Consider the following 144,179-nt stretch of genomic DNA (forward strand, 5'->3'; position numbering starts at 1 on the left):
TGACTGGAACACTTCTTGGGAGTCTGACCGCATGCAGTCATTTGTCATTTTATCTTTTGCATTATATATAATGGCAAGGATTTCTGTAATTATCTATGGTTAAAAATGAAATTAATAGTCGAATTAACTACTCATATTGTGTGTGCAAGTGGACTACAATAAGTCCCAATTCATCCATTCACAAACCAATGCAAAAAACGGCCGCGTGAGAAATGCCAATGGCAAGCTGACGCATTGCATTTTATTTCAAACTAAGAAGCGTTGCCTTGTCCTGTTGCGATATGCCGCTCGTAAGTGCGCGAATAGAAAATATGGTACACTTTTAACGCCTGATACCATCATAAGGGTGCTTTTAAGGCACACCAAGTTGCCCATTGTGTCAGCATTACTGTCGAGATTGCCTTTGTTGTGTTGAGTTACCTGCCTTTGAGCAACTGCCATCCCGTTGCGAGACAACCATTATGAGGCTTAGCTTGCATTCCCTGTGTTATTTTTTTATTCATATGAACGTGTTTTGGTTATTCACGAATTTTTACGAGCAATTTTTTCGTTCGTTACGCAGGAAAAAATTGTTTACCAGAACTTTCGTGTAACTCTTTAAAATTATGTTCGCTACATACAGCAGAAGAAGAGAGGCAGCGGCACACTGTATGCTGTAATGCTAAATAAAACTAGTTGTTCAATAAGCCGAATGATATCGCGTTTCTTGTAAGTTAACAATTCGTACGACTTTCTTTTAAACACCGAAGTGTTTAATCATAAAATTGCTTGAATTTTATGATTGACTACACGTGGAATGATTGTCACGCTAAATCATACCATATTACTATGATGGTTTTTCAGATAAAGCTAGACAATGTTAATAATTATTTGCATTACTCGTTGGCCTCTCTTTCAATATCGCGAGTTATACTTTGGCTTGCAGTGCATCATACAGTGCAGGTCCCCTCGCCGTTGCTCCATGCAGTGTTCTCGAGGGACGAAACTTGCCCCAATGAACTGTCGGGCTTTTTGTTCAGCCTTCCTTGTGTTTGTTTCCGTTATTAATGACAGCGACCAATGACTCACGTTTTTTCAATTATGCAACGTCACATGTTTTTTTTATTTTTTCCTGCTCTTTTGGTTAAAAAATTGTCTTTAGATCGACCAGTACTTGAAACGGATCACCTATTTTCTGAATTGTTCAGGTTTTATGTATCAGACTAAAGTTTTTGTGGCCTTTCGCTCTCAATATTTTTTTAAACGCCAACGAAAAAGAAAATTCGTCTACCTATCGCCTGCCGAACCAAACTTGATATAAATGCTTTGCTAGCGGTGGCATTGCAGTGATCGAATATTTTAGTCGTTGCTTCTATGTCAAAATTACATTGTGATTTTCAACTCTCATTAGTGAACGCTAAGTGCTTTTACCTTGAAACTTCACAGGGTTCACGTCTTACGAGAGTTTTGTAACGAATTTATCTGCCTTTATCTTTTGGAGTAGATTGAATATGAGTGCGTAAAATTGAGCGAATCGATTCACTCATATTTACTGTTAATTTTTTTAGGTAAGAAAGAAAGTCTTCTAGTAAATTTAAAACTTTTGGACAACCCGCGTGACTTGAAGCTAGTCGACGCTGCGAGATTCGTTGGTTCAATTCGATGCTATTAGCGCTCCATACTTCACCTTTTATGATGGCTCTCCTGCTGGGCGTTGGGCAAAACTGTCAAACATTGAATTGTAATCCACCACTCAAATAAATGGGGCGTTATGGTCTTCCTCTCATGTGTATGAGGCGCTTTTATTGACCGACTCTTGGCCGTTTTTGAGCACCGGCCTCTCTGTGCTTCCTATGTTGCTGTCCTTGCCTTCTCTTCTTTAAGTTTTGAACACGATTTTTCTTACCGCCAACTTTTAAGAATTATTTATTTGACGTCGTCCCACCTACTAAATTATGGGAAACTTTCGAGACAAATATTTTATTCACGTGGAGATTTTAAAGTTGTAATTTAGAATGGCAGGTTTGTTTTCGCCCTTTATCTACTATCTTGAAATCTATCCTTAAAATGTTAGACGTTATTATACGTGTAAAATAGGAAATCTGCATGATTTCGGTAATAAACTTAATTTTTTGTTGTTAAATGCAGGTCTAAATTTTACACTAGCATCCACGTTGAACATTCAACATTCAGTGTTCCATTATCAAGTACTCGTAAAACCGTGCCTACTTTCAGTAATGGAGGCAATTAGCTCTTTGTCGCGGCTGTCACTTAGCACGCTTTTTGTGCCTGGGTTCCTTCCTGAATAGTTTTTGTGTGCTAAGTATCAGGTAGAAATCTTGTCGCTTAATACGGTCTCCCTGTATGGGAGAAGTGTTGGCCGTGACAGCGTCCACAATGATGGAGTGTTGGTCGCTATTGACGGGATGTTTGTGTGACGTCACAAAGCGACTAATTTACTTTAGTCTGAACTGCGTGTGCACTGCAGCCTGATGAGTGCTTATACTCATTTAATGACCTTATGTAGATAGCCTTCCTGAAACGTGCAACTTTTCTTGCCACACCGTGTGTCTTCAAACCTGACTTTATTTCGGGAGTAAGATAAGTCCCGAGTTCATTAATTTGCTAGCAGGCTATGGCGGTACCTTGATAATTGTTCAAATAGTCATAAGTATCGATATTATTCTAGTGAAATGACTCATAAATAATCCAAAGACCTTGCTTATCAAGTGTTATTGTTATCCAGAGCATTAAAAGACAATGACAACCAATATACTATGCATGACAAATAATAATCCTGTTTTGAAATTGAGTTCGTTGTGTTATTTAAATGTTACTAGTCAAACAGGTGACTTACTAGTGAGCAAATTGTGTTCCCTGTATATTCTCTGAGTGTAGCACGGTCAATAATCTCATTACAATCTCATACACTGATGAAACCTGATATTACTAATGAAACCATAACTTGTTCGTAATTATTCGTACCTAGCTCCAAATGAACTCGTAGCCGAGGACCGAGTTAGTGAGAAATGCCTTGAATGCGGAATAAACGTTGGTTGAAATTAAGATTTTCTGTTGTTTAATGGACGCGTTGTTTATTGCATAGATGTACTGTCATTCTGATGTTATTATTATGTGTATGACTTTCATGTTACGTTGTTAACAGTTACACTAGAATTAAAATACACTGATGCACTCTTGGACGACGAATGATGCCGACTAACTCGGTGAACTGGTTGACCTTAGACAGCCTACAATCCTTCAAGATTTTAACTGGAATACTAATGTCTGATATAAATCATCCAGCCTTCACTCGCTTGTTGTCGACGACATTTGTATTACAAAAGGTAACATTTATATAACTCGCTAGCTGAGCTCGACGGCTCTGAAGAAGCGGGACGCCTTGCAAAGGGCGGACATATATAAGGGTGGTAGGTCGTATTTCATGTTAGTTTGCACAGTGACGAGCTGACAGTCGTCACGCTGCAACCGCGCCCCAGGCTCGTAAACCTCGCGGTGCTCAGCATTCGGGGAGCCAATTAGGCGCGTAAGTCTCAGGTGCGGCCTACTCTGCACGCCCGGGTCTGGCTGCCACTTTGATATGGTCGTGTGGCTCCAGTTGTCGCGCTATAGAGGTTACGAGTGCTTTTTTAGGTAAATTTAAATAAGAAATATGAATTGCCTACATACTTCATCATTTGTGTTGGAGCCAGATTAATAAATCAAGTCAAATGTGATTTATGTGCTTACGTTTGTATAAGCTTAATTTAGCTAGCATGTTAGCGTATCCTGTGCGTCTTTGACTATTAAAGGTGATTAATAAATGATATATACCTTATGCAGGACAAATCAATGCATGAGGCGTGAGTGTGCGCAAGAGATTCAGTAATGATGATGCTGTGTATGAGTCATCACTGTGATCATCAATGATTCTGCTCATAAATGCTAAGTTATTTGCGGACAAAGTAAAACTCAATCGCCACCGAAAAATAATCACATTAACCTAAACCGTAATAATTACTCCTCATCTCGTCCTCTAATTTTATTAGCAGTCATTACATCCATAGCGCTAATGACGTCCATATAGTCACATTTTAATGCTCCATAATCCGCTGTGCGCATTTGAGTGATTGCTTCTAAGCGGATGGTGCTACTATTCCGGCTTAATGGATCGATACGAGCCTGGCTCATGCATTTGCAGGATTTTCTCTATCCTCACGAGGAACATTCATATATGCTTTTATTGGCTGTTTCCTTCCTTTGATGTTCCTACGCGTCTTTTCATTTGCTTTTCTCGTGTTCTTTCAGGTCGCTGAGACCTCAGGGGAGTTTTTGGTCCCGTCTTGGCTTTACTGAAAAACGTACAACTAGACTTGCAAGCTCAGATGTATATTCAACGTTATTCATTTCTTTCGTCTGACCTGTCTACCAACCCATATTTTGATTGAAACATCTACGAGGGGCTTCAAAAAGTTCGTGGAAAATGAACATAACTGGAAATTCTATGAAAAGAATATGATGCCAATCTACCAGATTGATCATGTGTCAATGTTTTATAAAGTGTTCACACATTAACCCTTAAATTTATGTTAAAAATTACAAAGCACAACCGTTCATGAAACAAGGCAGCTGCCGAAATCGAGGCCTGGTCAAACATCAAATTCATGGTGAAGCTAGGGTGGAAAAACAGCTAAAATCAATGACTCCTTGGAATAAGTTTGTGGTGACAGTGCCTCAAATAAATAAGCAACCGACAAATGGATTAGTTGTTTCAGAAGCGAAAGAAATTATACCAAAGATGACTCCTGCAAAGACAGGCTACGCACATTAGTTTGTGGGGAAAACATTGATGTTGTTCGTGATGTCAGTGAGAAAGATGGGCGAATGACTACCGAATCAGTAGCAGAGACATTCAGAATCTCTGTGGGTGCTGAACAGACATTTCTGTTGGGCAGCTTGTTACTGAGCAAGCTCTCCGCTCGATATGGGTTCCAAGGCTGTTGCGCCAAGATCAGAAGGAATCAAGGACAGATCTTTCTATGGGAATTTTGAACGAGTGGATTGAGAACCCTCAATTTTTTCATGCGGGTTGTGACCGGGGATGAAACATGGCTCTACCAGTACGATTCCGAGTACAAAACTTAATCGAAGCAGTGGCTGGTCAGGGGTGGAAGTGGGCCCGTCAAAAAAAAAATTGGAGCGTTCAAGAGGGAAGGTTTTCTGGGATGCAGAAATCTTGTTGTTATCCTTTAATACAAGAAATATATTGCAGCTGTTTATTATGAAGCGATTTTGAGAAAATCGCTGAAAAACTCATTGGGAAGCAACATCAGCGCGCACTCTTCCACCACGACGATGCACTCACACATGGCTCTCGGCAGACAGGAGCTGTGCTACGCGTATTTCGATTGAAAATCATTCGGCATCCACGTTACAGGAATGGCTTAGCCCCATCTGACTTCTCTTTATCTCCAAACGTGAAAAAATCATCGAAAAGTGCACAGTTTCAATCAATTGAAGTAGCAAAGAGAGCTGCTAACGCATGACTTAATTTTACACTAATGGACTAATAGGCTCTTATTAGCGTTCGAAGAAATGTATTGCCCTTGTTACTGCCTATGTATGAAAATAAACCTTATGACTTTTATAGTTTTTCAAACTGTTGTTTTTCACGAACTTCTGAAGCACTCTCGTGTTCAGGCGCTGTTGGTAAGCTTTGAGCGAAGTACTGTTCTTTCTATTTATTGTACAAAATCGAAAGAACAACATCTTTGTACGTTCCTATAGTCGTCAAGTATGTTTATAACTAAACAAACCATAAGCTTCGCATAACAACTCTCTTTCTATCAAATAAACGGTAAACTTTAATTAGTGCTAGATATAATTACGGTCCCCAGTTTTTAATTAACGTGCTTTAAGTAATTTGTTTACTCGGGTTTCGTCAATTAATACAGTTTTCTTTCTATTGATGCTTCAACTGTTGCTTAAAAGCTATTTTCTACTGCTAACTTTGCAGCTGACATCCTCTCAATATAGTGCGATTCTGTAAAGAAATTTAACCAGGCCTGACTCCCAATATAGGCTGTTGCCAGTCCTGATTCGATTACGAAGTATAGTAGCGAAGTTGCGCGCCAATCTTTCTTCGCAAACCTGATGACCAAAAAAGTTTCGCCTTCTTTGCTCGAGAGTTCAACATACCTTAGGATGCTCCTCAAGTGTGCATACAAAATTCAGGGGCCAGACGACACCACTTATTTTTTCATTTCAGCAAAAATTGGCAACTTTGCACAGTCAAGAAAAGTCGTTTGTATTCTGATGTTGTGACCCAAGAGTGCAGTGCCTCTCGAGGAATCTTCAGAGAATAACATTTGTCTGTCGAACTTGAACTCCAGACTCCAGCAATGCGTCATTTCAACGCTGCCGTAGTCCGTTTTCGATCTTGCTAGAGAACCTAAATGTTAAAGAATTTATTTCCAGTGGTGTAGGGTAAGCTTCTATCAGTCAACAGTGATCTGATTATATTTCGCATTGAATCCTTTGGTTATAGGAAGATAGATTGACGCATGATATTTTGGACGAGAAACGAGGTAAGGTTTACCACTAATTTTTCTTAGAGGAAACATTATCAAATATTCGTAGCACGTGTCAGTGTAACTCCGTAGATAAATAAATTGAGTGAATGTGAAGGTATCAGGTGAATTTTTCATGAAACACGTGTTTTTCGCAATTGGGGGAAATTAATTCTTAAGTATTGAATGGTGGTGAATTTATTTTCTTGTATCGTGATATAGCATTCATATCAAACTCATAGTTCACACATCTGTATTCAGCAGCTCGATGAATTGTATCTACTTTAGTCGGTTACTTAGTCCGAGAGCACAATTTTTTGCCCGGCGCGACTTGCTTGCGATCCAGTTGGCTTCAAAGCAGTCATGCAGGTTTCGTCGATGGTCTCCTAGGAAGGAGTGGCTCAATTATGCACCAATCATCCTCCTAATGATGCCGGGCTACCAAGCTTACATCCCTTCAATGAATTCTTCTTATGAATGAACATCCCTTCAATGAATTCTTACATCCCTTCATCCCTTCAATGGTGTTTTGATATCATTTCGTTTTTCAAGCTTCCTAAATGTCGAGCAATCACCTATGAGGCATTTACTGTACTTCCGTGTCATGTATGCAGCATTTTATTAAACGTGTAATGATCTTACTCTTACGAACTCCGAAGTACACTAATTTGCCTATTACCTCAAATGGTTTTTTATAATTTTTAAACATTTGATTGTGGTTATTCGTACTCTTCGTCAATTCAAGATTTTCACAATATGCTCGATTATGAAATGGCGTCATCCTAACAACTTTAGGAGTTAATTTCCTTGTGTTAAATGTGTATTGTACATTATTCCTGATTTCAATCACTGTAGCTAAATTGTGACCTGAGATCATGGAATCAGTCATGATCAGCGATACTATGACCTAGCTAGTCACGTGAGTTGCAGCATTCGAGTTCAGGAATAGCGATATCGTAGCAACAACGGATATTGTGTGAGGTCACCGCTTACAGTAGCCAGCCATCCCAACTTACCTAACTTGTGCCGACGCGTCAGCTCGTTGGGAGCGCCATTATTAGTCATGAAGACTGGAGCTGCTAGTCGCTGTCTGATGTTCACGGTTCACTATGACGTAGCTAGCCACGTGAGTTGCAGCATTCGAGTGCAGGAATAGCGATATCGTAGCAACAACGGATATTGTGTGAGGTCACCGCTTACAGTAGCCAGCCATCCCAACTTACCTAACTTGTGCCGACGCGTCAGCTCGTTGGGAGCGCCATTGTTAGTCATGGAGACTGCCCAGAGCCCCAGACTGGAGCTGCTAGTCGCTGTCTGATGGTCATGTGAAGCAGTGTTGTGTTGTGGCGGTAGCGCTCGGTTCTCACTGACTGTGATCATATTTTGGACGTTGTATTTACTTGCCTCATTTCATTTTTATTTGAAGCAATTCTGAAGCAACGCTAGTTCAATAGTCTATCGGGTTTTTATTTACTGAAATAGTAAGAGTTTCCTAATTTTTTCATCTCCAAATTAATAGATCCAGGAAGGGTTTCATAAATCTAGAATGTTTCATCGTATATCTTTATTGGTTCATTCAAACAAGCAATAGATTCCGACTTCTGTGGATCTGCGCCTCGCGTTATTCTTCTGATATAATTGGTGAGATTTTCTGATTGCAATATTCTCATTTAATGTTCATTAAGTTAATCGAGTTGTCTAATATGGAGAAAATATATATTTAATCGAGTTAGCTCAGATGCGAAGCTTTTCTTGCTTATGTTTTCTATCGAGTCGGTATGAATTTTGGTCCAGTTTTCATTTAATGCTAATTAATTTGAATTTATCTTTCAAAACATTGATGTTTTCTGGAGTACGAAAACGTCCACACTTTTTTTGGAATAATTTATTTTAGAAATTAGGTTATAAAGTAGAAAGTACTAGCTACAATATTCGGAATTTCATTCCTTCATTTTGCAAAAAATCATGCTAAGATTCGAATAAATCTGCGTGGAAAAGAAGCAGTCTCCCGGCTTAATCATGTCGATGTAGTTATTGATTTTGTTCGTTTTTTTTTTACTGTTGTCTGCTATTAATTAACGATTTGCTCTGCTACGCCATTTTAACCTGCTACTTGTCTGTCTACAACCGTTGCAACGCCGGGTTAACTTGGTTGTGATGAATGAAAGAGAGCAAATAATTGTCAATAATTATTAGTCATTGATGATTACCGTTATGTTAAAGTAATTTCATTAGATTTCTATATTTTAAAACCGTATTACATTATATTTCTATACCTTTATGAAAAAAATACATTGCATCATATATAATACACTTACATATTCTCTTGCTAATTACTTCTTTGATAGCAAATGCATTTAAGATGGTAAGTGACGATTTTTATTTATTACTCATAGCTATATCGCTTCTTTATACGGGTTTTACTAGAAAAGATTGCAGTATGAAAAGTAAGGCTGCTCTTTATTGTTACACAGATTTTGTAATTTGCTGTGAAAACGACGTATTGGGTTAAGAAGCTTTCAAGCAGCACTTAATCAGCTTTGAACTGATTTTTTAAAGAATAAAACAATGTAGTATATAGTTCCATTGTGACTGAGGGCGTATGAATAGGTACCTACTGATGTACACACTGATTCCGATTTAAACATAATTTTCTATTTCTTTTTAGCGCAGTTTCTCATTTATGGAGAAAATGCACTATTGTGCTCACCATGTCCATCTGTCTGTCTGTCCGTCCGTCCGTCCGTCCGTGACCTCAAGTTTTCGTCGACGAGAAAATGCGCTCTCTGTCACTCACTGCAGTGAGTACTGAGTTATATTTTTTAGCTATAATTTCAAGTTATTATTGCCTGAGAAGGATTGCATGTCGCGCAAAATTTAACTGCCGAATGATGATAACATCGAGTAAGAATTTCTGCTACGAAACTATACTAAGTGCTGCTTTCCTGTGGCAAAAGAATTCGTTCTCATCATAGACTAAAATAAAACAGATTGGTGTCCTTGAAGCTAAACATAATTTCGTAGTCTTTTGTATTTTTAGATTTAATTTTTAATTTAATTTAATTTAATTTTTTCGTTTAGAGTTCGGCGCTGAAATTATTTCTCTTGTACTTGCGTGCAGGCAGATTTCGTTTTCTGCTTCCGATTTTAAGATTAAACGTATTAAAAATTTATAAGTTGCCAGTTTCCTGTTTCCTCTAAGAGAAATTTATCCCCGTGATATTTTGTTTTCCTATGATCCGAACATAAGATGTAGCACCGGTCATTAAAACTCTCCAGAGAGATTTGCGCGCTCGTATATGACATAATTATTGATCCACCTATGTAGTGCAGTTGGTATTTTTATATTTTCTTCTTTCGTTGGAAGTTATAATAAAATTTTACTATTTATATAACATAAATATAATATGAAATTTATATTAGACCTAAGTATAATAATATTGTATTTTGCAATTAAGGGATATGAAGTGTATTTTTCTCTTTTGAGTTGACTAGCATCAACTTCAAAATGAGCGTATCAAGCTATTTTAAAACTCGATGGCAAGATATCCTCTATTGACGCAATCTGTTGCGTTTCCACCTTATCTTCGCTTCAAGACACGTCACTCGGCATATCTCAATGACTCATCACCTGTGCAAGCTGTTGGTGGTAGTTGTGTCTTTATTATGCCTGTATAATACATAAATCATTTTTCCTGTCTGTCTTCTCATGACTGGTTTTTGCTACTTAAAATGCCTAGCAAATTACGGACCAGGCAATAAGTCCAGACGAAGCTATGCAGGAGCATATGTTCAGTCTTAAAATGCCTAGCAAATTACGGACCAGGCAATAAGTCCAGCAGCTATCTCAATCAATTGTCAGTTATGGAAAGATCGGGTCCCAAAGGCCGGATCCCTTAATATGTGAATCAAGTCACGAAAAGTTCAAGAATCGGCAACAGGCCATGGGCCTATTTCTTCAGCGCCGACACTTCTATTCTATTCTACTTATGAGCCTTGGTGGAAATAAGGCTGAAACATTTCGATTCTGTTTTATATTTGATTTGCACAGGGGGAAGTCATTGAAACTTTTTAAGCTCCGAAAGAAGGGGTTTTATGAGGCTTTCCCGCTACAGAGTCACAATCCTGCAGTGAATATGGCAGAATTACACTTTTGCCATCGAGACAACTTTCGTAATGACCGAATAAGGTCAAATATTTTTGCCAGCGCGCTCTTGTCTTTCTGTGGGGGGTATTCTAAAAGAAGAAAATGCGTGGTAGGTATTTCAAAAGAAAATTTAATTGATTTGTCCATAGAAATTTAATAGTAATACCAACGTCGTCAATATTTTAGTTCCCAATTAACCCCATCCAAAAATTGAATTTCTCTGACGCGCCCTGAATTTTTTTCAGTGAAAAGTATTTGTTATCGTTCAAATATTTTAATGAGTTACTATGAATAACCATGAATGGATGAATTCAATTAACGGATAATTACTTTGTATACTTAACAACAAATTTGACCAATATGTCAAGTGTAATTTATTACAACCAAAAACTCCTTTTGTTTTTTGGTTGTATTTACGGAAGCATCCTCTGCAATCCAGTAGTTGCTTATTCCCCATGTGCTGGCGTATCGTCAGGGCGGCGAGTTACTCAGCAGTTTTCTTTGTCCTCGGGAGTCGAGACGCCGCCTAGGAAAAGGCTGTTTGTTGCCTCACGCTTCTGAATGCTAGTCACGGCTTTAAATATTCATGGTTCACGGAGTGCGCGATAGGCACGTATCCTGTGTTCTGTGATTGCTTCTTTAAACGGCAAATATTGTGGTCGTTCAATGATCTGGCTTATTATTACTTATTATTAGAGTAGGTATATTCTTGACACGGCATATATAGATGTTCAATTTTCCGCAGACTTCAGTTGTTTATGGAAGTACTCTGAAAATGAATGCAATTTAGACTGATGTTTTAGCTTCTAAAAAGTTCCTCATGCCTGTAATTTTCCTGATCTTTTAGAAATTATTCCCTTAAACTAAATTTAAGAGTGAGCAATTGATCGATTTAAGCTACTCAGGAGCAAGTCGCCGTTCAAGTATTATATTTTCAGTATTTTATCTGCGCTGTTCATGCTTGTTTCTTGCGCATTCACTCGTCAGGCCAGGGCTGGACTGAGGGCTGAGTCATGAATTAAAAGCTGGGCTCTGTTATCTCACTCACGCTCATACGAATTCAACACACAGTGTTCAGTTTTCGTGATGCGGCACACATGATTTAATCAGGAGTCACGAAATAAATTAATGATCAAGACTTATTGCTTTAAATGCTGGCTAGAGCTAGATATGTGATGAAAAATTAACGGTGTAGCTATCTTACATCAGGAAGGTTATTTCGGAAATGTCTGCATGAACCAACCTTGTTCCTTCACATGATGTCTGCGACTAATATTCGTTTCATATTTGGAGATATCTGATCAATATTATTATTCAGCTTGAGTCTCATATGACAATATACTTAAATACTGATCCACTTGCTGAATTGTTTCTGGAAAGCTTCAAGTGTTCATGAGTATGAAATTTCTCTCAGTTATTGTGAATATTCTTAAATAATTTGCAATATGAACTTCGGTTCCATAAACTTACGCGGAGTGTTATTTTTTATTTTTAATAAATCAAGGTTTGACGAATGCAACCGCAGTCCTTTTATTTTTCATTGCGTGAGCCGCATGTGAAATCAAATGTACTCGTAGCTTTCCAGCTGCACCCGTCGGGCTATCTTGCCTTCACTTCTTGACATCAATGTGGACATAAATTTATTTGTTATCTTGTAATGACAACTAATGTGTAGTTCACGTGAGACCGTGTCGTGTGTGTGGTTGAGAGCAAGACTGAGCTTTGGAGACTACACGGTGCGTCACCAGACGTACTATATTACTCACGGCAAAATGAGATTTTAAAAGAGATGAGTCTAACAAACTGGTATTGAATTTTGAATTGCTAATGTTTTGTTCATTTTACATCTAGTTGTTCATGGTCTTTTAGATCAGAATGCATACTGTACGTCAAAATTGTGACCATTGTCTTCTTGTTTTCCCAGTGAACGGGCGTCTTCGAACGAAAAGTGCATTCCATGTGTATGTATAAGAATGCAGTTGTTAAGAGTGTTCCAGCTCGGATTTTCATTTTCCATTTATCTCCAGTCATGAAATTTCTAATTTAAAGCCAGAAGTTGCCTGTGCAACAAACTAAAAATTTTAATTAGAATGAATCGCTGACTGCCTTTGTGACTGTTGATGCTGAACTCTGATGTAAACTGGGCATGAATGAAGCTCCGCACGTCTGATCACGACTTCCTGGCTTTATAGCTCTTGATGACCAGGACTAATTAAGCTTCATCCCGTCAAAAATGAAAGAAAGAATAATAGTGGAACGTTGTGGTTCCAAAAATCTTCACTAGCGCACTTAGTTCATCACTCGTGGCTCTTGCACTATCAGGATACGCTCTCATTCATGCTTCAGTTTATTTGATGCTGAAAACGATCATCTTTTCCATATCTGAAGTGCATGGTTTACTTATCGTTTTTTATGTATATGTTAAAATTTATGATTCTGATGGGGCTTCCATAAATAATGTCGTTTGCCTTCCTTCCTTTCACTTACTTATCTCTTATAGAAACTTGTTGAAATCTTCCAAGGGTCAATATCAGAACTCATTTTTCACCACGCTAATACGGCTTTTTTATTAAATCACTATAAGGAAAATTATGCTTGAATTGAATGTATTTTTGTTTCTAATGCAGGCCCCGTGTGTGTAGCCCTCCATCTGCTCCTTCATTGTGGTGAGTGGATTAATTTCTCGCTTGCAATTGCGCTTGTTCAAAAATTTTAAAAATCTCCATTGAATATTTCGAGCTCTTCTTTGAAGCATATCATAATTCTTATTCTCTGTTAAGCGGTTTGAGAATTTACGCTATTGATGGGATATTTTAATGGAACCTGTCTTATATTTTTTTATTATCGACATTGGTGGCCAATTAATAATTAATTAATGCAGTAACTTGCAAATTTTGTCACGCAAGTTGCGCAATATTTTCCTTAGCTCGTTGAATAAGCCTCATATAAATAAAACCTGTTTTAGGCTTTGTTACGAAGAGTTAAAATACGAGTGCACGACCATTACTATTAATGTTCTTTCTTATATTCTTTAGCATTTTAAACACGGTATTATGTGTTGTCGTGCGTATAGATAACAAGGAAAAAGGCTGTGAACACCTATATGGTGCTTGCCATTTTAATATTATACTTCTTTATAATTACGTGTATAGTTTATTACATGGGGTTAGCATATGCTGCGTCTCCTATTGAACACTAGCGTATGTTGCAGGTGTCACATTGCCACATTGCATTCGTCGTCTCTTACTAGGTGCTTCAATTTACTCTAATGCATCCTGATGATACCCTCACTACTGACACTCTATCTAGCATGTGACTTCCCTCGCCAGCTAGGGACATCGTGCTGCCTTGTTGGCTCGGCAATCAGGCTACTCGCAAAGCAATATACTATTTATTTGCCTAATATAAGTCAATATTCCTATCAAAGATAGGAAAAGCTACTTTTACCAGCAAGTGGTTTCATGCAAATTAAATATTTACGATTTTTCTACAATTAAATTAAATCATCCTAATTTTGTTACTAGTGTCAACAACCAACTTTTAAATCACTAACATTTTTTCGTTTACCAGTTTTCGTGCCATATGGCCCTATATTCATGGTCACATTTTGGCTCCGGACTTGGTGCTTCAATGCAATCGAATCCATGCATGTCATTTGTGTCATTTATCACATTAATTTGAAAGAAGAATAGCATCGACGTTGTTCTTATCTTTCATTATTTATGTAATGACTTCCTTTGTTTCGACCAACCCGCTCTATTGTATATTGTACTGCTGGTTGGTAAGATCGTATACGATGAGTGAGAAATTTTTACGTCAAATAGTATAGAGTAGTTAGTGGTGTCAGCTTTGATTTGGCAACGACGAAATGTTGTCGATTCTCGACCACCTGACCACCTTGCTGATTGTGACCTGAAATTTCGCAGCTAGTTGCGAAAATCGAACCAACAAGTTTCGCCTCAAATCTTGGTGATGCGCCACTAATTAAGCTTTCCAATTCTGTGATAGAATATCTGAGGTTATGAAGCACTTCATGTCTCACTCATATAAGGCCTGAGGTGCTCTGACTGCTTCCCGCCGAACCGTGGCTGTTCCATCGCCACAGGGCTGTTCCAAGTCGAGCATTTGGAACAAAACCCAACAGCCTCGAGGCTTCCTGCTTCCACCATTCTCTCGGCTGACTTTCTGAGCTATTATTCCACCTTCTAAGGTTACTGCAAGTCAAATATTGTTGCTATACAATTTTCCTGCTTTCTAGAACACACCAATTTTGTTCATTTAGACGAGTCTTTATGTTTTCAAGGAAAAAAGTTCTACAAGATTTTCTAAGGAAAAGCGTTCCATAAGATTTTCGTCACAAAATATGCAAGTATTAAATTAGGAGCAACTATTAAATTCTTAAAATCCTAAACATAGTACCCATTAAAATGGCCAATTAAATATAATATATATTGGCCATTATCTTATATATTACGCATATACATTATATTGGCAATTATAATGGCCAATAGGCGGAGTGCATCAATGAAAATATTTAAAGCTTTAATGGAAGATAATAATGCTCTATACTTCTAGTTAATCTTGTAGCAGATATGTTCGCTTATTGGAAACGCGTTAAGGCTAGGTAAAGAGCTAAATGAGAACTATAATTTCAGTGTCTCGGCGTTGGGCGAATATACTTCGAAGTTAAGACCATTGTCATGCTCATTGCTTTGCTGCTTGTATCATTTTCATAGATCCGACCTTTAGATGTATCGTCTTACGTTGAATTGGACGATCAAAATCTAACGTTTCCCACGTATCTCCTAAGTGCCGGCGAGCCTGCAATAATTTATTCAGCGCTGATTTACGACAACCTGAATTTCTGCCTGTAGGTAACGCTTGTCTCCGTCGCTTAAGTTTGCCGTGGCTCATTCGTCTCACGCTATCTGACAGAACGAGAGTCTTGGCATATCAAGCCGAGGTGCCGTGCCCCTTTGTATCAGTTTATTTGATCAGCACGCCGAGGCCGAGCGTCAGATGTAGTGCGGCATTCCTTTCCCTGCCAGGCGTTAGAATTACAGGGATGGGCTGCTTGTACAATGTACAGTCATGCGGTAGATGCTCATTGGAAAAGTTTCGGGATATTGTTCTCTGTGCGCTCGAAGGCTCATAAATAATTATTTGATTTTAATTAGATTTATCTACGCACAACTAAATTGTCAAATTTAATTTCCTAATACAAATCTAAAGTGGTGGAATTAAAGTTAGGACTATAGTCGAATTTCAGGAATTGTTACTTATTAATAAAATTTTTAGGGCAAGGTGAGCCTTAAATTTCATTTTATTTTCTATATAATAGTGAATCCTTTGACGTGGAGTGGCCACGTTGACCGTTGCTAAGGATATCAGCTCATTTATATTCTAACCGATTGCAGTCTTTTGCAGAATCGGTGTCTCATTTACCTTGTTCGATCAAGACGGAGTGCGTTATTTTCTCGATCTGCTCATAACTCGGAGATTGATGATCCATGCATTCTTGTCGCCGCAGTAATAAATCGTATTTTTCATGTGCCTCGTAGAGTTGATTCTTGGAAATTTGTATCTAAGAACACTAAAAAAATTCCATTCTGTACTCGTTTCCTGTTTCTTTCTCCGTCCTAGACATGACATAACATGACATAAATCTTAATTTTGTATTCTAGAATTTTCAACATGTATTGAAAATCAATCTGGCTCCCCACAAATTTCAATACGGTGATAAATAACTCTACTTAGTAAAAGTTGAGCAAAACACGTGTGCTACAATTGATATTCAGCATCCTAAAGGAGAAAACTTTCCTGTCCTCCCACCGTTTGTCTCCTCAACTGCCTTTCTGCGTCGCGCCTAGCGCAGCCATTAGCGAGTGAATCATGGACCCATCCCTTCATGTGAAGCGTTTCCGGGCTTTCGGAAAAGCTCACAAGGATGACGTGCTTATGATGCCGAAAATCGCCCAAAATTCAATCTTGGAAGGTACTGTCCATTCTATCCTCAAAGTTGTGTATGCTCGTCTGGGCACCGCTTGCCTGGCTTACCGCGGAAGCCAGTGATTGTCGGCTACATCAAGCAGCCGTAGTTTTGCCTCTAACTTCATTATTTATGCTCGAGCGGCCGCCGCAGCTCAACGATAAACACCGAACCATTGTGCAGAAATTCAGTGGCCTACGTCCGGACGGGCGGGCACTGGAGCAAATTATGCGGAGCTTCATTTGCCTCCATGTGACTGGTGAGCAGCGCGTCGTGACACTGAACCTCAATTGTCATACAAATTATGTTGCTTTCTTGATATGAAAATGTACTGTCATTGAGTGCGTCGGCTCCGTGCGGCTATTCCTTAATTCTTTATTCTGCGTGTGAATGTTTCTTTTTATGTAAAGATGAAAAATATAGACTTCAAATTATCCCAATCGACGTAAATATTAATGACTACATTTTCCGTGACTTTGAAACCTAATTTGTAAACATTTATCAATTTAAGTTATGCATTTACCAGATGTAAAGAAACGTGCGATTTACGTCATTCATTTGAAAAAGGAAAGAGTAACTGATGACACTCCGCAACATGAACAAAGCTCATCCCAATCCTGACCTCAACAAAGCATTTATTTTGTATTCAATGTGCTGAAATTTTGAGCCTTCTCATCTTTCATTTCCTGCCGAATGTTGCAATTTCTGATTGAAAAATTTCTTTGTTTGTTCTGTTTACCAAATATACTTCTTTCATTGCGGTTCGGATGTGACTCTTAAGACGTATTTATTTTTAGGCGACTCATTTATCTATGTGCGGGAACGAGGCCTCCACATTATCCACACCAATGACCTTAATCTCGCCGGTGTCGGGGTGCTGAAGAGCCGCGTGTTTCCTCTGGGGTGATTCTCGCTTCCGAGGCCTCGAGCTACGCGCCGCTCGCGGTCGGCCACAAGGGAGTAGTGGGAGGCTTGCAAAATGGATCACTTCCCTGGGATCTACAATGAAGTTTTCTTTTCCTATACAGAGATAATTTGAAGTATTCTCCTGCACTTTATCGCTCCATATAAAAGAAAGTATGTTTTCATAAACTTTGCACTAATTATCAACAGGTTCCCGAACTTTTTGTGATCGAGTATCACCATGGGGTTTCGTACATTCGCTGCGTACCACCGAATATCACTATCACATATTAGCTGTTAATGTGTATCAATAGAGGCATTAAAAAAATATTTTATTTTTGATGACGACGTGCTGTTTGATAAAATAAAATGACAACCGCTGCAATCCTAGCAATATAATTTTTTTAGGACGTAACATCTTCTGAACTGAAAAATAACTGATCTAACCAAAAATCGTTCATGACATTAAAGGTTGCCTACCACGTATAGAGGCCGTGCGCACCTCTTTGTGAACAGCTGCTCTGATCAAAGATTAATATGGTGACGTTGTGTGAAATGTTTTTCGTCACGAAAATGCTTACAAAAAGATCGTGTTGATTTTTTCATTGTTTATTAAGGTTTCAAACATTCTATATGTGTGCAAGGATTCCGCTCGTGTGCACTGCCTCGTATATTTACAGTGGGGGGAAATAAATATTCGTACACTTGATGTACTTACATACATTAAAATACGATTTTTCAAGTGTACGAATATTTATTTCCCCCCACTGTATCTCCAGTTCAACAAAGATTTACGATTCAGGCTTTTATTAATTGGGTCCTGCAATCATATAAGGCAAGCTTCGCTCTCAAATCTGAACTAAATAACTGAAATTTTGTATCAAAGCTGACATTTACTTGTGAAGCTAAATTAGAAGTCAGGATGAAAATATTGAAACTTTAACAGGTATTGAATTGGTCAATTCATTGAATAATTATCGTCGTAGTTGCCTTTTGGATTTTGATCAATATTTCTGAAACTATAGACCTGACGCGGTAGTGATATCACGGAAACAAAAAACATATCCGTTCATGAGCCCGTTGATTGTCTTTCTTGTCGCACGTCTCTGTGAGTAAGCCGTGTCAACATGAGCCATGCGGGACGGTACGTACAAAATGCGGCTTGCCTTCAGCCAAGGAAATTGAGTGCGCATCATTTAGGAAGAAAGTTCTAACTCGCGGAACTCAATTTTGATGGTAAAAATCCACGATCAAACAATTAGTTTCCCCACACAACTCCTTAGGAATCGCGGACGTGGAGCTCACAATCACGATCTCAATCGAGACCAAATCGAGTAGATTAGAATATCCTCATTTAAAAATTTTCATTCTACTTGCATGCACACGAAACAAGATGCTTCTTCTGCTGGTTGGAATTAATAGTTTCCCATCATTAATAGGAAACCTATCCTGCAATCCAAATGTATCATTTTTCCGTATTAACCACAGAAATAGTCGAGAATAATTAAACTATATATAATCGGCATAAGGTATCATTCTTATTTGTCAAATCATCGTACAGTTCGTGTTCTGGCGTGCATGATGACGTCATATTTTTAACTAGTTCTTTTCCATCTCGGAAGCGCAAAGTAAAAGTTCCGCTGACATTTGAAGGATCTCAACATACAAGAACCTTTCTCTCCCTCTTACGTTTTTGAAGTTATCAGTGTTACGAATACTGGTTAATGATACGCTGTCATGCGAACTCTGCTGGCCATTGTTGCGTCTCTGGTACGCTTATTCTATGAGCTCCACGCGACACTCTGCTTTACTTCGAACGGCGAACCTGTTGCTAAGGAGAAAATTAGGCAACCTTGGTGCTCTGGAATTCTGTTTTTATGGCTACATTCTGCTCCCCGATTACCACATTCTTTTTGCAAATTAGCCTCGCGATTTTAGCTTATACTTTTTGTGCTGTAGGCTCCTCTGAAGTTTTTTCGCACGTGATTATTTTTGTTGTTAGGCGCCAAAGAGTTTCGTTCATGGTGGTCACGTCTCAAATAGGAACTTCTTTCCAGGCGCTATAGAAATAAAGAAAGCAGATGTGCGTTAGATGAATGCTATTACCGTCCATCATTCGCATACATCTGGTCTTTATCATCGCCGCTTTATAAGTCTCTTTCGCTTATATCCTTGCCCCACGGAGATGCCGTGTTGGTTGGCTCTCTATTGCATGTCTTACAATACCTGCCCAGACATTCTTTGCTGCTGAGAGACTCCCACCTGCCGTAAAGAACAATCCCATGTCCGTCGCTCTCGAGGAAGCAAACGCTAATCTGCAAACAATCAACTTCTAATCTGTAAACTCCTCGCGCCGAGACTTTCTGATTGTATGAAGTCAGTCGTTATCTCTGATATTGCTGGGTTCTCTGGTATATTTTTATTTTTGTATGGACGAATGAAATGTTTAGTGACTAAAAATGATGCAGCAACAACACAGAAATTGTAACTATTTCTTTGATTCATACTGTTGATGGCTTTCGTGAAGGTATCGGGTATTTGATGCATGATACAATTGTACAACCTTTTCTCAAATATTTCGTTCGTATCTTGTGCTTTTTCTGGATTTATACTATCATTATTGGGTACCTACTTAAAATTAACGAAGCTGTTTAATTATGTGTGTTTCATTATCATTACTTCATGTTGTTCTTGCGATACCAAACAAACATTTTATTGGCTGACGGCCAACTACGTTGGTATTGAATTTCCTTCATAGATTTAAATGATATTTGTAATAGATTGTATTTGACTCGAAGTGGAATAACATTTGATAAAGTTTCCAAAATGTCATCCACATATCACTTAACGCAATCCTCAATTGTTGAATAGCCCAGGTATTCATAATTTCTGCTCAAGTCGCTCGTGTAGAACCTGTTGTGTTTTACGATTGAAATTCTGTTTTACGCCGGTCATCTGTGATGAGAGGGTGGGGAAAGAGCAGGTGCTCATCAGGCATCCCTAGCCTCCTGCTGGTAGCTTATATCAGCTTTTCCTCTTGCTGACATGTATCGCTGATGCCACCCAGCTTTGTACGTTGTAACCATTTGTTGGTACTGCTCTTTTGCGTCTAATAGAATTCTTAAGATAATCGAACCGTTCTTTATTCATGGGATTGAAATTTAGGCGCCAGTTTTGCTTGTTATTCGTTTCCTATACAATGCAAGTCACTGTTTGTACCTGTAGAGTCATCTGGACCACAGCACCGGTCCACCAACCCCATTGCTTTATCGGAATAATTAGCTTTCTTTCAAATTTCATCGCCTTGTCGTGAAGATGTGGTTTTTGGTTACACTTTCACTCCATATTCTGATGAAAAACTATGTTCTTAGCGCCTATCCTGATATACTTTTGCCGAAGTCGCCATGGTTGTGAGGAGCTCAGCTTTAGAAACCGGTTTATGCAGAGGTTGTTATTCTTCGAGGTATCTGCTGGTATCATCATTACATGTTGCCGGCACCATTTCAGCTACTCTCCGGCGTGTGTGTTTGTTCTGTTTTCTTTTTCTACTGCGTTAACGAATAACACATTCGTTGTTTTATTCACTGTAAACTTACTGGGTTACCATGTTTTGAAATAGCATAATTACAACTATATACGGTATATTTATCTCAGATTTGATTATTCGATTACCACAACGTCTGAAAATGGAGGAGATCAGCGCTGTCCTTAATGAGACTGAGTGTATGATAACCGCGCGTCTACGGACGTTTTCTCTATCGATCTTCGATGGCCGATTCCGATTTTATACTCGATTTGATCGACGTTCTGAGGTTTATTGCTGAAAATTAGTTTCTTCATCCTAAGCTTTGAGGGTTTCACTTCATCTGCGGTCATCTGTTCGTGCTTAGAGTTGCCGAGTATAGTCTGTCCGGTCTTTCTCAGACATTTTAAAAACTCCATGTTATCGAGCATTATTTTTCACAATAATTAATTGAGACAGAATACTCTAACACAAAAGTTTCTTCGAGGCAGTTTACTCACCAGGTAAATTACTTGATAGAATGATTTTACAATTTTTGTTTCATATATAATGACAGAAACACTCACAATCTAACTAAATTCACATTAGATATTAGACACAATTCACTTGCGTATGTGAAGGTACAATTTGACTAGTGCTGTCATATAATTGCAACAAACGTGAATAAAGCTGCAAACACACTTTACAACTATTAATGCAAATAGGATTTTAATTCATACTTTGGTTGCTTAGTTTGTTCCTGCAGAATCATTTCATTCGATTTGCGAACATGGTAAATGTGTATTTAAAAAGTTTATGAAAATCGGTGTTACTGAGTGAAATAGAAAATAAAGTTCGTGTCAGTATATATTTGTATTGCATAATTTCCTTAAACACTCTATCCCTAAAAACACGTCTATTTGATATCTGAGGCCAGGCGAAAGAGGCGAAACCTGCTGAAATTTTTCTAAATTTGTTGAATGAGACGAACTTTGAAAAATATACTTAATTTATTACTTGTATTAATATTGCATTTGTTATTGTGTTGAAAATAAATAATTAATTGTATTAGATCACATGTCATGGATTTCCTGAGTTCAATAGGTTAACCATCATCCATGATTGAGATTCCAACCCATACATTTTGAGATCACAAACATCATGTAATATGCGTCTCTATAATTTATTTTGTGTTTAAAAGTAATTTTTTGAACACAAAATTGCTTATGTCATTGACCGGGAACTTATGCCAGCACGTGCCAATAAAGTTGTCACGTTTCTTTGTCACACTTCCTCTCTGATATATTGCGACGTTTGTGGTTGTTCCCGAGAAGTACGATCGCTGCCGGTGTCTAGAGCTCATTAGCACGATCCTCTTATCAATGGCGAGGGGTACAACTGTTGTCGAGCTCTTCGGGGGTTCCATACTGAATACAAATTCGTTCCCTTCTGACCGTAAATTATTTCTTGACATTGGTTTATTTCTGATCTTGTTTGGGGAGCGATAGCCTGTAATGAGCCCATTTACACGCTTGTCAGATAAAGGTTGTTTCGGCTGTTGCTCGTTTTCCGTGTTTTAAGAATCTTCCGCTGTGAAAGACGAGCGAACTGTGTTTGAAAAAAATATGGATAACTTATTATAAAAATATAATTTTATTTCTTGAAACTATACTACATGTTAACGTAGTTTTTGTTGATAAATATTACCATATCCATGTATATCGTATATCTTAAATCGGTTCCATCGTATATCTTAAATCGGTTCCACTTCAGGCCTCCGTTGTTGCTTTTGCGTGCTGACTATGGGAAAATGAGTGAACCTAATTCATTGTTCAACAGTTCACTTGTGTTTTTTTTTTTAAACGGCCGTACTCTGAGCCTCCATTGCGGGCTGTAAAACATAACACGCTCTGCATCATCATTACCTTGCTATAATAGCTGCTATTTTCCTGCCTTTGCTCCAATTTGAGTCATTCCGCGCACGCTACAAATTGCACAAGCGATCGATCCTGATATGCCTGTAAACTTCTGATTCATCATCGCGTTGTGGCCCTCCAGTGCTAATGAGGCTTGCCGACCGACCCATATCATGCCTCGCACTTAGCTGCTGGCTCTCTCACCAAACGTTTTAGCGCCTCCTCAACAAGTATTTTTTACAGCGGCGTGAGTGAGCGAGTGCTCTCTAATAACCTGTGACAGCTGGCCACTCAAGTTGTATTCAGCGTAGCTCAGTAGAGCCGCTAAATCAATCGACACGCCACCACTTGTACTTGCAGGCCGAGATGCTCTACTCCTTCAGCTGCCTCGACAACATAACTGAGGTTTCTCTACATAGAGAGTTGTTTGCGTGGGTATTAAATTGTGCGACGTAAATCATGATATGGCCTGTAACTGAATGCTTCTTTATTGAAATAAAATTCCGCGTGAATTGTCGTTCATCCATAAAATTACGATTGAAAACTTTTGAATCCCAAAAAGAATTATTCATCAATTGACGAGTTATTGTCATCACAAGTGGCGAACAAATTTCTACCTTGTACTATCTCTTGCAAAGGATTCTATTTCTATTGTCTCATTTTTAGCAATCGGAAGCCCTGTTAACAAAAATGATTTCTGGATTTCCATGCAATGATTATTGCAGCGAGCACAATTTAATGATGTTCGCTGTAACATTCTAACATGTACAACATTTCCCTATTTAATGCCAAACGTGTTTTTCCCGCAAGCTTACTCAAGACATTTAATACCCAATAAGCCCAAGAAAAGCGTGTTTTCCTTTAATTATGTTGTGCGAGGGCTCTTCCCGCATCACCGCCCCACAAGTGATGATGGTTTCCTAACAGCACAATAATTACGGCTCCGATTACTGGATTCTGAGGCTTGTGCTGATCGATTATTGGAACCTGCGTGGTTCGGCAGGGCCAAAGAAAGCCGCGTAGTAACTCCACCATTGGCTGTCCATTCATGTATTGGCCGTTGGCTATAATTGACGTTACTATACGTTAGGTCAAAATTTCGAGACTAAACGACATTAATCATCGATGCGCAAGATTTGTTGCGGATCATTAATAGTTTGTTCTCATTTGTACGTTCTTGGGTAAAATTATATATACCTGGCTTTAAGACGAACGTCGGTGGTTATGGTGCTGATATTATGTCATAAATGCAAACGAAAAGCATGTTTGATTGTTGCATTTTGAAGAAGCATTTTGATTTTTGAGGTGTTGTTGCAGTGTCATGACCTGCAGCCAATAAAGCACGATGCCTGGAAAAATCGCCAAAACCTGAGATTCTCTTGAAAATAGGAGATAGGTGTGCGTTTATTGCTCAGAAATCGGCTTAATGTATGCAATTAGTAGCCAAGAATTGAAGATAATTATGTAAAAATCAGTCAAGTTCTTAATTACCCTAAATTCACTGGTGTATTGCGCGATGCTTTTGGAAAGAGCGTCGGGGCTGCGCTTGTATTGTCGAGAGCTGAATATAATCTATGCTTCATTAGCGCCACAACACCAAGCTTGTAGGAGTGTTTGTTTCTCTTGGTCAGTCACTTAGTTAATTTCTAATTTTCGTTGGACCGATATTTCATTGTCATTTTGGAAGGCTAGTAATATCAATTTTACGTTCTAAGTCAGAAGATTTTAATCTAATGAATTTATTTAAGCGGGTACTGTGAATTAATTTGCTTCGTGTCCTGCGTTTCTTTGAGAATGATCCGCAGAATAACGACATGACTTATATTCACTGGTTTGCTATCATCGATCTCAGCATACCATGAAAATTTGATATTTTTTATTGCCACGTGCATGCGTGATGGTTTTTTGATAGAATGAGATGAAGAATTAATCTTCTTACGTAATAGCGGAAAATATCGATTATTTATTCAAGATGGAAATTGTTTGCAAGTTTGTTTAATCAATGTTTTTAACTGGCCAAGCTTTGGACTGGCTTGACAACCCCGTCTTTCATGTATACCCTGGAAGTCGAGTTGGGGGTGGCACCTTGCGAGACCATTAAGAATTTCTGCACGGTTGGACCTTTGGAGCGAGAAAACTTGCGAGAAGTTATTAGTGACATCGGGGCGCAGGAATGGCATTAGTCTTCATTAGGATCTTGGCGACGGTCCTCGCAGCACTGAAATTGCAGCATCACAAAAGCCAGTTGCAAGTCCTCTTAATTAACAGATCGGCTTAGCTAATGCGTCACTCTAGTCATAATTAATTGCCTGATACAGAGGTCCTCCATCATCTCAGTGACGCTGGGACACATGCATCGACAATTTGCATAGCGCGCCGCTCCCTCGTCCGCCGGGAGAGCTAGCTTGTTTGTATTCTCTTAATTACGTTGTCGACCATCACACGCAATGGATTCAATACTCGCTCACTCCCTTTGTGAATTCTATTGTACGCTCTCGGTGCTGACCACGAGCCGAAGAGCGCGCTCATTCCCTCCCAGTCGACTAGTCGGAAAAACTCTAAACCTAGTAAAAAGTCTTTACTGACTGCAAATGGGTTTTGCCATTATCTCTCTACAACCTGGAACGAGTTTCCAAAAAATTTTCTCGTCTTAATGAGTTGATTTTGAAGTTTCGTGCATCTTCACGTTGCCTTTCAAGCTTTAATTTCTTCTGAAAGTCCTTTTTTTAATTTGGAAATCGAATTTTTCCTAAATGTTGCATCTTAAGTGTCAAAAATCTTTATTTGCTGTTGGTTCCCTCATTACCCGGGCCTGAGATTACATTTTCATCGGAACTATCGCTTTTTGAACGTTTTCTCTCCAAATCGTATGAGCCTGTAAGTCGATTCTCAGGATTCTGGCTCGCTAAATCTTTACCGATGTTGAGCCTCGAGAAGTCGGCTGTCTATTCAAGGAATTGCCTTCGCTGCCAGCCTCGAACTGCATTTCTTCTGTCCGCTATAGCCCGTCAGGATATGGTTGACGGGCTCTGCATCGGCTCTCGAATTGGGCAGTTTTGTCGGGAACTGTGCATAGTTGACTTTTTATTGGATCCAAAGTCGTTCAACTTTTATTATTAGATAGGAACGTTGACCAAATAAATTTCCCCCATGCTGAAAACTGTTGATGTAACTCAACGATATCTCATTATTGTTTAGACTTAAATGTTTCATGTTGTAAAATTAATCAGTAAAAAAGTATGTCAAATTTTATCTATCTGATCTCTCTAATTCAAACAAATTATGCTGTCGTATCGCTGCAGAAACAAATTATGAAAATACGATACCGGTTATTTATTCATCAAAATGATATCTCTGAGATAAAGTTTTTTTTTCGTGCATGTCCGTCGACTTTTTGAAACAGTTCTGGATCGATTTGATGTCCGGAATTTTCAACAGTTCAGTGATGTTCTAGGCGTGAAGTGGAAGCCTAAGTGCTCCAGCTTGCCCGCTCAATACTCAATCTGTTCATCAATCTCACTTTATTTAAGCCATTGCTTGAGTAATCCCATTGTCCTACCCCTCACTCAAGGGCGCTCCCCCAACTCTCTTATTATGTCATACTCACGTCAAATTTAACCGGCTTAAAGCCATCCAAACAATATGTCAACTTTGCCGAGCTGGGTGTTAGAAGAAAAACTTCATGTGCTCAGGACCCTCGCAACGCCTCTTAGGACTCCTTTTTGTGCGTATAAAGCAAAAAGTTCTCAATTTACGGTTAGATACTGCGGAAATATTGATAGTAGAGTTTTCGAGGCGCTTGGCCCGTCATTAGGATGGTGTATTGGTTGTATGGAATCTAGAAGAAAGGCCAGAAAACGGCTAGTTAGCTCACAATTTACGTTATACTGTTGACAGGCTTCCATGCCACTGCTCTATTAACCACACATCGATAGCTCTCGTAGAATATAATTTAACTTGAAAATTATATACGAGTTTCTGTCAATTGTAGCGTTCAGAATGTTTACTATTGAGTAAAATGATTAGTCTTGAGCAGTTGTCGAAATGAAAATTTTTAGAATTCTGCCTTAGCTATATAGGTGAGCTGAGGCTGCAATTGGTTCTTCACATGAACTACTGTAATGATGTATCACATCACGTACGAGCGAATTTTCGATTGATTTTCTTTACACTTATGTGTATTTTAAGCTGTAGATCTCTAATTCGTACGAGCTTTTTCAAAAACTATAATGTGAGGGTCCCATTGATGTTGACTCAGTATTATTGAGTCGCTGATGTTGAGTACAGCTGTCGTCCGCTGGAGACGACGAATTTGTCTAAGGCAGTGGAAAGTCTACATTTTTAGTATTGGTGAGAAAACGTACATTCAATATAACCATGCCACAATTCACTTACGCATTAGCCTCTATGTATGTCGTCTTTAAGTTGTGTACCGTAGTAACGTTGTGGTGCTAATTGATAGTTCAGAGGGCTTACTTGAGTGTTGGACGCTTAATATGCCGTCAGCATTCGCAATGATGAGGCAAGTTGTTTTGGTCTTACGATTATTGTAATAAGGCAGCACGGCTGAGTTGCTGGCAGCGCTCCCGTATCAACCCCTCTTAAATGCATAGCACGGGATATTAACAAATTAATCAAACCTTCGTTTCTGCAAAATTTACTTTCAAGGCGAGGTGTTCTGAGTTAATTTTTGATTTTTTGATAGCGTTGATGAAAGAAAAATTAGAAGCATCCAGTTATCCAAAGTAGTCTGAACAAGTTTTCATGCAATATCGTGAATCAATCCTTCTGCCTTTAAACCAGAAACAAACGCTTGGGAAAGAACTTTACAAACGCGATGCATAATATGTTATAGAACAATTTAAAAAGGTTTACTCATATAATTGGTCGTCTGACTATTAAGACGCCTTAATTTCTTCTTAAATAAAGTAGAAGTAAGAGAGAAAATGTAACGCTCAAAATTGTGAATTGAAAAAATAGTTGAATGCTGGCTGGACAATTCCGGTCATTTCAATACCAACGCTTGTATTCCTAGATCCTTCACAGGTACACATTTTTCTGCAAAGCTCATATAGGTAATTTTCTTCGCATTTCTCAGCGTAACATTGTAAACATTTTGTGGGTTACCCCTGAATGATGTTCGTATGCAATACTTCGCTAAATTAGTTTGCCGACTCGGGAAGAAATACTTTGCTAGGTGTTCTCCCTAAAATATCACGGCGTAAAACACTACAGACGTCGGCGTTACGAACATCTGCTATACGGTATGCGAATAAAAGCTTATTTCTGTTTGCTTTTGGCATTAGTATTGCTATCCAAAGCAAGATTATCTGGACTTTCGGCCGTATTGTTTGCTTTATTATTCCCAGAATTCAAGAAGAATGGAACCATTGTATGCTTGCTTTACAACGCCAAAACCTTTATTAACCTTAACTGTTTGTTCGATTACTCATCTCAGAATATGGGCTTCGGCATGAGTTTGATACATTTATTGCTCAATAATTCAGTTACTACAATCCATGTCACAAATGCCTAATAATTTTGTTTTCCCTTCAGCTCTTTGCCAGGCTTACATGGAAGCAGCGATGGGATTTCGCCTCCATCCCACCTCCTGGAAAATTATACGATGTATATATGACAACTTTATGGCTCCTCCATTGAGCCCGTATCATCCTTATACTCAAGATATTTTCTTTGGATTAGCTTGATACATGGTTACATTGATTATTACCTTGGAAACATTTAAAATACCCTAATATTTCACGTTTTATATAGCTTTGCACCACCACGTTTGCTGGTATCCATGTTATTTCCAAATAGATCATTTATTTTATATATTTAATGGCTTAAATGGTGCAGAATTCTAATCTAAATTCTATGCTGCGTGTATTCGGAATTCTGTAATGCGTGTACTGCAACTTTACAGTTGTGTTTCTCACGAGTTAGTGCATGTTCCGAGAAGGCATTAGCAAGTGTTGCTTCGTCTGTTTGATGCCTGCACTGCTCGTTGCTGTCACTGCTGTCGCGCACCGCTGCCTATGCCTATGTAAATAAATTCCAGCTAGCAATGTGATTTGGCGCGGGTTTTTCGTGGGCGACAGTCGGGCGTTAGGACGTGTGATGCGAGCTTCGGATTTATTAGGAGGTGTTGCTTGCCATCGGGAGGGAGACGAGGATCAATAAAAACCACCAATTTGAGCAATATCCTCAAGCTGTTGATGCAGTAGGGGTGGCCGGCATGATTGGTTTGCTTGAGTAAACGTAAGCAGACGTCGACAGCCTGAAGGCCTCATGGGCTGCTGAAGTCACAAAATCTGTCTCTCTGCAATTGCGTTTCCATGTGAGGCGCCTAATGATAAGCCCTGCCGAGCATGGTATGACGAAAATTTATTTCTGGATTGCTGTTTTTATTTTTTACGAACTGATTATTTATTTTCCTAATTTTATCTCTACATCTTTAATTTTTCTCCGGTAATTTAGCGCCTCCTCAACATTCTCCGTGAATTTCCGGTAGTGATCATTTTCGTAACTTGTGAAATAAGTAGCTACTGCATATGAGGATTACTTCATACTTATTTCATTTTAATTCGTTGAATTCCATCATTCCGCAATCTCTTAATTTCACCCAAAGTTTATAGGCAGTAGCTCGCTTTGATTGCTGTTCGAATATTTGATGTCAAATTAAACTTGCATTATTTATGAAAAGATAGCAATCAAGGTAAAGTGGCCTTATCAGGAGCTTCGTTTGAACGATATTAGATACTAACTTGCTAGGAGCGCCACAAAGGTATTCGTAATAAACCTGTAAAACATGTATAAACAACTTCAATTATGGTGTATCAATGGAAATGAAGGATAAATTATTATGGGGTTGTTATTTTATTTTATTTGTATTTTTTATTTTTATTTTTATTTTGTTATATCAAATCAATTTGTTTGGCAGGATAATTTGTTATGGGAGGTTCTATATTTTATAGCTGATCGTCGACATACTGCTGTCTCATGCCTTATCGCGGAACTTGGGTGCGAAATTCGATTATTTGCGGAGTTTTGAATTATAGGCATTAATTATATTTTGAGTTTAAATTATTATTATTATATAATTTTTTCATTTTGAATTATAGGCATTAATTTTTTTCAGCATAGGCATTAATTGTACATCTTCAAAATTTGTTATCGTTTGTACTGCTAATGTTATTATCAACATCTTATTTCCTTCAAGCAATTTTCTAGCTTATAGTTACGGTCAACCTAAGACAAAATCTTGAGAGATGTGAAAAGAAAATTTGAACACAATAGTTACACGTCAAAAACCTCAAATGATGCAATTCAGGGATTCTTGAGGAGCTACGCATGGATACCGAGACGGAAGAAGTGCAGTTGTGTCGCTTTTGTTGGAAGCTGTGACGTCTCTCCGATGCAAATGCCGGCCTCCATACACGGCTTGTGCTGAGACAAGGGGGTTGTTCTTGCTGTTCTAGTGTGCCTGCTGGCGCTCTGTTGGTTAGTGCCATCACTTCTGATGCCGAGTTCAGAGAGCGCATACATTGCATATGCTTTATGCTGGGTGGATGTCTGGCCTTTACCATAGTCGTTTGTAAATTGAGACTTAGCTTTAATTAATCCATCGTTCTACTTGCTGTCGATACTCTAATTTTTGTTAAGCTTATACTATTAACGCTATCCATTATTATTTGACTGAATAATTCAATTAGGCAATAGTTTTTGGTTGAATGTACCATTGTGGTTTAAATTGAAAGCATTACATAGGGCGATGCGAGAACATACAAAGACTGATCATGTCAGTCCTTGCATTCATGCGAATAAAACGTCTCGGAATTCATTAGAATTTACCGTGCGACCAAATGAACAATAATTATTCTACTGTTGCTCATATTGAGCAGCTATAGAGCGAAAACTAAAATCTCGGCAATTAAAAATTCTAACTAACGCTGAAACTCGGTTACAGTCAATAAATCTGTTAGGATTTCGTACGGATTGCTGGTTGATAGGTCATTCTCATTCTTTTAACCCGTCAAGAAATCTGTGACGGTACGGTTACGTAGTGTTATTTGATAGGTCTCTTATGGTCATTGTATTGCCCCTTTTTCCATAAATTGTTCCTGAAGTTTAGCTTGGGAGTTTAATTTGAAGGCGTCTAAAGAACGCTACTTATGCTGTCAGCAACGCGGCGCAGCTGAGCTCCCCAGAGGCTTCAAATAAATGGGGTTTGTCGGAATCCTTCTCGTACGTGAGCTTTCTTGTCGATGTTGTTTTATGTTAGTTCGCATGTTCTCCCCCCTAATTATTGCGGAGTGTGGTGTCTACCAGACGCAATATTTCACATCCGCTGCTCCTGATTAATGGCTTCAAAGCAGATCCCCGTCAGATTGGAATGAGGCCATCCAAACTTAGGGGAGCGATCGAGTGAAGCCTACTACTTTTCGGGTGCAAGGAACTAGGCCGGCGACTGGGCCTCCCCTATTTCGTGTGCAAGATACAATGGATGAGGTCGAAAAATAGCAAGTTCGTTTCAAGTGTGAGGGACGAGATCGAGTGGGTCTATCATGCATCATAAAAATTCGTGGAACGAAAATGGTTTTAAGGAGCTGCGTGTGCTGCCACATGTCATCTTTCGTACAGTAGATTTTAGATGTGGTCTACCTGCTTTGGTTCAGGTTGCATGCGCGCACATCTTTGTTCTCTTGAAAGTAACGACTCGTTCGTGTAAATAATGCTAACGAAGAGCATCTCCTTGATCGTGCTGTCGTATTTGCTCTACGAGATCTTGCTCGGTCCTGCAACTGCTGTGGAATGCCTTCCTGACATCCAAGCCTTCACTGCACTGCTGCATTCCTATAATTGTTTCGGTCCTCCAGTTTAACGTTCCTCCGAATCATTTGTAAATTTTTCCCGTTTACGGTCTATTCGAGGGAACGAATAGGTTTGCAGTAATGATTGTTACTTCCTCTATCTATCGTGCATTTAATATTGCGAGTTATAGTTTTGATTCATTGATAGAACAGTCGTTTTTTTTATTCAATGATGGAATAGTCGTTTTTTTCTAATTATGTGTTGGAAATTTCATATGCCGCCTCTTAAAATAAGCTTGGATTAAATTACATAATTATAGTATAAATTTAAATGCATAATTCGGGGCATTAAAATTCACTGAAGAAATAAAACACTTCGTTACTTGTGCCGTCAAAGCGTTATATTAATACTTATTATAAGGGATGAATTAATCAGGGAATAACGTGATGTCTTTCCCGCGCTGGCTCGCCTGCGCATCCCATATACAATATGCGAGAGCTAACAACTCTGTGAATGATCTGTAACGGAAATTCTTTTGAGAACGACATTCTTTTGAGAATTCCCATTTGAAGGAAATGCTTTTGGATCCAGAAATTTATATATATATATTTTTTTTCAACCCTAAACATCATCGTTTTTCATTGCGTTTGTTTTCCTTTGCTTTTGCGCCATCAGAAAACTATCTAAAATGGTCATGAAGTAACTTTTTATTCTTCATTTGCTTTATCTTTCGTAAGCCACGCATTCACGTTTTCTTACGAATTGAAGTGTGTTTCAAGTCTCGAGGCGATCGTCGATTGAAGCTGGACATAAATTTAAAGTTTATAAAGGCTGTACTGTAGGTGATTTTTTCCTCTATATTTGCAAGGCTCTCGAACGGCAACACGTTGAATCTTTACGGCAGTTCTTCTTTAACGCATAATACTTCTAAATCAGGTTACCCAAAGCTCATTTAAAGTCTGCTTCTATTTCAATGCATTCAGTTAGGAAAGCCTATTCCATCGCACGGAGCGCAATATAAGCAGTAACTGCTGAAACTTTCAACTCTCTGCATTACGTCCATGGGTTGCACAGGCTGCCTATAGGCCTGGATGCACTGTTCGTCCCAGATTGCGATGCTGGCGGTAGGACTCAAGCTCAGTAACGGCAGTAGCTTACAATGGATGCGATAGAGCAACTGGGTGCTCATAAAGCCTCGTTATCAGGAGGCTAAACGCGCCTCTCACATTCTTGCTCTCAGGGCACATCAAAAGCCACGTCTCCTGAGGCCACGGATTAAGATGAGTATCTGATGAGCGGCGCTCGCGCCAAATGTGATGGAAGTGGATAGCACTCGTGAATCCTGTGACGATGGCCGAACTATGGGCCATTAGTACGGATTTTCTTAGTTATTCTATGTCGGCACTGCCGTGAGAATATTGTACTGTTTTTCAATTGTCCTGCCGTGACACAATTTTGCGTTTATTGTTGCCCGCTGTTATATCCCGTATACTTGTGTTACTGCTATAAACCGACGAATATATTTCCTTATCAGATGACTTAGGTACGTTGTCTTGAAAAAGTGATAATCAGATTTATTTCTTAAAAAAGTATTTTATATTATTTTGAGAATTGAATGGTTTTCTGGTGACTATATATTGACACAACAGTGTGGCGCGCAACGTTTCTTTCGAAAATTTAGCGCTACTTCGAATAGTTGGCATAATTCGAATTAATGCATGCCCCCGTATGTCGTTTAATAGTTCAACTGTATTATTTTGAATTCTGTCGTCGCATGTAGTTGAATGTACATTCCGAAATACGCGATTTTTTTTTTCTTGATAACCTTGTTTTTGTCTTTTAGTTTTGCGATTGCTTATCTCGACACTAACGATGTTTGTTGCAAGTTTTTTAGATGGTTTAACTTAACGCCTACTCTTCTTCTCACGGCTTGCTGCTAATTACCTTCCTGCAAAATCCTTGAGCAACTTTGTTTGCTTATGAGGCTTTTTTCGGTAAAAGATGCCCTTCTTTTCTGAAGTCTCCTTGGGCAAACTCAAGAAATAGTCGCTTCTCAATCCGTGATGCAACGTCCTGACCAACTAACGAGGCCAGCACAACGAACCAAGCTTTTGCTCCTCAGCGCATGCCAGATTATTTTATTCGAAACATTTAATTTGCAAGGGCGCTCCATTAGGATATTCTGATTAATTAATAATTTCTGATGTTTCCTGCAAGATTGTGAATTGCGTAGAAGATGTTTATCCTTAATTCATAACATTTGCATTGTACACATCTTTCAAGTGACAAATTAACAGGTCACCTTCGAGTGCGGGGAACTTTAAATTCTATTGGTCCCATGTTCATCTGCATGTCAATCTTTTTTATTCCTGTTGTTGGTGTAGATAGAATGAGTTGGTTAGTGATTAATGTTATTTAATTCTGTCCTATATTTTTCAGTGCAGGTCAAGGCAAGATATTCCTCGTTGAGGACTTGGCTACACCTAAACGCTGCGTCCGTTAGAGTCACCACCGCCGGCTTGAAGATGAGAACAAGAAATGTTCAGCAGCTGATGCTGCTGGTCTTCCTGCAGCTATTCCAGGGTAAGTCTGTCAGCCGTTTTCAATTCTACATCTCTGTCGCTCGCAAACAACTTCTTCTGAGAATTAATGGCCAAGTCTCTGTTTATTGTCGGACTTTTAATGCCAGCTGCGGGTCAGTCCCGGCTAGGAGCAAGCGGGCTCTGTTTAGTTCGTCACGAAGCTAATATTTGATGCAATTTGGTAATGGAGAAAACTTTGTCAAGCAATATATCCAAATTTAATGACGCGTTATTTTTGTGATTAATAGTCGTCGAGTATCGGAAAATCTATTTGTTTAGTTTTACCGTGAAATTTATCTATGCGATCTAAGTTTGAATTAAATTGTACGTTTTTTTATTACCTATCGTTTCTATGGAAGTTGGATCGTTAAAGTTTATATTTATCATCGTAAGGTTGGTTGGACTGTTTTGTGCGTTTGACACAACAATGAAAATTATTATTAACATTTCTCCAAATGATATCGAGGCATAATTCATTAATCGATATTGTCGATGATGCAATCCTTCCGAATCATCTAAATATTGGGGAACTGCATATTATAGGAAAGATAACTTCAAATGTACTTGATCTTCAAAGTTCGTATTGCAATTATATTTCAGATTTTAAACAATAAGAGGTCTTGTATCCACCTGTCATAATTAACACTGGGTATCTGTTAACGAACAAATATCCTTCTCTCTCTACACGGTTACTCACTCATGTATAACGCGTATTAGAAATTATAAGCGTTATTGTGACCGTTGCCTGTGAGGAGGCCTGATCTGCTCATCGCTCATCATCCGTCTTATGTGGGCCTTGTCGTCCACGGCCCACAGCGTAGCAGGCCATCGATCACAAGCTCCTTCTGTGCCTTTATTAATGCAGCTCTCTTAATTTGCCTCCCCCTGTCAGGTCAACCTTGCTCGGCTGCTTCCATCCAAAAATTATGTTTTTTTTTTCTTTGCCTTAGATTATTTTCTTCGTAGAATAATGGGACAGTGCATTTCTCGTTTTCCAACACAAGTGATGGTATTTTTTCCTCTGTAACCATATATATCATGATTAGTATTTATTCGTCTGTTTACTGTTTCTTATAATAAGGGCTTAATTAGTGTTTAGCGAACTTAATTGTGTATAAGTCAGATCGAGTTTTTTTAACTTCATGAAAAGCACTTCTGCATGTGCTTGATGCATAATTATCCGAGGATGGTGTATGATGAAAGCTTAATTTTATCATTCTAGATTGTATTTCTTATCAATAAGTAACCTCTCATTGATGTGCGGGCTAAATGCATTCACTGGAACTTCTCGATGGGCTCGTTTTTCAGTGTCATTTTTGAGTATCTCTATTCTGTGAACTGCCGCCTCCCAATAAATCGGTTTGCATTAGAAAGCCAGATTAGGCGATTAAGCAAACTGAGGGGAAAATCTACCTCTCAGGATAGCGTTTCTTCTTCGCGAACGTCTCCTCCTTGCAGTGTTCTTCCATCGATATTGCTCTTTATTTTTCCTTTCTGGCAAACCAACTTGTTCTATCAATGACAACACTCCATTTATCTTCAATTTATGTTTTATTTTGTTCGTTGTACGTGTGTATGTATCGCAAAACTTGTGCACATGATTTGATAAATAGTTTCTGTGGTTTAGTTCGGCGGCGGATCAAAATTTTAAATAGTTCCTATCGATTGAAATTTATTTCTAGGATTCATTTCAGACCATGGTTAACAGAATAGCCAGCAACTTGACATCGCAAATATTTTAAATGGATGCACGCATTTCATTTTACCTATTCATATTGAACAAAATTTATGAATCCTCATACTTACACTATAAAAGCCTATGTCTTTGAAGATGCAGGTTTCAGAGTTTCGAAACATTTATTTAACAAATCGCTAGATTTTATGGCTCTTTCTGTCCTTATGCTTTCTTCTAATGAAACTTTCTTTATTACTTCACGTGCGAACTTAACGGCCAAGAGCTCCGAGATCAGGTGTTTTTTCCCCCGGTCCTTGTTTCTTGCAGGGAATTATTCTTTCCCACTTGCGTCGAAAGTTTCGACATTTTCGAGTTTTTGCTGCAGCAGTTCGCCACGGCTACCTTAATATTTTATTGTTGCGGCTAAAGATATTATTCCGAGTCGAGGAATTGCTGTGGCTGGAAGACGTAATCTTTGCTACTTTATGGTCGTATTCGTCTTGTCCGATGTGTCTAGCTACTCATTCTGATGAAGTTATTCATAAACTCCGGACAAAACTTCTGATTTTATGCCACAGTTTTTCGTGTTGCGACGTCTCGTACACACGATTCTTTGATCAGCTGACTTTTAGTACTGCAGAAACCAAGTCGGTGACTAACTTTTTTCGGGTGGTGGAAGTTTTATTCCCGTGTGGAGGTAGATTATGTAGAAATGGAGGATGTTATAGCATAATTTTAACTATCCAACTTCGTTACCAACAAATTATTTGTGCAATTTGCGCGTTGGCAAAACTGGTAGAAATAATCGAACTCGACATCAAGCAACTTCAAATCTATTGCTGTATATTACCCTTTTCTGACTGCACATATAATACTGTATCTGAACTCGGCACGATTATAGCGTTGTAAAATTTTGCTGTCTAATAACTGTTGAATTTTTGTTTCGAATTAGACCTTACCTCAAAAAATTTCAAGGTTCCAACCACTTCTTCATTCTTTTTAGTGCATTCTCTCATTTATGGAAAAAAGGCGCTATTGTGCTCGTCATGTCCGTCCGTCTGTCTGTCTGTCCGTCTGTGACCTCAAGTTTTCGTCGACGAGAAAATGCACTCTCTGTCACTCACTGCAGTGAGTACTGAGTTACATTTTTTATGACTAAGATTCTGGTCATAAATATTCTTAAGGTTCTTATCACGTAAGACATAATTCACTCGGCAGTGCGGCCATTCGATCTTGTCGTGCCAGCGCACGACCCCTGTCATCTCTACATGAACTCTCTGACGCTGGCGTGATTCTTAGCTCTAGAGTCACCTTCACAAATTTCCCACAAACACAAGTATGAAGTTTTTCTTCGAGTATACACCGGATTATATTTCGTTCGAATGTGTGGAGTAGCCGAGCAAGTTCTCAGCCTCGTTAAGTTCGATATCAGTTCAAGTAGTGTCCTTGTGTGAGGAGTGCATGCGCAGTGATTCATTTTGTGCTGCAGAAATTGGCTTGATTTTCACCATATTACCGGGCACGTGGCGGTTACGATCCAGGACAATATTTGTTAATGTATTTCTATAGAAGCATTCACACCATGCAGCTGTGTAATACCTACATACACCGCGACGTGACTGCAGCGTGCCAACTACAGTATCTCTTTTTGTTCGTTTATACCAGATTGCCTGCTCAACATACCTGAAATATACCAGATTTAGCAAGTACCTATACTATATCAAATATATCCATACCAGACACCATATTAAAACATTGCAGTTGGCAACGCTGCGTGACTGGCATGGCACGTGATACGAAAGCGACTAAAGTGAGGACGGCCCGTGACCGGACTGAACTGTGAATGACCGGACAGGTATAACCGACCGTATCTTACATACGAGGTACGACCCCCCAAAAAACGGACTGCCTGTGTGGTGGGCGAAGTTTTGGTAGTACCACATTCACCTTGTATGTGCTATGCTACTGACATTAATCAGTTAGTGTGCTACGCATCGCAGCGCTATAGAAGACCGTGTTGAATTATTGCAAACTTTTATGTGGCACTTCATTTGCGCGCTCGTTTTTTTTTTTTTACGGTGGCTGATTTTTGTGAACAACGTGCAGCCATCAAATTTTTGCCTTATGTGAAAAACTGAAATGGAAATGCCGCAGACGGCCTACAAGGACGATGCTATGGGGAAAACGCAAGTTTTTGAGTGGTTTTCCCGCTTCAAAAAAAAAGAAAAAATATCAATTGACTATAAACTTCGCTCCAGTTGCCCTTCCACTTACCGCACTGAAGGAAATGTGAAAATTAGTGACATAACCCCTGAAAATCGACGTAGAAGTATTGATGTAACTTGCGGAACTTTCCCAATTGACTTGAAGTTCACTCCAGCAAATTCGAAAAGAAGATTTTGAATATATATATAAATTGTTGAAGGAATCAGTCCGGTTTTTTCGGTCCCCCACGTAAGCTTGGCACGTGCCCGGCAGTCTGGTGTGAATCAAGCCACAATGTGTAAAAAGGTATTTATCTTCCAATCTTCCAACTGTTTTATTTAGTACTAAACATTGTCCATATTTATATAGCATTTTAGTAGGCCTGTCATGAGTTGCAGCATATCTAACGTGTTCCAAGACGAGTACGTTCAGTGTCAGTTTGTATCTTAAATTTATTTTTGCCATTGCAAAACTTGAATGATTATTCTTAATTTCCGCACAGCATAGCTCAAGTTTTTTATTCTGTAAGGTATGGAATGAGACAAAACAGAAAAAAAATTATTGAAACATGATTGCATATGTTTGAGAATTTCGAAGCGCGACTTTGCGCAAAATTTTGCATTGTGGCTGTTACCCGCTTTTATCAGCGTTGATATCTTCACTCTGTAGTGGGTAATCTCCACTTTATCTGAGGCGTTTGGTCAGTTTCACAGTATAAATAAGTGCTTGGAATTAGAAAATTACCAACAAGAGTGCACTTTATATCCTTGATTGCGATCTTTGGCCCCATCCCGCTACTCGCGATCAGTTTCCGATAATCTATATTGCCCCGAGCTCGGTATATACGCTGGTCTCGGCAACACATTTCCTTGCAAAATCGACGTCCAGGCTTGACCCTTTTGATAGCATCATGAACTTATGGCCGGTCGTTCTTACGTTCTGCCCTGCCGAAATCATTGAAATAATCTGTAGTTAATAGATAGTTATTTTCACGATGATACAGATAGAGGTGGAGCTCCTACATCTTTAGCAGCTCCTTTAAATCATGGAGTTTCATTCTTTTATATATTACACCAATCTTGAAGGCTTTAATAATGAATGTTTAATGAGGGTTAAATACTAAAAATAATTATCGATCGATCCTCTTCCTATAGCATTCATCAGTATATATACTCATTTTGCTGTCGATATTTGCACGAAGTTGTTGCGCTATGTGCAATGTCAACATCTCTTGACACTGCTGATAGTCCGTGATTTTTCTCCACTTGCAAAACTCCACGAAGTCAATCGGGCTGTGTGTAACCGTGAATAGCATCAGCGCTTACTATTCTGTTTTTGCTCCTTCCTCTGGCCCAGTTGTTTTGTAGCTCATAATGGTTTTATAAATTGGCAGTGTGATATGCGCCTGTTAGTGCCCTCTTACTTGCTCATGCATTAGAATTATGCAAAATTATGTTATAGAATTCCTCCATCATATCCCAGATCAGGAATATTTTTCCGGAACGTCATCATCAGAGCATCTTTTTCTTTTAATTTAATTCTGAAACTGGAATAACGGAGGAAATACAATGCAACTCCTGAAGTTGACCTGCCACACATCTCCTGATATCTTGCTCGTTTCCCTTGTATTTGCTTGCGTACGATATTCATTCAGTGCAAAGCGATTGCTTGTTTCCATTATAAATTTTTAATAATAAAATCTGTGAATCTGACAGTATATTTTGATAAGAAAATATGTTCTAAATATTTTAAGAGAACCTCAGCTCAATCCACCTCGATAACTCGAACTGAATCCCTGTTAACTTGAACAATTAGCTCGTGTAGTGCAAAAAAACTCGCCTGTGGAGCGCTTGAGCAGGTACTTCCATATTAGTCCTTTTTATGGAGATGATCTCAAAACTCGCTGGCCTGGGCAGATCGAGCTCCTACAGTGGACTTTGCCCTGTAAATTGTCTCAATTATCTCTAATATTACTTCTAATATGCGCGTGTAATTTTTCTTTTGAGATGAAATATTGAAATTTATGAAGAAATGTCACCGTATCGGTTATTTTAATAACTACTTAGCTGATTTACTACTACTTAGCTGAGTAATGGCATCCACCGGATCGTGATTTAAACTTGTCCATTTTGTAATTTATTGTACTCCATAGCAGAATTTAACCATCAATTTTATTAATGACACTTTTTATCTGTTTTTTTTTCGGAGCACTTGCTGTCCTGTTGTGACGTCATCGAAATTTTATCGCGATCAGTTTCTTCTTTTCTTCTGAAACTTTGCTTTACTGTAGAAAATCTGTTTATATAATTTTTAACGAGATAGGACAGTTTGTGGCATACGAACCATCGCTGGGGCTGCTGCCTGCATCGCAATATCTGACTGAACGTCGTGGCAAAAGCCCATGCTGTTTTCTCTGTCAAAGTCTTGCTTCGATCACCAAAACACCAGGATGCCTTTTCGTCTCTTGGGCCTGCTTGAATGCTTCTGCTATGGCGGTGCGCTTTCTATGCAAACTTGACAGGATTAGTTTGCATTTTTGCCCGCGAAAACAGCCTCCTGCTCTTGCCAGACATTACTGAGAAGATGCCAATACACGAGCGAGAAGCTGGCGGGACGCATGCTTCCTCATAGAGTTATTGCTTAGTTTTTTCCAGCTTCTAAACCTTGTTTACCAGACCACATGTTAAGCGAGATTGCAGAAAAATTTTAAACGAGATAACAGAAAAGTATTGCAGGAAAGTAATTTTTGTCCTTAATCCGAGCGCTATTTTTGAGGCAGATTTGGGTTGCTGGGAATTCATTATGTTCTTGAATTTTTTACACAAATCTTTCTTGTTCCCTGGCGCTATGAAAAATTAATTTGAGGAAGCTCGATAAAATGGCGGCTTTCCACATGTCACATTCTTTGGGATACCATCTATTATTTCTGGCGGTTTGTGTCCATGGATTTTTCGGCGGTGGTCCAACGCACGCTGATGAGAGGATTTGCATAATTGCTTCTCTTCTTTTAATGAAGTTAGCAACTTTTTATAGCTGTTTACCGGCGAATGAAGAGTAGCTGAAAAAATACTAGCTCACAGCGTGGAGCGAAAGTAGCTCCTTTAGTGAGATGTGTCTAAAGTTTGAGCATTCGTTACGATACTCCGCGTTCCTGAAGGAATGCGCTGGAATTGAGACAGCTAGCGCAGGTTGACCTGCTTACTTTTTGGATTGTTCGCCTAGTTTGAATCGATGAAACTGAAATTTCAAAAATTTTATTACTTCAAATGACGTTGGAATGAATAAAATTATACAATCGAGTCGTGAATACTAAAATGATATTTCCTCCAGTGCCCGCAAATTTAACAATCGTCGATTGAATGGCAAAATTTCTAATACCAAAGTATCTCGGTATAATGATGACAATTTCGGTATAAAAATGACAATTTCGGTATAATTATGTCTGATTTGTGATTTTCTTATTTAAAATATTAATAATATTTGATGCTTGCAAATTTTGTGCGAGCGACTACGCTTGGTATGCTTTTTATCGAGTCAGATTAAAAACTTGCATGATGCTGGTAGTCTGTATTATAGCCGATGCGAGAGAAGCGTCGCAAGTGTGGACCTTCCTGCCACAATTAGGGCAGGTGGTCTTGTGCTATTGACTTCCAGGAGCTATAGCTACCTTACATACAACCAAGCGAACTTCGTACTTTCTACCGATCTACTTTGGCGGTATAAAATAATATTTTATCGATCACGTTTAAATTTTAGTATCGGGATTCAATTTTACTGTCCAAACTTCATTGAATCGCGGACCAACCTGCATATACGTACCACACTAGCAAGTATCTTTTTATTGTCATGACTTGACATTTGCCTAAATTTCACTAAGTTTGAATTCGTATATAATTTTCCTAAATACTCGCAAACAATTTCCGATAACAGATGTCTAAGTTAACTATTATTTTGAAGCTTAGAATAACTTTGTGAACAACGAGATAAGTTCCCTGCAGAGGCTTTTCCTGCAGTATATGCTGGCAGACGTGGCGTCAGTGGATCGAAGTTCTCGTCTCATTGTACTGATGTTAGGAATGCCGTGTAACTGGTTATTATAGTGCAATGACTCATGCCGTCTGTCTTCTGTTTTCTCCTTATGGAGTGAGTCATGATTGCCATTATTCTGTTGCCCTGCCCGACGGTTTAATTGTCTTCCGTCGCATGACTGCCTGTATATATTCTCTAATTCTCTATTTTAAATTCGATTGCAGCTTATCAACGACGCATTTAATTCTATTAGTTTTGAATAAAACAATGAAACTGAGATCGAATTGATATGATAAAGTTTTCTCCTTCATTAATAAGTCAATTTTAAGATAAGATTTTATTCCTTCCACTATTGATTCCTTTATATCTATGAGGCGAAGAATAGATGATTTTCGTTAACTGATTAAAGTCTGCCATAAGATTAGCATCCAATAATTTTGTATATGTGCCCGGCCTTCTGGTAAAATTATATTTTTGCAATTGTTGAAATATCCGTCGATAAAGGAGCGCAAGTAATTGTTCCCGGCCTAAATGCTGTGTAATTCAAAGCATACAACCAGCTTTTCAAGCACCGGAAATGTTAGAGTCAATCTCTCTCTTCTTGCCATTGCCCGCCTGCTGTATCGCGTTTAAATTATGTGCTTCTACCTTAGCGGTCATTATGGTCGCTCCGTTGAATTTTTCAGCTTATCCAAGTGCGTGTAATTTTATGAGCCCACAAAGTTAGGTCGACAATGGAGGTTTAATGAAGTGCGTGAGATGAAGCAGGTTTAGTGAGAGGCCGTCGTCTGGTGGTGCTGCTGCTGCATATTCGTGAATGCTGGCCACCGCAGAAGCGAGTCGGGCATCAATTTCACTCAAAAATACACAAGCGCAAAATTACAATTTCAACGTTGCGCCTTGATCTTTGATTGAAAATGTTTACAGTTACCTTTTCGAACTAGTTGTACTTAAAATTATGGCAATTCTAATACATAGGTAATGACAAATAAACATCAAAATTTGGTTTGAAGATGCAAATCGTTTATGATTACTTTATCATAAACAGTCGATGCTGTCAAAATATTTGGTATTAGGTGCATTTAATAGATATTTTAGGAGGAAACTATCTACATTTCAAATGATTGAATAAAAGCTGTTTCCGATATTACTCGACGAGATACCACTTCTTGAGTGTTTCAAAAAAAGCGGAATGACTTCTGATTTTAGTGTATGAGCCACAATTTCACTTGAAAAGGTCTCTTTCTATTTCTTGAACGTAGTAGGGATTAATGTTCTTTAGATAAGAGAAGATACGATAATAATCAATTAGATACGATAAGATTCAATTAATAATAATTGGTATGAACACGGTGGCGTAGCCTCATACACATACGTAAATTAGGCCGTAAGTTGCATTTTAGGACGGAGATTTCACGTTACTATGCATGGTAAATTCCTATAGTAAAGGGTCATCTTACAGTAAATGCATCCAAAGTGACAGAAAATATTTTTAAACGCACCGTAAATGAAAAGACTTAAGTTTTGAGTTTGCCCTCAGGGTCTAGTCGCCGCGACCAGACCACTTGATGAAGTTAACGTGCTGAAGGCTCAAAGTTGTAAGCTTTTTTTGGCTCGAGGTAACTGGATGCATATTGTCGTCAACAACGTAACTCTTTCCATTCATATCTTAGCATATATTCATGTTATCAGATGACCGACTGAAAATTCGTCTGAGTGGAATAGACGATGAAGTAGATATTTCAAATCTATTAATTTACTTCAATTTGATAAATGAATAAAATATCGATTTTTTCTCGAAACTTCCCAATCGAAATTATCGCGTAATCGAATCATTGTTGCTCTCGTGAAAATTAAGACGCTGAACTAATTTCTGTGGCATTTTTTCTGATTTAAACATAATTTGCTATCAATGTAAAGGTGGCGAAGTGCTTCGTTTTCGATGGCTAATTAAACCTCTGAAATATCATTTGGTACCATTCATGACTGCATAATGTTCTGCGAGCAAAATAGCGAGTGTGTGATGTGAACTATGGCAAAGTTTCTCTTGGAGATCTCTTATCACAATGTTTTTCATAAATGGCAAAATTACGAGTATGAAAAAGTGTTCTGTCGGGTTTGACGATCGGCATTAAGCTTGGTTTAATTGATTGCATAACATCTGAATACATAAAGGATGTGAGGAACTGTTTATTGAATTATCCGCCGAATTGTTGGTCAAGCATTGTTGCATTCATGGGTTTCATTTTAGAAATTGTCATCATGCTTGCCTGTAAGTGTAAATCGTCACATAATTCATATTAATGAAGTCATATTCATAATTCAGGCATATTGAGTAAATTATTATCAAGATCTTCTCATATTAAATAACCTATGTGGGTTTTGCCTCCTAATTGCCGACCTATTGCGTAACATTTAGTTTTTGTGGACGGAGACTCTTGCAGAGTTTCTTCGAGCTCCAAGGACTTCGTTTTTTTTTCTTGAGCTCCAGTTATTGGCAAAACCTCCTAATTCTGACTAAAAAAGAGAAATTTAGCTGTCGTTCTTAATTACTTTGTTGGCTTGAAATATTCTAAATAATTACTTGTTGCTTGTATTCGAGACTAGTCTGACCAAAGTTTGGTTCCGTTGCAAAAACCATGTTGCTATTTTTTCTGAATTCTCATGGTTTTGGGCACTCGTATTTATCTATCCCGACCATTGGTCAAATATAGTCCCTGGAATGCCGAGTTTCGCAACAGTTTTTCGAAATTTTTTAGGGTATTTAATTCAATTTTAATTTTCTAGGAGTATACAACGTTGTCGCAGTTAAAGTTTTATTCCTATAATTTCTTTGTCGTAAATTTTAATATCAATGAAGTTCTAATTTATTTTAATTGTTTCTGTTTACAGTGATCTTGGCGCAAGAGCCGCGCCTCCTGATCCAGCCAGACGGACAGATCAGCAAGAGTCTGGGCGAGACAGTTTATGTGTCATGCCGCGCTGAAGTTTCTGACCCTAACCTGGTCACTGAGATGCGATGGACTGGCCCCGGCAGCAACGAGATTCCAAATTATGACAGAACGTGAGTACTACATCGCATTCGAACATGCGCTAACTTTTCCTTATGAATATTTTTCGTACCTATTCCGGGTTGTTTGCGGGTTGTGCTAGAAAATCATTCAAAAGGTTGTTTTTACATGTGCTAGAAGATCATTCAAAATCGATTCGTTCAAGAGAAATCACTGGATTTAATTATCAAAACCCATGTGTGTCCACTGATTGCGGATTCTTCCAGGGTTCTCCAGGATTGCTCATTTCATAAATTTTCACCTTAAATTTATCGCGGGTTTCATGTTAGAAATTATTGATGTATTTATTACGCCTATTATATACATCTTGAGGTCCAGCCTGAAAAACGAGTTTCACTCAGCGGGTGGTTCAAGCTGCTAACTCCACAATTGCGCACTCCTATACAGCTTATCGAAAATGCCAAGTGTTTTATCGAGTCATGAATCCGCGATTCGTGACGATGTTGAGTACGAGAAGAATTTTTGGTCTCCTAATTAAGAAATGAGGTGGAGTGAGAGCGACGCTGTAATGTGTTTAGCGTACGACCAGTAGCGAATATACCCTTGACCATAGCATTCCACGCGCATTCGCTCCGAGTTTAGCATAACTGCAGTGATAGCGCTCGTCTGGATCCATCATCTTAGTTAGGTTGCCAATTGTCTATTCAAAATCTACAGGTTATTTGTTGACGATAGTTTTTTTTTTCTCAGCAAAAAGTTGGCTGATAGCAACTTTATAACGATCCGGCCGTTTATTTTACCATCTGCTATCCAATACTAATTTATTCAGTTATAATGAACAGTTGTTTTTTACTTTTAACAACAAATTTTATTTTATAATTATTTGCATTGACACATCTAAGTCAATGACATATTTTAGAGCGAAACATGGGCCCAATAAAGAACCATTAAAACTTCGGTTAATACGATAACAACGGAACAACTCGTTTGAGTTACTTCGGTGTCTCAGCATCAAATTTGGCGATATAACACGTAATTTATCAGCTTCATTTCATAACTCTACTGATGCGAAAAAATTTTTTTACTGTAATACTCATACAATTCAAAATGTACCAATTAGTAAGATATTGCAAGAGATTAGATTTAGTTGATTTTAAGGGTTTTAATGAATAAGTAAGTTTTTTTGTACTATTAAATTTGGAATGTTTCTTGGCCTATTCCTAATATATAATGATTTACATGACGACAATTAAGTTCGATCCTGTGTTTCATCTTTATTCTCCATTAATATTTTGATTGGATATCGTCTTGTAACTACATGTACTCACTTACTTACGGATCTCACACCACTGAATAGCCCGAATGTCTGTTGCACGATTGTTTTATCGCTCATGTCCGAGTAGGCCACTGCACCGAAAGCAAATTTAAATAAGTTGATATAATTGCCAATTTGAACCATTTTCTAAATGAAAAAGATTCACACTGCAATTTGCCTAAAAATTGTCTAAGGGGCTCTAACAGCGAGTAAAATCACTTGCAGATTGTATCCTTTAATCCTAGAATTCTATGTTGCAATTTTAATCTCGGCTTTATTTTAGAGAGCAGTTTTAATTGTGTATCAGTAAATTAATTACAACTTTATTACTCAACACAATAATTTGTCGTAAACAAGATTGATATTACCATCACATTAGATGAAATATTTTCCTGCCGTTTCAATATTATTCTCTCAACTTTTTTGGCCTTATCGGCGGTATGTCACTTTGAGCCTCCAAGAGCCTCGTGTTTAAATAAAATAAACTGTGAATTTTTCCTTGCCGTGGCCAACCGAGCGAGCGTCTATGTACACGGTGTCACCATGAGTGTCAATATTATGCAAGCAACTCTTCATGCCTCATGTGCCTATCCTTCCCTTTCCTTCCGTCCTCTCTTCTCTCTACATCTTGAATCTTAACAACTTTCCTGCTTCATTATTTGCGATTTTTTCGCTAATTTGATGGTTCTAATTTACTAATTTCGTTTTCCTTTCGCTTCCGGCTTTTCATCCTCTAATTTACTCTTTTTACCTTTCTCCCTTCCATTCGTTTAATTTTTCTTTGCTCTTGAGTCATATTTGTTGGATTTTTCTGCACACTAATGCCGGTTCTTCCGTGCTCCTGATTTAACGTAACAAATGATCTCGCTTACTGAATTCTCCTCCTGCCTCCTTCCATTTCATTACAATTATACTCTCGTTGCCTCTTTATACTCTTATTTCCCCTCTTCTCCTTGGTTTCCCTCGTGCTCTTGTGTCCTTGCTACTGTCGCGGTATTGTGCCGCCGTCCCTCGCCGTACTGCCCACACCGTGCGCTCGTTGTGTGCTCCAGCAGGCCCGGTGCGAGGTATGTCTTCACCTCTCTTCTCCAAATCAATTCCATTTCCATGAAACATTTTCTTCATTCATCGTACCCTCTACTTACTCCCTTTATTTCATTCCTTCTACTTCAATTTGGTAGAAGTGAGGTACAGTACATTCTACTGCATTCATTACTATAGTAATGATTTTCTTTGTTTCACCTCTCGTAGAATCTAATGATCAGACTGAAAGTTCTTTAACGACGAATTAGTGAAGCGGTCAAAGTTTCTTGAAAGATTTCATGAAAAGAAAAAATTTTAGTAAACTTTACTTCCATAAAAATGCGTAGGTACTTTTGAATGACTCCTCTTCCATATTGAATGGACTGAGATAGTTATTTAATGATTAAAGCCACCTTCACTTCAAATAACCATAATTATCAATAAACTATGAGGAGTGATCATAGTAGACTTGTCACCGTTACCATCACCAGTGTATTCGCATTCATCTCTCATACCGCCTCTAGTTGCCACTTGCTATCTTATGATCTATGTGCACGGTTCCTGTTTTGCAACTTACGAACGCTCGCTGTCTAATTTATGAAGACATCGTAATCAGAGAATTCTTGTCGTAAAGAAGTCAGTTCATTATTGAGTTGCATTAGGAATTTTATTTATTGGCTTTTCTGTGGCTATACCCTTTACTTATTTTTTTTATGACTATTATTCGCAAGTTTCCTTAGACCTCCTATGTCCAAGCACTTTTCTTGAAAACCTAGTCGTCTGAGTAAGCGATGCTTCTCAGGTTCAGAACGGTGGTCGTTATCATGGATCTGAACTTTTCTGAATCACGGAATTTTTTTCTCATCTATTCTCTCAATCATTTATCAATCAACTTGGGCATTTCCATATATTTACCGTTAAGCGTTATCATCATTCTACGTTTCCTCATTTGTTCTTTCCCCGTCTTGTTGGAATGTATTTGCCTGGAATGCGACGTACGTAGATCTTTTTGCTTTTTCCCCCTCTTTGCACTTTTACACAATTGATCCGAATGCCACAAGCTATATTCCTCGAAATGCTTATGTGTGTTTTTGGCAGATGCTACTTGTGTGCGTCTTACAATGAAAGTAGATGTGTCATTTTATTTAATTGGATATCAGCAAATGGTAGAGGCTAGTCTGCTTTGGATGTTGGTGGTATTTCAGCCAGAAAAGTAGCAATCCAGGCCATTTATGTCGCATGATGTGTTTTATCCGTTCTTGTAAAATTGCGTTCGTTTTTAATCCAGAACAGATTTGTGCTGTTTCGATTAATAAAACGTAAGATTAATGAGTTCGGCTAACAAATGTTCACATTTCACATTTGTATATATACACGCATTATGTAAGTATGATTCGGAGTTGGGTTCCAAAATTCAGTTTTAATCAAACCCAATTTGCAGCAATTGTGATAGGGTTTTTAAATTATCATAAAGCCGAGTCCTTATGGTTTCAGGGCTGCATTTTAAGATTTTTGGAAACTTTTATTACCTATTGCAGTTCTATAATAAGTGATTTCCTCTTAATCGCGACCTAATTTTTAATTATTCGTGCCTCTCAATGGCTGTTTTCTTTCTTGATCGTATATATTTACACACCTACTGGTGCATGGTTTACTTATCTATTTAAAACTATATATTTGTTTGCATAATTTGGGTAGTTTACACTTGAGATTTTGTGCTAAATTTAGTGAAGTGGACCACATGCCTAGAAATTGTGTTCCACTCTGCTCGCCTTTTGTTCCTCCGATTCGTTTTAATTTTTTCTGAAACATTATGAATTTTTCTGTTTGGACTGTCCTGAATTTATGCATGCCTTCATATTTTGAATTATTGGATGGGCCTTCTTTTTGACCTAAATCATCGATTTTTAGTTTATTATCACAAAGTATATAGTGGCTGATGATGAATTTCATTGTAATTACAAATCGATTGCAGCTTTCCATTTAATTTTTTCTTCCTCGTTTGTACTTTATTTTGTCTGTAAAAATTTCTCGTGTTTTCTGTTGTTTTTAAACCCTGTATTAATAAAATCTGTACTCAACTAGAGTGCCCGGCAGTGATCGAAAGATGATCTGATTTTCTGGATGCTCTTCAGAATCGAAATCATCGAAGATGGCCCAGGAAGTCTGGGTTTGTACATCCAGAAACTGCGTGAAGAGGACACTGGCACCTACAACTGCTCTGCCGTGTACGCGGGCAATCAGAATCTCATGTCATCTATACAAGTCATGTCTTTCGGTAAGATCCTAAACGCTTCTGTCCATAGTTTCTTAAGTCAGTTTCATCATTTCATGATTTAAGATGTTGAAAGTTTTCCCTTATTGTAAGTAAATACTTACCCTTCACTGGGCTTCTGTGTTTTTGTCGTCTTACTGATGGTTAGCCTCATTCCTGTGAAAAATGCTCCCTGTCGCCACAGTAATCTTGTGTTTAATATTTTCCGAGTAAAGCACTTGAGTAAGTTATGTCTTAGTCCAATTCTCCTAACAGAGTCTTTATGATATTTCCACATAAGTGCTTATCGTTTACCGAAATATTGCATGAATTCAATTTCTGTGATAGTGTAGTTTCCTTTCTAAAAAGTTTTTTTTTCAGCTGAATAAATGATTGTTAGCTGAATAAATGATTGTTTTGCAATAAAATCGATTTCAAACTCATTTCCAATGTATGAATCATCCCACGTAAATTGGAACTTATCATCCATTACAAAATACAAAGTTTATTATCCTCTCACTTATCCAAAATATTGCGTTTCTCCGCGCTCGCAGACTGAAATCATTATTCTACGATTGTGCCATTCTTTATGCACTATAGAGTGCCAGCCAGATGACAGAGTATGGTGTAGGCATGTAATATCAATTGCTCAATGTAATATGATTATCGATTCAACATGATAAATTTGGTACATCTTTCTGCATCATAGACCATATTGCCGAATTGTGTATTTTGAAACATCGGTCAATTGTTTGATGCATTCTTGTCTTGAAAATTTACTACCGAATCATTTCAAAACTGGAAAAGTTTATTTAAACCTTGCTAACAAATGAAGGCCCGTGTTAATTGAGACGTTAGTCATGAGCCGGAAAAAAAGTATTAATGCCATTTTTGTTGCAGTGAAAATCGATTTCGGCGACACGCCGAGCCACCAGACGCCCATCGTAGGAACGGACGCGCTCATCAAGTGTCTGGTCACATCCAGCCCCTCCCCTGTCATAGACTGGCTCAAGGACGGACGGCCTCTGCGTACAGGTGAGTTCTTCTGCATTCTTATTTTATTTACTGTAGAATCTTTAATTATTTTTAGAGCATTCATTTTGCTGTTGCTCCACCTTTTGTACAAATTAGACGGTATTCTGATATAAGATATATATTTTTCTTTCTATGCAACGTTGCCCGATCATCCTTGAGTTTAGAATTTCGAGAATTTAGAAACTGCTCACAAGTGTCCCCTCATTATCTTCTAAGGTGCTCACAATTAGTCATGCTGCGGTCAAAGGTTTCGGATGTGTTCGGATGCTCGTCATACTAACCAATTTTATTTGATATGTCAGACGAGCGGCACATCATCCAGCAAGACGGTGTGCTGGTGCGCGGTATCACCGAGGGCGACGAAGGCGTCTACCGCTGCCGCGCACGCGTTGCGCTCCTCGGCGCGCTCGACAGCCGCGACATTCAAGTCGAGGTCTACGTCCCGCCTAAAATTACAACACGACCTCAGGTCAGTCATTGTTGGTCATGCCTGAGAAAGTATGAAGTCATTGTTCGTCATGTCTGAGAAAGTATGAAGTCATTGTTCGTCATGTCTGAGAAAGTATGAAGTCATTGTTCGTCATGTCTGAGAAAGTATGAAGTCATTGTTCGTCATGTCTGAGAAAGTATGAAGTCATTGTTCGTCATGTCTGAGAAAGTATGAAGTCATTGTTCGTCATGTCTGAGAAAGTATAAAGTCATTGCTCGTCATCTCTGAAAAATTATGAAGTCATTGTTCGTCATGTCTGAGAAAATATGAAGTCATTGTTCGTCATATCTGAGAAAGTGTATGACAAGTAAGTCCATTCTCAAGTTTGCTATTGGATGATCTGGAAAGTCTAGTTCCGTATGCTCGAAAATTAAGAATTAATCCTTACAACTCTTGCTTGTTTTTCCTCGACACGTCGGGTATTATCTTGGAGAGGGATTCTCTATTTGGTTACTTATCTACTTTTTTATAAATAATTTTTTGCTTAGTGGCCACTTATGTGCGAATACCTGATCGGGCATTATTGAATTTCTTTTGTAGCCTGACCCTATACGTATTACGCGGCACCCTCCCACCGCAAAAAAATCAATTTTTAGAATTTGATTCGTTTTTTTTTTATCTCTTTCGTTGAAAATATCCTAACAATTGTTTCTTGATAAGGCGATGATTGGTATTGAACATATAAACCAATGATGGCATTTCATTAAGAATCTGCGTTTGTAATTATTATGAATCCGAGGTGAATCCGATCGCCATTAGGTGATCCGATCGTATTAGGTGAATCCGATCGCTTTGGAAAAACATTTGACAACAGTCAGAACAGTCAACGGATTATGAACGCATAGCCTATTCGAACTTTATGTTCGCTTTCATTGTATAAGTTTGCTTCGCCAGGACACCTCGGGTGTAGAAAAAGAAGCCGTGACCTTCCAATGCGTCGCTGAAGGCAAGCCAGCACCGAAGTATTCTTGGGTTGACGATCAGTCGCGACCTCTGGGAGGCCAGGAAGGCTACTACGTTGACGAAGTCAAGGGTGAGCTCACCGTGCTCGATTTGAGGCCTGACCAAGCCGGCACTTACCGGTGTACGGCCACTAATCCTGCCGGTAACGACGTGGCTGAGGCTCAACTCAGGGTTCTCACCAAGCCTAAGCTGGAGCAGTTCTTGAATATCACTGTCCCTGTGGCTGGCAATGCTGAATTCCGGTGCGTGTTTAGCGGCGACCCGAGACCGAATATCAGCTTTCAGAAGGAGACCAGCGTCGAACCGTTCTATGATGGCATCAACTCTGACGCTAGAATTGAAGTTGAACAGACTGTTGATGACTACGGCAACAGTGTTGGCATGTAAGTTTGCTGAAGATTCTTCTTTAAAATGTAAATAAACTGATTTAGTTTAGTCTGATATAGTGATATATCCTAAAATCTTTATTTCAAAATGAAATATTGTGTAGCGAAACGATCGTATAATTCAAATAAATTTATTTACGTTTTTTATTGTGATCCGAATGCTATTTGTCTAATATTGTCATTCTTGCGTACATCAGTCGCAACTAGAGCATTAATTTTATGCTAATTGTGCAGCATGAAGATCAGTGACGTGAAGAGGTCTGATGACGGCCTATACACGTGCACGGGCTCGTCAGGAGGAGGCGAGACCATAGGCTGGGGGCACATTACCGTTCAGTTCGCGCCCACCTTCGAGAAGCAGCCCACCGACGAGTTCTGGTCCTGGGAGCAGGAGAAGGTCAACCTTACCTGCGTCGCCTCCTCCATCCCTAACGCCACAAGTGAGTCAAGATATAGTTAATTAATGCTAAATTATTCGCCCTGGTTCAGCTTAATTATGTCCTTTCATAAGAGAATAAGAAACTCGTAATATGACTTGTTCAGAGTCTGAGAAAGTCTCACTTTAGTGCTAGTCACAGTTTCTGGAGAAAAGATCTAAGTGCTGTACTCAGATCGCTCGCATTGATCTATCCTGGATGCAATATTTGCTCAATAATAAAGTGTGGTCAGGCTGCCATCGTGCCTTAACTAGATGATCTGATCGAGTTGAAGTCTTCAGGTTTGATTGCTTCAATAAACGATAATAAATTTGAGACCGAATACATCTTGCTCTGATTGAATAACCTCTGTAATAATGTAGATTAGGTATTATAATATAGCAGGAACTCATCACTCGAGTAAATTGAACGAACAAATTCCAATATTTCGGAGAGTGACACAGGAAGGACTAATGGCTGGTAATGCAATATCATGAGCCAGATAATATCTTGACTTGAAATGAGTTCTACGTAACTTGTACAATACTGTCAGTTGGCTATTTGCTCGAGTTTATTTATACCCTGAAAAAGTCTAATCCCTGAACCACTTAGCGTAAATTATTCACGTGGTAACAACTGCTCCACACTTATGAATAAATTACAACTATGACTATATTGTGAGATCATAGTGCCTGAATGTGAGTTGTTTTTCGATAAATGAATGTTCTTATTACCTGTTGAACACATTTAACGTAGGATTTACGCGTATCAATGCAGACAAATTTATTATTAAAGCGACTGTGTTTTTCCTCTCACCCTGTTTCAAAGCGCACATCTTGATTGCCTAAGTTTTCAGCTAATAACGAAGCCCAAAAATAATGATAACTGATAAGTTAAAGCTCATAATTAAACTTACATCAATATAACTTCAACAGAGCATCTGGATCGACTAACTGATAGCTGCATTATGTTTTAGCTTTTCAGAATATTCGTTATTCAAATTTATATTTGTGTATATTCTCAAACTTTTATATTTTTCTAACAACCATTGTAAAATTTCAGTCCAGTGGTACATCCGCAATGAAGAAATTCCTCAGCGGGACCCCAACCTGCGAGTGCTCGCCCTCGGGCCCACAGGGGTCCTGGAAGTCAACCCCCTCGATAATTCCTACTTCGGTGGGTGGCACACGGAAAAAATTTGGATTATTTTTAGTGAGCTACGTTATGCTTCATGAGAACAACGGTTTAGAAGATGATGTCGTAATTTAATTAGTGATGCTTAACATTAATGACTTAAATGAGTTGTAAACCTCGCATCCCATGCAAAAAATATTAAAATTACTGTATTATGGTACGGTACGTGATGCATGTTGCAGAATAGGTCTTGGATATGATGCTATTTTGACGATGTCAATGAACGAAGTATTTTAGAGAAACTCTCTACAATGGAAATCATCTAGATTTTTATACATAAAAATGGAAAATTAGTCTGAAGATTTTATTTGTCATGTAACTGTTACCTATCGAAAAAACAGATTACGATGATCTGCTAGGTTCACGTCAAAGTATTTGTATGCTATTTTTGTTTTTGAAAAATCTGATCGAGCTCGGCTAGATGAGCTCGGGCTCGAGCTCGGGTCATACTTTCAAAATTCGCTAAGTGAACGTAAGTACTTGCGCTCTATTTTCTTGTCTACGATTGGTGGATTTTGCTTGAATGGCCATCAATGATTGGCTGATGAACTTACGATCTCTCAACTTTTTTTGAAAGTATAGGCCCGGGTGGTTTAGAAGCGGCCGCAAGCCAGCTGGGCCTCATCCAAGCTGCCACCACTTATTATTTATTATTAGGCAACTATGTATATTACTAAGCTGCTCTATTACCATTAGTATATTATAGTATGTTTGTTGTGTAGGAACCTACACCTGCCAGGCGACCAACGAGCTCGGCGTGGTGAACCACGACGTTACGCTCAAGCAGGTCCACAAGCCCGGCCCCGTCACAAGCGTCAAGGTAAAATTACTCCGAGTATCTAGAAGTTTTTTTATAAAATATTTTATTTATAAATGGAACATCACTCACTCGTGTCACAGCTCAGTGACTCTCGGAGTCGGTGTAGGCCACCATCAAAGGCGTTAAGGTCGGGGCCATGATTATTTACATGAAACCATTCCCTGTTTTTAATTAATAAAATTAATTGTTTTCCGTTGGAATGGTGTGTATGAATAAAGTGAATGGAAAAAAAATTAAAAGTCATAGAACGATGAAACAATAACTTTGATTGATATGAAAATATTGGAATTTGATTTGTGCTAACAGTGTGAAATTTTTGTCATATCTTCCATCTAGAAATTCTCAGCCTATCGACTCACATTCAATCATATTATTGTATCATTTATTCATGGCTATTCTTCCATGTTTAAACTTGGATAGTTCGTTTCATATTCATCATTGTGTCAGGGTATGTTACATGTACATTTCTTAAATTTGTAATGTTACGTATAATGTCGCTGGTTATTGTAGGTGGACAAAATAACAGCAACGACCATCACTTGGCGCATCTTGGAGCCTCATGATAACGGCGGTCGCCCCATCACATCCTTCTTGGTGCAGTACAAACTCCGCAACATGGCCTGGGATGATGCCGAGGCTTCGTCCTGGACTAAAGGTGCTTTCCCATCTTGTATTTCACCATTTTTTCTTTTTTTGGAATCTGAAAAGAATGGCATCGGTAGTTAATAAAGAAAGATTTAGTTTATTATTTGAAAAGTGAATCTCAATTTTTCGCGTTTACTTTTTTTTATAGCCATAATATGATGACTAATAAACTTTTTCATGTTTTATAGGCTCTGCTTATACGCTGGAGAGATTGCTGCCCAAAGAACACTACGTCTTCCGCTTCGCTGCTAAAAACGAAGTTGGAATATCCGAGTGGTCTGGAGAAAAGGTTAGAGTTTTATTAGCCTATATTTTTTAATTAGCTGTGGTGTCAAAATGTAAAGTTGATTTTGACATCAAAAATGTTGTCTTATCTTAATGTCTGTAGACTTTTTTCGCCCGTTAATTGTTCTGTCTTGTTTTGTATCTAATGACAGAGTTCCCAAAATCGTTAACTAATACTTAATTTCCGAATTTAACATTGTAATTTAATCTACCTAAGTTATAAAAGATTCAAAGAAATTCTAGACTTATGTTAGCATATCCGAGTTTCTTTGTAATGTGTTCGAACTGCACTTAGCTCTACGAGTTCTTACCTTGTTTTAACCCGTTAATAACATCAAACTATTGTTGTTCTTCATTGACGTACGTTTTTGATCAGTCGGAGCAAATGCCGGAAGTAACCGTGCCGGAGGAGCCACTGATATTCGTCAACGACGAAGGCGTGAATTTCGTGCCCTACACCGACCACTACGACCTACAGTGGAAAACTCCTCTCGACAACGGCGATCCTATCAACTACTTCACCGTCATCTACTACCAAGTATGTTTCATCTTTCTCAATTGAAATTTTATCAGTTTCGAAATAAGCTAGCGCCTAAAATTATCAGCCTAAATTTAGCAAAAACTTTGTAACAGACTGCTTCATCTTTACTCAATGCGATTAATTTCATTTACGCTTTACCTTCCGTGTCTGTTCAAGGATTATTAGTAAGCTATTATCAAGGTCAAAAAGGTTTGTTTTATTAAACAATTTTAGATCCATCGTAGTCTCAAATATAAAGTCGTAAAACGCAAATGTTTAAATGAGATCGGATCCGTTGATTTGAGGTGGCTGAGTTTATTCTACAGCGTCAATGTTCTTGTTAATAAATTTAATTTATTTGCAGGTGGTTGAAGATGGTAGCGGCGGGTGGAAGACTCTTGGTGCCAAAATAGAGAAGACCGTCGAGTTCCCAGGCGTGACCACCTACCAGATCCAGAAGCTGCGGCCTGACACACACTACCGCATTGAGCTGCGCGCCCACAACTCCATCGGCTACAGCTCTCCTGCCGAGCTCGTCATCAAGACGGCGCACGGTAACGTACAATATGAGTCTTTTCAACCTGTATTATTGATATCACAGGCCAATGGCTTTAACGACAGTTGATGTATCGACAGGCAAAGGGTTTTAAAGTAGCATCAGATTCGTTAATTTTCTTTATTTTGTTCACTTTTCGTAGATAACTCATTCAGTCAAGGGGAAAAACATGCACAATCTGGTCGAAATTCTAAATTCATTTATCATGTATGAGACATTTTCTTTACGTGTGCTTTATACCCTTTTGTTTAGCAGCCCGATTTCTGTGAAGTACGACTTGGAGTATTATATCTGCTATACATAGATAATCCCAAATGTAGTTTATGAATTCTATTGGTTCCTCTTAGAGCTCTCGGATTGCTCACAATAAGTAAAATTCATTGGGATAAAAACAATCTTTATGGTAATAATGTAAGCGTTAGCAGTTGGTTGGTGCATGTCAGTATACATGTTGGGAGTTTGTTTTAATTTACGTGTTTGTTGTGGACTTTGATCATATGATATTTGCCTGTATGAGCATATGGGAAATGTCCCAATTATTATTCTACGTAGCTTTCCATCAAAAAGCTATATATTTTAAAATTTAATTTATATTAATTTCTTCGCACTATTCGCTTTGAGTATATCACTTCAGTAATTGATTAAGTTGCATGTAATTTGTTGCTCATTCGATGATCGAAGAATTGGCTGATTAGGAGCACGCTTCTTATATCGTAATGTGTACATCACTTTTCCTATCTGCTCGTATAGCGTAATGGCCCGTGACATATACTCTAGTCCCATGTCCCAATTATGTCGGAATAAATTTCAGTGGGTCGTTTTTACAATTGTCAATGCGCCTTGAATATTTTCGTCTAATTCGTGTCGCCCCTGATTGCAATTTTATCCCTGCACATTACCTCAATACCTCATTAAATTTTATGTTTATATTATAATATCTCTCCCTGTGGTGAGCTCCTTGCCTTGTGATTGCAGTGAAGAGAGCTTTTTGCTTGAGTGATGATTTCTCTGTGTCGGGTGAAACTTTAGCGATGAGTCTTATTCATTGACGTAATGTGAGTCATGCGCCTGTGGATGACTGCTTCAGTCGTGTTACGTTTCATTCAGGCGTTCAGAATGAGTGGACTTGTGCAATGACCGAAGTTCCGTTTTTTTGGAGAGCTGTCGTGTGAAACGAGCTATACAGCTCAAAATGAAGATTCATCGAGTTTCCGATTTTGAATATGATTTTCAAGCTTACCGAAGACGGTTCGTTTTATGCTGTCAGCATCTTACGAACTAAAAGACCTGACTATAAATAAATGCCTGTGTTCTAGTTCATTTCTGAATGTGAAGTGAACTGATTTTTTTTCTTTGTTGTGAATGTAAAAGTGAATCATCCAGTTGAGTGCCGGAGGTAAGTGAGATACGAGCTCGTTGGTGTGGCCATGAGGTGTTGACAGCGGCCTGGTGTGTGGCCATGAGGTGTTGACAGCGGCCTGGTGTGTGGCCATGAGGTGTTGACATGAGTGTTGACAGCGGCCTGTCTGGTGCCCGCAGATCCACATGCCCCAGTGTCGGATGACGCGCCTGGCACGGCAAGCAATCACCTCAGTAACCGAGCGACTGGTCTGCATTGCGAACTCGTCTCTTTAGTGCTACTTCTTCCTACTCTGCTGCTGCTTATATCACGCTTTACTCTCTTTGACTTTCAAAGCTTAACTGCTAGATGCAGGAAATAAGGTTAATTAAGTGTATGAATAACAGAGACTTCTCGCCCCCATTCCCTCTCTATAGACTGAGATGCAATACTTAATTGCCTTTGTGGAGATTCTGCTCGATCGTCTTCCTGCAAGTTGCGTTCCAGCTGGACTCGAAAGATAATTTAAAGTCGTGTAAATTTAATTCACTTTAACGTGAACTTTCATTAACATACGTCCCACGAATTGCCTTCACAAATGTCAATGAATTGAGATCTTATTTCTAATAATTGCTACAAACCTTTTCCGATGTCATTCATTGGAGAAAAACAATTTCGGCGTTTACCGGTATATATAAGCTTATATTTCTTTGTTGCCAATCCAGCCATGAGTGCTCGCGTTTTCGCTGGAAAACTTATGTATATGTAATTAAACTACATGCGTCACAATCCCAACTTTTCAATGACAATTTTATTTATATTTAGGAGTGATGTATGCATACATTTAAGGATTAGTTTATATTGACTTCATGAGAATACTGTACATAGAAAGATGTAAGCGGTTGTGGCAAGTGTCAGAGTTGATGCTCTTCATGTGGAGGGCTGCATAGAGAAATCTATAATCTATATCTTGCCGAAAATCACTTGACTGCATCGAAAAATTGTTTTTGAAGTTGCGCCTTATACGCATTGATTATCACATGCGTCCACAATACGAGAGTATTCTCAACAATCTTCTTAAGCTAATTTTGAGGGTGCAAAACTATATAAGGAGACGTTCAAGTATAGCAATTCTACTGTCGTGTTATTCCACATTATTAGTTTCCAATTATTTCTCGATTAATCATAGGCTAAGATAAAGATTGAATTCTCAAAATAAGATTCATGAAATAACTATTTAAATATGATTAATTTACTGATCCACTCTATTGCGGAATGGATGGAATAGATTGCTGGATATTCTATTCGTTAGTCTAAGGTCATTGGGGGCGCGGAAACCAGACTAGCACTTCACATGATGTATTTTTCATTTCAATTGCAGTCCATACAAGTTTTTAATTTCAATGATAATAGGTAGACATTAAAATATTGAACTTTTTGTATTGTAAAAAGTCGATATTTGTTTCGCTGGACATGAGTAACGGGACGTGGTATGAAATATCTGCGCGTAGACTTGACTTGTGTTCAGCTTCTTGCTTCATTTGCTGCTTATGTTGCTCAAGTGCCTCTGTTTTTATTGCGGAATCGCTGGTTTGCGTAGAGCACGTCAAGAATTTGTGCTTGATTTTTGAGGAAAATTCTTGTATGGTAAGGATATCACACCAAATAATTTGGAAACATTATAGAACTTCTACGAATTTTTTTCTTAAAATATAAATGTAATCGTTTTCATTGTCTATTCCCTGCTCATTTGCTACTACAAGTTCCAAATTATTCGGTTATGTGTGCTGGGTGGGATGAGAAAATTTTTTTTATGGGATGATCCTTGTTTTCTCTTTCATTTCTTAATTCGTTTCCGTTTTTTTCCACGATGACGCATTCCTTTCAATCGCATACGTTTCCCAATAATAGCTTATACACTATATTCAACCCTCTACCGCCGTATGTCACGTTCCGATCCTTCAAGTTAAATTTTACGTAAATTATTGAGTGTAGCAACCTGAGGACGTTTGTACGCAACGGAGAACACTTTCAAGTTGTCGTACGTGGCGGCAACCATCAGTGCAAGTCATTTTGCGCTCACTAGCAACGTATCCTTTTTGGGAAGTAGCTTGTTACAATATTGCTTTGGTTACTCATGTCAGGCGGTAGAGGGTTAATTGATTTAGTGTATCAAAATTGCCATGCGTGGGTGAGTACGGAGTTGTGTAATTAATGTGATATGGCGTGCAGCTACACTTAGGTGATACCGTGAGTCCTTAACCTCACTATCTCTTATCTGCCTTCCTGACCTCTAGAGTGTCTCGAGTAGTTAATGAATTCAAATTTCGGCGACGAACGTAAATTGACCCGTTGCCCATAAAATTGTAATTTTAACAAAAATAATAGTGGGCGACTGCGCTTCACCGTACTTTCGTTTAGGAAATGACATTTTGTATTGGCGCAAAAAACAAATTTAATGACTTGGACGACTGACTGACTACCTTTCCGCTCTATGCATTTAGTTGAAACTCGTCGCGCATTGCCTAGGACATTGCATTGCAGACTGACGATAAACGGTCCCCTCTTCAGAACAAAATTCTTCTTTAATACACTCTTGAAAATTAGGAATCATGTTTACCAGGAATCGCATGTACGTAGCACTCGCCATTATGGCCGTCTTGACTTCATGAATTTAGACCAAAAAAGAATCGCCAGTTTGATTCGCTCTTGAAGTATAGCTTAGTGAAAGGCTGTAATATGACTCACTTCGTCTTATATGATTAGTCGCATCCACCTACTGCGTGATTTAATCGACGATACTAAACAGTTCTGGACATTGCTTATATTCGAATAGTTTTGAATATTTTACCATCTTCTCCTACATCCGCCTTGCAGTTGTGAACATTTCTTAGTCCTCTCATGATTCTCTTCTGATATTCCTGTCCTCTGCGCTACTACACTTGTGGACATTTTCTCGACGTATCTCTTTACGGGGAACCTAACTCAGACCAGAATATTCGACAAATTTTAGGCAATTACCGAGATACTGTCAAGTTTAGACCAGCTGTTCATGTTGCTGCACCGATAATTCTCTGTATTCTTTTGTATAATAATAAACATTCCTTTGAAGTTATTTCACTTGAATTTTATCCCGAACGCTCATAACGCAGGACGCAGCGTGCCTGCCTGCACACGTCGATGTGCGTTAAATAAATACGAATGCTGAAGTACAAAAGTTTTTATGTATGATTTTTCTTTCTTTAGTTCCATTTTCATGTGATTTTGCGAGCGCTGACTTGCGTCTCCGACTGAGATGAGACGAGGTGAGTGCTTATGAAGTTCTCGTTCGTTAGTTGTTCTTTGCACCTCACTGTAAATAAAGTCTTAAATTTCATTTATTATTCTCTATCGCTAAATTGACTCAATCAACCAGCATACAAAATTAAATATTATGTTAACAATACTTTTTACTTAACCAGTTAGATTGGCTCATTTCCTGAGTTTTAATTAGAAAAAATAAACATCTTTTATGCTAGCTGCGTTTTAGTGTATAAATTTTCCGTTTAATTCAACCATCCTCTCACGAACACACTTTTTAATTCGCTCCTATTAGTTCGACAAAAGCCACATACTTTCTGACTGACTAGTTTCTTTGACTGGCTAATGCTTGAATTTAACGAGAACTATGCATTGGAATGCCTTCAAGAATTTAATGGTGTATTTAAAGTTCTATTCGCTAACTGCATGCCTCAGAGTTGTCATGTTCTTCGATGTTTCTGTCAATTGTAGAATGCATGCTTTTCTCGCTTTATTGCTAATGTCATGTTTTGTTGTTTATTGGTTATTTGTAAGGCATCTAAGACTGCTTTTCACGTGTTTTTTTTCTTCATTGCTGCCCTTCTTTATATATACACCGTTATATAGAGGGTACTGACTATTTTGGTATCTATTTAAAAACATGTGTTTTTCACCTAGATAAATAGATTTTAATTTGTTTTAACATAGAACTGTTTAACATTTTCGAATAATCTCAACTGCCACCTACTAAATTTCGAGTGTATTTTTAATCGTCTTCCTTATCAATGTAATATGCATGCAATAATAATGCCCCTCGCCCACTAACAGGTTGTTGGGAATGGCTGCATTTAGTGGTACCTCATTAATTAACCAGCAGTTGTGCCTAACTATACCAAGCTAAGCTGATGAATAGTCTCGTTGTCAGTTCACTAGTTATATTCAAATCCAAATCAAATACATTTTTACTCTTTTCCTAGTTCAATTCACCTTCTAAAGAAAAAAGCATGAAGTTGAAATTCCTGTGTTTGATAATCTCATCCAATTAATCAGTGACTAGTTTCATCTCACTTAAACTTGACCTTTGAATTATATAGCATGTGATGTAACATGAATATCTCTTTACCGCCATCGCCCATAACGCGCAGGTTCCCCCGCCGGAGCGCCGTACACCGAACCCACCCTGGGTATTGGCATCGTCGTGGGCATCGTGATCATCGGGGCGCTGGTGCTGCTCATTATCCTGGACCTCGTATGTTTCTTCTGCCGCGATGCCGGCGTCACCGCCTCGCTAGTCAAGGCCGTCGCCAGCAAGGAGAAGGACAAAGAAGCTATGATAGACAATGTCAAAAATAACAGGTAAGCTGTTATTCAAGTAAGAAATTAAGCTGGCTAGCTCTAAGAACAACGCTTGAGGTTCATTTCAAGTATACACTTCTGAAGTGAAGTATAGTCCATAGAGAATTCCTTATAGATGTCTAGGAATTCTGAGCGCGGGTTTTACATTGAAACATTGAGCTTGGTATAATACAAGGCAAAAAAATTTGAAAATTTTCACCTCATTCATGCGAGAGGATTTAGATTCATTACGTTTTATCTATTAGTCTGATGTGTGCTTCAAGTAATATAACTTAGTACATTTAGTTTCTTTATAAAATTGAATATTTTTGTTGTCATGCACTAGCACGCTTTAGCTTCTACGTCTGTCTGCGTAAATATTTTATTGAGGATAAATTATTGACTTGCGATCTGTTAATTTGCCCCTGTGAATAAAGAGACATTTGTTTCGGAATAATTCGACTTGAGTCTATAATTACCGGGACTTCAGTTGGTTAATCCTTAAGGGGAAAATGCTGCTGAGGCTAATTAATCAATGCTGCTAGCGCTAATTCACTTTTATTTCAATTGCATATCTATGGAACTATTTTTTATCGTTCAATCAATTCTCTGCCCTGACCTCTTTTGCTCCGCCGTACGTGCCAACCACGCTATTAAAACTTCCTGTTCACCTTCACTGACGTTCTTGAAACTAAGAGCGTTTGAACGTATCGTATAACTTTTTGTCGTTATTTCAAATTTTGTTTTGCAACGGTCCTGAGATGGCTGGATGTTTGTATCTGGAGTTACTACTGCGTTTCAATCATTCTGAGTCGTTGGTACAAATAACAGGCGTTAAGAGGCTGCTAGCTATAGGCTCTCCCATACCGCGGTTGCCTATACTTAACCGTACCGCGGTTGCCTTACTTAACCTTCACTTCTCTGATGGACCTGAACCCGGTTACATTTTAGCGACGAGACCCTGAACCCTCAAGGCAAGCAGCGTTCAGTCGGACACATCACCCGAGACGGCAGCAACCCCCACATTATCATTATTACCAACCCACTGTAAGCCAGAGACACGTGCAAGGGTATAGCCTTCTAGTCCAGTAGCATGAACATGTGCCTGCGTACGCCATGTGTGTGCGATCATTTAAGTGTCTGTCAACTGCTCGACACGTATTGTTTATCCGACATTACGCAAGTCCTTCTGTCTTTAATTTGTCCCGAAGTAATGCATCGTGAACTTTAGCATAGGATTTATTTCAAATCAAACTGTTTACTAATGTCTGTAGCGAGTTAACTTATTTCATTTAATAAACTAATGAATGAAATTTAAATTTTAAAAAATTTTCGATTTTATTTTGTGACTTCGTTAATTTAAGTTCAGGTGACGTACACGTGTTCTCCAAACCAAAACTAGTAGCGATGAAAACGAGAGCATGAACTGCTCCTAGATTTTTATTACGTGTTTGCCTTGCATGAGTAGCGGCATGGTGCTTGGCTTGATGACGACTGTGTGCAATTGTCTTCTCTTCCGACAGTGTTTAATGATGACATCGGATTATTGAGCGCTTCGGATTATTTGCGATAAAATTCGACAGCGACGGCGCTACCGTTTGTCCACAATTATTTAATAAACATAATTGCCGAACTTTTAATATGAATGGAGATAGCTGCTTGATAGTTAACGTGATTATTCACTTCTGCGACAGCAACGGTTTCTCTAAAGGCAGCGACAGTTCTCCTCTCGACTCTCAAGAGAAAGACAAAGAACCGTCGGAGACCACGCCGATGATCCATGGGTAAAACTGCACCCGCTGCACTCTAATGTGATCGTCCGTGTGGTGCACCCCGCAATTGTCATATTTAAAGTTTGGGGCTAACATCCGTTTTTGGCTGTTATGTGTAATTGTGTGTGTCCTCTTAATTGCGTTGCATCCATCCAAAAGCTCAATGGAGTTGTATGTAAATTTAACCACTTAAGAGGCCCTGACTTTGTTCCTTGTATAGCTCACATACTTCTGTCAATTGTCCTCGCTCTAAGATCAATATCTAATTCAGTCAAATGCAACTGATTGATCAGACGATCTGTCGACATGAATTGAGTATGTGGACTTTATTTTGAACAAATGCCTGACTCGTCGAAATGCTTGAATTGTTTCCCCATAAACTCCCGGTTTGAATACAAATATTACTCATCTGGATCATTGTTCACTTGCTAATTACGCTTCGTGTTGTACAGTTCATCGCCCCACATAAGCACGCGTGTTTCATTGTCATCATTATCCTCACTAAATTTCTCCTCACCGCGTGTACTTGATCTCTCATTGCTGCAAGCATGTGATCGTCGTCAATTCAAAGCCTGTTCCTTCTTTCGATCCGCACGCACGCTTACATGCACCTTCTACTTTGCTTATTCTATTGTATTCGTGTGATGTTAGCACCTTCTTGTAATCGTTATATATTAACCAATTTCGCCTAATTTTCTGTAATAATTATTTGCTTTGTTTGCATTTGGCTCATAAATTTCAACTAACTGAGGTAAAGCGAATGCCTCTCCGCAGCTTCTATTGCACTCTTCCCATCAACTGCTCAGTATTGTCTATTGTCCGATGTGCAATTTGGGTTTTCATGTTTTTACCTTTGTATTTTAATTCAAAATTGAGCTTCACGAAATCGCCGGAATTTTTCCCTTAATTCATCTATCGATTTAACACTTCTAGTTCCATCTAACCAGTGGGGTTAAACTCACATGGACCGGCCAACCGCCTACGAATTATAAGTTTAATCTTCCCAACCCATTTCATATATTCCATCGTGAACAATAAGTGATCTAATATAATTTCCCAAAATTAAAGAAAGAGACAAAATGGATTTTCAAAGATCGCATTCATATTGAATGTCTACTACTCCTCCCAACGGCAAACTAAAACGTTCACACCTGTAAGAATATAAAATTTTATTATTCCGGAAGTTGATTATCCAGGGGACTTCTGAAATTTTCGCAGGCATCAAATAACCTCAAGATTGATCATTTGCTCCGTAGTTGAAGACCTTGGTTTTATATTGTTTTTCAGTGAAAGTAGCCGCCGGATAATTTAAATCGGCGTTACTGAAGAAAACGTGCGACTGTTGCCGAGTTCAAAAATCGATCATTCCTTACTCCTTAGATTTCGATTCCCCTTTTACTTTCTCATTGTGTGACCAATAATTCCGTGATTTGTCGTTAATTCGTGGGTAGCACCTAAATTTTGAATACTGAAATCGAATGAGCTGAAATTTTTGAAATTATGGCTTAAAAGACGATTGAGATCTTAATTTATTTATTTAATAAATAACCTTACTGAATTTGATGCACATACATTTGTAAAATCATACGTTTTCTTTTTCTTGTAACGCTTGCTAGTCTCATCAGCTTCGCTGTTTGTAACATTTTTTTCTTTGCACTCATTGTCCACTAACTTGCACGCTTTTTGGGTTACCAACTCGGTTTCAACAGACGAATTGAGACTCTGCCAGAAGTGATCACAATCAACAACAATCAACACAAGCGCTCCGCGGACGCCAGACCCGGACTATCAATATCATTACAGCGTTTGAACGACGTTCGCGGAACGTGGAGTAAAAATCGCAATAATTTCCCTAACGAGTTTGTTTATCAAAATTGCAAAAAGTCCCCCGATTATCAACAGAACTTATCGCCTGTCACTCCTACCAAAGAAATGCTCGCCTGGAACCGCGAAGCGAGACCCATTAGCATGACAGCAATGCGAACCAGCCAAAGCACTGAGTTTTTTAAGAGTTTGAACGATATCACCGAAGATGGAGATCACCCGCATCAATGTGGCAACTCTATGGGTCTTCAAAACCGTCGTGTTCAGTCGCAAGGAAACTTGTTAGATGATCAAAGCAACGTTGAGAGGAAATCTATTTTGAGTCGACCGACGGGTCCCCCGCCTCGAGTACCTCAAGCTCCCAAAAAAGCACCTCCGCCGCTGCCTTCGAGAAGCTCTAAAACTCAACTGTCAACCAAAAACTTGGCAGCTGTCTCTTATGAAAAGGGCTTAGATTATTCAAGTGACTTTAAATCGAATTTTCTACCCGAAGGTCATACTCGCTCAAACCGCTCGAATGCGCACATTTACGTAGCCGTTCCCCCTAATGACGTACGGAACAGATTTTACAACACGACCAGCAGTCATCTAGTCGCTGCTGGCAATTATCCCAACGGATACACATCCGATGCTTCGAGCTCGTCTATGTATGCTGGCAGTGGGATCATTCCGCAGCCTCCTCGAGTAGCTCACCAGATTGCACCATATCAAAAATTTCAAGACGCCGCCAACTCGCATAAGATTCTTGAGGAAGTTCGATCGACTGACTCTGATATGTACCAGATAGTAGATTTTGCTCCCAACCTCTTGGTAGAAGCCGCTAAATTAGACTCTCAGAGTCCTCAGCGTAGTTCTTTCAAACCTACAAATCTGAACGACTTCCCGACCCAGCATTTTGTTCCAGCTCCATCGTCACATCTAAGTAGTTACAAACCCACAACAAAAAGTATGTACGATTTGAATAGGTTGAATTACACCGTTGCGATGCCACAACCGCCGAATTCGCTGCCCATGGAAGTTCCTCGATTGGGAACACGCCCTGCAAATCGTCATATTAGCCCAGCATTTTCAATGCTTGAGCTCAACCTGAACAGAATTCCAAAAGGTTATGGACAAGGTTCTTCTCAGAAACCGTCTGCACTCTGATAACATTACGACTACGGTCTTCATTCTGGTATGGAATTGTAACTTGCTTATATTAATGTTAGCATGTCTAAAGCACCGTGCAGTTTTTCTCTAACAAGGTTTCCTTAAGTTTAACGCACCCTATTTTCAGCTTAGATCCTAAGTAGTTTTTTAGAACTCTATATCTTGATCTCTATGTTTAGCTTAATGCTTCTATCTTGCTTCATTTAATAGTTTCAATTAGCTCTGAATTCACTTGCTTAAAAATTTGGTTTTAGATCACTCTTCATCGACTCATTTTAATGAAAATAACTGTTCTTTATCAAGAGGACTTTCAACCTCAATTCAAAAGAAGATTGAATTTGTGAGCTCTATGGCCCTTCTCATTATGATGCGTCAAATCATTCAAATTATTTTTTCGCAGTGATACTGGAGACAAGGCGGCTATTCTGAAAGAAGAGGAAGAAGCTAAGATGCAAGGCCAAGATGGACCTCAGGTCGTTGTCGTTACCAAAGATTCTCCAGTTTAGAATCGAGTCCAAGACGATCTCGACCAATTTCTGACCACAACATAGTTCGTCGTTAGTGACGAATTTCAGTATGGAAATCGAGCTGAAAATTTTGGAGGAGCTTTTTCGTATAATAATGGACTAAGAAGCTATAAAATCTGAAATAGGCTGGTATCTAATCTAATTCTAAAAAAAACAAAGGGGAGTAATGATGGTAAGGCTTCACTTTAGCCGACTGTTTGGAAGGATGAATAAGTTATTTATTTAAATCTTCCTATATTTCAGTCATTATAAAAATATCCGTATGACACTATCAGCATTTTCATTGTTGTACGACTTCCACCGAATTGTATGTCTATGAAGCAAACCAAACTGAGCTGTGGACACTAGTTGTCTGCCGGGCTGAAAAAATTCACGAACAAATGCAAATGAAACGTGTAATGCTGACAGGTTGAAATTTTCTGTGCATACTTATTGTATGAGTTAGGCAAAAGCACCTATTTCAAATATTAGTTCTTGTAATCTCGATTAAGTGATTATAAGAACTAAGTTAAGTAAGTATAAGAAAGTAACTTGTAGGGACTTGATTCCACGATGCTTAGTTTAATTTTTTATTATGATATGAATTCGTTTACAACACAATATGTGTTGTTGAAAGTGAGCGTTTTGATTTATTCATAAGACTAAGGTTCTACACTTGTGTATTGTATTATACCCCGTCTTTTGTTCCGCGACCACGTACGTAAGGTTTAAGTTGTGCATCAAGTGCCATTATCTTAAGCAAGTCCTTTATTGGACAACAACTATTTGTTAAGGTGAAGATTTTGTAAATTCTTACTGTATAATTCGGAAAAGTGCTCAGACTTCGGCCCTATCATTCGTATTATGACCAAATTTCTTGATGTTTTGAAAGATAAACTTTGATAAGGTCGTAGTCTGGTGTTAACTCTCCTTTCTAGCTCTAGCCCTCAGTGTTGTATGTATCTATTCTTATTATTAGCTACTATAATAATTGCTCGGAACTTAGGTATTGTAGGTCCTACGCAATGTGTGACGGACTTGAATTTTTCTTCCACTCTACTGCAACTGATAGACTCTTTACGTTGGGCTGTTTTCTCCGATTTCGAAATCTCTCAGCCTATTAGGCTTGTAATGTAAAGTTTTTAATTCCGCAATCACTTTATATCAAAACATATTTTAAATGATTTCACCGCACAGACAGATGTACAATTACCACGTTTTTTTCTCCGTCAATTAAGAATTGGAATTGAAGTCTATTTAATTTTATGGCTATTGAGACAGTCATGCCTTGAGCTAATGTACCTGCCTTTTGTTTAAATTTCTACCTAAAAATTAGCGTCGAATGCGATTTACATGTGAAAATCTCCAATGTGCTCACAACGGCAGTTCCAACAGTCCAACAGTGTTGCATTGCATCAGTGCAGAAGAGATAATCATGCGGTAATTGCTCGGAAGGCGGAAATTATTTAAACTAGTGAAAAATTCACCTTTTTTGAGCAAATTGCAGTTGGATTTTATCCAGACCTGTATAAATTTCATGCCTTTACAAATTTTGTAGCTAGTTTCTGTATGTGTGAGACCTCAGTTGGATTTCTTTTTTGATGAATCCCCTTCTCGGGATATGTATCGGCTGTACTTCGTAGAAGTTATTAGCTATTCATCTTTTATTGTGTCTTTTTACCTTCGGAGTATTTTAAGCGCATTTTCTCATTTATGGAAAAAAATGCACTATTGTGCTCGCCATGTCCGTCTGTCCGTCCGTCTGTCTGTCCGTCCGTGACTTCACGTTTTCGTCGACGAGAACGTCCGTGACTTCACGGTTTCGTCTGTCACTCACTGCCGTGGGTACTGAGTTATACTTTTTTTTACTATGCTCCGTACTAAGCTCTGTGAAACAATCCTGGAGCTAATGAGACATAAATTTTTTTAAATAGCTTCATAATATCCATGACATGATTAATTTGCGGCTTGAGAGTTTTAAAGGCAAGAGGAAGTTCTAAAATTCAGTTGTACCCAAGTTGGCAGCTGTATTTTGAAAAGGTCTCCCATTATTCAAGCGACGTCACACCGAGTTTTCCACTTGAAATCGATACTCGCTCTAGGTAAGAAACCCACTGATTATTGGGCCTTGCAACAGCATTAGTAGTTTAGGAGTCGTCGCCAGGGCATCAACGGTTCAAAATTCGTCATAACAGAATCAAAGGTCTGGGAATTGTCGAAACACCTTCAACGGTTTCTTCACGAATCGTCACAACATCTTCAAGGTTTAGGAGTCGCAATAGCATCAACTGTCATTGAGGCGGTATATGCTGCTGCTAACATGCCATGTTTTCAAAAAATCTTCGTCTATATATCGTATTCAACCATATCTTGGAAGTTCATGCGTTATATGTTCGGATTCAATGGAATTTCTACTTCTAGTGTCAATAAATGGAAAGATCTTCATTTCACAACATAATATCTTGGAATACTTGAAGTAATCTGTAATCGAATACGGATTTATTCTACTTCAGCACTATGCAAAATTTACTTTCAGCTGGAGAGTTAGCACTTTAGAACATTCCAATGCTATTGAAAATGTGTCAATCACCCGCAACAAAGGCTCCTGTCTAATCTTATGTATAGTTGTCAATAATGTGTTTGAAGCCATGCTCCAGCACTACAAAAAACGAGATAAGCTATTACGCTGAAGTTCACTGTACGACGAGTCCCGTGTAATACTTGCATAACATTTTAGAACATGCTAGCACCCGTTAATAACATTTTATCCATGTGCTGTTCGAGGATGTGGTTTAGTCTTCTGAAGTCGTAAGCAATATTCCATGGAATATTGTCAATCCTTAATCAAAACCTATTTGATGATGGCCTATACTTTCAAAAAAAGTTAAGTGATCGTAAGTTCATCCGCCAATCATTGACGGTCTTTCAAGCAAAATTCACCAATCATAGACAAGAAAATAGAGCGTAAGTACTTACGTTCACTAAGCGAGTTTTGAAAGTATGGCCGCGCCGGTCAGCATCAGGCTGCAGGTGCTGCCGCGCTAGGGCGTTAACGTTACGAAAATAGACATTAACATAACTAGCTATGTAGCAGTATGAAATCGCTGGTTAATAGTTCAGATTTTCAGGAAAAAAGTCAGACCTTACCGCTCTCTGTGTCAAGTTAAATCTAGTTCATATCGAAAAATATGAATCTCCACCAGACTAAAGTAAGACTAGCATAAATATCGGCTCATAACATAACATAATGATGTCGGCGCTGAAATGTAGGCCTGATGTGGCCTGTCGCCGATTCTTTTCCTTTTCGTGCCTTGTTCATAGATCTAAACTCGTATCATTTGATCGGATCTTTTCATGACTGGCGATAGTTTGAAGTAGCTACTAGACTTCCACTGGGTTCGATAAGGAGCTAGGCATTTCAAATCTGAACATATATTTTTCCATAGCTTTATCTAGTCTGTTCTTGAACGCGTTCATACTTGGAGCTCCAACGATGTCATCGGGGAGGCTGTTACGACTATTTTAGAAACTAAGACAAATGACAAGGTAAAAATCACAATGCGGATATCGGTAAATCGTCAATGCGGCAAAGCAACGCCTACTTAAAAGAAAGAAGAGCGCACAGATACGCTCACCTTGAAAACTCGGCAAATGACGAAGCTAGATAGGCCTCATCAATTTAGCGAGAAATCCTAATTTTTCTAGTAAGCTCTCCTTCACATACATCGTAAAAACAAACACGGGAGCTCAATAAACATCCATTATTGACGAGCAGCAAGTATGCACTATGCACTGATCACATTTCCTGTGAGGAGTTGGTTTTAAAAGATTGAAGCCCAGAATGAGGTTGTTTGAAGCGCGCGTCAATCTTTTGACGCCAGCTTTTGATACAGCCGCTTTATCGTTCACTGGCCTTACCAGTAGAGCTCGAATCAATCGCACTTGACCCTTCGAGACGCCTTGCAAATTAATTTTCCATATAACATTCCTTCGACTCCAAAATTGGCCGCGTAGGAGAGTGAGCCAGGTGCCGAGATCAAATCGACATTACTTCGATCTCACCGGCGCACTCGATAGCTCACAAAAAGCGCACGTTTTACGCAAGTTCGTCAGTTCTAAGCCGATCTGGATGAAATTTGGAAATGATCTCATTGGTATAAATAGGCCGTTGCTAGCTTAGCCAGAGTTGTTTTATTCGGCTTTGTTTTAGATCCAAACCATACATTTTTAAAATTTAAATTAATATAGATTTGGTTGGGGTAGACTTTTTTAGATTAGGTTATTATATTATGGCACAGCGATTGAGTTATACGTAAATCTGAAGTCAGCATCGTCAGTGATAGCGCCAGACGCTCCTCCACGACAGAAGCACGCCAAATTACTTTGCAACTATATATAATTACCGGCAGCGGCAGTGACTGCAGCGAGCCATAACGATCCGATTTGATCCAGGCAATATTTCATATTGCCTCCCACGAGTCGTCAATAGCTCCTGAGACACATTAAGGCGAAGTTGCACTTACACGCATTAGAGAATTCTGACATGCCGAAGCAATGAAATAAAAAGAAATAAATAATCCATTCAGCAACAACATGAATGCCAACATTTGATGAGGGGGTAATACAAATTCACTTTGAAATATTTTAAATGTTTTAATCAATGTAACTAAGTATCCAGCAAATTCAAGAATAAAACCTGAAGCTTGGGGGTAACACGGGCTCGAATCAGGAATCTTCATGTTTTCATCTTTTCACACCTACCTACATAATTACATTCCTATTGCATACCAATCACAAATTTCTTGAAGGCGAAACCCCGTCGCTACTTACACGGCCGCCGAGACACTTGGGTCTTGGGGAGCTTTGATCCACTTGTCTTTAAAAACCTAATGTAAAACCTAATTAACAATGACGCCCTTGTCTGATGTTGAACCACTCTGTCAACATAACGTCAACTTTACAGAAAATGAACGTTAATTTATTCAAATAAGACATCATAAAAAGGGCCACATTTCGTAACTCACGCTAAGACTTTGGTTCACTGTTTCGAATGTTATGAATTTCTCAAGATGTGAGTAAATTTTAATTGGTTAATTGTCAAGCTCACTAGACTTTATACACATTTCCAGCAAGGATACGAAGATTGGACTTTTGTTATTCAGACAGATTACTCAAATATCACCATTCACAATTTTTTTCAATCCAATCGAATTGCTATTTACGTACTTGCAAAGACGTACGTACATTTAGACCAAATTCCCGTCTGAAAATTGCTGCCATGCCATTCCATCCAGATATACAGCATACTCTTCCAACCAATGATCTACTTCCAGCACAATGATCTACAGCATACTCTTCCAACCAATGATCTTTCAACCAATGATCTACTTAAGAGTTTTACCTCTAATTTATTTGTTTTTAATGCATGTCTTAAATGAATCATCAAATTAACGTTTTAATAATTTTATTGCAGCGCCATTCGGCCCATTCCTACATGCATGCTAAATTACATGGTCAATATGCAAGCTCGAAAGAAAATTCGAATCCAAATACTCTAAAAAAAATAATTGCAGATTCTAAATTTTACCTCTCGGACACATTTGCGACCGGCCTTCCGGCCTATTCGCATGCATTCAGGACGACCTAATGGTGACTATTTTTTCACATTCGTTTCAGTCTTATACGGGCCGAAATTTGCAGTGAACATTACTTAGTTATTGAACTAATGAGCAGATTTGAGCGAAATTTTGTATACAAATTCCTAATCACTTAACGGTTATGTTTCACTCATACAAAATTTTCAATTAAGTCTTGATTTACGAGTTATACGGCTATACGTAGAAGCTACTGTCTTCTACGGCCGAGTGTCAAATTTGTAGTGAACGTGAAATATTTCCCGAAATTGAAAATAAAAAAATTCAAATGAGTTTTACAGAAATTCTCTCTAATCTAAAACCTGTGTTGAGCTTATAATTTTTGTGTTGAAATATATGTTTAATCCATTATGACCCGGAAAAAGTAACTGATACAAATGCCTGGCGCACGTACTGTTAATGCAGATAAAGAAAAAGTGTATTTACTATACCTAAACGTCTACACACAGCACACTACACAGATTATAATCCCACTTCCCGCTTCCGTAGGTCCTAGGATTCTTAGACTTGGTTTTGTCAACGAAAATGGTAGGCGATGAAATATTGTAGGTAGTAGTTCCAGACTTCCAGTACTGAATTTTTTCTATAGACTATAGTGTCTGCGAGTGGATGAGTCACGTTCAAGTTACAATGAAAAATATTTTCTACTATGTAGGCCTAGGTAGGGTATGTGCACAAGAATTTTTTTTCCCTTTATCGTAATGAAAATTACACCACTGAAAAGAGAAAAAAAATTAGAAAAATATATAAGTACGAGTGAAGTAGGAGGTCGAAAAATGAAAAAGATACTATGAATTTTTTCCTATTTTCAATTTCACCCCAAAAATGGACCAACTTCTGTCACTTTTTTTGGAAAAACTATCATTTGTAGGTTGCATATGAGCCAATTTCAAAGTTTTTAGTACCATTGGAAAGCTCATGTTACATGTTGTAGGCTATCTATTCTAGGAATAAAACATTTTGGTTGAGACTTTGACTGCAGGCCACTATGCAGATTGCAGAGTCTGCAAGCAACGTCGCCAAGATACGAGTTTCCAGGTAACAACGTTGCCGGCATTACTCGATAGTTCTCGCCGTCGCCGCCAAAAGTCTTCAGGATACGTCGCCGAGTAATTTTTCAACAATGAAGCTGCTAAAAGTTCAAAGAATATATCCTCCACTCCCCAGGAACTACAGCAGTCAATATGGCTTCCGCATTGCAACCGATTCCACCATTTGCAGATTGTGCTGCAGCTGTACAGTCTCATCCGACAAACCGGAAAATCAAAAGTTATCAATAAGTAAGATTTTCAAATTGTTTCAACAACATCCAGGTCTCATAGTGTGGCACAAGAGTCGTTGTAAAATTTATCTCAAGGTCATCTGGTCGTTGAACAACCGCATGCCAGTCGACAGTCGATAGGATTTATGCAGTCGATAGGTTTCTTCAGTAGTTCGATAACTTAACAATGAAAACACTAGTGACTAGTCGTTAATAATGAGATAACCTTAAGTCTATGTACATTATATTCTTTATATACAACAAACACCTAACAGATAATGCATTAATGTTTAATTTTTCAAACCAGCAGTGCCTTCTTAGGTTTCTTAAGCAGCAAGCAAGTTGCTTCCCCTTTAACAGTCAACAAAGTACTAACCGATCACTTGGAGCTGTACGCTACATTGGTCAGCTGGATGCCACATCCTGCAGGCTGAGCTGAGGCAGCTCATTGGCATTTCTTTCTTTCGTTTTTCTTCCGTTCTGCTTGTGCGGAAAACGTCGCCTCACAGAAAGCATCGTTGGCAGCATCGCCGAAGCTTCTGGAAGGTTGGCTGACTCGCCGAAGCTTCGGTAAGATTGGTAAATGGCGTCGGCAAGATCTTCGAAGAAGTAAATTTGTCTGCTAATTCGTCTCCGAATATCTTTCAAATCTTTATCACTCTCTGCATAGTGGACTGCAGGTGGGTGGGGACGTGGGTGGGGGTCTTGTCTTGCACTGAGTTGCATCTCATCTCACATCTCGTCTCATGCCTCGTATCATGTCCAATCTCACGTTTTGTCTCATCAATCACTCTCATATCTCATCTCCTCGTCTCATGTCTTGTCTTGCGTCTCATCTCACATCTCGTCTCGCGTCTCATCTCACATCTTGATGATCTCGTCTCGCATCTCACATCTCATCTCATGTCTTGTCTTGTAGCTTGTCTCATGCATCATCTCATGTCCCCTCATGTCTTGTCTCATGTCTCATCTCATGTCTCAGTCTCGGCAGTAGTTCAGGACCAGCGTACGGTACCTCACTGGCTCATGACTGAACTGAACGTAAACTGCGCAACAGGACATGGTAGAAAAACTATCAGAAACTCAGAATGGCTGCTGAGCTCTGAAATTTTGAGAGCATGCTCTGAAAACTATAATCTTGATTTCAAATTGTCTTTCATTAATTTCAAAATACAATATCAATGTTTATTTCTATCACAAATGTTACCCCTTGCACACCCCAGCTAAGAGCCTAAGCAGGTACTTGATAGACATTTTTCGAAAAAAAAAAAAATGGTGTCATCAAAGTTCAAGTTTTTTTAGTTCGTTTCCAAAATCCAAACACAAGTCAATCAAATTAAGCAAACATTTGGGTGGAACTTTCAAAATTAAATACCTTACGCGCGCCGATGCAAAAAGTGGCTGTCCGCCATTTTGCCCGCATTGTTTACATTTGTGCGTACCGCCGTACTTTGTGCACATACCTATACTATGGCTTTAAGTTATTGCATTTACTATTTATTCTAATTTCTAAAATTGCCTAGAATGAAGGCTCAGTGAACTCAGTGAAGTGCTCAAGGCTTAGATTCATAATAAGACCTTAAGAAGGCTTTTAAAACATGATGCAGATGTGCACCAAAATTTACCAACCAAGGTTTCAGATTGACAGATTGGTTATGCTGATTGCTGAGAATCCCACAAAATTGGATATTGTCCTATTAGAGACTTGAATTGGAATCCTTGCTGAAATTTAGAAAAATCAATCTTCAAAATCATATTGCTCATTTACTATAAACTACAATATTAACTTTTTAAATAGTGCTTACTGCTTAAATTGACTAATGACTATCATTTCAGAATATTTATATATGGCTTGAAAAATACAATTTAGTATTGTATTGTATTTTCATTCATTGTATACATCAGTAAGTATTCAGTAACCAGCATCCAACAGCATTACAGCAGTAAAAAATTTCAAAATGAGGTAAGTCAGGAAAGCTAGGGCCTAGGCTATCTGCTATTAGGCTGTAAAAGTTTCGTAACTTTTAAATCTTTGTCCATTATTAGCCTAGTTAGGCTAGTATGATTACCATATTCATTGCCAATCAGGCTACAGAATTTTTCAAAATTTGCATGTAGACATAATCTTTTTTGCAATTCTTCAAAAGATATAAGATAATAAAGTGAAAAATGTTGTTTTTCAGAGTCTGTAAGTCTGTGAAATTTTCATGGTTAAGTAGGGTAAATGCAGTATATTCTGACACATTAAGGACGTAGGGTAAATGCGGTATATTCCGACACTTTGAGGACGTAGCTAAAAATGAATGGCTATAAAAAAATCACCGTATGCGCAACTCAAGTTCTGTTTGCTTTATGTCACTCTCGAACACCGCACTATGCGCCAGCAACAATAAAACATTACAAAATGTTGCCATATTTATTTAAAAGCCTTTAGAATGCAAACCTACCAAATCTATATATTCCGACATAGTGCAACACTGTGACCTGTGTGTGACTAAATTTGGCATTTTGTGAGACTAATTCCGGCCGCGCTTCAAACTCTACTAATTCGTAATTCTGACACTTGTGTTCAAATTCCGATCGCTGTGTGAGCTGCATTGGAATATGACACAGCTTGGAAATTGGAATTAGAACACTATTGAATGTTGAACACTACTTATTTAAGCTTTTAATCAAGAGCTATTAAGCTTTTAATAAGTAAAATTTTAATTTTTGCACACAGCTTGGAATGAGCTGTGTGTGTCTAATTCCAAGCTGTGTTGGAATTAGTTTTTATATGTCTATAACCGTCTCTTAACTAGATCATCCATTAATTTATTTATGACTTGAAATCAACAAATACAAGTATACTTAAATAATATATATATACACCTAATATATTCACAGACTTATTTAAAAGTCTCAAACCATAATATTCTTTCTACACAACACAAACAGTTTATCACTATTTGGTAGAGCAAGGTCAACTATCAACTTTGACACGTTTTTTGATGTTCTCACTGGCTGACGTGCACTGTCTCTCTTTGGATCTTGACATTTTCCCGCCAGACGGCCCAGACCTAGTGTTTTGGTAATAGTATGGCGCACAATAGTATGATGTCACTATTTCAACCATCAACGAATGCATGGAACTAAGGCAAAGCTTAATATAAAGGAAAAAGTTGAGAAGTGTCGGAATTACCCACGATGTCCGAATATACCGCGTTTACCCTAGCCTCTACAGTTTTACAACACAACACTTCTGAATTCTCTTTAACTTCACTTTGTGAGTTTGTGTTGCTTATTTGTTTGTCTGTCTGCTAGAAAGCTTGTAATCATTATTTAAAACACTTCTAAAGTTCTACCTGACCAGCCATGGAATTTATCTAGGCCTACTTGACGAGCTGCAATTAAATTTTTTGAGCCGTTCTTTTATAGATGCACCAGCCATCATTCCATTTCTTTGAGCTGTGAATTCCATATCTTGGCAGTAAAAAGCCATTTACAAGGCAAGTTAATGCAGTCTGACGTGACTGCAACTACAGCAATCCCTTGATTAGCACGGTTTTGTTCTTTAAATAAGGTCCCGTTCAGTAGGCACTCATGCTGACTACAGAGTCGGTTTAACCGCGCCTTGTCTCGTTCATAACTCGAATGATTGAGTTCGGCAACGTTCGCCGGTAAGTGCGCCATGCCGGTGCTCTAGCCCTTTAAGCCCTGGTGTGACGAATTCGTCACACAGAAAATAAAAGCTTCTACCGAGAGTAATTACATGTATTCCCATATATTTTTAAGTTTGATTAGCGCGGTTTTGCTTAACACGGTAAAACTCGGGGATTTATTAACCGCGTTAATCAAGGGATTGCTGTATGTGCAATCAACAAAACATTTAGATTGACTTGTTTACATTAGAATGACAACATTCTGCAAGATATTTTACCGAGAACGTTAAAGTAATGCAGATTGCAGAAGTGGAAAATTTTATGAAATGACATATTTGCAAAGTGCCAACCACAATTTTTTCAATCAATCTGAAATTTTACACACTAGTGTAAAGTTGGAGACCATGCTTGAATCAATTGACAGAATAAATAATTTAAGATTTGGAAAAAATTAATATTGAAAAAATTAAAAAATAATTCATATTGAACATTTGAAAATAAAACAGGAAATTTATTGTACGTTAGGAGCATTGGAGACACTGGCCTCCTTAGAAGTGTTGTCTTCAAAAATTAATTTTTAAACTCATATTTTATTCATATAATTGAAGATTTATGATCCAATGTTTTTCCCTTGTTACTGCATACACATTGTGAACAGAAGACAAACTTCCATTTTACCACTTAAGCTATCAGCTTTCCCCATTGCATGCAATTCATTTCCAACCTAAAAGACTTCCACAAGTTCCACTTCATTGGTAATAGCCAGGGTTGGCGATTTTTTCTGATTTAAAAAAAAAATCAAAAAAATAAAAAATCAATGATTTTTTTGATTTTTTCATGATTTTTTTGATTTATTTGATTTTTTTGATTTTTTCACCTTTTTTGTCTTTTTGAAGTGTTATTTTTTATGTTGAAATTAGCCTACTGACAATAACAGTATGTGGATCATAATGGATGGCTAAAAATGGCACTTATTGCCTTCAATAATGGCCAACAGGCCAAGGTTTTGTTTACCACTTAGGGATTTTTGGGTAAACAATTATTGATAAGTCTATTCATTAGCTTTGTAAAGTTTGTATGGAGCAAGGTAACGAACTATATATTGACCATTTAACTGGCTTCAATATACAAAAACATTTCAGGAAAGCAGATCTTCTAAACATTGAAGAGTCACATAACAGATAAGTAGCTGATAGCACAGTGCACAGCACTATCAATAGATCTACTAGTTATATGTCCTATAAATCTACCAGACTCTACCTTCTATACACACTGACTAGTAGTGAATGAGTGACTGACTGCACTGTTCCCATTTAATTCAGACCAATAAACCAAAACTAAACATAAACTGGACAATAACCAAACAAACCGCATATGACTTGAAACGAGATTTAAGTTATGAGAAAAGCTAACACTGTTTGAGATAAACATGTGCACAATTCAAATATTTTATATCCATTCACTGCATTTAATTATTTTATATATAGTCTTGTAATTGTAATTGTTTTGTTTCTAGTTTTAATTAGAATAATCGTATTAGGGTGGAAAATCTTTCCAATTGCCAAAAAGGTCAATATACAATCTCAACCTCTCAATATACAGGGTGGAGCAGAACTGACTGAGCAGTTTTGAGGTAAAATAAAAGAGCAATGGAGGGCCATAAAGAAGAAAGTTTATTTTCCTAGAGGTTAGCATAACATACCATTTAGAATACTTATGTTTTGAAAACAATATCTGGAAGATGGGGGCTGTTAGCTGCAACACACTGTTGGAGTCGTTCTCAGAGGAGGGAGTAACCATGACAGTGAATTCCAATTGCTATGCTGCAATGTTGCCAAATTTCTTGCAGCCCATGATGGAAAACATTGTTGAAAATGAAGCATTGGGAGACGTGTGGTTCCAGCAGGATGGGGCTACAGCTCACACAGCCCGAAGGTCACTCAATGTTTTGAAATGTATGTTCCCAGACTCTGAGGGGTGATTTACAGTGGCCTGCAAGGTCACCTGATTTGAGCATTTGCGATTTCTTTCTTTGGGACATCTAAAAGAAAGGGTGTTCAGAAGTCGCCCTCACACCCTACCACAGCTAAGGGGACAGATTATTGCAGCAGAGGTTGTGGCCATACCTCGCCATATGTGTGAACGTGCTGTAGGAAACTTCCGAGAACGACTCCAACAGTGTGATGCAGCTAACAAACCCCATTTTCCTGATTTTTTTTTTCAAAACATAAGTATTTTGAATGGTATGTTATGCTAATCATGATTAAAATAAACTTTCTTCTTTATGTACCTCCATTACTCTTTTATTTTGAATCAAAACTGTTCAATCATTTCTGCCGCACCCTGTATAAGCTAGCTAACACATTTAAATTGTATATTGTAATCAATATACCGGTATAACAAATAGTCAACTAGTTAGACTACTTATAGCCATATAAGAATTAGCTAAGCTGCTAGCTACATACAATGTATTGCGACACTAGATGCCTCTGTACCAAAAACATTCCATTTATTGGAACCTTATACACACTAAAGGCAACAAGTTTATATACCTACCAATTTGTCATTCATAGTACATTTATACTAAACCATGAATAACAATACCGGGTACCTCAATATAAATTAAAGACTGCCACTCAATATTTTTAAATATATAAAAAAATCAAAAAAATCATGATTTTTTTATAAAAAAATCAAGTGATTTAATCACATGATTTAATCATTTTGATTTAATCATTGCCAACCCTGGTAATAGCCTTCCAACACCTAACTGTACTTATTATAGTACAGCAAATAATTTTCATCAAAATACTGTCTTCTACGGTCAACTCCAAATCTCACCTTAAAACACATGATGATTGCTGCATTACATTTCTGAAATGTCCTAGTTTGCACACTATTATTGTAATACGTACCGGTAGTGTGACAGTGACACAACCACTTTTATTCTTGCACAGATATAAAATTTAACACTGTGAAAAAATTGCAATAATTACCTTACTAAATTAACGCTTACTAAATTAACCTTCATATTTCATGCAATGAGTGATGTTTAACCTGTTAATTTTGTGTTTGTTTGCAGTGCTGATGACCTCTCAGATGTGTCAAGTGCATCAGATATTGAAGAAATTGGCGTAGTGGGCACTGTGGCCAGCCGTCATTCTTCTTCTGCCAGCAGACACAAGCATAAAAAGAAACATCACAGACACCATAGACGTCATTCACACAAGCGGAAGCATTATAGACACAAGTCATCAAGTCGTAAAGAGAAGTTAGTGTGTGTTACATATCTTCTGTTTTGATAAGGAGTTATATACTTATATTTTCTGTTTTGATAAGGAATTTTCCCAAAACTGCTTTCTTTCTAATGCCAGTGCTCTATACCACATATTATTTAGGAATTATGTTCTGTGATGGCTGCAACTCTCTATCAAATGGCAGAGAAAATTTACCAAAATGATATAATTAGTAATGTTGGTTCTGTAGAACTGGCATCATTCAAAATACATCATTTTAGTCAAATTATAGAATTGAATATGTGTGAATGAATTTTAATTCTCTCTTGTACAATGCACCTTAAAGATTAAAGAGGGTCTTTGTCAAAAAAAAAAACATAAAATTTGTCATTTTGGTTTTGAACTTATTTTGTAGCTGCAGAAAAGATGCATCAAATGCAGCAAACTGCACATATGTGCATGCTTTATTTCTTGTGTGAGGCAGTATCAAATTTATATAAAATGAAAATTTTTCATTTCACAGCATTTTTTTAGAAAAATTGTATTTATAGATTATTATTTGCATTAATCAAGCTGGTTTTGAGCTTTTCTTTTGAAGTTGTGGAAAAGTTGTGTTGAACAATGCAAGCTGGTTAGCATGTGCATTCTTTAGTTTTTCACAAGGCAGTTTCAAAATTTATTTATATTAATGAACATTTTTTATCATTATTGTACAATTCTTTTAAAAAAATAGTATTTCTTGCAGCTAGCTTATTATTTTGTTGAACTGACTGACTACAAGTCATGTGGCACATAGTAATAGTACCCTCAAAACAAGAAATAAACAATGGGAAAGCTGGTGATACGTCTTCAAGCAAATGCTTTAGCCTTTAATTATTTTTGTCATCAATTTCACTGATGTGGCTCTCCTGAGCAATTCGAAGTGCCATTCTTTGCCTCCTTTAAAATCTATCTTCTCTAATTTTCAAGCTACAACATTTGATTTGTAAAGCAAATACCTACTTAGCAACTCCAGAAGCCCTTTTTCCTGATTTGATTTTTAAAAATAGAGGGAAATGGAAAAGGTTGCGCATAAAAATTGGAAAAAGTGCTCCTAGAGCCACTCGATATATATATTCTACCTATTTGCAAATTGAATGGTATGTCTCTTGATACTGTAGTTTATAAAGTGAAAGAGGAGATAAGTATAATAAAGTCCTCCTTTTTGCCTCTTTCTATGCATTTCAAGTTTTCTTTTATTTTTAATAAACAAATCATATGACCTACAAAATGTTTTTCTTATAATATTTTACATATGTGTACCAAGTTTCAAAAAGATTTGTCTGTTAAATTAGAAGTTACTTATGAGGCGAGCCCCCTTTGACTCAATAATTACTTTGCATGCTTGTAATTTATTCACTAATAATCATCTATTTCTGAATACTAAGTTGTTTTGAAAACTAAACAGGAAGTCACACAAGCACAAGAGTCGGTCACGTCATCGCCACAGTGGCAGCAGCAGCAGTTCAACTGAGGAGTCAGATGATGAGGGAGCTGATGGCCATGCTGCGGAGAGCGTGGCTGATGGTGCCACTGCAGCACGTCACAGATCATCTGTGCCTGAGATGAACAACAAGAGTTCCACACTGAGCAAGGTGCAGCAGTCAGCTGCAGCTTTAGTAGCTGCTGCTGCTGCTGCTTTATCAGATGATGACAGTGATGATGATCTTGACTTGGTTGATGATTTGTTGGAAGGCTCGGTACAAGCTGCTGGCTCTGCAAAGACGGCTGACAGAACTCCAGTTAAGGAGTTTACTATGAAAGGAGGTTGGGGCGTAGAGGACAACTCCAACGATTCTCATGTCGTTGCACAGCATGATGGGCGAGGTGTACAGATTAGCAAGAATGGAGACCTCCATTCCCTCACCATCAACGTCATGAATGAAAAAGTTTCTAGACAGGTATTTTTCTTCTACCATTTTGAAGTAAGATGGGAATTAAATATTTCCTATACCTACTATTTACTACTTAGTTCATTTTCCCAACCTATTTGATGAGGGAATAGGTGCTTACATAAAAACAAATTCCATCAAGATCTGAATCGTAGTACTATATCACAAATCTATAATATGAGTTTAACATTATTGTCAATGCTCTGCTGCACTCTTATCATGACTATTGTCTTCCAACAGGGGTTGCCGAGTCTCAATGACTCCAGTCCAATGCTGCAGAACATTGATTCCGACTCAAATATTTCATCGGCCATGATGACTCGTTGCAGCAGCATCCCTCCACCTGAGGATATTGATCTCAACTCATCAGACATGATGCCTATTGATGACATCAACCTTGAAGACTTGATGAAACAAAAGGCAAGTTTTTTGAAAGAAAATTGTTCAACATTCAGATTTTGAGGCATAAATTTCAGTTAATCCTATTGCTTGAGAATAATGTACTTGAAATGAATTATTTTCTTTGCTGGTTTCCATGTAAACATTTTTTTATCAGCTCGGGTTCAAGTTCAGTGTTTGAGTTTTCAAGTTAATATTTAGCTGTTAGATTTTGCATTTGTTTTTAGTTTAAAGTTTTGTTACATTTTTATTTTCTAAAAATTTAAAATAATTAAGGCTATACCAAATCAGGTTTATTGATAGTATATTGATGTTTGTATCTTGATTATATCATTAGACTGTATAGACAGCTCATTTATAATGTTAAATGTATTCTAACTTATATTTGTATTGCAATGTATTGTGTGTTATTTTGTTGTAGGCTGCCCTACAAGCGGTGCTTGGTGCCTACATGTCAGAAGGTGGCGAGGACTCTGACACTTCTACCCACACACCTCCTCCTCCCCTGGCCATGGACCAGCCTCCACTGCAACATGAAGAAGAAGAAACCAACGACGCTGAACTGATGCTCGAAGCTGAGCTTGAGGCAAGCATGGACCTCCAGAAGAAACTCAAAGAGCTCAGAAACAAAGTAGAGCAAGAGAGGGTTCAAGTTTCTGCTGTACCAGAGCGAAGCGCGAGACCTGACAAAAGACAGGATAAAAAAGTGGAGAAGGAAGAACCTAAAGTTGTTACGATCTTGGACTCTGACGAAGAAGAGGAGCTTGCTAAGAAAAAGAAGAAGGAAGACAAGAGATCAAAGAAGCGAAAAAGAAGCAGGTATTTACTCTTTTCACCTAACCTGCCTTGCTTTCACAGGTTATTGCAGCGTGTATTCTGAAACTGGAGGCGATTGTGAGTACATTTGAAGTGATAAAATTTCAATTACTGATAATTTTCTTGCAGATTATTTTCATCGTTTGGTAAGAAACAAGGAATTTTCTTGCTTGCTAAGATGCATTAGTAGTTGATCATATTTCTGCAGAGTTAGTTTTTCCTACCATGATACTGACACTTGTTTAGCTGGAAGGTTCCTAGCCCCTTAAGGACGTTTGGATGAGGCCCGGACTCTGTATCAGAGAAGATCTACTCGACCAGTTGGCATTCCAGCCTCTGAGACCATCGCTGCTGCCTATGGAGTACAACTTGATGCCTTCCACGGTTCACAACTTTTCTTGGCTGTCATCAGGGTACTTAGCTCCTCGTCGGCATTCCATTGATCATTTGTATCAGCAATCATAATAAAGTCGTTGATTTCATTATATATGTGATTAGCTATTTCAATTAACAGTTGGTAGGGCATTAAGAAACCATTCTGAATAATATAAGCCTGCCTAATTAGTTCAAGCCTTAATCGTGATATAAGTGTCATATTTTTTCTTCAGACATTGAGGTTAAAGTACTATCCCGTTTGATCTCTGTGTCTCTCGTAACAGTTAATATTCCTGTTAACAGTTAGAACTCGAACTCTTTCATGTAGAGACTTGATGAAGGCAAGGTGCACCATGCATTTAGCGGCCGTTTCCGATAGTTTTGTAGTCAGTAATAATTTGTTAATGACTTGAAATCCTTGCGTTAATCTCGTAAATTACCTTAGTTCATTTGCAACATCTATCTTCACCTTATAACTTACAAAAACCGATTCATTTGCATACGGTACTACTAATCCTTCCATCTTGAAGTAGTCTATAGTTCAATATATTTGTCATCTCAGTTTAAAATCAGGTAGCTGAATGATAACGCTTCTATTTTCAATTCGATTCGAGTATCTTATGAATATGTGTTCTGTATTGGTATTGATAGCGCTATCGCCTCTTCGTACATCTGAGCCTCAATGGATGTGACTAGACTTCATATAATACTCAGTAAAAGTCAATAATTTTTTATCAAAGGAACGAATACATGTTCACTTCTATTGATATTGTAATTTAAAACTTAATTTCACCCGTTTGATTGAAAGCTGTTTGAAATGAAATTTTTGTCACCTCGCTTTGAGTTTTTGAGGTTTTATAATGTACGAGGAGGCTTAGAAGCTCGAGAGTACGTTTGACTGGCTGTGTGCTTCACTGTTTGCAGGCGCATTGGAGGCGAATGTGCCTGCTGTGAGCACAGTCCTGCCGTAAGTAGCACCGATCTCCTGATGGCTGCGTTACTTGTTGTCAGCTCACTCACAACTTCCACTTGTATCTGCAACTTCCAGGGTTTGCCTTCGTTGTAGCTCAAGTTTATGCCCCTATTAAACTTATTTATTGCACTTATCAAATCAATATCTGAAGCGCTAGTAAATCTGCTACTACTACTTTATCAAATCAAATTTATCCCGCGTGTATAATGTGGGAATTTTGTGATGACAATCTACGAGTCAATTCACTGTAATGACCATTTTATGCAATCAACCATGCGCTGATGGTCTGAAATCGATAGATATAATTTTCTCCAATTTTCGATTAGTTTGTTTGCCACTCACCATAGAAGATTTTATAGCGGGAGATGATAAAGTGACTTTCACACTACTTGAGTTGGGCAGTTTTGCAATACTTCAGTTGGGGAATTAATTTCGATTAAGATGAGGTATTCATTATGCAATCAGTGACAGCGCCATTCTTCAGCTATAGGTGTTATTGCATAACTGGACAAGATAAAATGATGATAGACTTGTTAATTAAGCTTTATCCCCACATTTATGGTAGATCTGTATGCCCCTGCTCTAAAAGTGTTCTCGCTAGCGTCTGCGAAACCCTCATGATGGGAGATATACCTCAAGGAGTTTCCTATCGCATGCACGTTGAATAGCACTTATACATGAATTTTACAAGTTTTCATGAATACAAGTTTACATGAATTGGACGAATTTTACGGTCAAATGAGTCTTTTGTTTTTTAGACCGAGTGAGTTTATTTGAATGCCAGAACATTAGAGTTTGTTCGCTTCCAGTTTCAGAATACACGGGCTTATGAGAGATGAAGAACGCATCTGTTGCACTGCTGCTCCACCAGCTAGCTTTCATCGGCGTCAGGGGGTAACTTGCGTGCATCCTTATTGCCAGAGGTCCAGCTATCATTGCTGATTACGACAATCAGTGCATTGTATACTTTCAGTTTCATCTCGCATTCATAGAGTTATTGAAATATCAATAGGTATCAAAAGCGTCATTAGCATTTTAGGTTCAGCCTAAAAATATAATGTCACTTTAAATTTTCTTAAACTCATCGTGGCTTCATGAAAATTTAGTTATGACCATTACGTTTTTGATTGTAAGCCGCGGTTTTGATTGCGATGAAAGTCGTGGTCGATGTCGCACGAAAGCTGCTGCAGGAGCAGTTCAGCAATAGATATGTTCTCATTCTCTTTGCCTTCTTTGTATGTTGCCTCTCATAAGAATATGTTCTTGTGTAAATAATTTATCTGTGTCTCATTGTTACTTAACTACATATTAACAAATTTCATATATTAAGGCTATCCAGACTTGACATCAATCTTGGTGTGGTGAACACATCAAAGTAGAAGGTCACACATGAGTGTGCCCCTAGTGCTGCGTCGGTTCTATTTCTTGTGCCATGTAGCTTTATATTACGTGTATTTTTCTCAGAGTTGATTGTATGTAAATGAAAGCTAGATTGTTTTTCCATCTATTCGGAATGCCATGCCATTTATAACTTGGTTAAGACTGCAAGAAAACCACTGAAATTAAAAAAAAAGAATTTATGCTTTCAGTTTTGTTTTTATATTCATTATCATAATTTTGTGCAAGTTTAGTTGGCACTGCAACTCGCAGGTTTTTTCTTGGGTGGCCATGACTGAGGCGCAGGCCGGTTTTGTTCATTGTTCTGACAGGTCGACGAGCGCCGACAGAGACAAGAGGGCGCGACGTGGCGACGGCCGGCGGGACAAATCCTCGAGGAGCGACCGCAGTTCCCGCAAAGACAGGGACGAGCGAGACAGAAAGCGGCGCGAAGAGAGGGAGAAGCGAGAGCAGGAGAGGAAGGAACGTGAAGAGCGCGAGGAGAAGAGAAAGAAGGAAGAAATTGAGAGAAGAGAGAAGGTGCGCTGCAAATTTTGGTGTAGAGTTTACTGGTTTATGCTTATGCTACTACTCATATTTAACTAGCCTTTGCCACATGAATTTGATGAGAATTATGTAAATTTAACCGTGTTCTTGACCTATTCAATGATTATAAATTGTTAGATATATGTTTTAGTTCAAGCCTTTTGTGTCGTTACCTTTTTGAATAAAATGATCATTGCTTTTCATGTTGTAATAGTCATTAATAGTCAAATCCATGTCATTCCATGGCATGGATTTTATTGAGTGTTCATGTGCGTTTTTTCTTAGAAATTGTAATTCTCTTTCACGTCTTCGCCACTCATAAAACCATGTAAAATACTGTAGCTTTATCCTAATATTTAAAAAAAAAGTAATGATCAAACATATCAACCTTGTGTTCAGGAGCGTGAAGCTCGCCACCGCGAGTTCTTGGAGCGCGAGGAGCGGCGCAAGAAGGAGTGGCAGCGGCGTATGGAAGAGCGTCGTGAGCGCGACAAGCGGCGGGAGGAGCGCGCCAAGCAGTTCGATGAAGATCGCGCTAAGCGGGGACGGCGATCTCGCGACCGCTCGCGCGAGGGCGAAGGGTAAGATGTCGGCATGTTAAATCTGTTATTATTTACTTGGGTTCAGTATCCGGTAGCTTAAGACTAAACAATCTACGCTAGCTTGTTTTAATTTTGTCTATTAAGCTCATCCTTGATCTTATTAATTTTTATTAGTGACTTTTTTCTGTTTTGCTTGAAAATTTTGATTCTGTACTATTAAGCCTTGTTGTCTTAGTTCTCTTTGTGTTAACAGCAAAATGTATAAGGGTTTTGACCTCGCAATAGGCGTTATCTCCTAACATTGATGATTTTTCATTCACCAGGTTGAGTGAAATTCCCCGAAGCCACGAAATAGATCGAGAGCGTGAGCGACAGAAAGAAGCGATCTTTGGCAAAACAAAAGAGTCTTCATCGGAATCTGAGGTGGCCGACATAAGCTTCGATGAAGACGATGAAGAGGAAACCGAGGAGCAGAAAATCGAGAGGATGAGGAAGAGACGTGAAGCGCTCTATAAGGTTTGTGATCTCACTTATTATTTCTCATGCTTACGTCATGAACAAAATAAGAAAATTTTCAGGGTTCACTCCTACTAATTCACATGTGCCATGCAGGTAACAAAAATATTGCTAATTAGGTGTTCGGCTCACTTTCGTCTGTTCGTCTGTGCTTAACAGTATATTTATTTATTCTAAAAAATTGTCTTTTTTTTATCTTTTGAATGCATTCTTTGAATTAGCTAATAAGTGTGTAATCGGTTCGTATTCACTCTAATCGGAAACGAGCATAGGGTTTCTAGTATTTTTTGGGAAGTCTATTCTGTAAGTTATTTAAACAATGAAACCAGCCCTTTGCTAGCTTAGCAATTATCTATGAGAAATTACATTGGCCTCTGTTTGTCATCTTATAAAGGATGTGATGCACGAATTTGAAATGCTCTGGACCATAGCTAACGTGCATGTCTGAATTCTGATTGATGTGTGACAGAACCTCGGCCTCGAGAAAGGATCGGCCAGTAACACTCCTTCCAACACAGCGCCCGTGTCTCCAGCCCCTGCACAGCCCCAGCCTGAACGGTAAGTTTTGAGGCTTCTACGAGTCAATTTCATATGCACCTACTACTTTTGTTTCGCTGGTTGTAATTTTATCTGGGCATCCAACTTGGTAAGGTGAAAAGGCAATGTTGTTCCATGCTATTCAAATACTTCGAATGGGTAATTGAAATTTTTAGCATCAGCAATTATTTTTTATTCTGTTTTGTTTAGGCCGGAAGCTACGACTGACCTCGTCACAAATGGAAAAGAAGACTTAAGACCTTCCACTCCGGAGGTAGCAGATTGCACGACTTCTAGCAAGAGAAGCTCGAGATCTTCATCCCGGAGCAGCAGAAGCAGCAGCAGCAGCAGTAGCAGTTCTAGCAGCTCAACTTCCAGCAAAACTCCAGAAAAGAGTGAAGCGCGTGCTAGGGGAGAAAAGGATATCTCGTTGGTGGAGCAAAATATTTCAGAAGCTCCTAAAGGCACTGGTGAGCCCACTGTGCGTAAAGTAGAAAAACGTTCGCGTTGGGACACTCGCCGGTCACCTCTCAATGATTCAAACGCTCAAACCGAGCACACCAATGGCGTCACTTCAGACAAAGCCCGCGCTGATGATCACAAACAAGAGAAGTTACAGAAGAGTTCAGACATGTTCTGCGAGAATGATATGTTCGGCGACAATTTCATTGTAGACAAAACAAGCGCTTCTGTTGCGGGTAAACTTGAAAATCCCAACCTGTTAGATAACTGGGATGATGCTGAAGGATATTACAGGGTCAGAATTGGCGAAGTCCTCGACCATCGGTAAGTGAACTCTGGCTCACGTAATCTCTTCATGCCCAACACTTGTATTCGATTTTTATTTAACGTTGTGACTGCAAATACGTGTAAAAAACTTATTTTTTTAGTTTTCGTTATTATTGAATGTCTATTGGAAGTGTACAAATGTTGGTGTTTTATTTAGGTACACAGTGTACGGCTACACGGGCCAGGGTGTGTTCTCTAACGTGGTGCGCGCACGTGACGGCGCACGCGGCGGTCAGGACGTCGCCATCAAGATCATCAGGAACAACGAGATCATGTGCGGCAATGGCGAAAATCTTCTCACATATTACTAAAGACGATGAGGCTTCTTTTATATACATATTAGTATTGCAGTAATTATACTTCCTAGGGTATATATATTTTTTATTTCTTACCTTAAGATCTGCGGTACTAGTGAGAATTCAGAAGTTAAAATTACACTGCATAAAATTTCGTTATCACAATCATTGATAAATGTTCACTTCCATAGATTTTTTCCTCAATGAAAAATGATCATTTATTTCAAACTCAAATGTTAGTCTTGAAAAAAAAAAACTTTGTTAAAGTTGATTCGCAACTGTCTGTCAATTGCTTTTTTTTCACCAAAATATATTTCTTCAGGCACAAGACGGGCAAGCGGGAGTTGAATATTCTGAAGAGCCTTAACGACGCTGATCCAGAAGACAAGTATCACTGTCTGCGGCTTTTCCGGAACTTCTTCCACAAAAACCACTTGTGTCTCGTTTTTGAACCTCTTTCCATGTCGCTGAGAGAGGTGAGTCCCTAATAGGCCCATAGATTAATAATGATTTGTTACTGAGTTTATAAATTTTGCACACATATTTAATAAAATATGCTTGCTTGCAGAAGCTTTAATTCTTTCGTCACTGGCGGGACTTATCGGTTCCCAATCACTAGGTACGAATAACATTGACGACCGTAGAAGTAGCCGAGACGAGAGAGTAAAAAATAGGCTCGCTGAGTTGTTCAGCTTCTGGTGTTCGCATCAGCTCGCTTCAACTAATTCTGGGAGCATTTTTTTCTAATATTAAACATTTATGGGGGAGCCGACAGACTAACCCTGTTACGCCTCTACAGAGCCACAATCAGATCTAAGTTAGACTACGGCTGCATTATATACCAATACGCCAATAAAGCAACACTATCCGCACTGGACTCCGTCCATCATTCAGCTATACGAATATGCACCGGAGCCTTTAGAACATCACCTGTCCTCAGTTTATATGCAGAAAGCGGTGAACCTCCACTCTACCTTCGCCGAGTACAGCTCACTAACGGATAGAACCTGCGCCTTGGAAATAAAGAAGCATACACCCTAGACCAGATGGATCAGGCTACGAGCCTGAAACCAACGAAGAAGCCTGCCGACCCTGCAAAACGAATATTGGACCTTCGGCGCGAAATAGACGACACTGATCTGAAGCGCTAGAAACCTCTCCCTACTACTACTACTACTTAAACATTTATGTATTAGAAAATAATTTTTGATAGTCTAATGAATATAGGGTTTAATGAACTTTATGCCGTTTAAAGTCACGTTTATCAATCAGAGATTTTCGTGTTAACAAATTTGTATATATTTTTCTCTATAGTTACATAAACTCCCATTTTTTCTAAATAATATACCATGATGCTTTAGTGTACCTGATCTAAATCTGGTAATTGAAATACTCACAGGTTCTGAAGAAGTACGGCAAAGACGTCGGCCTGCACATAAAGGCCGTGCGCTCATACAGCCACCAACTGTTCTGCGCCCTCAAGCTGCTGCGCAAGTGTAACATCATCCACGCCGACATCAAACCAGATAACATTCTTGTCAGTTGTATTCTATACTTTGACAATATTTTGTTGCAGTTATTTTAGTACATTGTGCGTGTTTTTTTCAATGGTTCGAAAAACGGCATTGTATGATGACACGTGAACACTGAACACGTGCTATCGTTTTTTTAAATCTTGTCTTCTTGGGGGGGAGTATATTCTTTTTTTTCATTATTTAACGTTTTATCTGTAAGAAAATCCGATTTGTCTAGAATTTTGATGACCCTATTGCTGCCAACAACTGCTGACTAGGGTCCTGTCATTCATTAGCGCTCATTGAGGAGCAATAAGCAGTTTTGTCTCGTACTTTGGTAGACTATATTTCGAATTGTTTGTACGTTTGACTGACAAATTTAGAATTTAATTTCAATTGTCTTCTTCCTAGATGTATCATATCTTGCACTCTAACTCGCAGGTCAATGAAAAGAAGCTGGTGCTGAAGCTCTGTGATTTCGGTTCATCTTCCAAAGTGACCGAGAATGAAGTGACTCCGTATCTTGTGGCTCGATTCTACCGCGCTCCTGAAATTAGTAAGTATTTTGGTTTTTGTTACTTAGCTTGGTATCAAATAAATGCATAAGATCCTCATTTTTTACGTTTTGCTTCAGGAATTCAATCCAGTACAATCGGATTTTTTTTGTTAATTTTATTGGTTAACACATTTTTTTTCTTCTTCCGATCCGATAACTACTAAAATCTTGTTTATTGTTAATACGTGCATTTAGAATAAACATTTTGATAGATTAAAACCAATGTGAAAAATAATTTCTATTATGATACTTCACAATGTGAAATGTATCTCTTATGCTACTCAATCTAATCACAATGTAATTCTTCTGCAGTCCTCGGTATAGCGTACGAGTTTGGCATCGACTTGTGGTCGGCAGCTTGCACAATCTTCGAGCTGTACACGGGCAAAATTATGTTCCCGGGTAAAACTAACAATCAGGTGAGGCTTCTATTGAAGATGATGCTTGAACCTCAATCCAATTGTAGGTTATCAAGCAAATTTGTTCTATATCAATCCAATCTATATCATGCTGCACAGAAATTTTCATTTGAAATTTTAATTTTCTTGAATTCTTGAAATTATCCGTCAACAAGAATACTTAAAGAGCCTTTCCCCTTGTAACTTGATGCTCAGTCGCATCCCAAGTTTCCTTGACACGAGTTTTATTGCTACATTAGTCCGTATTGGACACTAAAATGACTCCGGTATTTTTTTTTATCATACCTATTTAGCATTTATCTACCCTTGCCTGTTTTCAGTATTATTTTATTTTTTTTTTTTTGACCAGATGCTTAAGTTATTCATGGACCTGAAGGGCAAGATGCCTAATAAACTCATCCGTAAAGGCGCGTTCAAAGACCAGCACTTCGATAACGTCTGCAGCTTCCGCTACCGCGATGTGGACCGGGTCACCGAGCGTGTAAGTGAACTTCCCAATGCCAATTGTGTATAAATCTTATATTAATTTCGTTGTTTTTAGGAATCTCCCTTAATTTGTTGGTCTTCAAGTGAAAATTAAGATATACCTTTTTTCTAGTAATCCAAAATGAATTACTTGTATTATTTATAAATTGTATTTCCAACCGTTTACAATTATCTGTTAAGTTATTTAATACCTGCTTGGAATTATCAACAAATTAATTCACGTTCGAATCCGATACTGCGCAGATTACATAGCTAGATGTAATTGTTTGATGTCGGTTAAATGTATTTTTTCTATCACAATACAGGAGAAAGAGGTCGTACTTGCTACAATAAATCCGACGCGTCAACTTCTCCCCGAGCTTCTGGGTGATACAAACCTCCCTGAAGACCAGGCGCGCAAGGTGTGCCAGCTCAAAGACATCCTCGACAAATGCCTCATGCTCGACCCTACCAAGCGAGCAACTATAGATCATTGCCTAACTCATCCCTTCATCCGTGAAAAAATTTAAATGCTATTGTAATTAGTATATCTCAAAGTTTTCTTTTGTAAATCTAGCCACAGACATTCAATTTAGAAATCACGATTAATTTATGTCTTACTCGCGTCTTCACCATGCAAAACCATTTGCTTCACCCCTTCTTGACATTTTAAGATTGAGCAACGTTCACACTCGTGTTGAACGATCCAGCTCAGAGACAACTGCGGCAATCGTATAAGTTAAATCCGATGTAGCTGGCTTCTTCAAACAAAAGAATGTAGATAATGTACGTTTTAGAACATAGGTTTGCAACATTTCTTGCAGACCTACCCACTAAAATCGAGATTTGCTTTTCCAGCATGTAATAAAATAATAATACGGAAATAATGTGTAGTTCACGTTGTAATTTGCACCACCAGTTCTTTTCGTCAAGGCTTCCAATAGTCTGAAAATTTTCTGACATCTTAGTGCGGTTTCAGAAAGAACTAAATTTATTTTAATATTGACGACACTGGAGTGGTAATTAAAGTATTATTCTTGTGTTGTATTTACGTATTGTAATAATTACAGACGCTAAGTGACGATAATCGAATCCAGTTGAGTAATAGAAATTTAGCTTCACACCTCGTTACTTAAAATGATTGAAACGACGTAAACGATTCACACGAAAAATTGAAATTCTGTCCTATGAAAATATGCCGGCAAATTTGGGCTTTTTTTTTTTTTTTTTTTTTTTTTGTCTTGCTTGCTGGGAATTTCCCTTCATTGAGCTCATTCATTTTGAAATCAATTTAATTTAGAACCCTTTTTAAGTTCGTGTTATTTTACTTTACGCTTATATATGTTGGTATTGGAGCTTACTATTAGTGTCCGAATTAAATGTCAAAAAAATGCCCTCGTGGTCGGGCCTTACTAAAGAACGAAAATTTATTGTTCATGGTAAGAATTCAATTAGGAAATAAAAGAGAGTCGTGCTATCCGCGATCCAGTAGCTGCGAATAACTCGTATGTATCAACCATAATTCTGTGTAGCAGCCAATCAAATTTCGTTCGCATCTGTCAGTTTATTGCATTTGATCTCCCTAAATTTATTCCGTTTGAGAATCTCTCGATGGGCGTCGGAGTCTAACTCTGTGCTTGCACTCAGCGGCTCCCTGTATTTAAATCGCTCGTATTACTGAGCTGGCTATTCCGAGTGACCTTGAGCTGAGCTTATGGGAGACGGTGATAATATCCCTCCTTTTTATTTTTCTTAATATTGCTGCCAAAACCTATTGAAGTATGCACACAAATTGTGTCGTCAATGTAGGTATCACATGAGCCTTCTGATGGATGTATAAATTAAGCTTTGTTAAAATATTGGCCAGGATAAGCCGTATGCGGAATTGAAAAGATCGCTTTTTCAGTCCAGCGCGAATCTTGCAACGCGAAAATTTATCTTCTATAGTATATAATTTTGTTTAAGTCAATTGAATGGAACAATCGAGTCGAAACTGAGTATTTATTTGGTATTTTGTCCAAAAATTCGAAACAATTGAGGATTTTTTATGGTGTGTGTCGTAATTACACCGTTAAATCACATTTCTTAATGTGAATCTTGTTCACAACTTATTCATAAAGCCGACTTTTCATCCAAACTTCGCTCAGACGTCAAATAATTTAACTTTAATCTTGGAGGCAGGACAGTTTAATGTGTGCATTTCGAGTGAACGTTGTTAACCTGGAGGATTGACTAAAGTTTTGTGTTAATAAGTCATTAGTGATATATGTTTGATAAAAGTTCTGAAAATTCGAGCTTTTTTTTTGCTTCTTTTCATGGGGCAGTTTTTTTTCAATTTCATCGAGTTTTTTTTTCGAATTCAATTAAATGATCTTTTTTATGAAATGTCACATGTGCTCTTTTTGGCTTGCGGTGATGCTTTGCTTAAAAAACCGGTGGCTTCGAGTTAATGATTCGTCCAAAAACACTTCTGATATTGTATTACATCTTATTACTGAACTCGGTTGAAGCTATGTGCATGCATGTACAAAATATAATTCTTCTCTATTAGGATCTGATATTGAAACTTTTAAGTAAAAAATACGTAATCATGAGCTCAAATGATTAATTTGGTCTGTTGCTGTATCCGAGGTCCTCTGATGTGTGCAAGTTAACCACACACTCTGTAAGTAAACCATCTACTCCATCAGCATCTTTGCTTTTTATTCTCCTTACCTCGATCATGAGCAACTGCAGTGCCAAGCCATGCACTTTTTATTTGTTTAATGAGCTTACCATTCTTTGTTATGCTTATTTTCTTTTGTTAGCAGCTCCATGAAATGTAAAAGTTTTTTAGGCGGGAAACTTAGCTATTTGATAACAGCCGTCTTGCGTCGTTCATTTTTTAGACATTTTTTACTCGTAACAGTTAAACATCACATTTGGCTATCACCTCAATTGACTGCGATTTTGTATTGCTTAAAGGAGCTTGGTAAATTTCAATACCTTTGCCTGAATGCCATTTTATTTAATAGCTTTTTAAAAAATTGCAGTATTGGGTATTGCTTCTAATGGGCATTACAAAGTAATTATTGCTACTTGTTTAAACCACAATGTATGAAGTTGCTTTCGCCATCACAAATTTATCGCATTGCCGTAAATTAAACTCATAGATCAAGTCCTAAAAAAGCTTGTTATATATATTACTAAGTGCCGGCGCTTACCTCATTACGGATGAAACTATCCCTTTTTACTCTCTTGAATCTTTGATATCGTTCATATCTTAGAAAATGGATTCTCCTTGAACGTAACTTTCAACATAATGGCGCCTGAGATAGCTATATCCCGTCGTCATTTTGACTGCACGTATCCCTGTCTGGAACGGAAAATGTCCCTTCCCCGCCCGCCGCATAGCGCTGTGACTCCTGGCCCTTTATCGGCGCTGTCGAGGCAGGATGCAGCTGCAGCAGCCGCGCTAGCGAGCTCCCGGGCGCGCCGGAGCAGCAGCAGCAGCAGCGCTGTCCGCAATTATACTTGCATCACGCGCTTCCTCTCAGTGCTGAGCAAGAGACGCTCCGCCCTCCCTTGCTACTGTTGGGTACCTGCATGCTGCATCATGCTTAAGCTGATTGCTGCATCATGCTTGGGCTGATGGCTGCATCATGAGCTTGGGCTGATTGCTGCATCATGCTTGGGCTGATTGCTGGATCATGCTTGGGCTGATTGCTGCATCATGCTTGGGCTGATTGCTGGATCATGTTTGAGCTGATTCCTGTATCATGCTTGAGCTGATTGCTGGATCATGCTTGCGCTGATTGCTGGGTCATGCTTGAGCCGATTGCTGGATCATGCTTGGGCTGATGGCTGCATCATGCTTGAGCCGATTGCTGGATCATGCTTGAGCCGATTGCTGGATCATGCTTGGGCTGATTGCTGGATCATGCTTGGGCTGATGGCTGCATCATGCTTGGGCTGATTGCTGCATCATGCTTGGGCTGATTGCTGAATCATGCATGGGCTGATTGCTGGATCATGCATGGGCTGGATGCTGGATCATGCATGGGCTGGATGCTGGAACATTGAGTAAAATAGTCTTGCCCATCATGAGGCTTGTCTCTATTTGCTGTGATGAATATTAAATGTAATTCATGAGTGTAATTTTTCCTACCAATGCCATACGAACGTTCTTTGCAGGCAGATCAGACATTTTACCGATTTAATCATAAATTGTAGTTTTTTCATACATTTATTCGCGGAGAGAATATGTCGCGGAAGTTTTTTTTTTAGATTCTGTTCTACGTTGGCATTCATTCATTTGGTGTTAGAAGCAAAGGTTGGCGTGCATGTAGTCGAGCTGTGAGCGTTTGAGACTTTCCGTGTCACGATTACCAGTACAAAATCGTGAAAAAATATCATAAAGATATCAAATTGAGCAGTGAAAAAGCGGTTCTTTTTAACAAATCGTATATAGCGATTGCTATTTTTTTGTGAAATCGTGATTCTGTTTTTTAGCGGACTCAACTTTAACGCAGCATGCAAATTCAATGCATATTTTTTGGTTCTGACACTGTGAAACATTTCGGGAAACTACATTTCCCCGATGAAATGTCAATCAAAGCATAAGTAAATTATTCGAAGCGGAATCCCTGTAAGCCTTCATTCATCGCACGTTCAGGTAAGTGTATCTTCTATGCAAGTTAAAGTCTAGCTGTGAGGGACGACCGTTAGTTCGCTACTTATCACCATCTGACATCCTTATTAACCCCATGCTTGAGCGAGTTCTCATAGAGACCCCATCAATCACTCTAAGTACCTGCGTAAAGAACCAAGTCTGTTTACCGATCAGCCCCAACTTTTATTTTCGACTCAGCTACAGATCTTTGGCCATAATTTTCTCGACCCTTGACCACGGGATGCTTACCGCTCAAAGCCAAAATTTTCGAGCTTTAGAATTTCTCTTTAAGGAGACTTGTCGAGATTTGTGTTTAGGGCAGCGAGAAAAGAGCGGCGTCATTAGCTAAGGCGCTTGCTCTAACGGGGCTCTATTGTCTTGCTGGCGCTGCGCCCTAATCTGCAAACTCCTGGATTAAAAACACCATGTCTCGGTTTGTTGTCCTAAGAAGCTCAGACAAGAAGAGCCTCAAAGCAAAATCGCGATGAAAATTCGGTTTGATTTTGTCGGATGTATGGCTTTAATATCTGGGAAATTCCAGATTGGTTATTGCTACTCACGATAACAGTACAGTAAAATACGCATTTTCCCGTGTTGATGTTTGAGTTAAGAAAATTATACAATTCTAGGACCTCGAAAAATCTCGTGAAACGATCCTATACCATATCGCCATCAGTTGCAACCTGTGCCTGTTCAACACCCATGTATTTCCTTTGCTTTTGGTAACTAGAGTTGGTATAAGAGAAAACTACATTAGGAATGAACTGTTTCCCGAAAAAATTAACTTGGTAAATCATTTGATGGTACGGAGATAATGTCAATTGAACGGACACTGCTAATGGACTGATAATAGACTTCACATTCCATGTATTGTTATAAGATCTATGCCGATTTTACTTTTGCATTTGACATAAATTATAGAAACCCACTATAAAATAGTGATTTACGTTATACTCGCGTAATATCAAAACCGTAGTAAATTTGGCTCATGAGTTTAATAGCCGGAACAGGAATTCAATTCATCCACTGAGTTAGTACGATGGCCAGTGGGAGAATATCCGTATTGGATGAGATATATTGCTTAATAATGCTCGAAATTACTGTGCGTGTGTGGTCAAAACTCGCATATGTTCACCGGTGCTCATTATCGGAAGATCGTAGCGATATACGTCAGCTCTTTAGCTCATCACCCGAGCAATCTACCAACACAGGGCGGTGATACGTCGCTTCCAGAACCAAGAGGTGTCATTATGCCCATTGAACGAAGTTTGCATGACACTGCGTCGTGATGTATGAATCCGAATCCGCTGATAACGACTATTTAATGTACGGTTACCTTGAATCTTATTAAATCGAAACTGCTATTCTACAGATGTTATTGATTTAGATTCAGCCAAAGTACCGCCTTCATCAGAAGTTGTAAGATCGGAAGCTTCGGCATTGTTTTTTATGCAAGTTTCTGAACAGAATGCTTTACTTTCGGTCATTACCGAAATACGTGGACTACTGATAAAATGGATGACTGACTATACGATACTTCTTAATATTAAGGAGTTCGAGACGAATTGTAACCAGAAACCACTGAAAGCCACTATATAGCTATAGCTACAGAGCCAACAGGGTAATGTGAAAAGGAAGTTTAAGTAAGCTATTTTTGCGTGACTAGGTTGAGGTAGTTAATGCAAAGGGTTAGCTTGCGGCAGCCGTTTTAGTAGGGGGCATTGATTATTTCTTGTTAATTGTTTGTTTCTTCTTAGTACAAATCTATAATGACTTCTTTTTAAGTCGTGGTGCGTTATTTCACCGTTATGTTCATTTTCACTGAATTGTGGTAAACGTCTACTGAATTGAGGTTCACAGTAACACGCTATGTGCTTCTAAAATTTTAAGTAATCACTTGAACATTGGAATATTGTATATGCATGATAATAAGTGTTTAAACCGTGGCTGTGAAAGACCGCGGAGTATTGCGAGGGCAATATCTGCTTTCGCTGCAATTCTCTGTGGAAAATCATTGATTCCTTTCCCCGGCTGTTTTCAATTGTGCGTCCTTCGGGATATTAGGTAATACACGAGGTATAATTTAATTTATAATGAAACTAAGGTAGAAAGCGGGAGCTAGTTGATTCCTTTTAAAATTGACGTTTTAATTTAACCATCATAGGACGCTCATTTTTCGTTCGGATTCAATAAATTGTAGACTGAAGCTTTTAACAGCTAGTGATTCACAGAAGTAATTTCTTTTGCTGTGCACTATGATCAAATTTAGGTATATAAAATTAATTATATTTGTCTGCGAAGCTACGCGGTTTGAACTCTTGTTCAAACTCGCCACCATTCAATTAATTCTTTTTCAAAGTAGGCTTGAAAATACCATCACTTCAATAATCTCGTAAATCCTTAAACTTCAGCGTATAGCATAAACAGATATATTCACTTAATTAGTCACTCAAAAATTAAAATACTGTTTTGGCGTAAGTGAAAGATTATGCAAGTTGTAGGCACGTAATCTATGTTCATTCTACGTACATAGGTATTATAGTTTCATCTCGTGTACAGGCTGGTCCATTGTTACGATGGTTAGGCTGAGACTTGAGTGTTCGGTGTGAAGGTTAAAGGAGACTGCAATCTATCATATATGATCTAGAATGGCTATAATTTCCTCTTGCCTCCTTCTTCCTTTTGTCTTTCTCGCGAATTATAAGTTCATGTAACGAAACAGTCCAAATGAATAGATCAACTATATAGTCATTTTCACCCTGCTACTCCCATAATCCATTAACATGGATTTTTAATCCATACGATGCTCCGTTAATTATTGAGTAATAATATAAATTGGAAGAACAAACTCAAAGTTGTCTCGTGTAATACGTGGAATTTTATGACTTATACCTTCATACTTTTGATCTTGTATTAAATTGTCAATGCAAATTACGACTTCAGATTTTTTTTTGTTTGAACGGTCCTATGAAGACTATTTCATGAAAATTAGTGTCCCTGAATTTGTCGTCAGGTGAAGGAAGTATAGAAAAAGATCATACTGAATTTTTTCTATTTTTTATTACATAGCAAGTGACTAAGGAATTATAACGTTAGTAATAATCGTGAGTAAACTATCCTATTTGATCAATGAAATTTGTTTACGAGACGTGAGAAGATGCAGTATTGCTCGTATTTATTGTGGGCACATGTTACGCGACGTAGCGCAAGTGTAAACATTGCATTGTAGTAAACAATGTTTCTCTACCTATAAGATTCTTATTTATTTCAAGCGCCGACATTTTGCAGCAGCATCAGCTGATATTCTTGTAGTCGATTGCTACACGGAATGTTAATGGCGTATACACATTACATGGACGTTTTCAGACAGGACACTACACGGGCGTTGCGTTGTTGAGCATCCGTTGCTGGCTCTGTAGTGTTGCTATTGGTGCAGCTAAGCATACCTGGCCGCCATTTTTGTTGCATTTGCAAAGGTGCAAAACGTTTGTCCTTGGTTAGCTATTCTGACGTCCTGCATGGAGTCGGTGCTGGCCGACTACTTGGGTAGAATACTCGTACAATTTGCAACTCTCAAGGAAAGCATTTATGATTTGTGTATTATTTCCTAATCGTATTCGATCGCATGTTGAAGAGGTTTTTATATCATGAAACCGTGTCATTTTTTTCAGTTTATCCCAATTCTTTTTCAGTCTATCTCAATGTGATCATTATTTTAGATTAATTGATACTAGCCAAATTTGTATCTTAATTTTTATCAACATGCGGAAATTTTCCGCCTATTCTACCTTATCATAATTTTTCATTTGAGATAAATTGCTAGTCAAGTAAGAAACAAGTCCTGTACGTAAATCCATACGATGTTCCATTAATTATTGAGTAATAATATAAATTGGAAGAACAAACTCAAAGCTGTCTCGTGTAATACTTGGAATTTTAATGACTTATACCTTCATACCTTTCATATTGTATTAAATTGTTAATGCAAATTACGACTTCAGATTTTGTCTTGTGAGAAAACTTGTAAGTTTTTAAAGTTTCAATTTAATTCCTATTGGGATTATGATCATTGTTTTTAGGCATCTGAATTCGTATTTACTAAGTCAATAATCATTATTGTTTTCTCCTGTGAGATCATTCACAAACTGATTGAGTAGATATGTTGCGTATTGCATAATTATAATTCACTATAAGAAATTATCACGCACAGGATATTATTATTGTCATTATAGCCAAAAAGTGTGGTGATAAGAGGATCTTAATTAAAGATCTGAAATTAGTGACTAGGTTCTTAGCACGCAGTGCACAGAACTAAGCGTTTTCGATTTCTCGGTTCAATTGTCTGACTCGTTTAACGGCGAATAATAACGAAAATTGACTTGGGTTATCATATCATGATTCACTTTTAGCAGAGCGCTTGCTTGCGCATAATGTGAGGTGTAATGATACCCAGCGACTGATGAATGATTTCGCCGTGCACTTTCTAATGAGCAACTTGCGACAGCTATGGTAGCACCTTCTGATACCGCGCTAGGTTGTCCGCTCATGATCGCGTGAGGGGAAACCATAAGTCAGCGCTGAGAATGCAAATAGCTTTGGTCGACTCGCTCACAACTCGCGCGCTGAATTGATGATTGCGCACTTTTGTCAAAAGCCTGACGGTTTCTGTAAACCGATTCATTGTATACGTCTATGAATGCTAATCCTTTGTATACACTGTTTAGCGATATCATTTATTGTTGTCATTCTGATTATATTTTTAAACAAAGACAACTTTTGTTCTCCAATCCTTGCATTTGCGAATTCTTGCTATTATTATTGATAACTTTTTTGCAATAGAAATTTTTTCGACAAATCAAAATTATCGACAGTTCTTCGGCTACTGGATATGTACGCAACCTGCATGAAATTACTAAATACAAGCACTATTTGCTGTAGCGAATCCAATGATCTGTATGACCGTATCAAATTGTGGAAGTGGCGAGGCTATCATGCGAGACAAAACTTTATTGTTATTAAAGGCCCGTCGGCTACCAGGGCCTCCAATATTATGACCAGTCTTTGCTGTATGAATTTCAAAAATTAACACAGTCTCATCGAAAGCCATGCAGTGTCATATCAATACCCAGATTGCGCGTTGTTATTCATTAATACAATTTTTTAGTCGAAATAGCGACCGTTTAATTATTTGTGCTAGTTATGCGGCTCACTGGTACTTTAAGATATTTCCGAGATGATTGCGTGCTATTAAAGAATCAAATATAAATTATCCATCAATGGTTTTAAATTTATGATGACTGACAACCAATTTAGATTATAGTTCGAGCCTTTGTATTTAATATTAAGTGCCCTATACATTGAGTTGTTTATAACTCATGTGCGAGTTTTGATACTTGAAATTCATTAGAACACTTATCGAAATATTCTCTGGCAATTAGCTACGTTTTGAAATGAATGAATATTTTCAATCGAAAGGCGATTTCAATGCACTTTGAATATCGCTGGCTATAATGTTAACAGCAGAAAATTTGTGCATTACGATTGATGACTTTAAATCTTTTCGTTCATGAACATTTAATAATTTGCGAGGATCGATAAAAAGGCATACTTCTTAGGTATAATTCAAATCAAATCATTAAATCCATTGAAGTCCTTTCAATTCTTAAGTGCTAAAAACATTGATACCATATCTACGCTACACTACGAACGTAAAAAATAGATTAAAGCGGACTTGGGGCGTCTATATCCACTTAAATCATCAATCAACTCTTGAAACATGACTACAATATTATGTTGTCTGACGAGAATTTATGTGGAATTTAGCCTATAACTTGATATGAAAATACTCCAGAGTAAAAATATGACTCCTCCGCTTCATATTGTTTTACTCTTCATTCATACTTGAAAGAAGATCCGTTGCTGCTGAAATCGAATGAGGTCTAATTATATTAGGACCGAAGACTAGAGAGAGGAGGCCGACTTCTGGTCCCACTGTTTTTTTCTCAGGCGGCATTGTGTTGGATGCGATCTCTTACCCCGGATGTCTTCACAAAAAAAAATTTTCATGACAAATGAATTTCAAGCTCTTGGTCTGCTATAGCTGAGAGATGTTCAAGTTTGCGCCGTGGGATGAACAGCGCTAATAGAATTTTTCATTATTGGCTCAATGCAATTTCGCAATTATCTGATGTATATAACGCGTCCATCAGATATTGGTCACACTTGAGGAACGTTGAGTGATTCAAAAATACATGCATTTATCATCAAAGAAAAAATCGAGCTCTCTGTATGAAAGCATCTATTGATCTACCTTAAAGATTTGTTAAAGGCCGTTGCTTTCATTATTATTATTAAAACAATCTAACATTACAATCTAATAATTATTTCTAATAAATGAAACTGTATATAATAATATTTTCAGGAAAATATGTCAATTCCTCAAACAATGCATTGGCTTGAAATTGTCATTCATTTCTTGTGAGAGCTTCCACTTTGGAACAGTAATTAATTTGTTTAATTGTAGTTCGATTTATCTCATTTCGGCTACCTGCATTTTTATAGGGGCAAATAGTCATGTAAATTATTTGTGGCGGCAACTCCTTCTCAAACGCTGTGTTTTGAACTTTCCAGTTGCCCTGTTACTTCTTATTCGATAACAATCTCGAATCAGTATCATTTTCAAATTGTATTATTCTTTATCACATTCAATATCTACTGTACATGATAAAATATAACTGTTTGAAAGTTCCATTTCGTAATATAAGCAAAATAGCTAGTTCGGCTTGAGAAGGTGGTATAGATATTGTCGAATAAAATTTGGTTGCAAATTGTTAAAAAAATAATTCTGAACAATTTCACCTGCGATTGGCGAGTTAGATACCGAGAAAGGCTCGAAGGAAGTCTGTAAGATGGTCATGATAAACATATCTGTTTTCTTATTAATGATTCTCAAGGTCTAGATTCAGTATATTGCCACAAGACTTCAAGGACAAATTTCCATAATGAACAACTAACTATAAATTTGTGCGAGCGACACTTTGACTTCATTTACTGGGAATGTTCGGCATGTAGAACTTTGGAGCACGATCGAAAATGAATCATACATGATAAAGATAAATCATTAAGCGTAATTATCTATATTTTAAGCTGGAGTTCTTATTTAAGTTCGAAATTGCATCGTGATGTCTAAAAACAGTGCCAACATATCCTGGCAATTCTCTTTACTTATTATTTAGAGCATTTGCCACTCATCGTACGAGACAAGTACCCTTTGGGGCACGGGATGTTTCATAGGACATGGAAAAAACTGCTCTTACTTGGAAGATGCCGCCCGTACGCTGTAGCTAGAATGGCAGAGCAGCATAGGCGATCATCAAACATTGACTGTGGCTGGCAATAAAAAGCAACTTGTGACGCAAGTGGTTAGGGCCTAAGATAGGCGGTTGCGGCGATCTGGAGGGCATCTGGAAACCATTAGAGCTCGACGCTCTTACGCAGGCTATTTTTTCAAGCAGGCTACAATGCCATCAATTGGTAATGGTGATTGACAAGAGAGAGGCGGTGCGTTTATAATTATTAAAAAGCGAGAAGGTGGGTATCTGCTCTACCACAGCGCCTTTTTTGTGTCGACGTCTTGCGACTTTCTAAGTAGCAATGTGATGCACGCATGCGTGTAATTTTTCCCTTGTAGGCAACATTGAGAAGCGCTCAGAAAATAATTGGGTTTTCATTCGCTGCTTATAACTGCTGCGCAAAAGTTATTGTCGAATTAAAATGCAGCCTATTAATCTTGATTTGAAATTAAGCCTCCAACAATTATTTAATTTGTCAGAATTCACCTATATAAATGATGAATCGTTACACTTTCTTTAAAATGCAGCTTCTTAACGCCTCATCTTTCCTGGTTGATGTCGTTTGTTCTCTTGCTGCGTCACCGACCACCGGGGGTTACGTGGACGAGGTGCATGTGTGAAAATCTTGGTTGCCGGTCTTCCCGTCATCAGGGCTGATGAGAGGGCTCTGCCAATTGAGTCTTACAGCATCTGTGATTGAACTGAAGCTGTCACTCCTCCTTTAATGCCATGGCCAAATTTTCAGTCTCAGTGATTCATAGTAATGGCTTCACGCTCCATTAATTGTTGCCTTAGAAAATTTGTCTGTTGAAGAACTAATTTGACGTCACGCTAGAAAAGATGTTCTCTTGATGATTGCGACTAAACTGAATGACTTCTTACATGTAACCATAAGGTATATTGAAGGGAAAATGGGCGACAAAAATAAATGCCAGCAAAAAGTGCATTTATTTCCTACTCTTAATAAAATTATGTCTGTATGATTCAAATAATTTTAAGCCAATCGTAAATCTTTCCTGGAAGTGAAAATCAAATTCTTAGTAAATATCTAAGTATGCATGCCACTACTTGTATTTGTAGCAAAGTTAGAGTAAAATGTCTGTTTTATATAGAGGAGTTTCCGCTATCGTCAGCTCGCATTTGAATGGCAGAATCACCATTTTCACGGTCACGTTGGCGACGGATTGTGCTACGTGATCTCCTGAGTCATTGATCATCCAGGCTTCTCGTTCAAAGGAGCATAAAGCAAGAGTTCCTGAGTGAGCAAGTCTCACTGACTCGAAGTCATGCAGCTTCGCTCCTGATCCGCACGCTCACTAAACAATGGACGATCGGTCGCGGATCAGCGGACGGGTCGACCTTTGCCACAACACACTGGATCTCACACCTTCTAACCTTGACACAGTCTTATGTTGCTTACGCTCTCATTGAGTTTTGTTCTAATGTGAAAAGGGCGTGACGTTGATCTTACCTATACTTATATGCGTATTTAAACAACACTTTCACGGCTGCTGCTAGCTACAACATAGCTCTACATAAGAACCGTCGCTTACTCCATTTTATATGTTATTATTGGTTTATCAACGCATTCGCTAGAAATTTGTTGGCTCCTATTAGTAGGATGTTAAATGTTCTATTTTCAAGAATGTGATCGACCGATACACCCTGGTTGTTGAATTGCGTATTCCGGAAGTTTTTTTCTCAGCCCATGCCTGAAGAATGATCCTGTTCTTTAATTTTTGTAGCATTTACTCGACTTCGTTTACTTGATAATCATGAAGAAGACTGTTCTCCTGAATTGTAATTGAATGAACTATAATTATGTTCTCTTTGTTTTAAAATTCTTGTCCATGAAGGTTAAGATTTAATGCACTAACAATCATTTGAACACTTGCACTTGAACAGGCTATGTGAACAGTAATATAGATGTAGCTGTGCGGTTCTCACAATCATCTGAATATCCTAGAAAAAATTACATAAACAGCTGCGCTATTCACGGTATCTTCATCGTCACCGCAAACGGCCTTAAATTAGATCAAGACTGGAAAGCTTGGAAGAGGTGCTGCAGGGCGGCTAAATGATCACTCCTGCTCCATGATGACGTCACGCGGCCACGGCCGACTGTTGTTCAAGAGGCTGTTCAAGCGGGAAAGATTCACTTTCATTGGCAAGTTCATGAACAGCGCAGCTCCACAACGGTTGAACAAAAAGCATTTTAATAGCATTTATATTCTAACTGGAATAAATTCATAGAAGTAGGTTAAAAGTCAATTTATTTATCAATTACACAGTCTTTTTTCAGTCCCTGAAAAATCGTCTCTGCTGTTCTAACAACTCAGTTCACTACCCTTAAGAGTCTTAAGACTCTTAAGGGTAGTGAACTGAGTTGTTAGAACAGCCGAGACGATTCTTTAAGGACATAAAAAGACTGTGTAATTGATAAATAAAATGATTTTTAACCTAATTCTATGAATTTATTCCAGTTAGAACTAAAATGCTATTTTACTCATGTTTTATCAATTTTGCAGGGGATTTTTTTACAGAATTTTTACTAGTAAATTAATTCCCAATACGTTTGAAGACCGAGGCAGCTATAATTTTTCGTCTGGAAATCTGAATTTTTTATCCCATGATTGCCTTGAGTCTTCGTGGTAATACACGTCGGTTTTTCAGTTATTTCAAGCACAATACTTTGGAAGCAATGCATCAAATAATCACGAACTAAAGTCTCAATCGTGTGCCGTCTTTGTCCTCTCATCCGAATGACTGGTTTAAGGTTTGTCGTCGAAATGGCTACGTTCAGGAGCAAATTATTGGAATCCCGTAGCGACTGCACGCATCCTTGACAAACTGCTTCGTCGTATCGTGATTGAAAGACACGAGAGTTTCTCTGCACATCCAGCATGTGCTCAACAAATTGCTCTTCCAAGAACCAAGCTTGTAAGTAATTGCACATGAATGCGCCGGAGCATGCCCAGGTCTTCATGATTGTCACTGAGTTTGTGGTGTTGTTCTCGACGTAATTTAATGGCGAGGTCAATGACTCACGATGAGACTATTAAGAACAAACTCAAATCATGTAATAATTTACTTGTTTGAGTTGACAAGATTGCTTGCACTCTAATGAATACGAACACTGCGCATGTTCGAGAAGAGTAAGACTGGATTATAGTAAATTAAGAGTCTTACTCTTCTCGATTATAGTATTATAGTAAGACTGGATTATAGAAGAGTAAGACTGATTATAAATTGCAGGGAGATAGTATGAACTTTTAGGCGGTTGAAGAAATTCACTGAAATGCGCAAAGTTCCTAGAGCTCTTTTCTTCAACGTTATATAGCACGGATTTATAGCCGCTTTTTGACACACATGTGTTGTTAAAAGTATCGATCACAATACGACGGTTATGATTTTTCAAATATTTAACCAGGACAACTGAAGCATAATCAGGCAACTAATACGATTATTTCCCAGCTCCTGGTCTTTTATGATCACAATAGGAGCTCCACACGCTAGAGATTATTTCCCCCGTAGGAATCGAGAGTGCGTGAGTCTCTATGGGAGAATCCTTCCCTCTAAATATACAGTGAAGCAGCTCGAGAGAATCCAGGCACGTTCCCTGTAGGAAGAAAGCCCGGGTGCTACCCCACATGCGCTCAGCCGTACGTATCAGAAAATCCTTCTGCTATAGATTGTGTTATTTTTTGCTCTCAAGCAGAGGGGCCTTTACACGGGCTTTGTTCGGTGAGTTTTTTAAGCCGATGTACGTTTTTTGGAGCGCCATAGAATAGCGTTTTCTCCCCCGAGAGCTTTCATGCTTAGATCGCTTTTTTGTCTGGCAATCGATTTTTTAGTTAAAAATACAATTTTTTCATCTCTACTCTCCATACGAGATAGCGAAGAAACCTCACGTGTAATGGGTTTCAAGTTCAAACTAAGCTCAATGTTAGCAGCATGTGTGCGTCATATTATAATAGATAATGTTAAATAAAATAAACTAATTTAAGCTATGATTTCTAAAGCAATACTCCGGATTTGTATCAGTAAAAATCTCTCGTGTAGTTTATTTTTAGGATTTCTGTTTGCTAAATTTTAGAACTTGGTTTTATTTATTAATTTATTTCATCAGTGCATTTATTGAATTCGATCGTAGAATACACTCATTGTGTTTGGCTTACTGAATTTATCAGAAGAAAATTTGTACTATTTAAACATATATTGAACACGTATTGAATATCCGATCTATCATACCGGAAATGTTGTTGAATCAATTTTGTTTTAAAAATTTACAATCTTGCTTTTGTTTCATGCTCTGCCGATTAAAAGTATACCATTATTTTCTCACTCGTGCAAAGTTTTTAGGCGATGCTTTTCTTAAAAATTTACAATGATTTCTGATAAATTTTGTTGTCTAATTATAATTAAGCTACTCTATTCATTTATTTTTGAAAAGTGACGGAAAAGGGGGATATGTTATTAGCGCATTTTCTCATTTATGGAAAAAATGCACTATTGTGCTCGCCATGTCCGTCCGTCCGTCTGTCTGTCTGTCCGTCTGTCCGTCCGTCTGTCCGTGACCAAGTTTTCGTCGACGAGAAAATACGCTCTCTGTCACTCACGGCAGTGAGTACTGAGTTATATTTTTTTACTTGTGGTAAAATCCTCTCGAGTGACCAGCAATCATCCAAAAGATCTCCGTTTGCCTAGCATCTGTTTCTCTAAGAAAATACAAATGCAAACGCAGACGTCATTACGGTGCTTGAGAGTTCAGATACTTCCCAGCGTGTCTTAGGAAGGAAGAGCTAATTAATCAAGTTTCTGTAGTTTCTGACCTTGAGATTTTTTTCTGAAGTCCGGCGAACGTCTTTTAAAGAATGCATTTTGCTGCTGCACTAACTTCACTATAAGACGATTTTTAAATTTCCAAACAAAAGTATTTCTTTTATTTGCGGTCCTTTGTTATTACCTTCATAAATATTATATTTTTCGCTCATAGTTTTGATTAAGTTGCAAATAATCTGGTTGACGTGTACTGTACGTAAGTTTGCATGATCAACCTCGACCTAATTGTTTTCGATGTCCAAAATTTATCAGTCACCTGCTTTCACGGCTTGAAAACTATGCGTTTTCTTCTTAGTCCCATGCTTTCACGGCTTTGAAGCTATGCGTTTTCCTGATATAGCCGTCATATTCCCATAGAAAACGACATTTTTTCTCATAGAAGCTTTTGAACGAATTTTCATACTTTCGTAAGCACATTCGCTTCGTTAATTGCATTTACTGTTACCCATTGTGAAAATTTCTCATTGTACATTCGCATTTTCACAATTCACATATATGTGTTGTGTTATTTTACTGGAAATTCGAGTAAAAATTGTATCTATAATAGAAAATTATAAATTTCTGATAGCACATTTGATCATAACATGCACCAAAAAAATTCTCGTGACAAAAATAACCTTTATTAGGGTACGCACAACTGACAAGTTGTATAATATCCCTCAATGAGTCTCCCCCATGCTCAACTTTAGGATCAAATCTGTTTTGAAGTTGGTATTAATTCATATTAATTGAAAATTCAGAGAAGTGTTATGAGTTTTCGAAATAAGGACTGCTCATGTTGACTCTAAATATAAAACGGTTAAAAAACGTATAGTGGTAAACTAACAGTATGAAAGTAATAGTTTGTCATCATTATTTTTTTTCTATAAAGATACCGAAAGCTAACATTTACTCCGTCATTTCCGGAAGAGTTTGAAGCACAACACCAGCCATAGAAGCATATAAGAAGCGGCAAGCAGCTGTTCAGTGGCCTAAGGTTGCTTTGTTTCAGTTTTAACGTCGTGCGACCAGGAATGTTTCGCAATTTCCGCTTTTGGAAGAGCAACATATACAGTGCGTACCTGCTCATTTCCATGCTATGGAGTAGAAATACTTTTCGGTAAACATCATGCATGCCCGTTTATTACAAGTTTTTTCTTAGATAAAAATCGTTATCGTTATTTACTGTCAAAGAACGGAAAAATTATCGAATTTAGAACGTTTGATGTTTTTTTCGGGGGGGGGGCACGTTTGTTCCACTTGACGCTTTTTTATTTAAGTACTTAATATAGTTTTATTTCCTTTTTAAACAAGAAAAATATAATTTCCTCAGTAAATTAACAGTATTATTTTGCTACTTCAGTATCTAATCATCGACAGTTTGGTACACCCAAAAATCTGATGCGATGTATCATTATGTTAGCTGTTGGAGTCGGCCCAGCTCAAATTATCTCTCATGTATGTATTGTAGTTTTCATTAAAATTAGTATTATCAATTTTCAACTCCAAATTTTCAAAATGCTCCATTTTGGCAGTAATAATGATGAACAATTTTATGAGGTCTTCACGAGTTATTTAGTTACTGAACTGGGTTGCAGTGTTCGCAGTGCGCGTAAAGCGAACAGTAAATGCAAGGGACGCCTGACCAAGGCGTCCTTTTAGACCTACCAAGGGACGTTCTGCATAGGTTTAAAAATTCTCGACAAGTACTGGATGTCGTGAGGAGGCCAGAAGGAGCTTCGCATTAGGGCGGTCGTTTTATCATTACCTCACGGGTAGGAAGCTCGTCTTCGAAAACCTCAGGTGTTAACAACCCCACGATAGTCATCACTCAATTCATCCATCAAGTGTAGAAAAATGTTTAGGGCCTCATCAGGTGTCCCTTCTTAAGGCTTCTTTCTCGGACAAACCTGCTGATCCCAGGAGCGCGCTTTTCATCTCCTTCTCTGAGCATTAGGCACCATGACGCTCGACAAAATGAGAACTATCCTAATGACGGACGCTGGATCACGTTTCTTGCCCTATCGCTGCTTGAGACTTTCGGTAGCTGTTGGTCGGTTACTGTCTTGCCAGTTCCTCATCTATGTATATTGAGCGTTATTGGTTGCCGCCCGCTGCAGTTGTCCCGTCAGAAATTATTACTTTATATACGTTACTAAAAATGCGGCATATTTGATTGTTGTACTGCCAACTGCTTCAAATCTTGCTTTGATTTGGATTTCCTACATCAGTTTCAGACATGGAATCGGATATCTTCTTTGAAACGTTCTCAATTATTATCAGAATTGTCATAAGTTGTACGCCTTCGTCTATGAACATTCCGAGCCTTTTACTATTCTCAATCCAGGAGCTGAAAATAAATTATATCATTATGTCGAAATAACCAAATCATTTTAACACTTATATGCAGTTTAAGACCAAGTTCCTCAAATATATAAAGAACATTTGACCTCTGGTCTCAACGAAATAGATCGGATTTAATATTCCCCTTTTAATTGTTATACAATTACTTATAGTGAATAATCGTCACGTGGCGGCATGCAGCTCATGCACTTGTGGTGTTCCCATGCGCCATGAAGTCTTGTATTTCAACATCAATCCTGTTCATGATGAGCCAAGAAAAAGTGCTGGCTCGCTGGCATGGTTCAGTTCACACTATCGAGAGTGTATGGTCGCCCCCGTCGCCGATCTTTTGAGCTTCGTGACTCTGCAGTTTCCTTTGAACTTAAGCTCTACTTGCCGTCATCACGAGTCTGAGTACGTAACTTGCCTCCTTGCATGCTAGCGCTGGCTTGCTTGGCTAAGCTCTTCCCCCACTCCCCTGCTTCCTCTCCCCCACATTTCTTCGGGTTTCTTTCAATCTCCAATTTATACATTATGTTAAAATTTTTCATATCAGTCTATTTATTTTCCATCTTGTCTATTTAGATTTAAATACAATCTTTTCAATCTTGTAATCCAGTTTGTAATTGTAGTAGGCGGATATTAGTAAATACGTGGACTGTTGATTTAGAAAAAATCGGAGCTGAGGGGTTGCAAATCGCAAACACGAGGACTGAACTAAAAACTATCATGCCGTGCATTTATGTCGTATAAAGAGCAAAAGGTCGAAATTAAAGTGCAATCAGAAACACATCAAAGCGTATTATACGAGCGTTAAGTAGACCGTAATTTGTGGTACGAGTATTAGTGCTCTGAAATGAGCTGGGTTACCATTCCGTTAATTAGCGCAAATTGGAGATTCTCAAGATCGTTACTTTATGATAGCCGTTCTAATTCCTTTGCTAGCAAATTGCTTATTGAAAGGATTTATAAAAAATAATCATACTGTAATGAGTTTAAATTCGAAAGCACTTTTTAGAGCATTTTCTCATTTATGGAAAAAAATGCACTATTATGCTCGCCATGTCCGTCTGTCTGTCTGTCCGTCTGTCCGTCCGTGACCTCAAGTTTTCGTCGACGAGAAAATGCGCTCTCTTTCACTCACTGCAGTGAGTACTGAGTTTTATTTCTTATCAAAGAGTTATTGAATTTATTCTTAGATCATGAGCTATATAATTGCAAATTTCGGGGAGAAAACATTTTCCCTTGGAATTCCTGAGGGGAAACTGCAATAGACGGATGGCCTTATACCCAAGTTCATCTATTCAAATGTACCCATTGTTACCTACACGCACAGCGCCTGGTCTTCCTAATACTCCAAGATATTTTCACCATCCATCCGCATTTGAAGACGTTGACCATCGTAACTGCATTTTAGGGATGACAAGACCCAGGTATTTGTGTAGCTCGAGCTCACTATTAGAGATGAGCTTAAGATGTAATCTGTAGCATTTGAAGAGATAGCGTCGTCTTTCTTGCAAGCCTTTCTCTTCAGCAGACGCGTTAATGACAGGCGTCTTGCTAGGCGCTATTCGTCCAGCCATCATGCAGGGACATTTTTGAGCTAGCGCCGAATGCGAGCTCTCGACCACGTAAGATATCGGTGCTGAAGTCCTCGCGTGCTTCTAGATTATTATCTATGTTTATTGCATGTACATATTCTCTGCACTAAGAAGCAAGCAGAGTACCGAGTAGTTGGCAGAATGTTTTACTTGAGCATATAAAGTACCTCTTTCCTGAAAAAGTACTCGCCTTTCCTGATCTACTCGCCTTGTATAATAACCTCGTTATCATGTACGAGCCACTAATTTAGGTATGAAAGAGTGATGGACGTAATATCTTCCGTGAATGCCTATCTAAATAAGTTATTTTCAAAATATAGATTTTTTTATATTATTATTTATACACATCCTCAATTTCCGTGTATACTTGGAGCTAGTTAGTAATTATCTTCACGTATTTACCTGACGTAGTAATTCGACGAAAATTAAGTTACAGCAATCACGGTTAATTTTGGCCAAATGATTTCATTACCAACGAAACCTTAAATTATTATTATTAATATTATTTAAGCAGGGAAATAAGGCATCATACCTCCTGCTGCGACCCGCATGTCAGCATTGCTCTATGCTTGGTTTATTAGACCGCCCTCATGCACTCAGCGCTGCTTGGCCTCTAACTTGACCCTAAAGTCCCCATTAATGTACTGCTTAACGCGGCAGTACATTATTCCCCGCATAAATGTACAGCTTACTTGCGTATATACGAACCGCTGCTGGGGAGATCATCAAGCGTGCAGCAAATGCTGGGGTGAGATAATTTGGTAAGGAGAATTCGTATTTTTGAATAAGGTTGTGGGGTTTTATTGGCGTGAATTCTTTAAAAACTGCAATCGAATTTCATGTTTATTTTTAATGTTGAAAATTTTCCTCCTTTTGTTTTTTACGATGCGAGTACACTTTAAATTTCACGGAATCGGATGCAGCACATGCAGATACGTACTGCAGTGATCTTTCTGTAGCTTTTCACGTGATAAAAAAATGAAGATGAAAGATTTCCACTATAATTTTTATTTACCACACTGTCGCGATATTGTATATAGAGGCGATTTGGATCTTACAGAGTCAAGTCAGCGTTATATTGTCACGGTTTCTCCCCTAATTATTTACAATGTAATCAAGACTTGATTGTCCTAAGCCTGAATTTTTATCAAATAAAGATAAATTTAGTACTTATTGGAAAATAAATTTTATATGTCCTGTTGAACAAGCAGTCACGTTTGTTGAACTACCGTACCTACAACATATGACAAATCATTGTATTTATTATCCGCTAGTAGTTAATAACGCCATAACTAGCCATTGATGATGTCATTATCTACCGTTAGACAACTCTTTACTTCCGACTGAAGTAATTAAAGTCAATTGCTTGTAATGGAGATTCCTCTGTTTGTAAGGTGCGCCTAAACAAGAAGTAACCTCCGTAGTTACGCTGGCAGCGCCGTTCGTTGTCACTGACAAAAAGCGTCTTGCAGGCGCCCTACCATTACCCTGAAATGACTACACAGACCAGCGCAACCTTCACTGTAATTTTAATTCGATAAATCAAGAGGATGCACCAAGGACTGCGGTTGCGGCAATGCTTTTGGGAACTCCAGCTTAGTTCCAGCTGTCAACCTTAATTATACCTACTTCCACTAGAAAGATTAACTTTCATAAATGAATACGCTTATTTCATTCATCAATTTCAGACACTTTCTCTTGCTGTGGCGTGGATCTTAATGTTGGCGTCGTAGCACTAAAATTACCCACCAGCGAGTGTGAATTAGTGAAATATATGAAAAATCGTGGTGTGTTAGAAAGCTTGCAGATCAACACGCTCATTATTCAAACTTAATTCGTTTAAATGCTCACCATTTCATCCTTTGATGAAATGTGTAATAAGGTATTTTCCCACATTTCTTTGGTATACTAATCTCAATGAACTATGCATTGTATTTTCATCTATCGGTGCGCAGTACACATGTTTTTTTTAAGAGCTACTATCCCAAATGAAGTGAAAGTGCATTGAAAATATCCTTCTAATTTTGACAGTTTTTTTTAATATAACTCTATAAAACCTGTTACGCGAGTATGAAAATGAGAAACAAGAATGTTATCGTTCTCAAAACGCTCGGATTATTCAACATTTTGACCGCCTCACGTGCGCGAGACATATATAGTAGTTGTGAAATCCGCTTTCTAAATTCATTTCGTTGGACTATATCCCCCAAAAAATGTTCAAATCATGAGTAAAATGTTGTAAAATTTGAACCTCTTCCGCGCCATATAATCTTCTTGCAAGCCATTCAAAATGCAATCACAAGCTGTGAGCTGTAGCAGAAAAAATGAATTATTAGCTTCTCTTAAAATTGATTTTTGTACGTAAAAAGGTACAAATCTAGCAGGCAAGTCTACTGTCATAATTGCGATATAATTCAAAATAAAAGTCAATATGGGTTTACATGTGGGGTAAAAAAGATAACTTAAAAGAGGAAAATTATACACCTGCTGGGGACTGGAAGGCTGTAGGGACGCAGTTCTCTATCCTCTGGTCGCATTTCGTAGCTTGCGTCACAATTCTGCCGCTGCAAGGATTTTCTTGGAGCTCTTCGCAAGCTCCTCGGCTTTACCAAAACGGGGCCCATTTGATTGATTGCCATCTCAACAAAAAAGGCTCAAGGCTTGCCACTCAATTCTGAATGCTTGAGCGCAGAAATTATTGCCTGTTTTAATTTTAATGATGGAAAACTGTGACGTTTTAGCGCACATTTTAACATCTAGATCTCGCAATCGCTTCGAGTGTGTTTTCCGAGCCTACGTCAGTGCTCCATTCAACAGGTCCGTAAATTACTAAGGAGTATTTATTTACTGTAGCTGAGCAATTTCTGAACTCGTACAAGATTTATTTTAAAATTTATGGATGAAATTTTCAAATAAATTATCGCTGTTACAGCGGGAGAGATGGAACTATAACAATTGCTCACATCTAGTTGCTCTCAACATTGTTTTTTAAAGGCAGCGGAAAATACGTGGAATTTTACATAAGTAGTACAAAAGTTAAAATGAGTTTTTGTTTCATTCGTTAGATGGCTAATTGAGTTATAAGTTATTATACCATCTCAGCATTTCAGAAGAGTTCATGACACGCAGCATGGCTCAGAATCGCCCGTGGTCTCTGGCCAGAACTTATGAACTGTCACGAGTGCCGTATTCCACATCACGCGCTAATTTTTCCATCATTCTTTTCGCCAGCTTTCTTCATTGGAAGGGCTCCGCGGAGAAGACGAAGTTAAAGACCAAGTTTCCAGGAGCCTGAACGTACTGCCTCAATCGTTGGGAAATTGTGCTTCGTGTTGGAACAAATTTTTATTGGTAGCTTTGTGTTGGACTCAAGCAAGGCATGACTCGGGCTTCTTTTGTTTAGGACACCCGGACCTAGGCGTCGCTTTACAATCGTGTCTGGGAATTATCGGCCTTTCTCCATTTCATAACTCATCAAAAGAGTCGCTTAATGTTGATAGGCAGATTTGCGTTAGTCATAAAGTCATGATATTAATTTGAATCTTCTAATTGCAAATTTTAATGTCACTCCTACTAATTTGGCCATGTTGTAGGCTCGTCCACAATGAGACTCGAGCGTTATCATGAGACGACTAAAAAATCCATTGTCTAACAAATACTAACATACATTTAATTAGGCGGCATGTAAGCTGAGGTATTTTTTGCACGGGAGTATTGTGCATTATCGGAAGTATCGGTGGGAGGACCGAACATTGAGGTTAGTTCCTTGCATTGTCTCTTCGGTCGAGTAGTTTCCGAGTCTGAGGACACTGTCTCTAGAGTACACACCTTACAGTGCGCCACCATCCAACCTTGTCGAGTTTCGTGCAAATATCACTGCCCTTCTAAACAATGCTGCACACTTTCTTCTTATTGCTTCAATTGGTTGCGAGGGAAATGGTCGTAACGCATGGAGGCCGATCTATCCAGCGAAGACGTTTTGACACCCATCAAGGTTAACGAACTCATGAGAAATATTATATGAAACCTATATATATTATTTGCGGTCATCAGTCATCGCACCATACTAATATGATTTTATATTTATTTTTCCTGTGATGCATTATGTTAGAAGCCATCAAAGATGTCTTTAAACTCTAATTGTGTGTAGTAGTAACACTTAGTAACGATTTTTGTTATGGTAATTTTTTATATATTTTTTATGTCATCGCTAATAGTTAAAATAAAATTAAATTTGAATGATGCGAAATTGAAATCAATTATCAAGAAATTTGCCCCGGGCCTTTATGCTCACGACTAAAATTTACGGACGGCATGGTCTCCTACCCACAAATTACTCCATTTCACCGCATCGCGAAAAATTATTGGATGCGAAACTTTATGTTCTATTCCCATTGAAATGGTCTCTTTACTATTAATTGTGGAATTATGGCAATGCAGGAATGTATTTATCGATTATAGCTTAAACGAAATCAATTATGTCCTCCGTTTTTGATAGTTTAACTTTTTCCAGAAAACTGATTTAAATAATTCATTCAAATTATACTCGTCTATATTTGAAGTCTCAAAAATTAAAATGTTGTGCATAATGAAAATTTTATCAATACAACACTGTTACAAGTCAAAAAAAGCGAATTGAAGGATTCCTTAACACTTATATTTTGTGTTAGGGTTGCTAGAGCTGCAGAAACGTCATCGCGACACGTCTTTCATTAAGGCGAAACTCGTCCATTTCCGACGACAACAAATATCCTCTATTCGTTCGATGAGTAGGAACGGGGCAATGAAAGACTTTGATAGTCTGAAGAGTTTTAAAAATCAGGGAATGATAGTTGCAGGGACTAAAGTTATGATCTTGGAGCTCGCTAAGAGCGGAACGTGGGCCGTGTTTCTGTGGAGGTCAGCTCGTAACACCGCCCGAGACTGCTGTCGTAACCATCGTTGTGACTCTTCCTCGAGTTGTCGAATGCTCTCAGCATTACCTTACAACTTGACCTGGTCATATCGCCCTCATTTTGCCGAGACGAATAGTCCCTCTAAGTGACGGCATCTTTTCGAGTAGAGATGCAACTAACTGCTCAAAGATGCAGCCTCAAAAGGTTCACATTGGCTCGTCGGGGCTTAAAAGTGGCTTTGTTTCTTGACGCTTTGGGTTGCAGCAGAGCGGTAGCAAAGGCGGTCTCTTGAATTGCATCAGATGATTGCCTTGTTTGCTCTATCAAAGAGGCTAGATGGTCTCCTTCGGCTTGCTCTGTCATGATCAATACTGATAAAATCGGTGGTCGTTAGCCTTCGAACGACGGCAAGCAATGGGTACATTGTTATTCGATTGGCTGAGACCAGGCGTCAGGAGATCAGTTTCGCTGTGGGCGGCAGACGTTTCAGCTTGCCTTCAATTATGCTCGATAACTCGGCGGTGCATGCAACGCCAAGTACTGAATTTAGCGACCATTGATTACGACTACAGTCATTCGATTTTGCTGTAAACCTAATCAGACGTCATCTCTCTTCAATTTTCTCCATCAATGAGCAATGTGTGATTATCGCGTATGAAATTAACGTCCTTTAGGCTATTGCAGGATATAAATAAATTTATCAATATACGTTAATAAAGAGTAAAAAGCTACAACAGAACTTTTCTTGCTAATTTTAAGGAATACGGCGATTATTATGCTAAGACTTTAACTTGAGAGTTTTCTTATTGAAACATATTCCATTGAATTTTACACGTCAATGAAGATCATTTTCACATTTGTTATTATTCATGTGTGTATCTAACATGGGGATAAGAAGCCTTGCTATTCTTTCAAATAATTGTGCGTCATGTTCAATGTAAATAAAAGTCCGCATTGTTTAATATTTACTTACACATTTCGTACAAAATGTTCAAATTCGTTTAACAAAGTTTGCTTCATATAATGAGTGTCATTGACAAACGGACGAAATAATTGACACTAAACTATAAGGCTAAAAATTCGCTGAAATGTCTTTGAGTTCATTCTCAAGTTCATTGCGCCGACGGCGCTTTTGTATCAGCAGACCAAATCCAAGGAGCGCAGCGAAGCATTGGGGTCCGGAAAAGGAACTAGAGAAGTAAGGGAGAGAAAATCCTGTCGTCCACGGCACGCTATTGATGGTCCGGGGAGCACCACAAGCGCGCTATTCTTGCTGACGCGCAATTCTACGGCCCTCCGCTAAGGCCCAGAGTCTCCCTGCTGTCGTAATGCCACACCAAAGTCGTCAAACAAAGGATACGGCTTCTAGCTCCAGCCTGGGACAAAAACAGAGTCTTGAAAGAAGCCAACGTCACGATTTCATCTCTAAAATGAAGGTGGCCAGCAGCAGTAGGAGACGCCGTTGCTATTTCGTAGCGTCATTGTGACCGGCTTCGTACTCCTTGTGCGTGACCTCCATCAGAAACGAATGTGCGTCTGTGGATGAATATTAATTTAATTTATTCTATTTCCAATTAAATTAATAGATAGAAGATTGAATATGTCTTTGATTAATTTAGCAGGATTTCAATTTCTGTATCTAGAACATTTATTACTATATTGAATTGTGTTTCCACTGTTGAAAATCGCAGAGACAGCTCTGGCATAGCGGTTGTCTTACGCGTCTGAAGGCATAAGCATCGTCTTAAAAAGAAGAGGCTCAGAGGCTAGAGGATAGGATGAGGGGAGTGGGAGATAAGTTCCAGATTGCACGGCTGAGGGAAGGGAGAAGAGGGGACAGCGAGGGAAGGGAGGGAGAGAGAGACTAGAGCTGTGACACGCAGAGCATCATTATCAGTGGCGTCGGAGAGCCAAGCTATGGCGAGGGCAGCTTAGACCAGACCAAGGGAAGGCTTCGCCAGCCACGCAAGGGAGTCTGGGTCACAACTTGAGCAGGAGATGAAGGGGAGGAATGGATGAGGGTAGGCAACCGTGGGGCGGCTGTAAGACCAAAGAAATGACCCGCCACCCCCGGCCTCTCTCCTCAGCTGAATTTTTGGGGGGATAGCGCTCCAGGGTGGAGATGGCTGAGGAGTCTCAAGAAAAGCGCGCGAAATAGGGAAGAGAGTCGCCCCCTCTTGCTATGCCTTCCCTTGCTATGCTTCCACTCTTGCAGCGAGGCTTCCCTCACTTGCACCCTCATCTCCCCTCCAGTGCCGGACTAGTGTCTAAGATGACGCGTTTGGGCTGCGGTCGGTCAGCTTATCATTGCACGCACGCCACTGAAATGAACGTATCGATCGTTTCATGTGAACGTCATTTGGTTTATGAATATGGAGGAAGTCTCAAAATACAAGGCTATTGTTGCAAAACGATGTAAATTGATTTTTTTACTTAAGAAGAAGCCGGGTAGGAGCAATGGAGTTGTGGTGGTGGTCACTTGTCGACTTTACTTAAGAATGGCACTTTCTTGCACAGGTTCTGCCGTCGGGTCCCCTCCCCATGCGCTCTCTCCCTCACCTCCTCCTGGCAGCCAGGCACAGATCGAAGACTCAGGCCGCAGTTGAAATGATTTTTTACAGGGCTTTAGGAAGAACTGTGTGAAGGAGAGTGTGCGACTGGCGATACCGACAGACAGACGGACTTGCTGACTCTTCAAGCTTGCGGGAGAGAACGAGAGTTGCGGCGCGCGGAAGAAGGGATAAAACATGAGGCGTACTATGACACGCATTTAATCACATTGAAGAGGTTTAGTAAATTGACATTATTTCACGCAGTTTGAAAAAGTTTTTGAAGGACATGCCAATCATTACACGCTCTTGATCCGGATTTGAAAATACCTTACCGACATTTTAGTCCGCGCTGACGACACGGATTTCGCTTGACAGGATAAACTAAAATGATTAAGATTGACCACACAGCGGGCCAACGTGTCTTACGTCTTTTGCCTGCTTCCTCTGTGTCTTGCAGTCTTCTGATTGTGGTGAATTCTTACTTCAAAACGCGTTTTGTCCTGAATTAAGCGTGGAACTTTGATTACTAATAAGGTAATTAGCACAAAATTGTGTAAAACTGGTCATGAAGTTGTGCTCAAGTTTCACGCGAGCGAGTTATCTAAAAATTTTGGTTGTGAATTGCACTCTTCACTCAATTTCATTAAAACTATCTATGGAGCCCACAAGTATCATTACTTTTAGTTATAGCCAGTTAATTTGTTCCTTGTTTCAAGCTTCATTATTTTCGTCAAGTAAGTTTGCATTACCGCTCGATCATTCCAGCTTCATTTGCAAGACTCTTCCCCAGAATTTGGCCTTTCCCTGAGGACACAGCATCGACAAAACGATCTCAATGAACGCATCAAATTGACACTTCATCGCCACCTTGACCCTTAACGGTGCGCCAGAGCCCATCAGTAAACATTGATGGCGTCAACTTGTTGCAATTGAACTGCCTTCATACTTATTGTCTCTCCAACGCAGCACTTCGAGTAAGACTGTGACCAATGCCAACTTTTTCGTAAGGTCTGTAGGGTCAAGGGAGAAGTTCTATCAACTTTGAAATTTCTGACAATTCTGAAAAATAGAAAGTAATTTAGATAAATTAATTGTACTCCTCAATCTCCGGCTATGTATTCTACGTGTAAACTTCAATATATTGACTCAATAATCCGTAATCGATTTCTAGTTAAGACTATATTCTAGCCAGGAAATCGATTAAATTTAAATTGAGTGGGCAAAATTAACACCTGTCCTTCTTCTATATACTCTCTTTAATGACTGGAAAATTAATCATGGCAATATGAGCAAAAAACACTGTTGATCCCGATTATGACGTTTTACTTGAACCACTACTGCCGGATTTTTCCCGTTTTGTTCATAGATATCGTCTTACTAACATACGCATCTGTCCTTCCGGGAGCCGTTAGTTTTAAGGCATTGCTTTGCGTCAACACATTTGTGTTGGTAGCCTCACGCCTCTTCCCACGACGGAGGTTCTCGTTAATCCCTGCAAGACGAGCTCGCGTCGTGATCATGGCTGGCAGTGGGCGCGAGGGCTTTGCCGCTCTAAGCACCCTGCCCGTCCGCAGCATTTTTCCGACATTTGATCACGCGGTGCACTGTGGTGCAAGGCAAATATAAATATCAAACCGGATCCACACGTCATCTTTCGTAGTTTGTAGTCGTTGCTCTTTGTCCACTTGACATGAATTATTTGTATTTGTACTCGACTAGATGTGTTGCAAATTCTTGTCATTTAGTCCTGTTCGTTTTTGGATTTGCATATACTGTATATGGCTCTTAGGAAACTGTCATGAAGATGGTAGAAGTTGGATTCTTCTTACATGTTAGACAATAACTTTTACTTCCTGAAATAAGCCAGTTTATATAGATTTGATTTTGTTTAATTTTGCAAACGTAATATTGATGAATTAAATTGAGATTGACATTTCAGAACAGAACGAAGGTAATATCTTCTCTTACTTCCATGTCAATTTCGGTATTACTTATAAACGTCATGACATTAATGAGTACCTAACGTACTTATTTGTACGTCAGGCTACGAATATTATTGATTCCTCCATAGAATCTGTGCTATTGAATTTGTTTTTTACGACATTTATTCGAAAGTTGGCGAGTTAATTTCTTTGAGGCCTCATGCGTTGATGACTGAGAAATATTCAAATTATAGGTGATTGGTTTCCACTGCTTGCATTTCAAATGCGAAAACTTGAAGCATAGTTTGCAACAAACTATTAATTATTGTGGATCTAAAATCTCGTCGATAAAGTTTGCAGATTCAAATCTAAAAGGAATGTTCGTGACATGAGAACGCATGTATAGATTATAGATTTTCGTGACATACGAACGCATTGTGGCTGAATGCAATCAGTGCTACGCGGTGCATATTGTCGCATCTGTCTTGAATGTGGAGTAGGTTGCTGCCACACTGTGTTTTTCCCGTGCCCATGCCGCAACTTTAGCACCGCTGTGTGCCGTTGACCAAAAGGAAATTGGGATTTGGAGTCTCCAGGAAACGGATATTGCGGATAACGCAACAGATCAACAGGAACCTCTGCGTCTGTCTTGCGGCAGGAACACCTCAATAATTTTTCGGATCTCATGCGAGTGTGTGCCGAAAACCCATGGATTTTCAAACCGAGGCAGGTTCGGATCCAGTTTACTATACACGTATTTTTGAAATCTGATCACGCGAGCCCTGTGCATACTTATTCACGAAATGAAAGGTCGAGCTCAGACTCGAGCATAACCATTATTATTTCCTGCATTCACCCACAAATCTTATTTGTATGAAAGCATGGTTTGTGAGCATTGTATCATTATTCAAAGGCTCATCGTTTTAGTCACGAAACCATTTTCACTTGACGAATAATGGCTAGATTGTGAACTGTTTCCCCTCGTCTGACGTCTAGCTAGAGCGCGAGTGAAAATTTAAAATATTGTTCATGATGGTTTCAGATTCGCGATCAGTGGAATTCGTGTGAAAATACGATAGCTACTGAAATCGAGCAAAGGCCAAAGCTGCGATAAGAAAAATCAATATCCGCACTGAACAACTGGACCATATCGATATATGGAACGTAGGCGCGTATAGCACATGCTGAACTGATCGATGAACGCTGATAAACATCGTTCGCATTTTGTCGCAACTTGACTATGCTAAGCAAAAAAATTGAACAGACATGTGATTGACAGTCATATGTATGCTTTAGCACCTTTTACTAAACCATTTACAATCTTGTCCGCCGTTTTCACGAGTTTTTTCATACGATATTATAATTAAGTCATTCGATAATGGAACATCATTAAGGCAGAATCACCAAAATAAACCCGGGTCACCAAGTTACTTTACCAATTTATTTATTCAAAGTACATCTGCTTTTCTGTTAAATTTAGTTATGAATTTTATTTCATGACGCATGATATTATTTGAATATGATTATTCAACCTGTGAGGGAGTTTACTTCGATTAACTTCTTAATGATAGTCTTGCTTTGTGAACGCTCAGTATAATTTGTCGAGAAATTTTTAATGAAAAATTAAGTTTTATATAAATCTCATCTGCAGTGAGCTGAGACATTTATCCTGAAGCCAAAGGTGTTCACGTAGATTATTTCATATTTAGAGCACCGAGAGATGCACGTCTAGTTAGCTGTTAAACTAATGAAATAAACTAGATTTTCGCTCTCAAATCCCCTCCTCATTACTGCATAGGGCTTCATTGCATCGATTAAAGCTAGGAAGTTTTTCGTGTGGCTTGAGAGCAATCGAGGTGAGCTGAGGGAGCGAGGGCTCCCTTGCTGCAGTAATTACTTGCAGGGCCCAAGCTTCAAGATGGCAGAGGCAACCCCCGGCCGCTTCGTACTTTCTTCTTTGGAGCACTTCACGTCCGGCCCCTCATCCCTCCTTTGTGGACGCACTTTTAAGGGTTCTCTTACCCCCGTACGTCGTGGACAGCTCACGCCACAGCCTGCGTGACACGCAACCTGATCGAGCGCCACTTGCTCGAGGGCTGTGTTCATAAAACTCATGCGGTCATTAACATGTTCTGCCAGTTAAAAGGCTAATGAATTGTTCAGAACTAAACTTCAGTGTTTTTTTTAATATTACTGTAGTGTTCATTAAATAAATTAAGAGGACATTGATTAGTAGTCCGCACTATACTTCTTTGAAACCCGTGTTTCATGTAAAGTATTGCGATCTGTACCGAGTTTAATTATGTACTCGAGCATACAACCTTCATATATTAATTACATTGAATTCAGAGTATGATCGTTTTTTTCCATAGGCAAATATCTAGAGCGTTTCAATACTTTTGCTTCGTTGCTTTTCATGCCGCATGAAAATGCGCCCGTGATTGCTTTTTAACAGTAATTTTTAATATTTGCAACCGTTCTGCATCATTATATACAATATTTCACACGGTATTTCTACTTTTCGTATGAATTCTCGTAATAATATCGTTTCATATCCCTATATCTGAATGATGTACATAAAAATTTGAAAAAGTAAAGCTTTTGTGTCCGTAATTGATAGGTAACACTGCTACAGTTCTGCCCTGTCAAATCGAAAAATATTGTTGGTTGCATTTCCTCTGGAATCGATATATTTTTTAGTTTCGTGTATCTTTTTAATTTGTACTGTGTCTCAAATATGGGAAAACTTCAATCGGTAAGTCAAAAATTTTTCATAACCTTGAAAAAAAGAACGTTTGGTTATGTTTTAAGCTAGCGTTACGCGTGCTTCATTTTTCTTCCGAAAACCCGGTTTACCTGCGCAGCTCACGTTGGCGCGATCAAAGCTGTCTGAAGTAGAGGCTTTCAATTGGAGAGACCAACATGTCTAAAGCTGGAAATAGCACCCGAAGCAACATCTGCAGTCCCGTTTCTTAAGGTGAGTTATAAATTTCTCAAAAGCGTACATCGTTTTCTTTAGAAACGGAATCGCGGACGGGCGACATCCTCAAAATGGAGGTCCCTGAGCAGCAGTGTTCCGGTGACGAAGAGAGACAGAAGAAGGTGCTGCGGAGGAGGCTATAGCGTCACTATCGGACTCCAGAGTTGCATCGCCAACCTTTTGCAATGAAATAAAACTTGATAATGTTACAGTTGAGTTTCAATGGGGATCTCAGTGGCGCCGCGTTCCCTTGCCGTCGCTTGACGTGGCCTCGCGTCTTAAAGAACTAGGCCCGCTCACTTTTACAGCCCAGGACTTTTTGAGTGGGAGAGACGATGCTATCGGGAAATGGACGGAGTGGCGTTACCCTCAATATATGAATTATATGGAACATCCATTTTGTAGTCTCACTTTTGATTGGAGAAAACGAGATGTACCCTCCATATGTTATCGTTCGTCTATCCAATACCTCTGGAAAATGTTCAACGTTTGCATTTTTAGTCATTTAGATTATTCCATGTTATGTGATGGGAAAATCAACGTTAACTTCTTGGCCTGATTCAAAAGTCTTGTTCCAAATTATTAAGTTAGGGTGTTCTATTGAGTCGAATTAACTATGCTTTTTAAAATGACTTTAATTATCCTTAAATTTCAACTACAGAAGTCCTTGATCAAGATATTTTTCTTGTACCAAAAACACTTCATATACAGTTGTGTCAGGTGCCGGAGCTACGGTCGAGAAGCCTGCATGCAGCCCGCTGTTAGAGCTTCTGCTAGCTTCCTATAGTGTTCACTGATCTCGAGAAGCAACGAAGATGGTTCATTATTCTTCGGAGCAGATCTTTTGAGGAGTGAAGCCTTTGAGGTGTTCGGGTGGGAAGAAGAAAAAGCGCGCTTCACCTAAAAACCTAGAGCTCGTTCAAAAATTTGGCTCTGCAGACATGTCGCTGGATGCCTCAAAAACTCAATGAGAAAGAAGGCTGCCTCGCGTGTGTAGTGATTAGAGGCAGCCGGCAAGGCTTGGAAAGTCTTCTTCTCGCTGGCTTCAGCCCGAGCTGCAATTTAACTCAAGATTTTGCGTATTGCACGTAAAATTGTGTATGTAGAATTCTATTTGATTGGGTTGTTCCTAACCTGGTTTCTTGGGTGTCAGTTTGTGGAATATTTCTTGCTCACTCTATGTAAAATGACCTGCTGAACTTGAAGAAGAAATTGAAGATCGCACTATTTTAGGGATTGAAGATCGCACCCTTATAGTTCATTCAATTTAAGTTAAAATTAAGTTTATTTATCTCATTTTATAATATGGGTAACTTATTTATATGTTTACATATATAGTGAGTAACTGAGTTAGAAGTAAATTATTTTCCAATTTTAGGTATCAACTTCGCTTTCACTGTGAATAATTTTATAGAGTTTTGACCAGAAATTGCAGATTGTAAGCAGCTGCGATCAAGGCGTATATACGCGTGACGGACTCATCATGAATGCAAGCAGCTGTCCGGCTCGTTTTCCTTGCACGCTCCGCACAATTGACCATTTTTCCATAATCTAGAATACAGGCGATCATTGAATTAATTTAAAAAGTGGCCCTTGGCTCGTGCACTCTTCAGACAAAAAGAGATAAATCGGCCTGAAAATCAGATGTGAATATTCTATTGTTCAAAATTCCAAGCACGAATGATGAAATATAGATGAACTCAATTTGATTTGATTTTTTAAGATTTCATTTTCGACCAAGGTTATTCTTGTATTATTGATATTTTGGGATTATTTTCTTGAATCAGCGAATCTAAATGATAGTTTAATCCAAAAATACCTCCACATTTATTTGTTGCTGGGTCCTTAAAAGTTTACTTATACTTGAATATTGATCCCTGTAATTTTCCTCAGCGCTTGATGCCTCGCTAAATTTCAATGAAAAGTCAATGAGATCATTATTTATTTCAGAATTTGTGCGATTTTTTTGGATCTAAAAGAAATTCGTCAGATTCTCGAATGCTCCTCCATGAGCTTTCCTTGATGTTTGATACCCGTTTGTATTTGTTGCGACTTGTATTCTACCAGATAAATACCATACTGAGTAATCAATTTACAATTTTGAATTCAGAACCGAACATCCTAACTCGTTGTTTCGCAGGGGCTTCACTGTAAAATAATTGTCAATTTTATTCAATTAATCTATCCCCAAGTATTATCACAGAAATTTTGCTCCAGCCACATGTGTAATTTTTGAAAAAATAGGTATATGGCGGGAAAATTTGAAAATTTATCAATAAGATGTTCATGTTCATCAGATAAAAAAAATCTGATGAACAAAAATGAAATCCGTAATTGATTACTGGCAATTATTAAAATTGCCAAACAAATTTTCGTAAAATAATAGGCAATGGAATAAATCCCTGTATTTTGTTTCGATTTATTTCAGAAGTGTCACATCAATGACAGCAGTCACCGTTCTGGACTCTTTTGGATAAAAAAATTTCGATTGCGCCTCACAGCAATCGCGCTCTGCAATGGCTTCTATATTCAGTTCCGTGTATGATGGGTATCGATATGCTCATGAATTATTCGCCGACTGCTCTGACTAAAGGCCGACTTTAGCTGCTAGTTTTGTATGGATTATGGATTTGGCGAGACAGTGACAATGAGCCGCCTTTGTTGCAGCCCTGATGAGTTGACACCACCCGATGGTCTTCAGTGTCAATTTTTCTGTTCGATCCATCATTCGACACTGAGATTTTATTGGTAGCTCGATGATTTTAACCAACAAATGAAATTTGAAAGGTTCTCGCTAAAAGGGTTCAGTCACTATTGGAAAAACAACCCTCCCTCAATTTTTCAGAGTTTATCTTCAACCTCGGTTAGAGTTATGAGTAACTATACTATTCATAAATCGTAAATGATTCTAATTCTAGTTGTAACTAGCGCGGGGTTTGGGAAATATCATATAATTATAATCACTGATCTTACATTGACGTGTATGCTTGCATGCATGCATCAGTATTGTAACTAGCTCAGTAAGTGCAAATGTTTCTTGAAATTGCCGATGTACAGAGAAGCAGTTGCATGTTTTCGAAGTCCCAATAATGAAAGAAAATTTGATAAACCTTTTTCGTTTCACCACACACAATTCAATGAGAAACAGTGGTGATATATAGCGGCATCTTGGGATGATGCTTCAGCTGTGGCTCGTCAGTCGATTAATTTACGGCAGTGGTCATTGAGCGCCGGCTGCCCTAGCCAGAGACTCGACTCTGTGCTCGCCAAGCCATGCGTCGGATTAGCCGCCCCTTTGATCGCTCCGGTAACGCGCGCACGACGCTGGTCGCCTATCGTGTGTGCGTAGCAGGATAGCTTGCATCGACCAAAAGCGACTGTTCCTACGAATGACAGTTGATTATTTTTAATGCAAAATTGAGAATGCGGAAATAGGTAAAATATACAATTTTCTCAGTATGTTATTTTAGTTATTAGTGGTAAGCACTTTTTAAATTTATGAATTGAACTCATAAATTTCTCTCGCCTAGAAAGCCTTCTAGGGACTTAAATTACTTCTATAAGAGTGTGAGGGATATAATATGATCAGTTCAGGTATTCAGATAATTTTAATTTGCTCATTTTTCAATTATTACAGTGTTAATTTCATTGTTCATTCATGATTCATCGCCTATCATTTTTAATGTTTTTCCCTTGTTTCAGTTCTATTGCCGTTAAGAGTATAGGAACAGAAGCCCATAAAAATCGTTCGATATGTTCGCCATGCGGCAGGCTCAGAGCTCAATGCACAGGCACGAGCGGATTATCCAGTAAAGTCAGTCAGGGCTACCGACTGACAGCCGACAGTCAAGGCTACCGACATAGAATTTCTTCGATAAATAAAAAAAATCCAAATTTGCTTTTCATCGAGAAACTTAAATTTAAAATTTTAAGCTAATAATCGAACATCTGTATGAAAAATTCTGTGGCTTTGTTCAGTTTGGCCTGTTTCAAGCGATGTTGAAAATTTTTGTTATCACTATAGCATAGGTAAATGCTTGTTATAATGGTACCACTAACATTTCATGCGAACACTGGGTTTTATGGAATTCCTCCATCTCTGTAGGCGATGGAAGCTAGCGGCTCCGTGCCTGAGACCGTGCAAGTGTAAGCGTCTCGAGCAGCGAGGGAAGGAAAGCAACGGTGACTGGGCATAATTGTGACGGACAATGAGGGGAGAGACAAAAGAATCGCCGCTACACTCAGAGGGGAGATGAGGAAGCCAACCAAAAAAACTCGCTAAAGAGCATTGCTAGGACCTGCGTCGAACCAGGCTTTGGCGAATTTGATGTGAAAGTGTGCCTAACTACTTACCACATTTTTCGATATGTACGATAAAGCATAATGAGTAAATTAAATGAGCTTTCAATTATTATTTTTAGGAATGTTATTCGTAAAAATAATAAGGCTGAATATTTAATTCTCATTCGTTTTCTTTTTTTGGTTTATTAGTATCGGCGCTATTCGAAATGAGGAATTCAATTACGCGTATGCTGCCAGAAACAAGCACCGCGTTGCTATGGAAAAAAATGTCCTGTTTTTTTTTCTAGCGTCCATCCCTTCAGCTATGACGGAAAAAAATACGAAAAAAGTCGAATCCAAAGTTGAATGGAGTGCGAGCGTCAGCAAGGGTCGCCACCGCCACAGCTCGACGAGGGGCCGGGGAATATATTGCTCTGTCGCAACGCAGCGCTCCACAAACAAGGATAATAATAATAAACCTTCAATACTGGTATTGTTTTGTATCAATAACATGGCTCCCCACTCTGCAAGTTAATAATTAATACAGCCATGATTAATCCGAGTGCCACAGAGAACATAAAGATGGGAACGCGCTGGCATTGTGACAGTCATCACTCAATGGATGCGATGCAGACCTCAGAAAAGGACTTACATCGTTCGCCCTACCGCGCGCGCTCAAGAAGATCAGTTAAAAACGAGGGAAGCTCTCGTATAACAATGCAATGTGATAGCGACCGAGATTGGGGCGTGCAGCTAGACAAATTTATTTACTTGTTTCAGATGCTGGTTTAGCGAATGAGGTAAATCTCCTTTATATTGAAATGATAGTTAAAAAAATCAAATTATGTTCTGTTGGGAGTGTAACTCTTGTTTGAGTTGATAAAGAGTTTTCGTATAGACTTTTTTTGTGGATTCATAGAAATTTTCAGCACTTAATTATCGCGACGAGTAATTTTAATTTTAATGTCATGAGTTTAACTGATTCATTTTTGCCTTCAAAGTTTGAACAATATGAAATAACGATATTCATTTTTATCAAGCTTTTCATAAGTATTTTAAAATATAAATAAATTTACATCAATTAAAAATAAATCCCCAGATTAAATTCAAGTCTTCATTTTTATGTTCTTTATTTTCATAAGACTGTCTGTGGACGCATCATTCATCACACTATAAAAATCTTGATCACTTTACCATTTGAATGCCTTAATACAGGAGCTTATTCATTAATGATCGATGGATTCATCAGATAAGATTACACTGAAACGACCTGCTAACTTCTTGCACGACGTATTGCACGCATAATGTTTTTTTCATTACCAAAATGTGGTCCGAAGACTACGCATGGCGCTGCTAAGGGGAGGCCGCAGGAGGCAAACGATCGAGCGAGCAGCTCTGAAAAATTCCAGCCGAGGGACGCGGCCGAAAAAGTCAGCGAGGAAGCCGCCCCTCCAGCAATACTACGGCATCAAGACTGCTGGCATGTAGTGCTGGACGGCTGATGCAGTATGATGCTGAGTCTGGTGTGCTGAAGTGCAGTGTAGTGCTGGACGGCTGACGCGGTATGATGCTGAGCCTGCAGGGTGTGCTGAAGTGCAGTGTAGTGCTGGACGGCTGATGCAGTATGATGCTGAACCTGATGTGATGAAGGTGCATGCAGTGTAGTGCTGATCGGCAATGCAGTACGATGTTGCCCTAGCTAGTGCACCGTAGTGTACGCTAGGAAACATGTTGGACATAATATGGTACTGCGTCTTGGGTAATTCGATACTGAGCAAATGCTCTATGATACTGAGTCTACTGCTAAATCTCATGCAACATGATGCTGGGAAATTGCAATTTTATGATATGCCAGGAGCAATTTGATGCTGAATTCTATACAATATTACAATAGTTATCAGTTGACTTGTGATGCCGAATTTGTGCAGTATGATGAACTTGAATTCCAGTGCAGTGGAAGTCAAGTACATTGTGAAGCCACGTCGTAAGCCCATGTGATTCTGCGTACAGTGCAATATGATGCGGTGTCTTGTGCAACGTGATGCCGAGTCGAAGGCGATGTGATGTTGTCGACTAGTGTGAGTGCCTGGTGTAGGTAGCTTCTGACGTTGGTGCAGCATAATGCTGAGAGTGGGACTGAGCGTTGTCAAGTTGTTTCCTATCAGACGATTATTCTTTAGCGGCAAGAAGTCACTCAAAACAACTTACGATGTTTTTTGCATTTTTTGTGTTATTTAAAGTAATTGGATTGGCCTAATTTTAATAGCTATATCTATTATTTTTTCGATAAAATTTAAATTTACTTTGTTATTGAATATTTCATGAGACTCATTGGCATCACGACGGAAATAAAATTCTACGAACTAATTTTTTAAGTTCATTGTATAGCTATTTTTTTAGAGTTTATTCTTCAATAACAAGTTGCTATAATAGACATAATTCCTTCACGTTCTCTGACGCTGATCGGCTCGAAAAAAGATCATTCAGTCATACCTTACCTTCGCACTTTCCCACAATTCTCTGTTCACTCGGGAAACTTTTTTCATCATTCACATCCTGGCCGTGAAGACTTTTTTCTTTTGTTTAGGCTGATCACGCAAAAAATATCTCATGGAAAAACTTGTCTTATCGTTGCTAGACTACCGGAAGTATCCAGCCAGGTCGTACCTATGAGTACTGAAGCGTCGATCCTTCGTGTTTTACTGTATTAACTACGGTGCATGGAAAGAATTTGTTCCTTGTATTATTTGTGTGGGAGAGCCGTCGACATATGTCATAAATGAATAATTGCTGATGAAGTTCTGCAGTTGCTGCAGCAGGAGTCAGAGTTCGGTTGAATGACGAACACTTCGGGTTGAAAATTTTGAAGATTCGAGTCCGAAAATTTTATTTATGCGAGCCGGATCAGGGTGAAACTTCATAAGCAAATGAAGACGTGCAGTAGATTTAACCATAACAGATACCGCACACTCCTAAGAGAAATTAAATAAACATACCTATACTATCACTCATTATGAAAATTGATCAAGTCTTGAATAATCAGGTCAAAAGGAATACACAAATATAATACAGACTTAAATCCGAACAAACGTACGGCAGAGGTAAATACTATTGCACACTAAAGAAACGGATGCAGATAAATTAACACCGAATTCCAATCATAAATATAGCTAAAGCTTACCGCCACTTCAACAAAATCGTACGCTGAACGTTCAATTAAAGCCCCCAAAATATACGACAATAGCAAGAACTCTGTGCAGTGTGTACTGACCAACCTTAAAAGAATGAATGAGAATAACTATGGAGCATAAAACATGTGTGAACTGAGAATTTTAGTGACTTTTTTTCGAAACGTTTGTTATTGATTGTCATATATAAATTTGAATGGTCGTATGGATGCTTGACGATGTAAATTTGGAAATTTATTATTGACAGGTCCAATGAAGGGCGTTCATGGAAGTTACATTGTGATTTTTTTCAATATTTCACGTTCATTTTTCGAATGAAGTTGTACTATACGTGCATGATACTATGCAATGTTGAACATAGTTGAATGTATTTCTGATGTAGATTTCGGTTCTAATTATATTAAAATTCCAATGTCAATGACCCTGGTTTTAAATTATTATTAATTAATAATTGATTTACTAGTTCAATATTGACTCGGCGAGGCGTCATAATTGAGCAAAGCGCAATGCCTGAGCGCAAAAAGAGGCAGGCTGCGGCTAAACATGAGCCTCAAAGTGAGGCTGTGTGTCGCCCATCTACATCTCAAAGGCCTACCTCGAAACAAGCGACGGTTCCTCTTCAAGAGCCGCTTCACTTTCATTGCCACTTTTGGCTTTGCAAACTCTCAGGATGTTGCATTTTTTTACTTACTAATTCTTGATGACCGTAGAAATTTCAAAGCTCCTAAAACTGATCCCACGAAGCTTATCTGAACGTCGAATTCATGCCAGGAATCTTAAACCTTGTTCTCTTTTGTGTGCCACTTCCCTATTCCATCCTCTGTAACTTTTCTGCAGGCTCCACTTTTCGCTCCGACTATCTTTGCTTTTCCATCTCCGTGTAAGATTTTTCTAGTCTCAACTTGGCATTCATTTTACCTAAGATTTTTGGCGCGATCCTCTTGCTGAAGATTCTCGAATGGCATCGTCGAAGTAGCCCATTTTTCGTCAAGAGTTTTTCGTCAAATATTTTCGCTGAACACTTTTAGTTAAGTCCTTTTTGTCTCCGGAAGCAGCTAGGCGGGCTTTGCAAGAACATTTTTACTGGAGTTACGCTGCTGGAAGACTTCTAATATTCGTGGCCGAGACAAGTTTGAAACATGGATATGCCCCGTCAACTGAGTGGTGGCTCGATGACATTGTATGATGAAGTTACTCGGGCTCGGTTTATGAAGCAGAACAGAAACTGCGATAAGATGAACTTTTAATAGCACGAATGAAATAGAATTTTTATATGAATGATGATGATGAACCGAAAAACTAAAATTGAGCAGAAATACTCGCGATGAAAATTCTATTCAACCGTTCCTTTTGTTCTGCAAAATATAAAGCAAAGTAAATCTAAATGCAAGTGTGCGTTATTTTTGTGAGTTAAGTACAGTCAAAGTGTGTTAATTTTGTTATCATGCGTAACTATCAAAAAAAATGGTCATTAAATGTAAGTTTTTTTCCTTTTTTGATGGCGATTACATAATTTTTCGTCTATCTTCTCACTCATTTTAGGTTTACTAAAGCAACTCTCTGCTCAATGAAAGTTCATTTACAGTCTGCTCGATGTTTCCCTCTGCTCCGAATGCACACTTAACCATTTGACGCATTGTAACGAACGGTCAAATTTTTAGTGCAGATAAAACAATTAGGTTTACATTCATTAAGTTAATTTAATCAATTCTATTTGAAATCATTATCATGTGATTGAAACATTCTATTTCAATTCAAGACACACGATCATCGGCCACCCTTCTATTTGATACATATTATTACAAGGCAAAGCTCACAATTTCGTCCCGACTAGATCATTTCGTTTAGGTTTAACGTCGAGATCTCGTCCCCCAGCTTTACCATCTCTATTTTACAGACGCGATTGAGCAGCAATCGCAAGGATTCTATACTCTCGCATCTCCTTTCCCTCGATTTGCTTCCATTAATTCTGCTTATTGAGGAGGGATTCCATAATGTCTGAGGTGCTTCTTTCAGCGGCACTTGCCTTTTAAGCTCAGTATATTGAGGTTTGTGTATTGCTGTTTACGTCGTATTTACGCTTCACTGTTGGTGCATTCATTTCAAAGGAAGATTCGTATTAGAAACTCTCTCAGTCAAAGCTGCTCACCCTCGCTGCTTCTAAGCAAATATCAACGAGGAGAGAACATGTTGTGCACATCTTTTGATTATCAGCAGCAACTGCTTGTTGGGTTGGGTTTGATGTTGTTTTATTTGCGTCTATTGAGAAGTACGTCCCCCTCTGCGGTCGGTCTCGATGCATATTAGTGCACTAGAGGCAATACCTTCGTTAGTTGCCATTTGTTCCGCATCACGCATTTCTATTTCACTGGTCACTTTTGCGAGGGGCGAAGGTTGCCTCAAACACGGATAGTTTGGTTTACTCATAATTAGAAATAAATTTTGTGGGAATATCTCGGTCTTACAATTACTCAGTGAAACGAAGCACTCGATCACCGACGTCTTGTAGGATAACGACGACGAATCAAGATATCTTATTTCCTGCTGAACATGATCATGCTCATTGTTTTATTGCATATTATTTGTTGATCAGCTATTTCTTCGGAAGAATTTTGTGCGGTATTATATTCTTTTCGTAAGATGGAAGAGAAATAGAAACATTTTTTCGCAAACAAATGTGCATGCTATGTACTCTAACGCGTTTTGAAACTCGCCCGGTAATTTGACGTGCATCATAATAAGCTGTATCTGATAATGAGTTTACACTGAGGTTCAATAGTATTGCTCGATTCAATAGTATTGCTCGATTATTTTATTCTGTGCACAGACTGGTAGATCAATTTCAGTAAACTCACAGTTTCTTGAATATTTTTAGTAGAAAGAATTTTTCTCAAATAATAGGTAATTTTTAAGGTAATAAATAGAATCTTGGTTGTGAGTATGCTATATTTATATACATTTTCCATAAAATCGTTCATGACTGATCTAGCAGCGTGTGCAACGACACGATCAACAATAACTTAGAGATTTTGTAAAACTCAAATGTAAAATAAAGGGTTAAGGAGCGCCTAACTGCTGCTGCAATGCAAGTGAACATATCAAATATGCAATCTTATATTTAAGTAGACCACACCGAGGTTTGCATATTCAGAAAAGAAAAGAACTTGTCTCGAATTTCTTGCTGAATATGGCGCGGTGACCAACAAGAGCCGTCATAAGAAGAGAACTACAAGTGTACTGAATTAGTGTAAAATGTATGAGATCAATCTTGCGCATGTCGTCACTTAAGCCTGTTTCCTTCAATAGCGTGAGCCTCTACCTCGGCTTCGCTAGTCTCGACTCTACGCAAACTTTGGCTTGAGCTTCAGCAGTAAAACTGGCGCTCCGTCTAGCGTAACTGCACCGCAACGAAAATAAAATTATACTTCAGTCAACAAAAGTTCTGGAGCTTCTCTATTTCTAGAGCCCTGAATAGAATGCTTGAAGTTTCGGTAAGACTTTCTTACATGTTACTACTGAATAACATTGATGAATGCTCCGGAAACGCAACTCAACTTGTTTGTAATTTCCTCCGATTTTATTTCAGCGCGAAGGTTAACGTCAGGCATAAGAAACGCTTAAATTCGTTTATTTTTTAAATATAGTTTAAGAGTTATGTGATTTTATTGTAATTTACATGGCATTACCTTGGATTCGAACGCATACGCTACCAGTGAAGTTAATAATTTGAGTTGAACTTTTTCTTATCTTGAGTGCTCATTAAGGCGTAAAAATTTTGATTGAGTTGATTGTGACAGTAGTTTTTAAACATATAGACGAATCGCGAGTTCCAATGACTAAATTTTTTTCATGCAGGCACGCACGTGAAGACTTTGTATAAAAACTGAGAATGCGCTATCTTTACCAACAAATGTCCATGAGAGAGCTGAATAAGGCATCTCTCTCTTCCCGAAGAATTGTATTTTGACTCTAAGACCTTTGTCTGCATTGAAGCACCTAATTTCTGGGAGATTCCAACTAATAAGGCATGGGACTTCTTCAAAAAGTCTGCCTGCTCTTCTTTCAGAAGGCAAACGTGTTTTGTTAAGTCATGAGAGAAATGTGTCGCGGACAAGTATGTCGCTGGATGCCACCAATGGGCATTGTACGCCACACACACTAAACTTCCTCTCGTAAATCGAGTGCTTCGGTCCGAAAAGTGTGCATTCCTTGCAGTTGAGTGGCGTGACAATGTTGGAACCGACGTGGCGTCACCTTACACCGGCATTAAGATCTCCTAAAATACGGAAATTCTACACTCCAGCTCGTAGTATACCGAATGCTTCTGCCAACTTACTATTTGTGATCGTGTCCTCGAATTAGCTGGCGCTATGAGTCACATCTTGAAGAATATGTTTCTGGAGAATTTATCTTTTGTAATTGATGTCGATCAGACAGTGTCATCATTTGTAATTATCAATATGAATCAAGCCGCAATATAATTTCAATTGGTAATCTTGTGATATTCATAGTAGTGATGCGTGATGATTTTAAGCCGCAAGTACCATTCAAACTCTCAATTTCATGGAGTATATGTGCTCACTATCAAAATAGTTCCAATTACTTCAGTATGGAATTTTTACGTCTCATATACAGATATGCATTCGATCAATGAACATACTTTAATTATATTTTCTAAAAAAGCTCCTAATCATGAACATCGCTTCACGAATTATGAATAATATGCATTTAATTACTTATATTACTTTACATGTTTAAATATCTTCTTACATCCCCGGAAATCACTTTTCCTAGTACCAGGTCAATTTATTTATTATCTCCATTGTTGAGAAGACTGAGCTCGATTCACTACTGTAGTTATATTTATAACATCGATATATTCTCCATGTATGTATGGTTGTATGCATGTATTCAGGAACTCGCTATGTATTCAGGTTCTCACTATGCATGCAGGTTCTCACTATGCATGCAGGTTCTCACTATGCATGCAGGCTCTCGCTATGTATACATGCAGACCTACGCTGTGTACGTATGCAGGCTTCCTATTAATGTAGGTATATGTGAATTCATTAAAAGTATCGCTTACAAATGTTATAATGTAAAATTTTGCCCACTTAATATATAGTCACAAACTTTTGATCTATCAAAAAGGGCTATGAAGCATCGTTATTAAATGAACTTTGTAGTTGTTATTCGGTTTGCGCTTAGAGATAATTAAAACTTTTGCCCGATTTGAGATGAAAATTACCGGAGAGTTCTTCACTGAGTAAACTGTACATGATTTTTTATAAAGCATTGTTTTTTTACTATACAGTGAGTAAACTGGACATGATTTTCGATCAAGCATTGTTTTTTTTACTATACAGTGAGTAAACTGGACATGATTTTCGATCAAGCATTGTTTTTTTTACTATACAGTGAGTAAAATGGACATGATTTTCGATCAAGCATTGTTTTTTTACTATACAGTGAGTAAACTGGAATATTTTGGTGTGGCAGCGACTGAAGCTTGGCCACATCGGTCGCAGCAACACGTCAGCTGTCAGGCATTGATTTGGTATCAATGAAGCTGCGAGAGCCATCCCTGCCTCAGCGGCCTGTTCCATATCTTATCTTGTTCTGCTGCTTATCAAATTTAATGTAGCTCTTATGCCCACTAATACTTAGGAATCTTAAAAATTTCCTTGTGCTGTTCTTGGAACTTTGAGATGAGATTAGCTTATTGAGATTTTCCAATTTCTATTTAGTAATTCCTAATGGATTTACTGTCGACATTTTATCAATAATAATTGTTATATATTAATGATGAGTCATGCCCATAACGTTTGCTCAACATCATAGCTATTATAGATTACTGAATGAGACTATATTTTCTTAAATATTTAATTATTTTTCGTAACGCTGTACTCAAAAAGACATTTCTCCCGAAATCGATAAATAAGAGACAGTACCGATAGTCATTACTGTCTATCAATTATCGAACATGACTGATAGTTTCGAAGAAAATTGTCCAGTTAAAATTTTTTTCTATATTGTTGACTTGGGGCGCAACTGCGAGAAGTTATGGAAAGCAGGCGCTCTGGAGGCTCTATTTACGCGGACCGCGTTAGGTGTAGCGCGGTGCTTGGCCGCGCCAGCTGCTGGGACGAAGAGGTAATAAAGTGAGGTGCTAGAGGTGCTTGCGGCCACACCACTCAGGCATGCTGGCCCACTCCAGTGACTTGTGGTGAGTGTGCTTGCGGCCACACCACTCAGGCATGCTGGTCCACTCCAGTGACTTGTGGTGAGTGTGCTTGCGGCCACACCACTCAGGCATGCTGGTCCACTCCAGTGACTTGTGGTGAGTGTGCTTGCGGCCAAGGCATGCTGGTCCACTCCAGTGACTTGTTGTGTTGAAGTGAGTGTGCTTGCGGCTGCACCACTCAGGCATGCTGGTCCACTCCAGTGACTTGTGGTGAGTGTGCTTGCGGCTGCACCACTCAGGCATGCTGGTCCGCTCCAGTGACTTGTGATGAGTGTGCTTGCGGCCTCAGGCATGCTGGTCCATTCCTGTGACTTGTGGTGGGTGGTTCCTCAGCATCAAGTAGTTCGGGAAGAAACCACAACGCATAATAATAATTGTTCATTATTAGTTATGAAACTTTACCATGAGCTAACAAAAAGCAAGTCCGCGGTTTTGGAGAGGTTGTGCGATGAAATGTCTAGAATACAAGTATAATGGAATATATTGCGTAAGAGCTCACCAGCTACAACTTTATAACCTTACTAGGTAATCGAACGTCAGTTATCCAAGTTCGTTTTAGATGAAATTTTTATTTAACATTTTAACATTCGTAGTAAGATATAGAGTAATTCGTTAAATATCTTCTTTTTTGACTGTTTTGACTGTTTTTAGCGTTGTTACAATTTCTATGCTGGTCAAAGTTTAAATAACAAATAATTATTCAGATCAGATTTTAATTCTTTCACAACCAGCAGCGCCGCTCAGGCCTGCTCCGGATTCACAATACGTGAGACACGGCAAGCCTAAATTGAGTATCTGTTATTGTTTGAAATTAAGGTTATGAACGAGGTGCCGGCCGGTATATTAGCTTAGCAGCAGGTCAGGATGGCGTAGCACGGTAACTTTTGTTCTGTTTACTTTCTCAAATTTTAATTTACTTTTGAGTTATATATAACATGTTTATTTCCTAAAAAGCTGTTTAAAAATCTTACATTTTCGTTTAGTGGATGTGGTATTGAGGAAAAGCGCTCAAATAACTCCTATTTGTTTCTAATGTGAGACCTCAAATTTATTTCAAGTTATGAATTGTTGCGTAATTACAAACAAATCAAGGGAAATAAGTATCGTCGTTTTATTTGCTAGATTATAATGTTGGCATTAAATTTATTGATTTCATACTGCGTGAAAAAGTTCATTTATTAAGCAAATGAATAATAAGTCCATTTGTAAGAATCGTTTCAAATAGAATACATCATTGAGCACCATGACCTGTCTGGTAAGTCGTGGATGTCGCGCAGAGCGACCTGGCTTTGGGTAATGATGTAGTTACTAGGGAAAACATTGGAGTTGGAAATCCCACTTGATGCTTGGTCACATACTTTGAGTATCAACAAATGACCGCGACCAGTCGAGAGCTTCAAGGCATTGTTTCGGCGATCATTAAGCTCCACAGACTTATTTTTGTGCTTTTGCTCATACTTGGGTATATGCTAAGATCGTTGACTGACCAGCAGCTGATACGCATGCTATTCTTCACTGCATGGGTAACTGCTGCAGTATGGTAAATCGTTCTCCTAGGCAACCGAAATTCTAATCACTCTTTATGCGATCTTTCTGAGACAGTTTTGTTACACGTCTATAAAAGATTAGTTGAGTATATAATTCAATATTTGTGAATTATAATTCAAGACCTGTTTATTTTCTTGTTAACGTAACATTTATTATTGAGATTCAAGCTTATAATATCGTTGGGGTGCATCAGAGCTTCATGTTTTTTTCGACTTACGTGCACGCAGTGCCAACAAAGACCTGCGAATTATCGAAATATTTGCATCCCGCATAGCATTCACATTTGGTTAAAAAAGTTACTTTCTTATTTACGCTATGAAATTTTACTAAACTTATATTGGTTTAATATTGCGGTAAGATCGTGACTGAAATGATAGAAGTATGAAGCTTTTAAGTGATTTAATTTCTTTTTTCTCCAAGATCGGGCATTTCCGACATTCATTTCAGTGAGCCACAGCCATGGGTTTTTACTCAATAGGCGGATTCATTCATCACACCGTATCTAATTGCAATTTGCACGTACAATTCTTTCCGCGCGATCACAGTAACATTTACATTTTGTTGTCTTGTCACTGCACACGAGATAATATTCAAGACCAAATGCAGTAAAGCCCATATTAGAACTGAAGTCAGCAATCTAAATATCGGCGACGCATAGCAAAGCCTACGCGCTCAATACGCTTACGAGGACGCCACGACAAAGAGCGAGCAGGGCTACCCATGGGAAAGCAAATACGAGCTAAATACAGGCCTCCAGTTGCCGTCACATGGGAAACTTGCTTCCAAAAATCAATATATTCTTGTGGGCAAAAAATAAGGCAAGAGAATGAGATCACGCGACGCGCCTCTCATGACTGCTGCACGAGCGACGCCTGCTTCTGTTCATGATGAACTGTTTTCCGTAGCCAAATTTTAACTTGTTTATAAAATAATTAATAAGTTGCCGTTAATTCATAATAAATTACTCATGGTAGATGTTATGAGGGGATGAGTTGAAATGTCACACTGACATTTTTCATGTCGATTTCACGAGAAAACCGAAATGCAACACAAAATAAATTCAGAAAGTAACTTTTTATTAAGAAATTATGAAATAATTGTCATTATTCAATTGCCTGATTATAATTTAGAGTTAAGGGAACAATTTCATCACACTCATTGTCAGTTGTGAAACACGAAAATGTTATCTAGTGAACGAATCAATGCAACCGCCGTTTTTATTCATCACCAATATCACTGAAAAACTAATCCCGATGAGTCGTCTGGCTTGAACGAATCCAACTGAATCCAGAATGAATAAAAAATTTTGCCTCAGAACTCAAATTTCGTATTTTTATTAGGCCATGCGTATTTTTGGTATCTTAGGCAAAAAATAAGAAAAAAAAACTTTAATAATATTCAAGTCGAACTCCTTGCTTTTTCTGAATTGACACCTTATTGTAATTTTCACGATTAGAATTATTTCTTTCATATTCATCAGAGAAATTTGTTTTGACAGTTGGAGTCTAGCAAATTTTTCCAACTCAATTAA

General features: G+C 38.5%; 2 protein-coding genes across 7 annotated transcripts; both read left to right on the top strand.

Annotated features, from left to right (window-relative positions):
- Positions 1-8,067: 8,067 nt before the first annotated feature.
- Positions 8,068-70,081, top strand: LOC108671363 (fasciclin-2). Of its 6 annotated transcripts, none has more exons than XM_047882477.1 (20): positions 8,068-8,189; positions 13,323-13,361; positions 34,259-34,402; positions 45,203-45,374; positions 49,795-49,937; positions 50,814-50,948; positions 51,251-51,417; positions 52,333-52,784; positions 53,022-53,227; positions 54,266-54,379; positions 55,120-55,217; positions 55,728-55,872; positions 56,051-56,151; positions 56,524-56,685; positions 57,032-57,221; positions 58,763-58,831; positions 62,987-63,197; positions 64,871-64,960; positions 66,658-67,946; positions 68,322-68,389. In XM_047882477.1, exons 3-19 carry the CDS (start codon positions 34,345-34,347, stop codon positions 67,916-67,918), a joined length of 3,774 nt encoding a protein of 1,257 aa, XP_047738433.1. In that variant the 5' UTR covers positions 8,068-8,189; positions 13,323-13,361; positions 34,259-34,344; the 3' UTR covers positions 67,919-67,946; positions 68,322-68,389. The 6 variants fall into 6 exon arrangements, with proteins under 6 accessions (XP_047738433.1, XP_047738432.1, XP_047738431.1 ...); XM_047882475.1 differs by having other exon boundaries at positions 8,119-8,189; positions 34,264-34,402; XM_047882476.1 differs by lacking the exon at positions 58,763-58,831 and having other exon boundaries at positions 8,118-8,189.
- Positions 70,082-77,188: 7,107 nt separating this feature from the next.
- On the top strand, positions 77,189-96,962 carry LOC108671366 (serine/threonine-protein kinase PRP4 homolog). The gene is made up of 17 exons (XM_018158897.2): positions 77,189-77,305; positions 82,066-82,254; positions 83,667-84,159; positions 84,391-84,570; positions 84,971-85,368; positions 88,423-88,630; positions 89,036-89,217; positions 89,502-89,694; positions 90,164-90,252; positions 90,442-91,017; positions 91,178-91,294; positions 91,639-91,792; positions 92,716-92,853; positions 93,272-93,386; positions 93,699-93,805; positions 94,155-94,286; positions 94,597-96,962. The coding sequence occupies exons 1-17, from the start codon at positions 77,301-77,303 to the stop codon at positions 94,798-94,800; spliced, it is 3,480 nt and encodes a 1,159-aa protein (XP_018014386.1). The 5' UTR covers positions 77,189-77,300; the 3' UTR covers positions 94,801-96,962.
- Positions 96,963-144,179: the final 47,217 nt, after the last annotated feature.

The sequence above is a fragment of the Hyalella azteca genome, unplaced genomic scaffold (assembly GCF_000764305.2).
Source record: "Hyalella azteca isolate HAZT.00-mixed unplaced genomic scaffold, Hazt_2.0.2 contig10517, whole genome shotgun sequence".
NCBI lineage: Eukaryota > Metazoa > Arthropoda > Malacostraca > Amphipoda > Hyalellidae > Hyalella > Hyalella azteca.

Excerpts from the sequence above, each read along its gene's own strand:
- LOC108671363 (XM_047882477.1), top strand. The coding sequence starts at position 34,345 with ATGAGAACAAGAAATGTTCAGCAGCTGATGCTGCTGGTCTTCCTGCAG. Across the intron at positions 55,218-55,727 it reads GCCCCGTCACAAGCGTCAAG|GTGGACAAAATAACAGCAAC; the intron begins GTAAAATTACTC and ends TGGTTATTGTAG. Across the intron at positions 56,152-56,523 it reads CCGAGTGGTCTGGAGAAAAG|TCGGAGCAAATGCCGGAAGT; the intron begins GTTAGAGTTTTA and ends GTTTTTGATCAG.
- LOC108671366 (XM_018158897.2), top strand. Across the intron at positions 89,695-90,163 it reads GACGTGAAGCGCTCTATAAG|AACCTCGGCCTCGAGAAAGG; the intron begins GTTTGTGATCTC and ends GATGTGTGACAG. Across the intron at positions 91,018-91,177 it reads GGCGAAGTCCTCGACCATCG|GTACACAGTGTACGGCTACA; the intron begins GTAAGTGAACTC and ends TGTTTTATTTAG.